The sequence below is a fragment of the Muscardinus avellanarius genome (genome assembly GCF_963383645.1).
Source record: "Muscardinus avellanarius genome assembly, chromosome: 2".
Taxonomy (NCBI): domain Eukaryota; kingdom Metazoa; phylum Chordata; class Mammalia; order Rodentia; family Gliridae; genus Muscardinus; species Muscardinus avellanarius.
Genome location: NC_137787.1, coordinates 24,175,174 through 24,319,352, shown reverse-complemented (window position 1 = coordinate 24,319,352; position 144,179 = coordinate 24,175,174). Strand labels below are relative to the sequence as shown.

General features: G+C 38.4%; 1 protein-coding gene across 1 annotated transcript; it reads right to left on the bottom strand.

The window, feature by feature from the left end:
* Nucleotides 1-56,550: 56,550 nt before the first annotated feature.
* On the bottom strand, nucleotides 56,551-136,920 carry BARD1 (BRCA1 associated RING domain 1; the record flags this gene model as incomplete). Its single annotated transcript, XM_080689331.1, has 11 exons — nucleotides 56,551-56,883; nucleotides 57,548-57,645; nucleotides 75,041-75,133; nucleotides 75,713-75,845; nucleotides 81,925-82,033; nucleotides 98,532-98,704; nucleotides 100,291-100,371; nucleotides 108,715-109,649; nucleotides 119,875-120,023; nucleotides 125,002-125,058; nucleotides 136,778-136,920. 11 exons carry the CDS (start codon nucleotides 136,918-136,920, stop codon nucleotides 56,551-56,553), a joined length of 2,304 nt encoding a protein of 767 aa, XP_080545457.1.
* Between the last annotated feature and the right edge of the window lie 7,259 nt (nucleotides 136,921-144,179).

Sequence of the window (144,179 nt, the reverse complement as noted above, 5' to 3'; positions counted from 1 at the left end):
GGGAATATCTTGGGAAATAGATGTCCTCTGGAGTCTGATAAACTACATTGCAACTGTAAGCTAAATAATTCTAAGTGCTCAGTCAGGGCTGGGAGGTAGCTAAGTTCTAACCAGCAAATGTCAAGACTTCATTGAAGCACTGTCACATTCAATAGACACTCCATAAGGGTTGTGCCTTAGCCACAGATCTAACCTGGGCCTCCAGGAAGGGATACTGAAGACTCACATGGAAAAAGAGAAAAAAACAAGCATTAAAAGTATTCCACTATCACAAATACTGATAAAATTCAAACTTCTCTTTAAAAAGAAAAAACCCAAAATCTTATTTTTTTTTCCATTGCTGGGTATCAAACCCAGAGCCTTGGGCATGCTAGGCAAGAGCTCTACCACTAAGCTCTATCCCCAGCCCAAGAATTTGGTTTTTGATAATGTCTGGCATTCCATCGGAAATTTCAAAGACGTGCAAAGGAGGAGAAAAATGTGACCAGAAATTAAGAAAAAAACAATATATTAAAAGAAAAAGTCACAGTAGAATACAAAAGAAAGCATGGATGAAATGAAGAACTGGAACCTAGAAAAAAATAACGTTTAGACACAAAGCATGCACGTCAGAAAGGTAAAATCTTGTGTATGTGCTTAATATCAGTACTGACTAGAAACCATGTTACATTGAATCAGAGAAGGAGAAAACCTGAATAAAATATGAAAACACTAACTTATTGGACAATAAGAAAACTTATTGGACAATAAAATAAGAAAAAACTGAAATTCAAGAATCAGCCCTAAGGGGTAATATAAGAGGGATTGGATAAATCATGGCCAAAATGTTAAAATTTAATGAGATCTATAAACCCACAGAAATCTAACATGCCCAGCTAATATCAGTCACATTGCAACCAAATTACTGAAAAACAATGACAAAAAGATAATCTTAAAAGTAACCAGAAGAAAAGACACATTACTTAAAGAAAAGTGAAATGAGAACTACACTAACTTCTCATCAGAAATAATTCAATCCAAAAGACAGTTGGATGACAAATCTAAAGAAAAAAAATTCAAGCTCTATACCTAGTGAAAAAGAAAGTTAAAAATTAGATGTGTTCCCTACTATGCGGAAGCTAGGGAGAAAACTATCATTGGAGGAACTCTAGACAAAGAAGGAGAAACCACAGATGAGCAAATAAGGTGGCCAAACTGAGGGTATGGGAGTGGGGAAGAGGGAAACTGCCTAATGTACATGACGTGCATTCACAAGCATCTCAGTCAGTCACTGAGCCAAACATGAGAAGGAGAAGAGGGAGGAAACAGGATAGAGTTGTGGAAGGGCTAAATGAGTGATGTGTGCATGTGTGCCTCTCCCATCTTGTACTCCATTAAGATGTATGACTATACTGCACTAATACATTTTATTTTATTTTATTTTATTTTATTTTATTTTATTTTATTTTATTTTATTTTTGCGGGTCTGGGGATGGAACGCAGGGGCATTTGACTTCTGAGCTACCACCCCTGCCCTATTTTTTATTCTTTATTTTGAAACCGGGTCTCAGTGAGTTGTGGAGGGCCTCACTAAATAGCTGAGGCTGCCCGCGAACTGCGATCCTCAGGTCTCAGCCTCTTGAATGCTAGGATTACAAGCGTGTACTACTATGCCTGGCTAAATTTTATTTTATTTTATTTATGTATATATTTATGTATTTATGTATGTATGTATTTATGTATGTATTTATTTATTTATTTATTTATTTATGGGTCTGGGGATGGAATTCAGGGGCATTCGACCTCCAAGCTACACCCCCTGCCCTATTTTTTTTTTCATTCTTTATTTTGAAACTGAGTCTCACTGAGTTGCAGAGGGCCTCACTAAGTAGCTGAGGCTGTCCGCGAACCGCCATCCTCCAGTCTCAGCCTCCTGAGTGCTGGGATTACAAGTGAGCGCCACCATCCCTGGCTTTAATTTAATTTTATTTTATTTAATTTTATTTTGTTTTATTTTTATTTTTGGTGTTACTGGGGGTGGAAACCAGAGGCTTTCTACCTCCAGGCTATATTCCCAGACCCATTTTATATTCTATTTGGAAACAGGGTCTCACTAAGTTGCTGAGAGCCTCACTAAGTAGCTGAGGCTGGCTTAGAACCTGCGTGATTCTCTTGTCTCAGCCTCCCAAGCGCGGGGATTACAAGCGTGCGCCACCAGGCCCAGCTTTAAATTTTATTTTTAATGAAGGAAAAATGAAGGCTTTTCAGGCAAAGAAAAAGAGAGAAAATTGTCACTATTCTACCTGTACACATACGGGTTATATGAAATTCTACTGATTCCAGTAAAAAGATGACCAATAAAAACTCATATCTCTACAAGAAGAGAGCCAGACAAAGATATATGTGGATAATGTATGACATATATTTTCTAATATTTTAATTATTAAAATTAAGTATTCAATAATAGTTATCTCACAATAATAACAATCTCATAATAACGATCTCATAATAATAGTAACATGGGAGTAATGATATATAAAGATGTATAACAAAATAATTATAAAAAATATTACTATCTTATAATGAGAGCTATAGTATGAAGAACTATAATGGTAACAATAGCTAAATGAATGAGAGAAATCATATACTGTTATAGAGCCTTAGCTTTTATATATGAAACTGTATCTGAAGGTAGTCTCTATTGTAAGTTCTAGAAAATCCAAGGAAACAATTTTTTCGAAGTGGATGGAACTAGAGAACGTTATGTAATGTGAAATCAGATCGTTGCAGAAAGACAAGGGTTGTATTTTTTCTCATATGTAGAAGCTACAGAAAAAATAGAAAACAAAGTAGAAGAGTGGAAGGGGGCGGCGGGACCGTAGTCGAGGGAGAAAAGAGAGCTGAGAAAGGAAGCAGGTCAAATAACTGTGTGTACCGTGTACATGTATGAAGGTGCCAGCATCAACCGCACTGGTGTGGTGGGCGCAGGGTGGGATAGAGGCAAGCATTACGAGCGCTGTGTGCATGGATGTCTGCGTCGCTTCGAACCTCACTATGATTATAACTACAGCGTACCACTAAGAGTACACACACACATACATACACATGCACATCAATAAGTTAAACACTGGTTACAACATGAAATAATAGCAAGCAATTTATAATTTGTTATTATGCGGAGAAATGACCCAAGAATATGTAGCCCAAAAAAGGAAAACCATCGAGTGATCATTCAGGATGCTGCATTATTTGTCTGAATTCTGTGTTGTTTGCCAGCATCTGTCCGCTCTGCAATGTGTGGTTTGTTGCGCTTTATTTTCTCTTTCTAAATGAATATTCATTTCTGCCCCTAGTTTTCTTGTAGTATTTTTTTTTTTCTTAAAGAGAGCTCTTAGAATTATTTAAGCTTTAGAACTTTCGGGACCTCTAGACAGGTGCTGCCAGAGCGCCCGTGAGAACAAAGGCGCGCCTCCGCGTCAAGCTTCCAGAGGCTGCATCGCTGTTTTTCTGCCTTTGCACTAACATAATTTTTATATATGACAAAACTGGCTCTAAGGCTTGATTCCAATGTAACGTACTACCTGGGGAGGAGACAGAAGAGGAGACCAAAGCATAGACTTTACCAGCCTAACCAAGAGGCTTTTAAGACGCTAAGCCACAAACTGAATGGGATACCAGCTTCGTAGGCAAAACTGAAGTCTGGTCCAGGCAAACTGGCACAGTGGGCCTCACCTTCCCACCTACTGGACACCAGCACCTTCAAAATGGACATGGACAGGCCGGGCATGGTGGTGCACGCTTGTAATCCCAGAATTCAGGAGGCAGAGACCGGAGGATCACAGTTCAGGGACAGCCTCAGCTACTTTAGTGAGGCCCTCCATAACTTAGTGAGATCCTGGTGGCGCATACTTGTAATCCTAGCATTCAGGAGGATGAGACCGGAGGATCGCGGTTCGTGGACAGCCTCAGCTATTTAGTGAGGCCCTTCGCAACTCAGCGAGACCCTATTTTAAAATAAAGAATAAAAAATTGGGCACGGGGGTGTAGCTCGGAGGTCAAATGCCTCTGGGTTCCACCCCAGACCTGCGAATAAATAAATAAATAAATTGAAAAATAGGGCTGGGTGTAGTTCAGAGGTTCACTGCCCTTAGATTCCATCCTCAGTACCGCAAAAGAAAAAAAAAAAATGGATATAGATAAATCAAGTGGTCCCAGGTCAATTTACAGTACTGACGTTTATACATGTATGCCATGTGTAGAATGTGTGTGTGACTGTATATATGTGTTCATGTGCAAAAATACCTGTAGATAAGCATATAAACAAACCTAATTGTTACAAACATAAATATATACTTATATATGTTTACATATACATTTATAAAAATACAAACAGTTTAAAATTGTTTTATGTATACATACTAATTTTTCAAGAATCAGTAAAATCTGTTGGTGAGGTTTTTGGGTTTTTTTTTTTTTTTTTGTAGGACTGGGGATTGAACACAGTGGCATTCTATACCTGACCTACACCCCTAGTTCATTAACTAATTAATTAATTAACTATTTAAGAAGTTCTCACTAAGTTGCTGAGTATCTCACTAAATTGATAAGGCTGGCCTCAAACCTACAATCCTCCTATCTCAGCCTGCCAAGTACCAGGACTACAGGCATGCACCACCACACTCAGCTGCTGCTTTTTTAAAAAAGATAACTGGATGATTATTTCAGATACACAGTCTTCAAGAACAATCAAAGGTACATTGTAAGCATTACTTCATACTAAAAAGACCCAAGAACAAAATGAGTGTTTTTTTTAAGCAGGATAATTACATTATTTATATCTTCCTTATGGAATTCACTTCTCCATTATTTAGCACAGTGGGGTGGGGGGGACTATAGCGCTTGAGGCTTTCATAAAACACTGTCAAGTCAGAGGTGAGAGTGGATGGTAAATAAAGACCCTGGAAGGGAGATGATACATTAAATGTTCCTGGTTGTCTTCTCTCAATCCCAAACCTCCCTCTCTGTTACAAGCCACAGAAGGAACATGTTTCAGGGACAATATACAATTCCCTTCATTTCCACCTCCTGAAACAAGTAAATGTGACTGTTTATTCTCACCACCACCATCTTGACACTATTTCCTTAGACTCTAGAATCAGATGCCACACAATTGCCATAGAAATCAGCATAATTTTGACATGCAGTTCATGAGGTTTTTTTTTAAATCTCAAACGTCACTGACTGATTCTCTGGTATTTATTTCCTGTTTGGAAAGAAATTTATTACATCAGATTTCCCAAAAGAGTTGCCAGGGGCCTTTCATCAGAAGAGGTTCTGGACATGTGTCAATCAACATCCGTGTTTCCAAATGCAAAGCGACAGCAGAGTCATTAGTAGGAACCGTGGAGGCGGTGTGCACCGAACTCCACTGTGCATCAAAGGAGCGAAGACCCAGAGCCACAGAAGGCAGAGCTGCCCGGCCCCTCTGTGCCAGGCATTAGATTAACATGTGCATTAGGAACAACTTAAAGGTAGACTCTTCTAGCCGGGCTTGGTGGCACAGGCTTGTAATCCCAGTACTTGGGAGGCTGAGACAGGAGGATCGTAGGTTCTAAGCCAGCCTGGGCAACTTAGCAAGACCCTGTTTCCAAACAAGTACAATCGAGCTGGGCTATAACTTAAAGGTAGAATGCCTCTGGGTTCAATCTTTAGTACTGCAAAGGAAAAAAAAAAATACTCTTCTGCCCATGTTGCTAAGAGAAAAGAAAATTCCCAACTAATTTTCTCTTAATAAAAGTTTAGAATGAAGTCAACAAGATTATGTGAAAATATTTTTCCTAGGTTTTAGTAAGAGAGGTATTATTTCCTCGTAGGGAGTTTTATTTCCTGGAGTTTGATATTTCTTACGCTATCTCTCCCACGTTTAGTTGTCATCATCCTGTCTATTGTCATCTACAACAACTCTGAAGGGAAATTTTTTGTAGAATGAATGAATGGAGCCGGGCGCAGTCTTGTAATCCCCACGCTTGGGAGGCGGAGACAGGAGGATCGCGCAGGTTCGAAGCCAGCCACGCTGGCTTAAGAGACCCTGTTTACCAAATTTTAAAAATATATATAAAAATAGATCTGGGAGTGTAGCCCAAAGGTAGAAGGGTTTTCAGGAACGAGAGAGAGAGAGAGAGAGAGAGAGAGAGAGAGAGAGAGAGAGAGAGAGAGAGAGAATGAATTGCTGAAGCTTGTCTTGATTCTGCAGTTCTCCTGTCTCTGCCTCCCAAGAATGATGATTACTACTGTTAGCTTCTTTCTTTTCCTTTTTCTTTTTTTTTGCAGTACTGTGGACAGAACCCAGGGGCATTCTACCTCTGAGCTATACCCCAGCCCTACTTTTTAGTCTTTTTATTATTTATTTATTTATTATTAATTTTTTTTTTTTTTTTGGTGGTACTGGGGATGGAACCCAGAAGCCTTCTACCTCCAGGATACACTTTCAGACCTATTTTATATTTTATTTGGAAACAAGGTTTCACTAAGTTGCTGAGAGCCTCACTAAGTAACTGAAGCTGGCTTTGAACCTGTGCTATCCTCCTGTCTCAGACTCCTAAGCACAGGGATTACAAGCCTGCACCACCACGCCCGGCCCAGTCTTTTTATTTTTTGAACAGGATTTAACTGAGTTGCGAAGGGCCTTGCTAAGTAGCTGAGGCTGTCCATGAACCACCATCCTCTGGTCGCAGCCTCCCAAGTACTGGGATTATAAGCGTGAGCCACCACACCCGGCTTAATGTTAGCTTTTTAATTTTATCTTTACCATTTAAATCTTTAACTCATCTGAGATCTATATGATATTAAGTAATAATCCAATTTTACTTATTCTCCTACTAGGATAATTTCTCCAGTTTCTTCTATTAATAATCCATCCTATACCTACTGATTTATAATGCCGTGACTATCATGTACCAAATTATATCTGTGGATCCATTTCCAAAGCTTTCACTGTTTATTAGTCAATTCCCTACTAGTATACCAGCAACAAACTGCCTTTTGTTTCTTTATAATAAATCCCAAGGCTTGATATGATGCATCCTATTTTTTAAAGGTTATATTTATTCATGAAAAACTTGTTTTTCCATATAAGTTTTAGAAAACCAGTTTCTCAAATTTAATGAGAAAATATTCTAGGAATTCTGACAGCAATGGCATTGAACTCAAGATTATTTTGAGGAGAAACTGGGCCTTTTCTATGTTATATAATTTCATTTTTAACTATATCTCTTGACTTATTTATATCTTTTCATTAATGTTAATAGTAAGCAATGTTTATATATAAGATTTTGTGCATATTAGGTATTCCTGAGCACTTTGTAGCTTATGTTGCTATTAGGAAAAGAACCTTATATTTTCTACTTATTAGTTTTCATTATCTTTTGTAGAAAAATACTACTATTTTTTGTATATTGAACTTGCACTTAGCATTATATTTTCTCCCATTAATGTCTTTTATTATCTCTTTCTGGGATTCATATTAAAGGGACATTGATATTTCTACCTCCATCCTTCATCTCTCTCAATTTTTCTTTCCTCCTTTCTATTTTTATCCTTTTCTTGTGCTTCCATAAAGAATTCCTCGGGCTGATCTTCCAGTTCACTAAATTACTTCAGTTGAGTTCATGCCCCACTTCAATCCATCCACTGAGTTCTTATTACAAAGGCCTAGACATTAACTGCCAACCAAGAGATCCTAAATGACACCTCATTGGATAAAACCATCTTTAGCTGAGGTCTTCAGAAGCCCTAACCCACAAATCTATGAGATACAATAATAATTTATAAAATAAAGGGCCTACTCAGTTTGATGTCGCTTGTTACACAGTAATACAGATGGTCATTGGAGTTCCTTCATTGAGAGACAGATAAAACAAATCCTAATTCGACTTTGAAAAGAAAAAACAACCTAGAACTGTCTTAAGGTAGACATTCAGAAGAAAATAAAAGCAGCAGCCTAGACTGGCCCCGGTACAGACGGTATCCCTGCTCACCCGCTCAAGGCATCAGAGGAGCCGCAACATCAGAGAACCGCCAAGCTCCCGGGCCTTTGACATCGCCGAGCTCCTCTGTGTGGACCTTTGGGGAGCACTGCTGCTCTCCGAGCTGCAGTCTGTTTATTAACTGAAGTAGCCATCCTCATTATGAATACATCAAAATGTGCTTTGGTTTGCTCTTTGGATTCTCAGAGTGATTTTTAAAACACCTTTTTGATATGCTAAGAGCCTCTAATGAGGACAGAAACTATCAATTCAAAAAAAAAAAAAATTAGGCTACACAAAGAGAACAGCTACCTCTTTGGATGCCACACTTAGAGATTGAAGAATGGATTTTCATTCACCATCCGGCCTTGCTAAAAACGGCAACGGACTACTGACCTTGAAGGAAACAAACATGTATTTCCCTTGAATTTCCCCCAATTTTGTAAAATTCAGAAGCCAGTTGCCCAGGAGACAGTGCTGAGTAGTGATGTAGGGGAGGAAGTATATTGAGACTTTAGGCACACTGAGTCCCACGTCGAATGTTGAAGACATCAGGAGCTCATTGGGAAAGCCCGATTACTACTGCCTACTTACCTCAGTTTCCTTATCCACCAAAGGAAGATAATTAAAGCCAATTTTCAGGTCAATGTGAAAACTTACCTGTAAATTGCCAGCATAAGGAAGCACTCAAGTAGTTGCAGTTATTTTTGCTATTGTCATCAACATTATCATTAATAAGGCGGAACTGGATCTCAGGAGAGCAGAGAACAAGGGTGAGGCCTAGAGAGATGATGGGAGGGGAGCACTTTGACAAGAGGTCACGGCAAAATCCGTGAGCCTAGAGATTAGCCAGGGCAAAGAAAACCTCAGCAATATCACTACTAAGTCATCTGGGAAACAGACCAGAATCCAGAAATCAATTTAGGCAAAACACTGGAGTCAAAAGGATGTGCAGCATGGGCTGGGATGTCACTCAGTGTTCATGCACTTGCCTAGCACGTGTGACGCCCTGGGTTTGATCCCCAGCACCACTAAAAAAAAAAAAAAAATCAGAAAGTAAAAAGAGTAGAAACACAGAGCTCATGTAGATGGCAAGTAAACTAAACAGACACTTCACAAAAGAAGAAATACAAACAGCCCATAAATATATGAAAAAAAAAGTTCAACATCATTAGCAATCAGAGCGATGCAAATCAAAACTACACTGAGCTTTCACCTAACACCAATTAAAATGCCAGCCATTAAAAACACAAATAATAACACATGCTGGCAAGTATATGGGGAAGTAGGAATTTTGATACACTGTTGGTGGGACTGCAAATTAGTGCAGCCACTTCGGGGATCTGTGTGCAGGGTCCAAACCAGAATGGGAATGAACCTAACGTATGACCCAGCTATACCACTCTCTATGCCATTTTTTTAAAACTACATGTTCTGATTAACAGCCACCATAACATTCAGGAGCAGATAAATATTTTGGTGAAAATAAATAAAGATAAAATGAGAAGGAGAGATGTCGCTAACAAGAATTCTTCTCGAAGTCTGACATGGTGGCCCAGGCCTATAATCCCAGTACTTGTGGGGCTGAGACAGAAAAATCTCGGGTTTCAGGACAGCTTCAACAATGTAGCAAGACTCTCAGTAACCTAGAGAGACCCTGTTATAAAAATAGCTCAGTAGTAAAATGTCTCTGAGTTCAATCTATCGGTGTTCCAGTGAAAACAAAAAAGAGATAGAAGATCCTCTTGGATCCATCTCCCTGTTTCTTTGTGCCCCTTCTCTTCAGATGTAAAGTGTACCAGCCTCTCAAGGCCCAGAGCAGCACTTCTTCCTTTGAGAGACTGCTCACAGGTGACTGGACCCTATGTCTGTTCATACAGAAAGCCCCAAGTCCATGAGGACTTAGAACCCTGTGGGTGGGCACTTGGCCAGTGATCAATATTGCCAGAGCAGGGGCGCCCAGCTATTTCACCTCACATCACAAGCAATGAGATGTAATTCATATGCCACAGGCTGAGGGTGAGTCAAAGACTTAACCCGAAGTCTCCTTCGCCTCACTTGTCCCACTTCTGAGTTCTGCTTCCTTCACTGCTTTCTAGTTTCTCAGGGGAGCACCTTAAATAAATCATTTGCACTGAGTCTTCATCTCTGAGTTTGCATTGGGGGAACCCAACTCTAGACAGGGAGCCATTTTAGTGACAGCAGGAACCTCAAGGTACACATGAGTTTAAAAAAAAAAAGGCAACTGGCAACTACTTCTGCTTTCTAAAAATGATGGGTCCTGTGAATTGGAAGACCCTCTGTTTCATTATACAAACTTCAGAGTAGTTACTGAGATTTGTGAGTTATAAACTCATACAAATCATCTCCTCTGTGAAATACTAAGTAAGGTCTATGCCATATTTGAAGGTGTTCACACACCAAGTGCATTCTTTTGAAGAATCAGACCAACTGTTCAGTCCTTCACTGGGATGGACAAGAAGCATAAACAGGGCTTGCTCTTGAGAGCCAGTTGAGAGACAAAAAGGAGGGCAAGTTGTATTTGGTTACAGAGAAAAAAACAAGATCTTGGCTTGTGATTGTCAAGGCCAACTGGGGAAATAACTGTAATGACATTAGCCGGATCCTAATCTACCTACAGCCCTCTCCCATCAGCTCTTTTGTTAAAACGCTGAAGCTATCGGTGCCATTTCACAGTCTGTTATTCAAAATTGGACGTAATTAAAACATCTCCTTCCCTGCCTTCTTCTGTGACCGAATGCTACCCACCACCCTCTCAACAGCTTTCTCCAACCTTCCCCCGCTCTCCTTCTATGGCTGTCCTCCCATCTCCCCCTAATTGAAGGCTGATGTCATCTTGAAAGAATGTGCACTCTATTTTCAGAGGCTCTGTCATCAACACAGCTGCCTGGCATCCTGTCATTGCCCATCGCTGTCAGTTGATACAGGAACACAAACCTTCGGTGACATTATGCAAATTGTTCAACCTTCTCTGGGGACCTTCTGCCTGGATGCCAGTGTCTACATTGCATGGAAATAGCACATTGTCCATGTAGACAGCTGTAACTTACTCTAATGTGTGTCACAGAAACAAAGAAAAATTATCTTGACCTCATTTGCTAAGGGTATCTACAATTTCTAGAGTGAAGTCACATTCTGGACCAAAGGTTTCTCAAGGAAAAAATGCCTTTAGAATTTTATCATCCAAGCTATCTCAGAGCAGCCCTACAAAGAAGTCAAATTCAAATGTAGTGAGTGAAATTGCCACCTCTCGCACTCCAAGAGAAACGTAGACTTCTCACACGCCATGCCACACCCAAACTGAAGAGGACATCTACTCTTGCCATTTTAATCAAGTTTTCCCCTCCTCTCCTCTCTTTTCCTTTTTTGCAGGTTCATCAGGCCAGTGCAAGTAACCTAAATGCACAAAATACCAAAATTCCAAGATATATATCCATCTTTTTATTATTTAAGGATTCTAGTAGACTTTCCTATAATTGCTCCTCATGACCATCTTGGCAACCAGTATCCCTAGTTTTCCTGCCTATCCCTTCTTTCTTTCACTCAACGCATATTTCTTAATTATTAACTGAGCTCAAGCAATTCATAAGTCCTAGAAAGGGCTTATTCCCAATGAGCTAGCAATCTGGAAGGGGAACTGAGACACAGACCCACAGAGGGCCTGTGGGACTGTGCATAGCCCGGGGAAAGTCTTTCAGGGAGAAGGTAAGCAAAGATAGGTAAGGAGGTTGTAATAATTTTTCTATTGCAGCTGTAACAAATTACCCCAAACACAAATTTACCATCTTACCATTCTGAGGGCCAGACATCTTGAATCTGTGCCAGGAAGCCAAATTTTAAATAGTAAGGTTTTTTTCCTAGAGGCCAGTGCTTGTCTCTTGTGGCTTTGAAAGGCTGCCACAGCATTCCCTCACTCAGAACCAAATCCCCTTCACCCCGCCCTCTCCCAGTGGGTTCACCTTTTATAAGGAGACTCTTGTGATTACATTAGGCCCACCTGGGCAATACAGAGTACTCTTCCCAACCTAAAACCCTTAACTAAAGCATGTCTGCAAAATGTCCCTTTGCCAGAGAAGATATTCCCAGTTTCTAGCGATTAGAACATGGACATCATGGGGTACAGCACTGAGCCTTCCACAGAGGCATCCACACCGGAGTTTTCTGATCAAAGGCACAGAAGCTGGGGATGCTATCATTGGAGTCATGGCAAGGTGAAAGGTGTAGGCAAGAAACAGAGAGAACCTCCATGCATGTGGGTGGACAAAATGCTACTCAGGAGGCTAAAAACATATTTAAAGGTGCTAGAAGCAATCAGAAGTGTGAGGAGGAGATTGCTTTTTAAAACCAACATGGAGCCAGGTGTGGTGGCCCACTACCCAGTACTTGGGAGGCTGAGACAGGAGGAGCACAGGATTAAGGCCAGCCAGCCTTGGTAACTTAAAGACACCCTCTGTAAGCAGACCCTGTTTCAAAATGAAAAAATAATATAGGGATGAGAGTATAGCTCAAAGGTAAAGTTTCAGGGTTTAATCTCCAGTAACACACACACACACACACACACACACACACACACACACACACACACATACACACACACACTTAACATGGCAGCAACATGGCAGAATGATTTGCAGTAAGAGAATATACTACAATAAGAGTAAATATCATGTGTAAATTTTACAGCAATCCAACATGTGCCTTAAAGAGTGAAAACTGTAAGGAAAACCAAGTCCTGGCCATGCCTTGGATATAGGAAAGCATGGACTCCACACTCAGGGACCAGCTCTGGACCAAGGCCTCGGCCTTCACCGTCTAAAAGATGTGGACAAAACTGGGTGTGGTGGAGCACGCTTGTAATCCTAGCATTTGGGAGGCTGACAGGACCATCTGGGTTTGCGGCCAGCCTTAGCTACTTAGTGAGGCCCTTTACAACTCAGTGAGACTCTCTTTAAAAAGTAAAGAATAACACCGGGTGTGGTGGCGTATGCTTGTAATCCCTGCACTTGGGAGGCGGAGACAGGAGGATCGTGCAGGTTTGAAGCCAGCCTCGCTGGTTTAAGAGACCCTGTTTCTAAATTTAAAAGAAAAAAAAGTATAAAACAGGTCTGGGAGTGTAGCCTGGAGGTAGAAGGGCTTCCAGGAACCCCAGTAGCACCAATAAATAAATAAATAAATAAATAAATAAATAAATAAATAAAAGTAAAGAATAAAAAATTGGGCTGGGGGTGTAGCTCAGAGGTAGAATGCCCCTGGGCTCCACCCCAGTACAGAAAGAAAGAAAGAAAGAAAGAAAGAAAGAAAGAAAGAAAGAAGAGGAAGGAAGGAAGGAAGGAAGGAAGGAAGGAAGAAAGAAAAAGAAAAGAAGATGTGGACAGTGTTATCAGAGCACTGGACTCTTCAAAGGAAGTGGGAAATCCAGATTTTATGTAATATCTCATTTTCAAATATTAGTAATTATTCAATCTTAAAAACACTGTGCGGTTGAAGCAGCATGTTTATGGACCCTGTATATAGCCATAGCTGGTGGCTCTCAGTCTCTGACTTAAGAAAGAGCAAGACCAACCCATAATTCTCTCCAGCACTCTGGGGCTCATCTCTGTTCTGCCTGTTTAAATGCAACTGAAATGAGAAGCATCTCAGTCCTAACCAGCCTTTCCACTGGTTTCCACCTGCCAAAATAGCTATCATCTAGTTGGAGAATCAGAAGATAGAGATAAAGGATAACTGACACAAATAGGTTAGATGCACGAAGTGTGTCAACGAGTGCTGCCTCAAAAATTGATACAAAAATCAAAAGGCCACTAGTTTGGGCTTGGCAAAAGGCCTTTTGGAGAAAGATTATTTGCCCAAATCTAGTCTCAGTGAGGGACTGTTCTCACGTGGACAATCAAAGCCCTTCATTTCAGTAGCATATGTGATTATGGACTGCCATACAGCCAAAGACATACCTGCTTTCCCCACAATTCTTGCTATCATAACCTTGACTCTGTGCAAGAATCTATGTGCTTCAGGGGGTGCTGGGTCCTTCCCCAATGCTGGGGATAAATCTGGAATGGCAGAAGTCAACCGTGGCAACTCTATTCTTCTCTCCCATGACCAGTTGCAGAACTGCCCAGTAATGCAGTTCTGACCATCAAAAAATGACAGCAAATCTAACAGAGGCTTTGCTGATAGGAGACTTTTCTAGGCTTTTACAAAGGGACAGAAACTTTTCTAGACATTGGGAGTTAGCGTGCAATGTCTGGAGTTGCTGTAGCTCCCTGTGTCTACGTGGGGGCAGGCATGAGAAGAACTAGCATGCTGGGAAATGGCATAAATCTCCATCCCATCAGAGGGGAAGTTAGCTGCTCAGAGTTAAACACAGGAACACCACAAAAGGTGGTGTGTGCTAGATTGGTTAAATAACAGCAAGAAAGAAAATGCAATGCTTTTTTGCTTTAGAACTATTTTATTAGTGTATTATAATCATATACTATTGTTAAGTTCAAGGTGTTAACATACACATGCACACAGCTCTTGGTGGATTTCTCTCCACATCCCGCCCTCTCCCCACTCCTTCCTTCCCATGAGTTAGTGGGATTGGTAGTAATACCTGCATTTATTGCCCAAGTGTTATTTGAGATATTTCCTTTGTGGTTGTTTCTTTTCGCACCTTCTCTCCTCCTCCTAGTCCTTTCCAACTACTTTGTAGATCTTTCTCTGAATTATCTAAAGTCCCTTGTGTTTCCTCTTTTCTCTTTAGCTTCCATGTATATGAAAGAAAACATACCAACTCTGACTTTCCGAAACTGGCTGATCTCAGTATAATAGTTTCTACCCATTTTATTGCAAATGACATAATTTGTTCTTGATGGCTGAGGAGAAGTCCATGGTGCGTAGAGACCACATTTTCTTTATTCATCTGTTGATGAACACACGGGCTGGTTCCATAATTTGGCTATTGTGAACTGTGTTGTTTGAAACATGGGTATGCATGGATCACTACAGTATTCTGGCTTTGCTTCTTTAGGAAAGACACTGCAGAGCAGTGTAGCCTGGAAATCGGAACTCTTACACACTGTTGGTGGAACTGTAACTAAGGACAGGCGCAGTGGAGATCAATTTAGAGGTTCCTCCAAAAGCTAGGAATGGGATACACTAAGTTTTTTGTTTTGTTTTTTTTTGTTTTGTTTTTTGTTTTTACAAAGCCATTTGAGTGGAAAGACCAGCAAGAAAAGTCAGCAAGAACAAAATGGATGAGTACAGCAAGGGGTCAAGGGAGAGATGAAGGAAAGAACTGATGGTAGAGGTTTGAGGCTCTGATAATGGCAACAGGTGGAACACTGGCATGAGGGTACCAGCCACAGAGCCTCGGTCCACAGGAAGGTGCCTGCTTCCGCAGAGAGCATCTCTAGAACGTACCAGTCCAGCAGTCTAAGGGATGTTCAGTGAAAGAGACTCTTTGAAAAAGATACTCCATTAACTGCCCATAAAACCACAAAGAACTGTTACACGAAAGCCTAATCACAAAATCTGGGAACATGCAGTAAATGGGCAAATTAACTTTTTTAGTCGGTGACAAGTTGAAGCCCACAAACTCAAACTTTAAGATACCTAACTTTATAGCATTAAAAAGGTCCCAGGCGCCGGGCGTGGTGGCGCACGCTTGTAATCCCCACACTTGGGAGGCGGAGACAGGAGGATTGCGCAGGTTCGAAGCCAGCCACGCTGGCTTAAGAGACCCTGTTTCAAAAATAAAAAAGTATAAAATAGGTCTGGGAGTGTAGCCCGGAGGTAGAAGGGTTTCCAGGAATCCCAGTACCACCAAAAAAAGAAAAAAAAAAAAGGTCCCAGGCAATGATGAGTTAAATATAAGGCAGTCTGATGAGAAAATGAGGTATAGTGTGTATACAAAGCAAAGAAGCAAAGACAAGCTGGGCATAGTGGTGATGCCTGCAGTCGCAGCTACCTGGGAGGCTGAGGTAGGAGGATCCCAAGTTAGAGGCCAGCCTGAAAAACTCAGTGACACTCTGTCTCAGAAAATAAAAAAGACTTGTGGATATAGCTCACTGATAAGAGCACCTCTGAGTTTATCCCCAGAACTAGAAAAAGAGGAACAGAAGGAAGAAGAGGAGGGAAAGGGGGAGGGGAAAGTAGAAGGAAAAGGAAGAAAATATAAGCTTTATTTGTCTTAAATCAGAAATCTGGGATGATTGTATAAATAAAATAATTGGATTAGAAAAAGCTTTTATTAACAAAATATTATTTCACTGAAATACGCCCTATAAATCAGGGTGAATAAAGGGCTAGGTGTACTGTGAACATCACAGCCAGATAAAGCTAACAAGAAATGGCCTCTTAGAGAGTCTGAGCACCCTGGCCACATTTTTAAAACATGTTTCTCAGCAAAAATTATATAATAATTCTTTGACCCTGTTTTATTGATAAATGGATTGATAACTTATGTTTTATGTATGTTCCCTGGGTAATGTGTACTTTCTGGAGGTGCTGACATTTCTGAAACTTCAATCTAGTTTTAAGGAGCTTTGTGCATTCAGGGAAGAAATCATTAGCAAGTTGTAACTCTGCTCAACAATGTTCCAGCTTTAAATATAAACATAAACACATGGTTTGTACATTTCACAGGGTAAAATTCAGTCTGTTTTAATGAATTCCTAGCAGGGAATCAGTGAATTCTATTCTTTGGAAATTTGACTAGCATGAAACAGTCACTTACCTAAATACTAATATTTTGGGTATCTCATAAACTATAACCTTAAATATGTAGAATGTGTTAATACACAAATTTTTATTTGTATTATCCTGTCTACACTCATCACTCTCAATATATAAATATAATGTGTGGCTCTCAATATATAAATGTAGTATATAAATATATATGCATATACACACGCATACATATTTATTGTTTTAATATATGAAATGGATGATGCTCACATTCCCATGGTCACGCCGATTTTGTAGAAACAAAGAAATAGCTGGGACTGAAAGCATTTTTAAATAAACCATGGCTGTCATATAGGAAATTCACTTTCTTATTTACATGTTCTTTATACAAAATCTCTTCGTTATCATAAATTCACCCATTTGGTAAAATTTAAAAAAAATAATTAAAATTCCAACTTACATGAATTTAAATGATTTGTAATCCCTCAATTACTACCCAGACATTAATACCATTTGCAGCCCAAGGAGGGGGCTTTCAGTTGTGCACAGTATCTGTCATGGCAGGGAAGGAGGGTTGGAAAAGAATATTCAAGACAGAGAAGAGAGCTACCAACATTTATTTAGAAAGAAAAAAAATATACACTCACAGGAGAATGTGGGCCCCCTCCAGAGTGAGGGAGACACATTTGCGGGTTCATGGCTCCCCTTTGGTAGGAGACTTTCACAAGGAGTGAGTAGGTAGAGGCATGAAAAGATGACATCAGTCCAGTTAGTCACAAGATGACTTGGCGTGGTCGCCCCCCAGGCCCTAATGGAGGACACGTTGGACTCTTATTTTGTCTGTAACACAGCTGGGCTTGCAATCAGGACATGCCTTTGGGGTTGCAATATGGCAGGCGGGGCTCACTGGGATCTGCGGTTAGAAAAACTCATTCTCCGGGCTCCCTGAAGCCTCCCTGACTAACTCCCCAGGTTAAATAAGACACCACAAGAATCATCTGGGCAACTCATTACAAGTCAACCTTTTTTCTCCTATCCCCGAGGTGAATAAGAAAGATATCCTGGGGTCCACCCTTATTTTTAATGAAAAGTAACTTCTTTCAAAACCCTGGTACTCTTGTTTGTAATAAATGACCTGTTCTTGAGTTTATGACCTGTTTTATCACACATATATAAATGTGACTTCACATCATGTTTAAGAACTGATAGCTTATTAAGTGTGAACTAATGTGTTTGCAAAATAAAAAAAAAATCTATTTTATATATTTGTTCCTTAGGGTGAAAGAAAATAAAAGTGCTTGGTATAGTAATTCTGAGTCATTATAGAGTATCAATTTGGAGAGTAGGGTCAGTGTGTATTAATAATTTTTATTATTTCTTATCTCCCAAAGTCACTGCATTGATTCTCTATGGATCAGTGTTTAATGAAAATATGAAATGTTGATACCGAAGAATCTGGGTAAGAAAATTCATTTTTCATGCTGATCCTATACGTATTTTTCCAATTTCATTATGATCTCAATATGTCATTTCTGATGGTCTTTGCGCTTGGTGGTATACAGAGGCATGAGACAGGGGAGGGAGGCAGGGACAGGGGGAAGAAGTGTTTTAAAGGACTTTAAGTGTTTGAGTTGATAGTTAAGCTCAGTTTGAATCAATAGCAGTGGGTGGGAGGCAATCCAGAAAAACCTCACAGATTCTTTATTAGAAATGTAATATTCAGGACTTACGGGAAGATGGCGACCGAGAAAAGCGGGGCTTAAGAGCCCCGCTAACAACCAATCTCCATTACCACAAAACCAGCACCTTTCATAGTCAGAAAACACCATCACCAGAAAAACAAAAAAAAAACCACCAGGCTCCAGAGAGAAAGCGGACTGAGAACAGAGCTCAGGGCCACAGAGGAGACACACGCGCCCGAGGACGCGGCAGCAGCGCCATACTGCCGGCGGCAGCGGCGAACTCAACGGACGGCTACAGCAAGCCAAGGTGAGCCACTGCGGAACAGCCAGGCGGGATTTCTCCACGCAGAGAGTGTCTAAAGCACCCAGTGGCCGAGCTCAGCACACGCTGCAGGGATTCAGAGTGGAAATCAAAACCAGAGAAGAAAAAATACGCCAGCCTCACGGCCGAGGGCGTGGCAGAGGCACCATATTGCCACCGGCGGTGGCAGCAGCAGTGAATTCACCGAGTCCAGTACAGCTACATCTGCATACTCAAGAACAGTGAGTCAAATTGCGGGCCACAGAGGAGAAATCCCAGTACTGTACCTCCTGGGACTTGACCCAGTGAGGGAGTGGTGGTGGCAGAGATATCACACCATAGGAGAACGTGCAACCTGGCACCCCCCCATAGTTTAAAGCAGCCTCTATCGACTCCCTGGGTCGGAGACTCTGTGATACAACCCAGTAAAGGAGTAGTGGGGTCTGAGATAATACAGACTCAAGATCCAGAGCACCTTAAGTGAAGCCATAGTGACCTAAGGGAAGAACCCAGAGAAGGCACAAACCTCTGAAATCATGGGAAAGAGGAATAACACTGGAGTAATGAATGCGCACAACCCCACAACATCAGAACCCGATAAAACAGAAAATCAGAGATTTCTAGAAGATCAAATCAGGAAAATAACTGTAGAAATAATAGAGGTGCTTCAAAAAGAACTCAGAGAGAGCCAAAAAGAGATAAAGGATGCAATTAATGAAGTAAAGGCCTCAATTCAAAGCACAAACAACCGATTAGAACACATGGAGAACAGAATCTCGCTCTTAGAAGATGAGCAATCCAAAAATGAACGCATAGTTACTAATCTAGAAAAAAATATCCAACAGCAGGAATCTGACATGGAAGAAATATGGGCACATCTTAAGAGAGCTAACCTAAGAATAATTGGAATAGAGGAGGGAAAAGAAAGTGAAACCAAAGGGATCAACAATCTCTTCAAGGAAGTAATAGCAGAAAATTTTCCAAATATAGAGCAAGAGGTTGATACACAGATCCAGGAAACTTATAGAACTCCCTTTAGACAGGATTGGAGAAGAGGATCCCCACGCCACATAATTGTCAAAATGACCAATGTGGAAGCCAAGCAGAGAATCTTAAAGGCAACAAAAACAAAGGGCCAAGTGACATTCAGAGGCAAACCAATTAGAATCACTCCAGACTTCCCAAACCAAGTCATGAGAGCCAGAAGGGCTTGGAGTAACATATTCCAAACTCTGAAAGAAAACAACTTCCAGCCAAAAATTTCCTACCCAGCAAAACTTTCTATCAAATTAGATGGAGAAATAAGAAGCTTCCATGACAAACAGAAACTGAAGGAATTTATGTCTTCAAAACCAGCGCTAGAGAAAATACTCAAAGAGATTAACTACAAAGAAGAAATTGGTAACACTCACCAGAACCAGAGAAACAAGACTTTCCATCCAACAGACAACTAAGATTGGTTATCTGTGGAGATTCATTATTTTTGTTAGTCTTTACCTATCTCTAAATTGTATTGTTTGCCTTTATTGTTGCTAATTTTTAGGATTTCTAGTTGGAATATTAATATACCTTCAGATATAGCATTTGGAAATATTTTATCCAATTCTATTAGTAACTTTTAACTCTGTTTACATTGTCTTTGGATATACAATATTTTTTTATTTTTTAGGGAGTTTGTATATTCTTCTGTTGCCTGTGCCATTGAAATCATAACCAAGAAATCACTGCCAATTTCAATGTTGTGAGGTTTTATGACCCAGATTTTCTTCTAAAAGTTTATAGTCTTAAGATTTATATTTAGGTCTTTTATCTATTTTGAGTTAATACTTGTATGTGGGATTAGGTAATCCCACATACAATAAAATCCCAATTTTATTCTTTTTATTTTTATTCTTTTCCATGTAATTATTATTTTTCAACAATATTTAGTTAAAAGATTATTATTTCCACCACCAAATGTTCGTGGAAACCTTGTCAAAAATAACTTGACAATATAGGGAAGAATTTAGCTCTAGGCTTGTATTTAACTCCAATGGTTTATATATCTGCCTTTAGAACAGTATTACACTGTTTCAATTATTGTAGCTTTATATGGTTTGAAATCAGAAAATATATATCTGCTAGCTTTGTTCTTTTTCAAGATCGTTTTGGGTATCTAGAATTCATATTCCATATTAGGATAGATTTTTTTCTGAAAAATAAATATATGAATATATGATAGTTTCACCTAAAAAAACAGAAAAAAATATGCTCTGGTAAGAAAGAAAGCAAAAAGAAATATTGAAATGTTATCTTTAAGTTATCAAAAGCTTGGTATCAGACAAATGAAACTGTTATGTGAGATTAACATTTTTAATTTTGGATAAATTGCTATAATACTAGATGTCAACCACTAAGCCAAGCATGGGAAGGAGGGATGGGGAGGGAATGGGGCGGGGATCGGGTGGGGACTGACTGGGCGATGTGTGCATGTATGTCTACAAAAGTTTGTATCCCACTATGATGTATGAATACAGTGCACCAATAAAATAAAATTAAAAAAAAAAAGAAACCTCAGGCCCTGCAGGCATGGGGGCACACGCTTGTAATCCCAGCATTTGGGAGGCAGAGACAGGAGGATCCATCATGGTTCGTGGACAGCCTCGGCTACTTAGGGAGGCCCTTCGCAACTCAGTGAGACCCTGTTTCAAAATAAAGAATGATAATTAAAAAAAAAAATAGGGCTGGGAGTGTAGCTCGGAGGTAGAATGTCCCTGGGTTCCATCCCCAGTACCGCAAGATAAAGAAAAAGAAAGAAGAAACAAAGAAGGAAAGAAAGAAAGAAAGAAAGAAAGAAAGAAAGAAAGAAAGAAAGAAAGAAAGAAAGAAAGAGAGAGAGAGAAGCCTCAGCCTGGCATGATGCCACATGCCTGTAATTTCAGTACTTGGGAGGCTAAGGTAGGAGGACTACAGGTTTGAGACCAGCCTCAGCAATTTAACAATTTAGCAGGACCCTATATCAAAATAGAAAATAGGGCTGACACAGGAGGATCGTGGGTTTAAGATCAGCCTCAGTAACTTAGCAAGACCCTCAGTGAGTTAGGCCCTGTTTCAAAATAAAATAGGACTAGAGGTTTAGCTCAAAGGTAGAACCCCTCTGGGTTGAATCCCTAGTACCACCAAGGGGGGGAAAAAAGTCCAGCATGGTGGTACACATCTGTAATCCTAGTACTTGAGAGGCTAAGTCAGGAGGATTGCAGGTTTGAGGCCAGCCTTTGCAATTTAGTGAAACCCTGTCTCAAAGTAAAAATTAAAAAGTGCTGGGGGTGTTGCTCAGTGATAGTTCAATTCCCAGATCTAAAATAAAAGAAAAAGTAAATAGGGCTGGAAGTGTAACTTGAAGGTAAAAACCCCCTGGGTTCCACCCCCAGTACCACCAAAAAAAAAAAAAAAGAAATGTAATATTCAGAATGAATTATCTTCTCTGCCTCTCAGACTATACCTGGATTAATACGTGTGGTTCTGAACCTCACCTTCTTAAGTGGGATATGAACCAACAGGACTCAGAGAAGAATGACTGGAATTGGAGAGGGAGCTGGAAATAGTATAACAAAAGTTACCACTTGAGAACATTATGGTAAGTGAAATAAGCCAGTCACAAAAAGACAGATTTTTTGCATGAGTCCCCTTCTATGAGGTACCTAAAGAAATCAAACTCACAGAGAGTAAAAGCAGAATGACAGCCGCTAAAAGCTGGAGGAAAGGGGGAATGGGTGGTTGTTTAATGAGTATAGAGTCTTGGTTTTGCAAGATAAAAAGAGTTCTGGAGATTGGCTGCACACATCATGACTGTACTCAATACCACTGAGCTGTATACTAAAAAATAGTTGAGATGGTAAACTTTATGTTGTGTGTATTTCACCGCAATTAAAAATATTTTATAAGAAATTGCTGAGGGACCAAAAGTGTTTAATCAGGAAAAGAGAAAAAAAAAACCATGAGGTACAAAAATAATAAGAAAGGGGACAAATGTTTTTATTCTGCAACTTTAAGGAAATGCCAGAATCGGCCAGTGTTAACTACTATGTACAAGTTCAGCTCAACATGAGAACAATTCGAAAGTCAGACTATAAGACAGAAAGACATATGAAATAAACAATGGATAGTGATGAGATATTAGCAACCCCGGAATAGCATGTGCTCCAGGAACCAGTTAATAGCACGAGAGGCACTGTTTAAGTCAGAAGTCTTATGTATAAGTCTACTATGGCCGCTATTAGACATGAGACTAGTTGCACCCTCATGTCCTTCTTTGTGAATTAAAGGCTTTATGTATTGTTTTTATATTAGTTTGCTAGAACTGTCAGACAAAGTAGTACCAAATAAGAAGCTTACACACAGAAACTTATTTTCTCACAGTTCTGGAGACCAGAAGCCTGAGATCAGGGCATCCACACGGTTGATTTCTTCTGAGGCCTTCTCCCTGACTGGCGGATGAACCTCCTGCATCTTTGCGTGATCTTCCCTCTATGTGACTGTGTTTGAATCTTTTCTGCTAAGGATGTCAGCAACATTGGTTTAGGACTCATCGCTAATAACCTTATTTTAGGTTTAGTATCTATTTAAAGGTGCCATCTTCAAATACAGTGACATTTTGAGGCAGTAGGGGTGAGGATTTTGTGCAAATTATTGGTGAGGAGAAAGACAATTCAGCCTACAGCAACTGTAAAGGGATTTCCAGATTAAACTGCAAAAGATAAGGATATCTAACTTCATTTTCTACAGTGGTCCCTATTCAAATGACCTAAAGGGGGCAGGGATGGATGGTTATGTTAGAAATCAGGAAAATGTTGGCAAATAATAGTGGAAGAAAACACTAATATGCTTCTTGGTAGGAAGATGCTTTACATCAGTTAGCAAGTGCTCCAGTCAGCATCCTCACTGTTCTAAGTCAAAATCCCTGACCCACACAAAACTTAGAGAAAAGGCTTATTTGCTTACTGATTTGAAGATTTCAGTTTATATATAGGTAATCCATTTTACACTGGCTGCCAGAGAGGAGCCAGGGCAATGGATCCTTAGGACATCATGGCAGGGAGCAGAGAGAGACAAAAATTTAAAAAATTAAAAAAAGAGGACTAGAGCAAGAGGCTCCAGCCAGGCGGGGCCAGGAAACACACACACACACACACACACACACACACACACACACACACACTTTACAAAACCTACAGAATGGGAGAAGATCTTTATTGGCTACTCCTCTGATAGAGGAATAATACTTAGAATACATAAAGTACTTAAAAGACCCAACACTAAAAAATAACCTAATCAATAAATGGATAATTGACCCAAACACACGCTTCACAAAAGAAGAAATACAAATGGCCAATAAATACATGGAAGAAAAATGTTCAACATCATTAGCAATCAGAAGATGCAAATCAAAATTACATTAAGATTTCATCTAACCTCCATCAGAAGTCAAACAATGATAAATGCTGATGAGGATGTGGGGAAATAGGAATGGTTCTACACTGTTAGTAGGATTGAAATTTAGTTGTAGCTCCTGTGGACATCAGTGTGGAGCTCCTCGGAAAATTGAGAATGGATCCATCATAGGATCCAGCTATATCCCTCCTGGGCATCTTTCCAAAGAGACCAAAATCAGAATATTATAACATAATATATGAAAATCTATATTTATAGCAGCACAATTCAAGGTAGCCAAATTATGGAGCCAACCAAGTTGTCCATCAACTGATGAATGAATGACAGAGTTATGGGATGCACACACAATTGAATTCTTCTAAACAATAAAGAACAAATTTATGGACCTAGAGAAGATTATGTTAGGTGATATTAGCCAGTCACAGAACTTAAAGGGCCATGTGTTTTCTCTCATATGTAGATGCTAGGGAGTAATAGGGATGAGAGAGATTTCTGATATGGAGAAGACGCTCCAGTGGAGCCAGGAAAGAGGTATCAGGTAAGAGGGAGGAGGGGGAGAAGGAAATCCAGTGAAGGGACCACTTCCATTGACATAATGTACATGTGAGAATACCAATGTCAATCTCAATACCCCATCTGGGGAAGGAGAGGCGGGGGGGACGGGGGCAATGGGGAACGTCTGCCAAATGCTGCGTTGCACGTATGCCACTATCATTATGAACTGCACTATGATGTGAGACTATAGTGCACCCATAAAGGTAAAAAGAAAAGAATCAATCCTCTTAACCACTAAACTTATAAGCTTCACACTGATTAGAGAAACAGTTGAATTTTATTGCAATATTCTGGATGCTATCATTCTTCTAAGATACAATGGGGTGAAAATAATGGCTACAAAGTGCATAATTTAACAGAGCAATGTAATAGAAAGTGAAAAGGGCTATATGTAAAGAGTGTACCAAAGACTGAAACACATTTCAAAGTGGATCATCTGATGGAGAACATGTCAGTGAAAATTAGTGGAAAAATAAAGAGGTAAGACCTTTAAGAAAGTAGAGGATCGTATAACCTGGCATGGCTAATGCTTGTTATAAAATTCCCCAAAATGTAGTCATGCTGGGCCATCTGCTTTGCCTCTTGGGAAGCAGACACAGTGGAATGAAGACAACGCACAGAACTGGCTCAGATCATTTGTCATTGTGACTATGCAAAATTACTTAATATTCCTGTGTCTCATATGGAAAATGGGAATGATTTTGCTTACCATATAGTATTGTAATGATAAATTAAAATAACACATAAAACACCATAGATTTACTCAGTGCAAGTTATTTTCTGCTGGAGCTCTTGTGAAGCTAAAAGTAGATGTTATGAATAGTCGACATTCTTTGTTGACCACATTCTCCTTCAATATAGAGAAGAACAAAAACTTCTCTGTTGCTTTATTGCTAAACAATCAGGAAAGGTAAAATTAAAGCACACAGAATATTGTAGAGGGTAAAAAACATGATGAAAAGATATGACCGTGGGAAGATATGACCCTGCAATATTGGAATACTCAATAATTAGAGAGCTTAGGTGTAAGATGAAACTAATATCCCTTTACATGTAAGAAATGTGTTTTGAGAGTAACCTACTTCATACTATGCATTACTGAATTTTTCCTTTGGTATTTCTTTTTTTCCATTATCCCATAATTTGACATTTACAATAGTCACACTCCTAAATATCTACTGGATCAGAGAATCAATCACAATCAAAAAATAAAAATAGTTTGATATTAATTAAAATGAAATATAGTATACCAAAACCCGTAAGAGGAAACTAAGCCAGTGCTTAGAGGCTATAATTATACATTCTTCTCTTAAGAATTGTCGAGACTTCCAGGAAGATGGCGACCGAGAAAAGCGGGGCTTAAGAGCCCCGCTAACAACCAATCTCCATTACCACAAAATCAGCGCCTTTCATAGCCAGAAAACACCATCACCAGAGAAACAAAAAAATCACCAGGCTCCAGAGAGAAAGCAGACTGAGAACAGAGCTCAGAGCCACAGAGGAGATACACTGGCCTCACGCCCGAGGACACGGCAGCAGCGCTTTACTGCCGGCGGCAGCGGCGAGTTCACCGGACGGCTACAGCAAGCCGAGGTGAGCTGCTGTGGAACAGCCAGGCGGGATTTCTCGGCGCAGGGAGCATCTAAAGCTCCCAGTGGCTGAGCTCAGCACACGCTGCAGGGATTCAGAGTGGAACTCAAAACCAAGAAGAAATACGCCAGACTCACGGCTGAGGGCTTAGCAGCAGCGCCATATTGCCACCAGCAGCAGCAGCAGCGAATTCACCGAGTCCAGTACAGCTACATCGGCGTACTCAAGAACAGTGAGTCAAATTGCGGGCCACAGAGGAGAAATCCCAGTACTGTAATCCCTGGGACTTGACCCAGTGGGGGAGTGGTGGTGGCAGAGATATCACACCATAGGAGAACGTGCAACCTGGCACCCCCCACAGTCTAAAGCAACCTCTATCGACTCTCTGGGTCAGAGACTCTGTGATACAACCCAGTAAAGGAGTAGTGGGGTCTGAGAAAACTACTGACTCGAGATCCAGAACACCTTAAGTGAAGTCATAGTGACCCAAGGGAAGAACCCAGAGAAGGCACAAACTTCCGAAATCATGGGAAAGAGGAATAATACTGGAGCAATTAATGCCCACAACCCCAAACATCAGAACCCGATAAAACAGAAAATCAGAGATTTCTAGAAGATCAAATCAGGAAAATAACTGTAGAAATAATAGAGGTGCTTCGAAAAGAACTCAGAGAGAGCCAAAAAGAGATAAAGGATGCAATTAATGAAGTAAAGGCCTCAATTCAAAGTACAAACAACCGATTAGACCACATGGAGAACAGAATCTTGCTCTTAGAAGATGAACATTCCAAAAATGAAACCATAGTTTCTATTCTAGAAAAAAATATCCAACAGCAGGAATCTGATATTGAAGAAATATGGGCCCATTTTAAGAGAGCTAACCTAAGAATAATTGGAATAGAAGAGAGAAAAGAAAGTGAAACCAAAGGGATCAACAATCTCTTCAAGGAAGTAATAGCAGAAAATTTTCCAAATATAGAGCAAGAGGTTGATACACAGGTCCAGGAAACTTATAGAACTCCCTTTAGACAGGATCAGAGAAGAGGATCCCCATGCCACATAATTGTCAAAATGACCAATGTGGAAGCCAAGCAGAGAATCTTAAAGGCAACAAAAACAAAGGGCCAAGTGATATTCAGAGGCAAACCAATTAGAATCACTCCAGACTTCCCAAACCAAATCATGAGAGCCAGAAGGGCTTGGAGTAACATATTCCAAACTCTGAAAGAAAACAACTTCCAGCCAAAAATGTCCTACCCAGCAAAACTTTCTATCAAATTAGATGGAGAAATAAGAAGCTTCCATGACAAACAGAAACTGAAGGAATTTATGTCTTCAAAACCAGCGCTAGAGAAAATACTCAAAGAGATTAACTACAAAGAAGAAATAGGTAACACACACCAGAACCAGAGAAATAAGATTTTCCATCCAACAGACAACTAAGATTGGTTATCTGTGGAGATTCATTATTTATGTTAGTCTTTTACCTATCTCTAAATTGTATTGTTTGCCTTTATTGTTGTTAATTTTTAGGATTTCTAGTTGGAATATTAATATACCTTCAGATATAGCATTTGGAAATATTTTATCCCATTCTATTAGTAACCTTTAATTCTGTTTACATTGTCTTTGGATACACAATATTTTTTTTTTATTTTTTAAGGAGTTTATTTACCCTTTTGTTGCCTGCACCATTGAAATCATATCCAAGAAATCACTGCCAATTTCAATGTTGTGAGGTTTTATGACCCAGATTTTCTCCTAAAAGTCTATAGTCTTAAGATTTATACTTAGGTCTTTTATCTATTTTGAGTTAATATTTGTATATGGGATTAGGTAAGGGTCCAATTTTATTCTTTTCCATGTAATTATTATTTTTCAACAATATTTAGTTAAAAGATTATTATTTCCACCACCAAATGTTCATGGTAACCTTATCAAAAATAACTTGACAATATAGGGAAGAATTTAGCTCTAGGCTTTTATTTAACTCCAATGGTTTATATATCTGCCTTTAGAACAGTACTACACTGTTTCAATTATTGTAGCTTTATATGGTTTGAAATCAGAAAATATATATCTTCTAGCTTTGTTCTTTTTCAAGATCGTTTTGGGTATCTAGAGTCCATATTCCATATTAGGTTAGGTTTTTTTTCTGAAAAATAAATATATAAATATATGATAGTTTCACCTAAAAAAAATAGAAAAAAATATTCTCTGGTAAGAAAGAAAGCAAAAAGAAATATTGAAATGTTATCTTTAAGTCATCAAAAGCTTGGTATCAGACAAATGAAACTGTTATGTGAGATTATCATTTTTAATTTCAGATAATTTGCTATAATACTAGATGTCAACCACTAAGCCAAGCATGGGAGGGAGGGATGGGGAGAGAATGGGGTGGAGATCGGGTGGGGGCTGACTGGGCGATGTGTGCATGTATGTCTACAAAAGTTTGTATCCCACTATGATGTATGAATACAGTGCACCAATAAAAAATAATAATAATAAAAAAAAGAATTGTCAGTTCCATAAACTAACCTTATAACTTATGAAACTAGAAAAAGAAAAGTACGCTAAGCCAAATGCAAACAGATATAATGAAATAATAGATATCAGAGTGAATGTAAGTGGAGAAAACATAAAAACAAGAGAGAAAAAAAAACAAAGTCAAAAGTTGGTTCTTTGAAAGGGTTAACAAAAGAGCCACAACTTTTGCTTGGGTAAATCAAGAGAAAAGCAAATTAATATTCTTAAAACCACAAAAGAGAGGCCATTACTTACTATGGTTACAAAATTAAAAAAAGATTATAAAGGTATACTAAGAACAGTTGAATGACAAAAGATTACCTACCCTAAATGAAATGCATAAATCCCTAAAAAAATACAAACTACTGAAACTAATTCAAGAAAACTTTAAAAATCAGAGTAGATCTTTAACAAAGAAAAAACTTAAACTAACAAAAAAATCCCACATAGAAAAAGTCTAAATTCAAATGGCTTTATGGGGATTTTACCATACATTTCAGGAAGAATTGATACCGACCCTTCTTGTTTTTTTTTTTTTTTTTTTAATGGTACTGGGGATAGAACCCTGGGGTGTTCTACCTCTGAGTTACCTCCCCAGCCATGTTTTTATTCTTTATTTTGAAACAGGGTCCCACTAAGTTTTGCAAGGTCTAAGCAGCTGAGGCTGGCCACAAACCTGTTTTCCTTCTGTCTTGGCATCCGAGTATTGGGATTCCAAGCATGCACTACCATGCTCAGTGACACTGATCCTTTAAAAAAAAAAAATCCAAAAAATTTTCAACTATTTGGGGCCAGAATTATTATGATTCCCATGTCAGACAAAAATAAGACAAGAAAACTACAGACCAATGTCTCCTATGAATATAGTTATAAACATCACCAGCACAATACTAACACTGAATCCAGCAACATGAAAAGGATGATATACCACGACTACGTAGGATTTAGCCCAGGAACAAAAAGTTGTTGCAGCATATTAAAATTTAGCAGTGTAACACTATACCACAATCTTATAAAAAGAACAAACCATACATAATCATCTCAGCATATAGAGAAAAAGCATTTGACGAAATCCACAAGCCATTTACTATAAAGACACTCAGTAAGCTAGGAATAGATAAGAACTTCAGGCTGATAAAGAGTAACTATTTTAAGAATACACACATAGCTAACATGGTACTTAATGATAAAAGACTCGGTGCTTTCTTCCCAAGGTCTGAGACAAGGTGAAGATGTTTGCTCTTGCCACCTCAATTTACAATTGTACAGGAGGTTCTAACCAGGGCAAGTAAGCCTGAGAAACAAAAAAGAATGCTATGAAAAGGAGTAAATAAAACTGTATTCACTCATGGACATTATCTTGTATATAGAAAATTACAAGAAATTCATAGAAAAACTGTTGAAACTAATAAATTTTCTCAAAAAAATTCTGGAAATAAGATCAATATAGAAAAGTCAATTATATTTTTATTCATCAATACTAAAAATAAGAAAATGAGGTTAATGAAATAATTCTATTTGCAGTAGCATCAAAAAGATAAAAGTAGAAATACATTTTTTTTTTTTTTTTGCAGGTCTGGGGATGGAATCCAGAGGCATTTGACCTCCGAGCTACACCCCCTGCCCAACTTTTTTATTCTTTATTTTGAAACAGGGTCTCACTGAGTTGTGGAGGGCCTCACTAAGTAGCTGAGGCTGTCCGCGAACTGTGATCCTCCTGTCTCAGTCTCCCAAATGCTGGGATTACAAGCGTGCGCCACCGCACCCGGCTAGGAATACATTTAACAAGCTACGTAAAGCTTAAACACTGAAAAAAATATCATTAAAATAAGTTTAGAAAGAAATGAAAACTGCACCCCTTATTTATGGATTATAGTGTGTTAAGATGACAATACCCCCCAAATTGATTCACAGATTCAAGGCAATAACTGCCAAATTTCTAGCTATCTTATTCTTTTTCATGCTTTTCTTTTTCTTCTTTTTTTTTTTAAAGCAGACAAATTCATACGAAAATTCAAGACATAAAATAGCTAAAACAATCATATGTGTGTGTGTGTATGTGTGTGTTACTATGGATTAAACCCAGACACATTCTACCTCTGAGCTATATCCTCCAGCCCTGTTTTATTTTTTTATTTTGAAACAGGGTTCCACTAAGTTGATAAGGACCTTGCTAAGTTGGCGAAGTTGTCCTCAAACCTGTGATCCTTCTGTCTTGGCCTCCCAAATACTGGCATTACAATTGTGTGCCAACATGCCAAGCTGCTAAAACAATCCTAAAAGAACAAAACAAAATAAAAAATCACAACTTTCAATTACACATCTTACTGCAATCCTATTGTAATTGAAACAGTGAAGCACTGGCATAAATTAATCATATATATTTTTGGGGTTTTTTTTGTTTTTTCATATGTATTTTTTAAAATAGAAAATAAAATTCTAGGGATAAACCTTTGACTATGATCAATAGACTTGACAAGGGATACCAAAAGGGAGAAAAAAAACCCTTTTAAACAGAGTGCTGAGACAACTGGATATAGGAAAGAATGAGGCAGGTATAATCTACATTGCAATATGAGATTATATAGCACCAGTAAAAGTATTGAAAATAATTGGAAAAGACAATGAATAGACTTTTTTTTAATAAAGACAAACAAATGCCCATTAAGTACATGAAAAGATGTTAGAAATCTTTAGTTTTCAGGGAAAGACAAAAATCACAATGGAATGCTACTTCGTACCTACTAGGATGTCTAGAATCAAAGTCTGGTAGTAAGTGTTGTGAAGGATGTAGAGGAGTCAGGAACTTCATACGTTGCTATTGACAATGTAAAAGGGCACATATTGTATAATTCTATTTATAGAGGATGCTTATTATAGGAAAATCTATAGAAACAGGGCATGGATTCGAGTTTGGCAAATAAAGGAATAGGGCTAAATAAGGAAGTGATTGCTAATGTGTAAGATTCTTTCTAGGGTGATAAAAATGTTTTAAAATTAGATGATGGTGATGATTGCATAGTTCTGTGGATATATTAAAATTCCCTGTATTGTACACTTTAAAAGGAAAATTTTATGGCATGTGAATTGTATCTATGTAAATCTACTAGTTAAAAAAGCAGTGGGGCCGGGCCTGGTGGCGCATGCTTGTAATCCCCATGCTTGGGAGGCGGAGACAGGAGGATCGCGCAGGTTCGAAGCCAGCCGTGCTGGCATAAGAGGCCCTGTTTCAAAAAAATATATAAAATATAGGTCTGGGAGTGTAGCCCGGAGGTAGAAGGGCTTCCAGGAACCCCAGTACCACCAATAAATAAATAAATAAATAAATAAATAAATAAATAAATAAATAACAGTGGGTACCATGAACATAAAAAATTCAAACAAAGAACATAAATTTTCAGAGCAGATTTAAATATTTCTATTTTTTGCGGTACTGGGGATGGAACCCAGGGGCATTGTACCTCTGAGTGACACCCCCCAGTCCTATTTTTTAGTATTTTTCATTTTTTTAAAAAACATGGTCTCACTGAGTTGCAAAGGGCCTCGCTAAGTTCCTGAGACTGTCCACGAACTGCGATCCCCTAGTCTCAGCCTCCTGAATGCTGGGTTTGCAAGCATGCGCCACCACGCTTGTCCTTAAATATTTCTATTTATATGATATACTGTGTAATTTTCTTGGTATTAATCATTGTTGTCATCCTAGTCATCTTGATTCTAAAATAGAAATACTTGCCAGGGATGTAGCTCACTGGTGAAGTACCTGCCCAGGCCCAAGATTTAATCCCAGCTCTACAAAAATTGTAAAAAAAATTTTTTAATTTAAAAACATCTCTATTTGATTTTAGTGATACTCATTTCTAGCTTAGCGTCCCCATTAATGCTCTAATAATCACGGCAACAAAGATAAAAGAATCAACTTTCTTTGAGTCATTGACCAATTATAACTTGGCAACCAAAAACCAAAAACTAATCTGAGGCTAGGTTTATAAACTCCATTTTCCTTTCAAGGAAATGAGCTCATGTGCACAGATACAGTTTCCTTTTCTTTCTTTCTTTCTTTCTTTTTTTCTTTCTTTCTTTCTTTCTTTCTTTCTTTCTTTCTTTCTATTAAATAAACACCAAACCAAAAAGAAAGAAAAAACAAACAGCGACAACAAACCCTCTAAGAATCATGTTTAGCATATCACCTACTGAAAAAATATCTACATTGAGCATATTTTCATTAAGTTTAAGTTTAGGATGGAGGACTAGAGAAGACAGAAAGACTCATCGACACTTCTTGTGATAGGTCATTGGCACTCCGCCACTCCATGAATTACAGTGGATGCTTGGAACTGCAGGTTTAGGTTAAGCTAAAAGAATATAAATCTACACTGAGGAAGGAAGATTCAAGAAATAATAACAGGCAACATTTGTAAATCTCTGCTAGGAGTAGATGAAGCAATATCAACACCTCTGTCAGCCCACCAAGTGTAAATAAACAGTGAATATAAACAACAAACCACATCTAGGAAGTTGTGATAAGCTCCCATGCATTAAAATTTTTTTTTTTTTTACTTTTAAGCATTTGTGGTAATTTTTTGGTCTTTTCATATACATATATTATTCCAAGGCTGTGTGAAAGATCAACAGTTAATAATGTTCTATGTATACAATGAACTCTGTTTCAAATCATTATGCATGAGGTGTGGGTGGTTAGAAAAGGCAAGTCATGTATTTGTTGGCAATCTGTATTTCTTCTTTTGTGAAATATCTGTTTGGTCCACTAGCTCATTTTTTATTGGGTTATTTGAGGCTTTTTTGTGTTACTTTTTTTCTTTATTTTATTGGTGCATTGTATCCGTACATCATAATGAGATAAAAACTTGTGTAGACATACATGCACGCATCGCCCAGTAAGTTTTTAGAGTTGTGTGTTTTAGATATTGACCCTCTGTAAGAGGAGTAGGTGGTAGATAACCTGCCATTCTGTAGGCTCACTCTTTAGACTTAATGGTCTCCTCTCCTTGACAGTTTATTAAAGAAATAAAATCAAATCTCTTTAATTTAATGTCATTCCATTTGTTAATTCTTGTTTTCATTTCCTGAGCCTTAGGGGTCTCATTGAGAAAGTTTCTACCAGTGCCTGTATATTAGATTGTTGGTCCTATGCTCTTGTCTAAGAATAGCAAAGCTGCTGGTCTGATTTCTAGGTCTTTGTTCCACCTTGAATTAAAAGGAGGGGGTGGGGGAAGATACTGGTTGAAGAAAACACTTCAAAAACTTCTATGTACAGATATAAAATTATCAATACCAATCTCAGTACCATGTACAGGGAAGTGGAGGGAGTCGAGTGAAATTCAGGGAATAAACACCAAGTATTGTGTGAGTATTGTTCCTATCCCTCTGAACCTCATAGTGCTATAAAATCACAATACACCAATAAAGACATACTTGAAAAAAGCAAATCATCGCTGGGCATGGTGGCGCACGCTTGTAATCCCCGCGCTTGGGAAGCAGAGACAGGAGGATCGCACAGGTTCGAAGCCAGCCCCGCGCGCTGGCTTAGGAGACCCTGTTTCTAAATTTTAAAAAAAAATGTATATATATAATTATATATATATAAATATATATATAATTATATATATAATTTTATATATATAAATATATAATTATATATATATATATATATATATATATATATATATATGTATATATATAATAGGTCTGGGAGTGTAGCCCGGAGGTAGAAGGGCTTCCAGGAACTCCAGTACCACTAAAAAAATAAATAAATAAAAAAAAGCAAATCATCATCTAATTCATAGCAGAGTCCAGAATAATTTACAGCAGACCATGATAATTTTTTACCAAACACAAAGACTTCTCCCCCTATAATTGACAATTGCTTTAAATTCTTCATCCCCCTCTTTTTATGGAACCTGATTCCATCTCCTCTCCCAGGAACTTGTCTGGCTCTGTGATAAGCTTCAGTCAAGACAGTACAGCCGAGCAGTGCTAGTAATAGTGCCCAGTAGTAGGCCTCAAGATATTTACAGTTCCTTCCTTTACTGCTTGACTTACTTTATTTTGGAATCCAGCGGCCATATTCTTTCAAGTCTAAGCTAGGTAGAAAGGTCATGTGGAGAAAAACAAAGGTATGAGGAGGTCACATGGCCTGAACCAAGAGCCAGTCATGTAAATGACCTCGATCAGATGACCCAGCCCGGTAAGAAATGCAGATGTCTGCAGCCCCAGCTGACACCCACCGTATGGAGGACAGTCACCCAGCTGACCCCAACACACCATAGATTCATGAAACAGGATACAGTTTTAAGCCACTGTATCTTGCTAGGCAATAATTTATAGCTGACATGTATACCCTAACCACGATAGACTGGTGACCAAATACAATTTTTTTTTTTTTGGACTTCATCTCAACACATTTGTTCTCTTTTTAAAAATAATAATTCTAAAACTTGTTAAATCATCAGGAAATGCCAATTTCTCTCCTGACTCAAGACTATGCTGTCTCATCTTTAAATTCATATGGCCTTGACTAGTCGCAGAGTTCATCATTATGTAAATATTTATTGAGAAAATGATGCCTTTTGAAAGATATACATTTATAATGTCAAAAGTAAGTGAGGTATAAAGAATGAAGACTTTTGATAAGCAGTGTAAAATTTTCAATAAAAGACTTATTCTTCTGGAAATTATTTTGAGCATTTTAAGGAGAATGACATTTACAGATAGAATGTTTTCCTTCAGTAATAAAAAGGGGAATGAGGAAGAAAAGGAAAACCACTTTTGGTAAGCTCTCATTTTGTTAGTCATATTGAATTGACCTTTGATTTCTGACTGCTTTTCAAAATATATTCCTTGTATGTTATGTAGTGTTTTGCAAGTTTATAAGTTCAAAGTCAAATTTGAATTTCATATATTTTTACCATATTATAAAGAGCGAACCTTCAAGCTATAGGCATTATTTAGATCCCACTTGTATGATTATTTTGTGAATTTAACAGTCTGTGCAATTTAAAGTCCTGCTTTCTAATTTGTAAAGGTGATAGGGAATCTATGCACGGCTAACAATCTAATGCAAAGATTAATCTTGATTGTAATTTATGATTCCCTGGTACCACTGAGAATATGTGACTATGAATAATAGCTCAAGAAAATATTCTCTATATTTTGTGAGACTAAAAATTAGGAATAAATTAGGCATAGGAATAAATAAAGTATTTTTGGTTGAGGTACTGGGGGTGGGACCCAGGGGCTTTTCTACCTCTGGGCTATACTCCCAGACCTATTTTTTAAATATTTCATTTGGAAACAGGGTCTCACTAAGTTGCTGAGAACCTCACTAAGTAGCTGAGGCTGGAACCTGTGAGATTCTCCTGTCTCCGCCTCCCAAGTGCTGAGATTATAAGCATGCATCATCATGCCTGGCCAAAAAGTTTTAATTGAATACAATATCTTTAATAATGTAAATAATCTCAAGAAATTAATTACTACCATGAAATAATAATATTTGAAATATTATCTGAACTATATTCTACTGTACTTTTGTGTACAACAAAAGTATTACTGGTTTTATTTACCTTTGATTACATGATTTCTATGAAATACTTCAAATTTAGGTAGGTTTTAAATATTATAACAATAATATTACAATTGTTGTAGACCTATATCTTGACCTTAGGATCTTCAAGTAATATTATCTACCTCCAGGATATCAGAGCTCAGATCCATTTGATGTTAAAAAGAAAAAGCTCTTCTCACCAGGCGTGGTGGCGCACGCTTGTAATCCCCACGCTTGGGAGGCGGAGACAGGAGGATTGCGCAGGTTCGAAGCCAGCCGCGCTGGCTTAAGAGACCCTGTTTCCACATAAAAAAGTATTAAAAAAATAGGTCTGGGAGTGTAGCCCATGGGAGTGTAGCCCAGAGGTAGAAGGGCTTCCAGGAACCCCAGTACAATAAAAAAAAAACAAAAACCCAACAACAACAAAAAAAACTCTTCTCGTTTTTATTGACCACCAATCACTTTGTCTTGATCATGTATAGCTCTCAACTATTTGTTTAACTTAAGGTTAATGACCCTGATTTTGTAATGGATCCTGTAGTGTCAAAAGCCTCCCAGATAACAATTCCAAACATCTATGGAGGACCTAACAACTGATAGGTGCATTATCTTACCTGGTGTTCAAAGCAACCTCATGGGATTGTTAGAGATTTTTATTTGTGAAATACAAGTTAAAAAAAAAAAAGAGGGAAAAGAGAGACTCTAAAAGTCCTGTCTAAGCCAACAGTAAATGGCCCTGTGGGAATTCAATCTAGAAGTTTCAACACCTAGTTCTAATGTTTGCCGCTATATCACTCTGCTTCCAATCACACAATATCCTTTAACTTGAGGGATTGATAGCAGAACCTACAATTGCTGTCTTTAAAAGGAATGTGTAAATTCATTTTATGTTGTATTAGAAATTACAGAATATTGTAAAAGACAGGGATATAAAGTGTGGTTATTGTCAAAAAGAGTGTTCGCAAAAGCAGCCTCTCGGAAGATCATATATCTCTTTCCCATGTGTCTTCTGATTCATGTCTGCTTAGTTTACTCAGAAAAATAAATATTTTACTACCACCTCCCCTGCAGAACTGATATTGCTACAGGAGAGAGAAATGCATGCTATTCTGCCTCATGAATCAAAAATATTGCTGACTAAACTCCGGTTTCGGAGTCACCATCATTGAAAATGATACACGAGGCAGAAGGAAGATTTCTCTCTTGAAAAACAAAACAATGCTGTCAGTGTCATGTTCTTGCTACATAAAGTAAACATAAGTATTGGGCAAAATGTTAAATTTGAACAATCTTTCAGAAATGCTTGACTCTATTCCGATAGACAGAAGTACTTGACATGTAAAGTCATGGATATGCGGCTATGCTCTGATATGAGTGGCGGCCACAGATCTCATTATCAGGAGAAAGAGATTTAATTTAATAAATCCTTGACTTTTATGTGGCAGAAATATGCAGCAAAGCTCCAAGAAATTGAGAAACATTGTACTGGCCCAATCATGCCTAGCAGTGATTTGAAATTAGGTAAAGCAGAATTCTTCAAGCCAGAGAGAGTACATCTACATAAATATCAGGGGCCTCTGGATGATTACATCAGCTCTTATCTTTATAATGGCAAAAACCCAGCAGCGGAAGCCAGCAAACTCAATCATTGCCACAGTGAAAGGGACTCAGCTGTTAACTGCAGGACACGGTGTGCCTGTCTTAGTCCAAGGACAGTGACGACCAAACCCGCAACCTTCTGGCTCAGTTCTGAACTTTTGATAAAATCCAAAGACATATTTAAACATTTAAATATTACTCCAAAGTTTCTTCTTCTTTTTTTTTTTTTTTGGTACTGAAGATTGAACCCAGGAAGCATTCTACTTCCAAGCTACACCCCAGCCCTACTTTTTTTACATTTTACTTTGAAACAGGGTCTCACTAAGTTGCAGAGGGCCTAAGTAGCTGAGGCTATTCGTGAACCCACGATCCTCCTGTCTCAGTCTCCTGAGTGCTGGGATCTCAAGCATGTACCATCATGCCTGGTTTCTCCAAAGTTTATAATGTTCCTTTTTCACCAGGTAGAACATATGTTTGTCTCTTTTCTGTATTCTTGTGTTAGGAGTACTTTTGACTTAATAAGCAAGACACTTCTCTGGGATGGCCTAAGTAGTAAAATAAATAAATAAATAAATTTGATCAGACCAGAGGCAAAGGAAATGTATATGCAGGCCTGGGCTGGAAGCATAGCTAGATGGTAAAATGTATATTTAACATTCAGGAGACCCCCAAGTTCAATCCCCAGCATCGAAATAAAATGAAATAAAAATTAAAAATACAGAACACTGTCCTTTGTTAGGATGAGGCACATTAAAATCACATTACCTTCATGTTTTAAAGATGATAGGGAGCAATCAATCATAGTTATCTCTCTCATCCAGTTGACTTCCCAGCATCGTAAGATACTGCCTGTAAGCAGTGAACGTAGACAGTCTCCTTCATGGCTTCTATTTTCTATTCCATCCATCTTCCATTGGAACACTTGAAGTTTCCCTTATTGGATCCATCAGTTATATGGTAGGTATATCGCTTACCTACTGTTTATCATCCTCAGCAGTAAATATCGCCAAGTGGCTTGCCTGAGTGAGACTGAGTTAGTCAAACCTGCCTTGCTGTCTTGCGTTGCCATTTCCTGTGTTACTTCAACTCGAGAAATGTGCTTGGAAAATTGCACCTGCAATTTTCCTCCAGTGGGGACCATTTTGCCAAAAAAAAAAAAAATGCAATTTGATCATGTACCTGAGGTTAAATTAACAATTGAGTATATACTTGGTTTGAACAATGAAGCCTGGGCTTTGAGAGTCTATTTTCCATTACAGATCAATCAGCCAAATGAAATCAACCATTTGTCGGGCAAATGCCAGCTAATCTACTAGATCATCTTTGGGTTAAGGAGATCTCCAAGGTGAAAGAGTCACTCCAGAAAAGGATCCAGCGTACAGTGGGCTGACAAATGGGTTCCTTATGGCCCCTACATTCCATGACAGTTACTTGTCCATCACCCCAGACTAGCTCTGGTCTTCTAAAGCAAAGATGAGGCTATCAGCCATTTTCTATTAAGGAAACATTCTGTGGTTTGGGTTTGCTTTTTCCCTGAGAATGAGGATTAGGTTGAGAAAAACATCTACATTATTGCCTGGGCTCTACTTTTTTATAAGGTTGACCAAGGATAAAGGATACGGTACAGGAGTCACCTTATGGGTTCCAGTGGAGTCCAAGCCCAACATAGAGGCTCTGCTATCACTCTAACCAATTCAGGTAACTCAACAACTCTTCCTCCTCCTCCTCCTCCTCCTCCTCCTCCTCCTCCTCCTCCTCCTCCTCCTCCTCCTCATTCTTTCTTCTTTTTTCTTGGTATTGGGGATTGAACTCAGGGGTATTCTACTTCTGAGCTATACTCCCACCCCTTCTTATTTTGAAACAAGGTCTCAGTAAATTGCTGAGGCTAACCTTTAACCTGCTATTCTCTGTCTTAGCCTCCTAACTACCGGGATTGCAGGTGTGTGCCACAGTACCCAGCCAAAGCAAGAAGTTATTTGTATGCCTTTTTTTTTTTTTTTAGGGGTCAAGCTCATTTTTTCTGTTAATCATATTTTAATGGCTGTAGCAGGAACATCTTTCCAACTTCTTTCCTCTGGCTGCTGCTGGCTGCTGCTGCTTAGGTTTGCTACAGGCAGTAGCCCATCCTCTCCATTTTGTGTTTGCTCTTTCTGCTGCTTCTTTTTACCAAAACACACACATGTAATCACCTTGTACACACATCCTCTGCACATTTCTTCCTTGTTAATAGCTCTGTTTGGTTGTTGTTGTTGTTGCTACTGTTGTTGTTAGAGCTGTTTTACAGATGGGTGATCAAGTGACTCTTTTTGCTACAAGACACAGGAAGCTGTTCTGGGGAGTGGCTGCCAGAGCTGGTGAGCTCTCTTGCTCTCTCCTCCTTTGTCTAAAACCCAGGTGTGCCACTTGGAGTTTGCATGGACACCTTGTACCAATGATGCAAGGTGGAGAGGAAGCCACTCTGCCATCCCTGGACCACTTGCTTTTAGATTTCAGGCTAGCTGGGCGTGGTGGCGCACGCTTGTAATCCCGGTGCTTGGGGGGCTGAGACAGGAGGATCGCACAGGTTCGAAGCCAGCCTCAGCTACTTAGTGAGGCTTTCAGCAACTTAGCGAGACCCTGTTTCCAAATAAAATATAAAAAAGGTCTGGGAGTATAGCCCGGAGGTAGAAAGCCTCTGGGTTCCACCCCTAGTACCACCAAAAAAAGAAAAGAAAAAAAAAGACTTCAGGCTACAGAAGAAAAAAATAATTCCTATCTGCTTTAGGCTGCCACCTTTCAAATTCATGTGATTGGTGTACACCTGAAACAGATACCATGTATTTATTCCTCTCTTTATGCCAAGTGCTTTATAGATCCCCATTTAATCTTCAGTGTTCTTCAAGATGTCATTCTGCCCCTTGAACAAATGAAGATACTGAGCACCAGGTGTGATGTGACTGCCACAGTCACCCAAGGTCAAGCTCATTCTTTTCTCTCTTATTAATACTTTAATGGCTGTAGCAGGAACATCTTTCCAACTTCGTTGCTCTGGCTTCTACTGGCCGCTGCTGCTTAGGTTTTCTTAACATTAGTCTATTGCCAACACTATGGCGCACATGTTGCCTTTTAATACCTTTCAGAGTTAATTTTCTTTGCATGTTGCTCCTGTGATCTTAGGGGCCAATTCTTTTTGCCACTGATTCTTGTTAGGTTCAGAGACATTGTGGATGGGAAAGATGGTAATTACTAGCTTGAGGTCTCATGTCAGAGCATTTGAGCTCAACTCGCAGCAAGTCTACAACTACCTGCATGAATTTAGTTAAGTTGCTAAAACTCACAGTCTGTCTTACCACTTTTGTGTAGGTAGGGGGAGCAACTCTACCTTTGAGCTACATTCCCAGCCCCACCACCACCTTTAATTTTAATGTATGTGTGCATGTGGTGGTGGTACTAGGGATTGAATCCAGGGACATTCTACCTCCAAGCTGTACTCCCAGCCCATTTTATTATTTATTTTAAGAGCGTCTTGCTAAGTTGCTGAGACTGGCCTTGAATGTGCAATCCTCCTGTCTCAGCCCCCAACTACTGAGATTAAAGTCCATACCTGACTTGTTTTTTCATCTATAAAATATGACAAAAGTAGCATATAACAGCTGTCGTGAGAACTACTTAATACACATAAAACAAACAAACAAAAAAAAAAAAACAGTATCGTGAGTTGGCTTTTCATCGCTGCGACCAAAATACCTGACAACAACAACTTTAAGGGGGACACCTTTGCTGTCACGCCGTCAGAGGTTTCAGTCCATGGTCGATTGACTCCGCTGCTTTGGACCTGAGGCAAGGCAGGACATCATGAGAGAATGATGTGGTGGAAGAGAGCTGCTTAGCTCTTGGTAGCCATGAGGAAGACAGAGAGCAAAGAAGGGACCACGGGGAGAAAAATTAAACCCTTCCCAGGGCACAGCCCCAAGGTCCCACTTGTCCAAGTGGATCCCACCTCCTGCCATTCCCACCACCTCCCAGGAGAGCAGGGATTCCTCAATGGATTGATCCACTGAAGAGGTCAGCGCCCTCAAGATCCAATCACTCTCCAAAGGCAATAATACCTCTGAGCACTGCTGTGTGGAAGGCTGCCTCGGGGATGTTCACGTCCAAAACATAACAGAGTCTGGCTATGGCAGGCATCAGCAAGGAAGCATCGATTGCTGTGCGGTCCTTGCCTTAGGGGGCTCACACCCCTTAGGCTGCAGTTGCTTCACTCATATAAGCCAAAGGGCCGCTGACTCTCAAAAGTACTTGAAAATAAAAATCTTATACTCTACTTGATGGTAATATTGAGTGGATATCGCAGCCAAATTCTGGGGAAGAGGGAGGAAAAGAATGAAAACTAATAATTTTAAAAGTAAATGAAACTTGCTGGGCATGGTTGTGGCACGCTTGTAATCCCAGCCTTCGAAAGGCTGAGACCAGAGGATCTTAGTTGGTGGACAGCCTCAGCTACTTAGCAAGGCCATTTGCAACTCAATGATGAAAATAAAAAGACTACAAAATAGGGCTGGGGTTGTAGCTTGGAGGTAGAATGCCCCTAAGGTCCATCCCCAGTACCGCAAAAAAAAAAAGTAAATAAAATTTTTAAAAAATAGTATCCCATTCAGTAAAGTGGGCAAATTTCTGATGGTTTCATTAGGCAATTCCAAAACTCCTAAGGAACATTTTTTCCCCTCTGAGATGAAAAATCTGGGAAATAACTGGACAGCCGTATAAGCTCAGTTTTTGAGACTGAATGCCACTGAACAGTGAAAAAGGCTTAAAAATGGAGAGCAAAACAAGGGGATGATGGTATCAGGGTATGGGAGTCTAGTGGAAGGCAATGCAATTCATCTTTTGTTCAGTATAAGAGGGGATGGGTGAGAAAGCTTTCTTTTTTGGTGTGTGTGTGTGTGTGTGTGTGTGTGTGTGTGTGTGTGTGTTTATACTCCACTAGTGATTGAACCCAGGGGCATACTACTTCTGAGCTACACTCCTAGCTCTATTTTATTTTGAAATAGGGTCTCACTAAGTTGCTGAGGGCCTTGACATGTTGCTGAGGCTGGCTTCAAACCATGATCCTCCTGCCTCAGCCTCCAAAGTACTAGGATTATAGGTGTGCGCCAAACACACATTTCTATTAAGACCAGTGAGAACACCTAATGATTACATTAACAAGAAGAAAACACCCAAGCACAAGATGAAGATCAAAAGGAAAATCTAATAATCAAGGAAGAAAAGAGCCTTGAGCTCCAGCTCTGCAGGCTTTCAGCTCACTTGTGATCTGGCATTTCAAACACAGCAGAATGGAAGCAGCATGCTACGTTTAGTGATCTCCATGCTCACCTACAAACGGAGATGATTTATAAAGGAGCACAATTCTGGAATGGGTTCAAAACAAGTGAAGGAAATGGCTGAGGATCAAGATTTAATTCACTCCTCACACTAAGCACAGGCTGACAATTTTAGTCAAGAAGATCCCATCAAGGGCATCTCCAACTCTTAGATTCCTCTGTTTTGCTCTATGGAAAACAGAAAAAATAATAAGGAAATAATATCCTTTAAAAATTATGATATATATATATACAATATGTTCCAGAAATAACCATCTGAATATGACATTTCTAAGTAATATTTACCACCCAAAACAAGCTAAGTGGCCTATTGTCTCTAACTCCTGCAATATAGATAGAATGACGTTTGCGTGGCTATATTTTCTTACAGATGAAAACCACAAAACCACAACTTATCTTTTGGTGAAGAGAAATAGCTCACCTGTCAATTCTTAAGAAATTATAGAATAAAATGACAAAAAGCACACACACACACACACACACACACACACACACACAGTTTCTTTGTTCTTTCTTCCTTTCTCCTTGACAGGTTGGCTTTCCCCTTGATATTCTACTTCCAGCATTTACAATTGGTCACCGCCAACTGGAAGACTTACCTTTCTGGTTCATTATTAACTGGCAACTTTCTCTTTTGGGGCCTTTTAAAGATTCTTATCACCTCTGCCACCTATATGGCTTACATTTGCATTTTAGCAGCTCACCTATGAATGCTGACTTTCCTTCTAGGTTATAAGAGTTATAAATCTCTACATAATAGTATTACATAATTGCAAATATGTGGCCAGAAAATATTAGATAGAAAGTCTTGCTGCTGAAAAGATTAACTATAAACATACAAGTATATGGATATATCTCATATAAAGAATGCTGTATAGGTAGAATATTGAATAGATTTATAAAGTATACCTGTATGTATATATAGTATGAAGAATACTGCAGATAGAATCACTGTTCTTTCCTGGAGAGCAGATGATTCTGTCATTTACAACCATCATTCAAGGGTCCACATTTTATTTTGAGAAGAAAATGTTGAAGTTTTATTAGCAAGATGTCCCAAGCCCCATATAACTAGCTTGTCTTATTTTTGACAAACATTAGTTTAAAAACTTACACTATTTCAAAGACTAGGCCAATTAGTTCCAAATGGCAGAATCAAAAGCACTACTATATGTCATCTATATGATCTATATATTACTAATATATATATATATATATATATATATGCATATATGTCATATATATACACATATATATAAATGAAAAGATTTTCAGATTTTCAGATTTTCAGAATGAGTATGGTTGCTAAGGGCATCACTATATTGACTGCACCTTTTTCTGCCTAAATATCTACTAAATTAAAACAAGAAGTAATCCAAGGTAAACCTCAACATGTGGTGGGTAAAAATGACTTAGATAGCAGTAAGGTCAACCCCAAGTGCCAGCAGGAGTCATAGACACGAAGGAAGACATAGACTTGCCTCCCCAATCCCCACTACGAGGGAAAGCAACTGCCCCCGGAGTTATCTGAAGCTGAACAGTCAGGTGTGATGGCAGGATGAGAATCTTTTCAGACAAAACATTTACTGATTGTATTCGTTTTCATGAGGCTACTGAGGGATAAACTCCCACAAAATACAGATGAAAAGCAGCAAACAGAAATTCTAATACAGAAGCAAAGCAATGGGGTTCCCAGCATCTGCGGAAGAGGAATCCAGAATGAAAGCCAGACCTCAGATCTACTGCTGATAGCGGAAAGGTACCAGGCGTCAGAAAGGATACTTCCAGGAAAAACAAAAACTAACCTTCTATCCGAACAGGTTTGTCTTGGCTAACAAAACAGAACAACTTTTTACAGAGATGTCAGCAAATAATAGAAGATTTAGACACAGGTTTAAAAGTTTAAACATACATTTTTAAAACAAATAAAAATTCAAGAAAAACAAAAAGGCGTTTATAAAACAGAAAAAGAATGAAATGTAATCATTGCAAATAACTTGAAAGAACAATGAATACATGCTTTCACATGTTTCCACAATGATCATGGTGAAAACTCTGGACAGAGATTTGAATTACTATTTGGAAAATGAGGGAGAGAAGAAACTTCAGAGATGCCCAAACCACCACCTACCACAAGAGGAAACCCACAGACATCTAAAGGGGGGAATCAAGAGAAGGTAATACAGGTACTTACTATGTGGAAAGTAAATACCAGAATAAACTACTCAAGGAGTACAAAGTGACTGTTTCTAGAGACATGGTTTTTAGTCTAAATCTGTTAGCAGTACTAGGTTTTTAAAATCATGTACACAAATGATTTTGTTACAAAATAAAATTTTCAAAATGCCAACAATCTATTTTTAAAAAAGCTTTTTGACATTAAAAAAAAAAAAAAACAACCCTCCCTCCTAATGACTGTATCAGGATTCATGAAAAAACAGTGCGGGTATTAAAAAGATGTACTTTTAAAAACAAGATAGATGGAATAAACTTAGACATAACTACTGTTTAAATTATCTTCAGATTAAATTTGCTTACTTAGCAAATTAAACACAAATAGGAGCGAAAGAGAGAGGAAAAGAGACGCCTCATTTTTAATTCATGGTTTCAGCAAGCTGCTTTTCCTATCTCTGACTTGAATTCCTAATTAAAGAACAAAATCTAATAAAAAATTTGATGTCATTCTTTTCTGCAAAAGACTAACAGTATCACTCAAGGGGAATCAAAACATGTTTACCATATACCAAGGTGAATATTAATTCATCTATTTCTAAGTCCAATGTGCTTTTTCAAAAAACACACGAGTATGTCCAGGGCAAAACACTGGTTGGTTCTCCCACTGAGTCAAGTGTAGCCAGGCAACTTCATTAAAGTATGTCCTGAAATAGCAATGGCCATTAGCACGCAGTTCTCCAGAGGTGTTCCTCTTGGGCAGGACAACAGGGGCAGGCTTTGCCAAAAACAGTACGTGTGCATCCTCTTGACTCTTCTCCTTGAGTATAGTTAGCCCAGTGAGTGCAGCTGTAGCCTTATCTTACTTAGTTCTTAAGTATTCAATGCATTGATGTACAAATTACTCAGTGAGTCAGCATCAGATACTCCATTTCCTTTTATTTATTTATTTTTTTTAATTTAATTTAATTTAATTTTATTTTATTGGTGCACTGTATTCATACATCATAGTGGGATACAAACTTTTGTAGACATACATGCACACATCGCCCAGTCAGCCCCCACCCAATCCCCACCCCATTCTCTCCCCTTCCCTCCTTCCCATGCTTGGCTTAGTGGTTGACATCTAGTATTATAGCAGTTTATCCAAAATTAAAAATGTTAATCTCACATAACAGTTTCATTTGTCTGATACCAAGCTTTTGACGACTTAAAGATAACATTTCAATATTTCTTTTTGCTTTCTTTCCTACCAGAGGATTTTTTTTTGTTTTTTTAGGTGAAACTATCATATATTTATATATTTATTTTTCAGAAAAAAAATCTATCCTAATATGGAATATGTATTCTAGATACCCAAAACAATCTTGAAAAAGAACAAAGCTAGCAGATATATATTTTCTGATTTCAAACCATATAAAGCTACAATAATTGAAACAGTGTAGTACTGTTCTAAAGGCAGATATATAAACCATTGGAGTTAAATACAAGCCTAGAGCTAAAATCTTCCCTATATTGCCAAGTTATTTTTGACAAGGTTTCCATGAACATTTGGTGGTGGAAATAATAATCTTTTAATTAAATATTGTTGAAAAATAATAATTACATGGAAAAGAATAAAATTGGACCCTTACCTAATCCCACATACAAGTATTAACTCAAAATAGATAAAAGACCTAAATATATATCTTAAGACTATAAACTTTTAGAAGAAAATCTGGGTCATAAAACCTCGCAACATTGAAATTGGCAGTGATTTCTTGGATATGATTTCAATGGCACAGGCAACAGAAGAATATACAAACTCCCTAAAAAATAATAAAAAAAAATATTGTATATCCAAAGACAATGTAAACAGAGTTAAAAGTTACTAATAGAATTCGATAAAATATTTCCAAATGCTATATCTGAAGGTATATTAATATTCCAACTAGAAATCCTAAAAATTAACAACAATAAAGGCAAACAATACAATTTAGAGATAGGTAAAAGACTAACATAAATAATGAATCTCCACAGATAACCAATCTTAGTTGTCTGTTGGATGGAAAGTCTTGTTTCTCTGGTTCTGGTGAGTGTTACCAATTTCTTCTTTGTAGTTAATCTCTTTGAGTATTTTCTCTAGCGCTGGTTTTGAAGACATAAATTCCTTCAGTTTCTGTTTGTCATGGAAGCTTCTTATTTCTCCATCTAATTTGATAGAAAGTTTTGCTGGATAGGAAATTTTTGGCTGGAAGTTGTTTTCTTTCAGAGTTTGGAATATGTTACTCCAAGCCCTTCTGGCTCTCATGACTTGGTTTGGGAAGTCTGGAGTGATTCTACTTGGTTTGCCTCTGAATGTCACTTGGCCCTTTGTTTTTGTTGCCTTTAAGATTCTCTGCTTGGCTTCCACATTGGTCATTTTGACAATTATATGGCGTGGGGATCCTCTTCTCTGATCCTGTCTAAAGGGAGTTCTATAAGTTTCCTGGACCTGTGTATCAACCTCTTGCTCTAAGTTTGGAAAATTTTCTGCTATTACTTCCTTGAAGAGATTGTTGATCCCTTTGGTTTCACTTTCTTTTCCCTCCTCTATTCCAATTATTCTTAGGTTAGCTCTCTTAAGATGGGCCCATATTTCTTCAATGTCAGATTCCTGCTGTTGTATATTTTTTTCTAGATTAGAAACTATGTGTTCATTTTTGGATTGCTCATCTTCTAAGAGCGAGATTCTGTTCTCCATGTGGTCTAATCGGTTGTTTGTGCTTTGAATTGAGGCCTTTACTTCATTAATCGCATCCTTTATCTCTTTTTGGCTCTCTCTGAGTTCTTTTCGAAGCACCTCTATTATTTCTATAGTTATTTTCCTGATTTGATCTTCTAGAAATCTCTGATTTTCTGTTTTATCAGGTTCTGATGTTGTGGGGTTGTGGGCATTCATTGCCCCAGTGTTATTCCTCTTTCCCATGATTTCGGAGGTTTGTGCCTTCTCTGGGTTCTTCCCTTGGGTCACTATGACTTCACTTAAGGTGCTCTGGATCTCGAGTCTGTAGTATCTCAGACCCCACTACTCCTTTACTGGGTTGTATCACAGAGTCTCCGACCCAGGGAGTCGATAGAGGCTGCTTTAAACTATGGGGGGTGCCAGGTTGCACATTCTCCTATGGTGTGATATCTCTGCCACCCCCACTCTCTCACTGGGTCAAGTCCCAGGGGGTACAGTACTGGGATTTCTCCTCTGTGGCCCGCAATTTGACTCACTGTTCTTGAGTACGCAGATGTAGCTGTACTGGACTCGGTGAATTCACTGCTGCTGCCGCTGGTGGCAATATGGCGCCGCTGCCACGCCCTCGGCCGTGAGGCTGGCGTATTTTTTCTTCTCTGGTTTTGAGTTCCACTTTGAGTTCCTGCAGCGTGTGCTGAGCTCAGCCACTGGGAGCTCTAAATGCTCTCTGCGCCGAAAGATCCCGCCTGGCTGTTCCGCAGCGGCTCACCTTGACTTGCTGTAGCCGTCCGGTGAGTTTGCCGCTGCCGCCGGCAGTATGGCGCTGCTGCCGCGTCCTCGGGCGCGTGTATCTCCTCTGTGGCTCTGAGCTCTGTTCTCAGTCCGCTTTCTCTCTGGAGCCTGGTGGTTTTTTTGTGTTTCTGGCGATGGTGTTTTCTGGCTATGAAAGGCGCTGGTTTTGTGGTAATGGAGATTGGTTGTTAGCGGGGCTCTTAAGCCCCGCTTTTCTCGGTCGCCATCTTCCTCCATTTCCTTTTAAAAGGTAAAACTAGATCTATTTTCTTTCTTTTTTTGGTGGTACTGGGGTGGAACCCAGCGGCCTTCTACCTTCGGGCTATACTCCCAGACCTGTTTTATAATTTATTTGGAAACAGGGTCTCACTAAGTTGCTGAGAGCCTCACTAAGTAGCTGAGGCTGGCTTCGAACCTGTGCGATCCTCCTGTCTCAGCCTCCCAAGCGCAGGGATTACAAGTGTGCGCCACCACGCCCGGCAGATCTATGTTTTTAAAAGAAAAAGGACCCAATGCATATGTGTAATGGCATGTGAATTTCTGCAGAGGACTTTAAAGAAGAGAATACTTACTAAAAGAGCCAACTGCCTCCTCCTCATGCTCTGTGACGTCTGCAAAAGGAGACAGAAAAGTCTCCACCCTTTACATTGCAGATTTGTTTAATGTAAATTAAACACCAATGTGTTAATCATTACTTCCACAGTCAGAAAAAATAATCTGAATTTACCACCAGGTGTCAGAACTTCAGCACTCACAGAAAAAAAAAAAAAAAAAAAAAAAAGGTTATTAGAATGAGAGTGGTAATGACGTTAAGGTACCATCATCATGTTCTACAGCAAATCCCACACAGCTTTAAATGTGTCTCGAGGAATCAGATCCATTACATACATATTATATGGCTGAACGTAGTGAAACACACACTATACACACACATGCATTTTGTACTGCAATAGGTACTTGAATCAGAAATACAATGTCTAAACAGTATGAGCATGCCACAGGTAATTCCAGCAATAAATGGCACTAAAGCAGTGACTTGCAATTGTGGGAAGTACCAGCATAGCAAGACAGTCACCTAGGGGGCTTTTCAAATCATGTCTCTCCTTCTCATCCTTTGAGGGTGTGTATGTGTTTATATGTGTGTGGGGGGGGGGAGCAAAACACAGTGCTTAGTAATGTCTGTTGAAGTGAAAGTAAGGGTTATAGCAAATGTGGTCCATCTCTTGTTCTTGTTGCCCAGGACCAGTCCATCAGTTCATACAAGGAGCCCTCACATCAGACTGCCATGACAGTAAAGACTCGAGCCCGGAGGAGGCACGCTGTGATGAACACACGCGCACCTGACGTGGGCCCTGCTGTTGCGGGACAGCAAGATCTTGGGCAGGTCACTGCAGCTCCGCAGGGGTCTTCCTCATCTTGACATGAGCACCATCTCTCAGGTCACTAGCAAAAGGCCCAATGCCTTGTTTTCTTCTAGCTGGTTCCTAATCCATAAGGGCGGGAGCGTTCTGAACCTTACAGGTAGTCTCATCAACTCATGAAAATCCTAGCAATCAATTAAGGCTCATTTTATAATTTTTATATTTTAAGCATAACTACAGGTCTTAATTTAAATGTGTAGGATGTGCACTGCATTCTACAGAAGTGAATAGCAGATGCTGACTTAGCTTGGCATTTTCAAGAAAGTCTGCTCCTCACATTATAAAGATGTTTTTTTATAGATTTATCTATAGTAAAAAAAAATCCAAATATTCCATAGCAGGTAAGAGATTCATGATAAACCTTGTTGATAGGAGACTATTCAACTATTTGAATTACTTACATAGAAAGTAGAAGTGTATGCACGTTACAATCCTTTATAAACACTACACAGTACAGTTCACCAGATTCATGGATTCTGAATCCATGGATTCAATGTGGATCCAAAATATTCCAAACATTTGTACTGAACATGTACAGACTTTTCCTTGTCATTATGCCCCATATAGTATAGAAACTATCTGCATAGCATTGCCTCCTGTTGAGTATTTTAAGTACATATGCATAGGTTATATGTAAATCCCATCTTCCTCTCCGCTACCCTCCTTCCTCTCCTGAGACAGGGTCTTCCTTTGTTGCCCAGATTCGTTTCAACCTCATGAGCACAAGCAATTCCCCCCCACCCCAAATTTGTCATTCTCTGTAAAGTACTTGAGCATCTGCGGCTTTGGGTCCCCAAGGGGATCTTGGAACAAGTCCCCCACAGATACTGAGCATTGACGTAGGCATGCTTAATGAGAAGGGAGAAAAAGACAATAGTTATGCCTAAGTGGTGGGTTAACTCGAGGTTTCCAAGGTGCAACCCGATGAATGGAAGGAACAAACGAGCAGTGAGGACAGTGGGAATGGAAGCACACGTGCCCTTTCAACGACACTCTGTTTCTTAACACCACCAAGGCCATGGAACAACAATTTGTCAGTTTATGTTCCCTGGATATGGGACTACTTTCTTTTAGATTTTTTTTTTTTTTTTTTACTTTGCAAAGTTTCTACAGTAACCATGTAATACCTTCATATGCAGAACTATTTAAAAACAAAGGTAGCCACAGGAATAAAATTCAGAAAATGACCTTTATATTTCATTCATGATAGGATATTTAAATCACTGTATTTTAGGCAGGAGGCAAGTGGGGAGTGTTTTTTTTTTTACAAACTTATAGTATTAATAATAAAAATATCTAACAAATTAAGAACCAAAGGAGGAAAAAAGACACCCGTCATTTTACTTCCAGTTTTTGAGAGATGTATAAAAGGACGTTATTCCTTTTATACATCATGAGAAGGGCTCCAGCTGTGATAATGGTGAAAAAGTCAGGCCAGGGCTTCCTAGAGGCATCACTCTAGTGTGGGGAGCTCAGCAGTCCTGGTATCCACAGTAAGTACCTTCGGGGACCAAAGCTAAACATTTGAGCTGAGTGGACAGGGGAGGCTTCGGAAGGGAAAATACTTCAGTGCAGATGGGATGAAGCGACATCTGAGACAAGAATCCAGCAGCCCAGATTCTAGTTGCTAAGGCCAGGATCAGTAGGTGTAGATGAGCTAGCCAGTAGCCAAACTGGGGCGAGACACAGCCAGCACTATTCAGGACTGAGTAACAGCAGCCTTTTCACAAGCTGCTTTAAGAGACTTCTCTGAGGGAATCACCCTTTTTAGTGGTCCTGGAGGGAATCTTGGGAATGACTACAGCATGCTCCGTCCACCTTGAAATTCACATGGGAGATCTTGAAGACCAGGTTAGCTCACCAAGAGGAAAATGATGACACTCCGGACCCCAGAGCCTGTGCAGGATCCTCCTCAGGCACTGGGTGTTGGTCATTAACCCTCTAAGCCAGGTCAAGTCACGATGATCCAGGGTTTTTCCCAGTTGGCCCACATCACCGTCCCAAGAAACGTCCAGGTACCAAAATGTGCAATTTGCCTTAAGAAGCCACACAAATAACCAGCCATCCCTAATACATGAGTATGTGGCTAAATTAGCCAAGCAGGATACTTTATTAGGTGACTAGACAAACAGCTCTCAACGGAATGGCTCCTCTATGATCATTTATTAGGTAGTCTGACATATGAATCATACATTAAGTTCACAATTTGCAGTTAAACCAAACTTCAAACAAAATAATGGCTTTTTGTTATTACACAAAATGTTATTATCGGCCATTTTAATATATTCTGGTTAGGAAATGAAACAGATATTTGCAGATTATCATGAGGTCTATAATCGTTTTTTCTTTTTTTTCCAATACTGGGGATGGAAACCAGGGGCATTCTACCTCTAAGCTACACCTCCAGCCCTATATTTTTAATTCTTTATTTTGAAACAGGGTCTCACTGAGTTGCAAAGGGCCTAAGTAGCTGAGGCTGTCTGTGAATTGTGATCCTCCTCTTTCAGCCTCCCAGATGCTGGGATTACAAGCATGTGCCACTACGCCCAGCTCCATAATCTTTTAAAACACAATTAAATTCTTTTTGGTTGGTAGTATTAAAGAATGAACCCAAGAGTATTCTACCTTTTTTTTTTTTAATTTGAAATCATATCTCACTAAATTGCTGAGGCCTGGCCTCAAGTCAGTGATCCTCCTGTGCCATCCTCCCAAAGTACAAGGATTACAGGCATGTACCACTATGCATGGCACAAATGCCTTTTTCAATACCCATCTACCTGGGCAGTAACTTCTCATCCTCCAGTTCCTGAATTTTCTTATTCCCACAGGAAATACCAGGCCTTCTAAACAGTCTTTGGCTATTCAGGGGTCACTTTACCTAACTCACAACGCAGGCTCAAAAAGACATTGAACAAGTGAAATAAACGGCAAGTTCTGTCTACTAACATCCAAGAATCTAACTCAGGTGATCGCTAAGGCCCTTACACATCGCTCATTTATCCTTATTTCAGTCATGATTCTAATAAACTTATCTGGTTTCCTTTTTTGGCAAGTCAGAGGGAAACAATTAACAAATTATATATAAAAAATTATCAGTCAAAGCCAGCTTCACTGGCTTAAGAGAGCCTGTTTCCAAATAAAAATATAAAATAGGTCTGGAGTGTAGCCCGAAGGTAGAAGGGGTTCCAGGAACCCCAGGTACCAACCAAAAAAAAAAAAAAAAAAAAAGTATCAGTACAAAGTTAATAACAAAGAAGCTGTGGTCTGGGAAAATGCTCTGGATACAGGCAGAACTGGACAGTGGCCACTTGGCAAAGTGGGAAAGCTACCAGCTCCGGTGAATGGAACAGCAAAGGGTCACTGTGTCACGGACACTCTGGAGGGGGATGTCAAACCATCCGAGTTATATTCTAGTCAGAATAATTATCTAAGGTAACAAACCAAGCCAGCAAAGTTACGCTGTATTCAGAATAATTTATTTAAGACAATAAAGTACTAAATATACTTTAGAAATACTTTTGCTCAAAATTAGTTGAAAATTATTAATGTGTAGAAAGTGAAAAGATTTCCTCTCAAGTCATCTCAAGATGACATGGACATATGGTAACACAATTAACTTTAGTGATTTATGGTAAATAAAAAGAAAGCTTGACTTTACGGCTGAAAATTGAAAATAATTACAGGCATATCTCTACACAAAATACAATCCCAAGTTTCAAGGGCTTGACATAAACCAACTGCTGTCAAGGTAAGTATTTAAAGAGACTGAAATCACTACCTACTAGTGGGAGAGGAAAAAAAAATACACAGAAAGGGAGAGGTAATAAACTAGAAAAATGAATGAAAGAATGTGAGCAAGAAAACCTAAAGGTGCTTTTACAAACAGAAATTCAGGTGCAAGGAACAGAAACAAACTTTTCTAGGAACGTGACCTGAGAAATGTACCTGAGAAAGTGACTTAAATTATAAATCAAAAAATGACAACAAGCCCCATCATTTAGTCCAGATGTTATCTAACCCTTCAGATTCACTAGGTACAATGGTGTTCATCATTTCCCATCAGAAAGAAATGTGGGACAAACAAATTAGTGGTTGTATAGAGACAGTTTCAAATAATTCCCTGGAAGGTCAGGATCAGAAAAATAGTATCTTGCTATGTGTTGATATTTTTTTAAAAAATTCTATGTATAGAAGGGATAGGATATATTTTTAAATGAGCAGTAGAACTGCAAACTTTCAAGTTAGTAGATCTAAAAATGCTGAATAACTTCTCAGACTCATTATTTCAGCATTAGGGCTGGCCAACTCCTAATACAGGGGTTATCAACTGTGCTCTGTGGCCCAGGAGGGACAAAGCTAGCGGAGCTTGCAGTGGCTCTTCCACCACTGGTGTCTAATATTATAAGTACCTTCAATTTCTTGGAAAGATTTCTTTCATAATTATGTTTTTTTTTTTTTTAAGAAGGGGTCTCGATCCTGCTAAATTGTCCAGGTGAGGTGCTAACTTGTGATCCTTTTGCCTCGGCTCTTTGAGTAGTTGGAATTGTGTGTGTGCGCCACCACACCTGGCAAGAATTCTGTTTCTTAAAAAATTATCTCATCTACCCTTGTTGACGCACAATGAGAAAATCCAGATGAGACAGGGTAAGCTTCCCAGGCAGACTTGACTATTTTGCAGCCAGGAGCAGGCCCTCTCCTCTTCCCACTTTGCTTGTATTTACTGCTATGATCTTTTGTACAACTGGGGAAAAATCTGGTCTAATTCAAGTAATCCCTAGTTCTGCCCACACACCAATCTAATAACTTTATAAAGAAATTAAGCCTGGGTAGGGGGTATATATAGCTCAGTCTTAGAACAATTGTTTAGCATGGAGAAGGCCCTGGATTCAATCCCTAGAACTGCAAAACAACAAAAACAATCAGAAAAAAACATGAATTTTGAAGTACCTTCCAAAAAATTACTGTAGCAATACCTAGCAGTCTACAAGAAAAAGACTGCTTCTAAACTAATGTAATGACATTTAATTGATGATTTTTTAGACTCGTGAGACCTTCTAAAGTGTTGACACTAAAACATGTCATAGAAAATGTTCTAGGTATACACGCATATACAGTAATAGTTATAAATTGAGTTAAGAAGCAAGTATACACAGTAAAAAGAAAATGTGCTGTGAGCCTAAGGCTGATTTTCACCACCAATATCTAATAATGTAACAGTTCAAATCATGATTTCCTGATGAATACATGAGTTTTGTTTCTTTCTTTCTTTGTGGTTTTTTTTGTTTTTTTTTAATACTGGGGATGGAACCCAGAGACATTCAACCTTTGAGCCATATCTCCAGTCCTTTTTGTATTGAAACAGGGTCTCACTAGGTTGCTGAGTCTCACTATATTGCTATGGCTGCCCTAAACCTGTGATTCTCTTGTCTCAGCCTCTAAAGTACTAGGATTACAGGCATGTGCCACAACTCCCAGCTGAAAAGATTTTAAAAAGAGATAAAAATGAAGGAACAGAAATCTAAGAAAACTGTAAGAAATGAGATAAATACAGTGTAAAATGAAGTCAATTACAGACAGGAGAATTTAACACCTAAAGTGGCACATTTAGGTCAGGTACTCTCCTAAAACCATTTGCCAGTGCCCTCTGTTGACTAAAGGATGGCAAGTAGTTTTTGCTGGTAGCAGGTGTGGACTTTTTTTTTAAGCAAAGAACATTAAAAGGTTGAAACTGTAATGATGCCATTTACAGATTTAACCAAGAGTTCTGATAGTCTTTCATCCATCTTCAAGATCTGATAATTGGAAAACAAAGACACGATGAATAAAAAAGAGGCTAGTTTTAAAAATAAGAATTCTTTCCTTTTTTTCTTCTGTAGTGACTACCGGGGATCAGACCCAGGGCCTCGCACATGCTAGGCAAGCCCCATACCACTGAGATATGCCCTCAGCAACCCTTCCAAAAAATTCTTAAAAGTTGTCCCAGCATGTAAATGATAAACATAGAGTAAATTCGTATCTGTCATTAGATTATTTTTTAAATTCAAAGGGAAAAATTGAGAATGACTACCTATCTGTAAAAATGTGAATGATCAAAATAGTAGACAAAATAGTTTTCACAGACTATGAATAAAGTTCAATTTGAAATGTTCATCTGAAACAATATTCAACCATCAAGAGGAAGCAACTCAAAGGCCATCACACAGTTTATAAACCAGCTTGAAGGAGCCATCCAGACTTTGCCCTGCCGAACTTTCTCTGGGCGATAATTAGACAGGTCCTCGTAGATGATGTACTGCGTGCAGAAGCGCTGGTCGGAATCGGGCTTGGCATGGTAGGCGACTGTGTTGACGGTCTGAGTCACATCACTGTCTGGCTTGGGCTTTCTACTGAGGACCTGGCCCCCTGATGCGCAGACCAGCTTAATGAGGTCATCCTTGGGATGATGTTTGAAGGATCCCCCAAAATAGAAGTAGCATCCATCAAATAGCCTTGGCAACTACAATAACAAAATAAATTGTTAAAAGTTCCAAGTCAAAATATTTAAAAACACTGCATAGGAATGAAGGAAATAAAAACAACAGTTATAAGCAGGTAAGAGGCTACTTAATGAGGTGCTGGCACAAAATGTTTTTCAATAGAACTAACTGGATCAAGAAAAATCCTTATGCAAATATGAATCAGTTAGTATCTCAGTTCCCTTCCATTGTCTAAAATTTTAGGTGTTCTTTGTACTGAAATAACAATGTGTGTGTGTGTGTGTGTGTGTGTGTGTGTGTGTGTGTGTGTGTGTGTGTAGGATAATGGAATATTATCCATTAAAACTGTAATATGTGGCAATAAAGACATATGGTAACTAAATCTGAGCAGCAGCTGTATGTCTTCTTTCAAGCTACTTCCTGTATCTAGATTTACCTCAGATTCTGAAAGGTTTATGGGAGTGTTCAGGATGCCAGAAATCCATTAACAGTATGAAATTATTGCCTTCTGGATTTTACTACACATTGTGCTCATCTTTCAGAATCAAGTGCTTGAAACAAGCACAATTAAAATTTTAATCAGTCACCTGTACTTGCTAAAAGGGCAGAATAGGTTTCTCCCGATGGTGATAATAATATGAAGTCATAATAAGAACAATGAAAGTAGTAGCGAAAGAACAATACCAGCTGCTCTCTGTTGCGCCGGCTTCTCTGCGGGCCTTTAGGGATTTCATACTTTTCTTCCTGCTCACATGCTTTACTTTGCAGACAGGCTGTGACCCCTGGCAAAACACAAGGACAAAATAAATATCAAGTGAACATTATTTTTCTCTCATTGAAATTAAGCAATTTACCTAAGTGGTTCTTCTTCTTCATGGTTGTGCTAAGTATTGTTCTGATATAAAAAACTTTACCCAGGCCAAAAGAAGACAGTAAAACTGGCTTTCCATTTAAAGAACATTTTAAAAATCCTGCTTTTAGAGGATGAAGAAATACATTAATACTGAACACAACTTTAAACTTCTTTCCAAAACACCTAAACCTATTTCAAGCACAAGAATAGATATTAACAGTTTGACTAACAGCAATTAACCAAATGAAGGAAGAATAAAAAGTCCATCCATCATACAGCTACTCGGGAGGCAGAGGAAGGGGGATCACAAGGTTGAAGCCAGCCTGCACAACTTGCAAGACCCTATCTCAAAAAATGAACCCAGGACGTTGTTCAGTGGGAGAGCGCTCTGTGGAGTCAGTCCCCAGGACCCTCCCCCCCAAACACACACTCATTATCCAGCCCACTGCACAATGCCTGAACTGAGCACACACCATCTGACTGCACAATGCCTGAACTGAGCACACACCATCTGACTGCTCTCTCGGGAAGTCATGTCTAATATCCTGTTAGCCCACAAAGGGTCCAACACCTGGAAAAGTGCTTCAGTCCAGAGCACCTAGCTCAGCTGTCCATACAACAGGGGCTCAACAGTACCTGGCAAAGTCAACAACAAGCAGAGCCTGGGACTTGCCTGGGATTTGACACTGAAGTCACTAGTTTACAGAAGATTTGGTTAGTCTTTGAAAAGAAAAGAAAAAGCACATTCTTCTGCTGGCATACATGACTGTTCAATTTCAGTTTTAAAAAACAAGAGAAGCCGGGTGTGGTGGCACACACTTATAATCCCCGCGCTTGGGAGGCGGAGACAGGAGGATGGCACAGGTTCGAAGCCAGCCTTGCTGACTTAAGAGGCCCGGTTTCCAAAAGAAACAAACAAACAAAAAAAGTCTGGGAGTGTAGCCCGGAGGTAGAAAGATTTCCAAAAACCCCAGTACCACCAAAACAAACAAACAAACAAACAAACAAACAAACAAACAAACAAAACAAGACAGTAGAGAGCTCAGCCTGGTACAATTTGAAGCCATTCTCTAACTGGCTCCTGGGAGAGGAACCCTAAGCAGGGTCATTAGCTGACAGCCAGCACCAACTGTGTGTGAAGCTATGTTCTAGAAACAGCACTGGCCTCAGCAAGCCAAAGACTACTCCGATCAGAGGACCCGGTCAGGTGGATCTAAGGCCACATCTTAGGAGACTGTCCCCATCAAGGGAGAGAACTGATGGTGTTTGTATTAGCATACCCTTGGCTTTGGTAGTGTACAACTAAATTCAAGTTCTACAGTCTTTATGAGTTAGTTATTCCAGTTATTTTCTTTGACATAATTATTTAAAACTCTTTAAGTCTTAGCTTTGTCATCTACGAAAAGAAAAAAAATGAAAGTATCAATACTACCTATTTCAGAGAACTTCTATGGACAAAATACATGAAATATTCTAAAAACTGGATTCTGTAAGAGTATCTTCATAATAAAAACAAAACTTTGACATATTTGCTTTTGTTTTTGAGATTGTTACGCTCATTAACTTTAGTTTTATCACTGAAAACACTATAAGGTTCTGTTAAAAACAAAATGAAAACATTAAGTACATAGCACACATAAGACTTCTTAGTTAATAGTCCAAATTCTTAGCTGTTTGGTTTATTGTGGGTGGGGGGGTGTCTGGGGATGGAACCCAGGGGCATTTGACCTCCGAGCTACACCCCCTGCCTTATTTTTTATTCTTTATTTTGAAACAGGGTCTCACTGAGTTGCAGAGAGCCTCACTAAGTAGCTGAGGCTGTCTGCGAACTGCGATCCTCCAGTCTCAGCCTCCAGAATGCTGGGATTACAAGCGTGTGCCACCACGCCTGGCCTTTTTTTGTCTTTTTGTGGGTCTTGGGATGGAACCCAGGGGCATTTGACCTCTGAGCTACATCCCTTGCCCTATTTTTTTATTCTTTATTTTGAAACAGGGTCTCACTAAGTTGCAGAGGGCCTCCGTGAAGCGTGATCCTCCAGGTCTCAACCTCCCCAATGCTAGGATTACAAGCGTGTGCCACCATGCCCGGCTTCTTAGCTGTTTTAAAGTAATTTCAGATAAACTTAACTGAATTTATGGTACGTGAATATCTACTTTCTTTTTATGTGTGTGATACCGGGGATAAAACCCAGAGGCCTTTTACCTCCTGGATACGTTTCCAGACCTATTTTATATTTTATTTGGAAATATGGTCTAAGTTACTGAAAGTCTCACTAAGTAGCTGAGGGTAACTTCGAACCTGCACCCTCCTTCTGTCTTGGCCTCCCAAGTACTGGGATTACAAGTGTGTGACACCATGCCTGGCCACGTGAATATCTACTTTCAACTGAGAATTAGGCACATATGCTGGAAATACACTGATTAAACATTATACCAGAAAATATGAAAAATGCCAGTGATGAAATACTGCCCAGCAAATCCCTACTTAAGAAATAGAATGACTATAATGCAGAACCACTTGTCCTGTAAACTCTGCATACGTCTGTAAAAGGACTCCTTTTTATCCTAAGAGTGCCCAGAACCGATCGCTAACTGGCTACATATACTGGAGCTATCAAGGGTTTGCATTTGGCATAAACAGATTCATTTGTATGTAAGAAAGAAAAAGTCTCATGATCAATAACAGTCACCATGAAAATAGAAATACTTGACAAGACAGACATTCAATACTTTGTAAGAGTAATAGTTCAGTTTAAACTGACCTAGACTTTATGAGATAACTTTTTTAAAATTTTCTTTTCTATTATCCAAAACTGACAATAAAACTACATCTTTTTTATACCTTGGTATTCTTTATGTATTTTATTACTAAGCACTTACTATGTACAAAAGAAATACAGTTTCTATCCCTAAAAAGGGAAGTCTTACTCAATTTTTATATTCCAGATGTTTCCTGACACTCTTTAGATCCATATTATTTTCTTACACTTTCATTAAAATTGGAAGGCTTTATTTTAGTTGGAAGTGCTTAATTTAATTATTGATTTATTTTCCTTTATCAAAAAGTGAGTAATCCATTATCAAGCTTAATTTTTCATTCACTTTTGTAATTCTGCTCACAGGTTAAAATACTAAGGATGCCACAGACAAGCTCAAGTCAAGACACACATGGATGGTAAGGGAATGAAAAAAATGTCAGAGTATATTTCTCTCAAGTATTGGATGCAGGACAAATTTATCTTAAACATTTTAAAAACTGCCAGATACTCTGAAAATATTAGTGATTTGGAGGTAGTTATGAGATCCAAAATTACAAGTAGAAAATAGTGCATAACTAGAGTTATATATATAGTTCTTTGTACTTCTGATATTCAATGTAAATGGAATTATTAAATATTGAAAGAAAAAGTAGATTATCATTAAGAAAATATGGAACATGTTTTATTGTTACTTATCTAGGCACAAATCGGTAGGATGTATGTATTAAGTTTATTCTTCTTACACCTGTAAATATTCTAAGACAAAACTCTTTTCTCATAAAGTTTCATTAGTGGAGACGCATCATCATTTTATAAAACTGCGAGTGCTGTGTTCTCCAACATTCATTCTAGAAGCAGAATGCATCACTACAATAAGAATATGTAAGTACTGTCCAGTAATCTGAAACCTTTAATTTTCCACAACTTAAAATAGTCATAATCAGGTTGGGCATGGTGTCGCATGCGTGTAATCCCAGAGCTTGGGAGGCTGAGACAGGAGAATCGCACAAGGTTCGAAGCCAGCCTCAGCTACTTAATGAGGCTCTCAGCAACTTAGTGAGACCCTGTTTCCAAATAAAATATAAAATAGGTCTGGGAGTGTAGCCCGGAGGTATATACTTGTTTGACCTCAGCTGGGAGCAAGCTCACCAGGCAACCCAAATTCTAAGCTACTTTTGGTATGTCTACAAAGTTGCTTAAATCTTGATTCTGGGGTTATGAAATTGTAGAAACTATGAACACTGAAGACTTACTGTATGTTATTTCTATTTCAGGGGAAGAAACTGAAGCACAAAGAAGTTAACTGACTTACAGCCATCCAGCTAATAAGTGGTAGACTAGAATTTGAACACATGTCCATCAAATTTTCTAACACCTAAACATTTTACACTGAAATATAACTTTCTAGTAAATAAACCTTGAGCTTTAAAAGGCATGATAGTCAATATACTAAATGCTCTAAATGAATTTCCCAAAATGTTGCATAATATGTAACACAAGACTTCAAGAACTGAAAAACTGACACTCAAATTCAAATTCAACATGCACACTACAAACAAATATAATTCTGGATCACGTGTTTCTTAATTTGTTAAAGCACTACAGCACAGGGAAAACCAACAAAGGACTCATATCACCGAGTTTTCCAAGCTGAGGTTCTGAATCCTATTATTCTAACTTATATGATAAAATTATTGTTTTTTGCATGTAGTAGATTTTGTGTGTATGTGGTACTGGGGATTGAACCCAGGGGCATTCTACCTCTGAGCTACACCCCCAGATCCATTTTTTATTCTTTATTTTGAAACACGGTTTCACTAAGTTGCTGAGAGCCTCACTAGGCAGCTGAAGCTGGCTTCAAACCTGAGCAATCCTCCTGTCTCAGTACTGGGATTACAAGTGTGTGCCACCATGCCCAGCTAATAAAAATTTAAATGCCCAAAAACTTAGTAATTGCTTACTGAGTAAAACTATCTGGTGTAGGTAATACAAAACTATTAACTCTGCTCTATATTGAACATGAAACTAAAAATACCAGAAATCATCCTATAAATAGCCACTGTACTATCATGATACCATATATTGTTTTTACACTAAACATGGACTCAAAAGATATTACTAGTCTAGCAAAATCACTGACTTAAATTGATAATTTTACATGTGATTACTGTTAACTTTTTATCACTCGAGGACGCAGTCCCCTTTCGGATGAAGTTTGTGTAGCATCTGAAATGCTTTCTTTACGTCAATGAGTCTGGCAGCACATAAAGCCAGGGACCCAGTGCTGAGCACTGCTACAGCACCTATGATTCCAGGAGGGGCTAACCTCTAACTACAGAAGTAGGTAAGTGGACCGTGCCTATGCTGGCCGCGTATCCATTCTATGGGTTTACCTGACGATTACCTAAGCGATCACAAGGAACACAAAGAAACGGCATTTGCTGATCCTGACAATGTGCTGAAGCCAGTCAGGCAACGTAAGACGGCAGACACCGAGAGGGCGCAGGGCACGTCCATGGGAGGCACCACTGCTGTTACCATGTAAGCGTAGCTCAAGTCATAAAATCTTCAACTGTGTAGCTGAAGTTGGGCAGCTGGTCACTAAATTTCTACAGGGTAAAAAAAATCCAAAGCTCGAATCATATTTACTGAACCAAACAAGCACATTCTGCTGATACTGTCTTACTCCAAGTCACAATCTGCCAACTCCCTATACCACCTACTATTAAATGGAAAAAAAAATAACTTTTTTTTTTAAGCCTCTGAAAACTAAGGAACACTTTTCCAGGTCTGTAACATGTTTGAATGGCGACAAAGTGTTTGGGTAGAGTTCTGTTCAAAACATAGAAAACCTTGAAAATTGTCTGAAAGCTGAGAGTGACATCTACTCTAAGGGTTGGAACTCAAAGTCTGCAGGGACCAAACAGATTACATAATCCTAAGAGATAAAGTAGCGCTCCCAGTGACACTCCGAGATGAGAACTCAGCTGTCCTCCCACTCCAGGGTCAGTGGGTTTTTTTTTTTTTTTAATCTTTATTTTTAATTATAAAAAACAAAGCATGGAAGGAAATGCCAGTCATTCTCTACTTGGATTAAATACACTGCACTCCTCTTGGAGTAAGTCACACAAGCACTCAATAACAATTAAATAGGAAGACAGTTATTTGAGAGACTAGCAAAAAAAAAAAAAAAAAAAAAGAAATGTACACGAAAAATGGAAAAACCTACTGGCCATTTTGGAGGGAAAAGATTGTGGGGTGAGAAGAATAATACACTTGGCTTTGTATTCAGTAGATCAATGAATTTATCTCATTTGACTAATGCCAAAGTTGCCACTCTTTAACTGGTATCTTATGAATTTAAAATTGAACACATATTCCTCGGTTGGCATTTACCAAACTGCAACTAGTATCAGCCTCTCAGTGAACCTTTGAGAAAGCCAAATGAACTGATTTACTAAATAAGTAAACTAAGGAGATCCTTTAAACTATTATCAATTTAAATGATGACACATTAATGTAACAGATGAAAGAGAAGAATCTAGTAGCCTAACACTTTATTTAACAAGCCTGAACAATGGATATTGTAAGGTTTTATTAACTTAAAGCTAAGCAAACTGCAACAAGAATTCTTAACCTATTTTCCATTTAAAGCAAAACGTAAGAAATTCCACAAATTCCTAATTATTAACTCATATGAACTATAAAAGATACCATAATCATTAATCTCTAAATATACATCAAGATTTTAAACATAAGCCACCAATTTAAAGATAACCTCTTAAAATTTAACCTATTTTATCTTTGTAATAAATGCTTTAATAAAGCCTATAATTATTCTATCTTCTGCTACTAAAATAGTTTAGCATAAAGCTGGACACTTATTTGCCCTTTTCAAAAAAAAAAGGAAGCAACTAAGAGGTCATGTTTTTCTAAGTTTCTCAGATAGTAATGCTGAAATGACTCTATATAGTAAGTTATTTATGGAAATTTTTTTCATATGCCAGAATGTATATACTTTCAAAGTGTCAAAAAAATTCACTACCCTTATAAAATGTACACTTTATTTCACCTTCCTTATTTTCACCATTCTCTTATATTTTATGATTTTGTGAAGCAGAAATAATAGGCGGAAGCTGGGCGTGGTGACACACACTTGTAACCCCAGCATTCAGGAGGCTGAGACAGGAGGATTGCAGTTCTTGGACAGCCTCAGCTACTTAGTGGGGCCCTTTGCAACTCAATGAGATCCTATTTCAACAATAAAGAATAAAAATAGGACTAGAGGTGTACCTTGGAGGTAGAATGTCCCTGGTTTCATCCTCAGTACTGCAAAAAAAAAAGAGAAAGAAAAAAAGAAAGAAAGAAAGAAAGAAAGAAAGAAAGAAAGACAGAGAAAGAAAGAAAGAAGAAGTGATAGGAGGAACAACCTATTAAAATGAAGAGATTCTTTTGGCTCAGATGTATTCCTGATCATATCTACCATTTCATATAAGCTTTCCCTTTTCCCTGAGATCTTATAATAGGTAAGCAGCCCAGTTCCCAAAGTACTACTTAACTTGAAGTCATTAAAGTAACTTTGGTCACCTTTGCAAAGCCTGGAATCTTTGCATACTAATGCAGCTTATGAATTTCAGGGCTACAACAAAGTTTTTAAAAAGAAACTTGTACTATACAGAAAGGTATTCTTTGCTTCTAAATCACTAGCAACCAATTGCTCCCACCTCATAAAAGCCTAGACACCAATGGATGAATATTTTCCTTTCAGGAGCATGAAACACTGATGATATTCATGGATTTATATAAAGCTTAGTCACATTTCTTACTTTTGGAAGGAAAAAAGAGGACCTCACAATTGAGAAGAAACAGGAAAAAAGAAAAAAAGGCTCCTGAATCCATAGCTACACAAAATGATTAGAGAACACAATGAAGAACACAATGATGTTTTGAATAAAACTTCAAATTAAGATCTGTTAAGTGAACAAAGGGGAGGGTTAATCCTGCATGGAAGGCCACAGAATTTCCTCACTCTCTTCAAAAGCTAGAGCACTACATAAATCCATATTTGAAGGAACTGTTATTCTTCTAGAACTACTTGGCTATTTGTAACTGAAATAGCACTGAAAATCAGAATTACATTATCACTCTCAGTCAACCACAAATGTCCTTTTAAAAAAATTTGAAGAAATAAACATTGCTCTATGTCAAAATGAAGAATACTAATAAATATGTCATTACATCCAAACTAGGAATTTATGTGATTCAGGGTTACAGTGTGTAAGTAAAATAAACACAGAAATTTCTCTTCTGATTCAGTTAAAATCAAGTCATATTGCAAAAGCAAAAGAATTATTTTGCAAATGCTTTTACAATAGGCTTTTTAGTCAAGTAGACTGAGATAGCATTAGATTTTAGAGAAAGGAAAATCATAAAGAGATCTTAACAAACACAAAAGTGGAAAAACAACTTATAACTAATTTTTTTAAAGAATTAGGTAGCAAGTAAAATAGAGAATACGCCCAATATATGTAATCCCATGCCAAACAGTGAAAAGACAGAATGAAATGAAGCTGACAATGTAAAATAAAAGGTAAATGATCCATGTCATCGTAAACATCTAGTTCAAGACAGCACAGAAGATCTTGTACAGGATTTTGTGACTCTATACAAATATTATTTAATAATTATTTAGACTGCTTTTGAGCTAAATTCTAGTTCTAACAATATTTATAAATGAGAATATATTTCTTCCTAAGATAATATGCTGAATTTATTTTGCTTAATGTATACCAATTTATTAAAGCAATACAATTCTATCATGAAAATATACTATAACAAAATTTTCTTAAGCAAAACTTGAGTATGAATACTGATAAGTTATGAATAATACAAAAATTATGTTTAATCACACTGCTGATGTGACTAAAGACCAACCACATCAATCTAACATCTAAAATTCCCAGAATATTTAGAGAACTTATGTTCACTGAGTATTATTTTTGGACATGTATAACAGTTCAAATCTTTATGTAAGAATTTCTATTATCAGATTAGGATAATATATGTGCATGTATGAACTTATCATGTTGAATCTCACTATCATGTATAACTAAAATGCACCAATAATTTTTTTTTAATTGGTGGACTGCATTCATACATCACAATGGTATAAAAAAAACTTGTGTAGATATATGTGCATGCATTGCCCAGTTATCCCCTACCCCACACCATTCCCTCCCCCTCCCTCCTTCCCATGCTTGGCTTAGTGGTTGACATCTAATATTATAGCAATTTATCCAAATTAACGATAATCTCACATAACAGATTCGTTTGTCTGATATCAAACTTTTGATCACTTAGAGATAACATTTCAATATTTCTTTTTGCTTTCTTTCTTACCAGAGCATATTTTTTTTTAATTTTTTATTGGTGCACTGTATTCATACATCAGTGTGGGATACAAACTTTTATAGACATACATGTACACATCGCCCAGTCAGCCCCCACCCGATCTCCACCCCATTCTCTCCCCATCCCTCCCTCCCATGCTTGGCTTAGTGGTTGACATCTAGTATTATAGCAATTTATCCAAAATTAAAAATGATAATCTCACATAACAGTTTCATTTGTCTGATACCAAGCTTTTGATGACTTAAAGATAACATTTCAATATTTCTTTTTACTTTCTTTCTTACCAGAGAATATTTTTTTTCTATTTTTTTTTTTTTTTGGTGAAACTATCATATATTTATATATTTATTTTTCAGAGAAAAAAAATCTATCCTAATATGGAATATGGACTCTAGATACCCACAACGATCTTGAAAAAGAACAAAGCTAGAAGATATATATTTTCTGATTTCAAACCATATAAAGCTACAATAATTGAAACAGTGTAGTACTGTTCTAAAGGCAGATATATAAACCATTGGAGTTAAATAAAAGCCTAGAGCTAAACTCTTCCCTATATTGTCAAGTTATTTTTGACAAGGTTTCCACGAACATTTGGTGGTGGAAATAATAATCTCTTAACTAAATATTGTTGAAAAATAATACTTACATGGAAAAGAATAAAATTGGACCCTTACCTAATCCCACATACAAATATTAACTCAAATTAGATAAAAGACCTAAATATAAATCTTAAGACTATAAACTTTTAGGAGAAAATCTGGGTCATAAAACCTCACAACACTGAAATTGGCAGTGATTTCTTGGTTATGATTTCAATGGCACAGGCAACAGAAGAGTATACAAACTCCCTAAAAAATAAAAAAAAAATTGTATATCCAAAGACAATGTAAACAGAGTTAAAAGTTACTAATAGAATGGGATAAAATATTTCCAAATGCTATATCTGAAGGTATATTAATATTCCAACTAGACATCCTAAAAATTAACAACAATAAAGGCAAACAATACAATTTAGAGAAAGGTAAAAGACTAACATAAGTAATGAATCTCCACAGATAACCAATCTTAGTTGTCTGTTGGATGGAAAATCTTATTTCTCTGGTTCTGGTGTGTGTTACCTATTTTTTCTTTGTAGTTAATCTCTTTGAGTATTTTCTCTAGCGCTGGTTTTGAAGACATAAATTCCTTCAGTTTCTGTTTGTCATGGAAGCTTCTTATTTCTCCATCTAATTTGATAGAAAGTTTTGCTGGGTAGGACATTTTTGGCTGGAAGTTGTTTTCTTTCAGAGTTTGGAATATGTTACTCCAAGCCCTTCTGGCTCTCATGACTTGGTTTGGGAAGTCTGGAGTGATTCTAATTGGTTTGCCTCTGAATGTCACTTGGCCCTTTGTTTTTGTTGCCTTTAAGATTCTCTGCTTGGCTTCCACATTGGTCATTTTGACAATTATGTGGCATGGGGATCCTCTTCTCTGATCCTGTCTAAAGGGAGTTCTATAAGTTTCCTGGACCTGTGTATCAACCTCTTGCTCTATGTTTGGAAAATTTTCTGCTATTACTTGCTTGAAGATATTGTTGATCCCTTTGGTTTCACTTTCTTTTCCCTCCTCTATTCCAATTATTCTTAGGTTAGCTCTCTTAAAATGGGCCCATATTTCTTCAATATCAGATTCCTGCTGTCGGATATTTTTTTCTAGATTAGAAACTATGTGTTCATTTTTGGATTGATCATCTTCTAAAAGCGAGATTCTGTTCTCCATGTGGTCTAATCGGTTGTTCGTGCTTTGAATTGAGGCCTTTACTTCATTAATTGCATCCTTTATCTCTTTTTGACTCTCTCTGAGTTCTTTTCGAAGCACCTCTATTATTTCTACAGTTATTTTCCTGATTTGATCTTCTAGAAATCTCTGATTTTCAGTTTTATCGGGTTCTGATGTTGTGGGGTTGTGGGCATTCATTGCTCCAGTGTTATTCCTCTTTCCCATGATTTCGGAAGTTTGTGCCTTCTCTGGGTTCTTCCCTTGGGTCACTATGACTTCGTTTAAGGTGCTCTGGATCTCAAGTCTGTAGTATCTCTGACCCCACTACTCCTTTACTGGGTTGTATCACAGAGTCTCCGACCCAGAGAGTCGATAGAGGCTGCTTTAGACTGTGGGGGGTGCCAGGTTGCACGTTCTCCTATGGTGTGATATCTCTGCCACCGCCCCTCCCCCACTGGGTCAAGACCCAGGGAGTACAGTACTGGGATTTCTCCTCTGTGGCCCGCAATTTGACTCACTGTTCTTGAGTAAGCAGATGTAGCCGTACTGGACTTGGTGAATTCGCTGCTGCTGTTGCCGGTGGCAATATGGCGCCGCTGGTACGCCCTCGGCTGTGAGGCTGGCGTATTTCTTCTTGGTTTTGATTTCCACTCTGAATCCCTGCAGTGTGTGCTGAGCTCAGCCACTGGGAGCTTTAGATGTTCCTTCGCCGAGAAATCCCGCCTGGCTGTTCTGTAGCGCCTCACCTCGGCTTGCTGTAGCCGTCCGGTGAAATCGCCGCTGCCGCCGGCAGTATGGCGCTGCTGCCGCGTCCTCGGGGGTGAGGCTGGTGTATCTCCTCTGTGGCTCTGAGCTCTGTTCTCAGTTCGCTTTCTCTCTGGAGCCTGGTGATTTTTTTGTTTCTCTTGTGATGGTGTTTTCTGGCTATGAAAGGCGCTGATTTTGTGGTAATGGAGATTGGTTGTTAGCGGGGCTCCTAAGCCCCGCTTTTCTCGGTCGCCATCTTCCCGGAAGTCTCCGCACCAATAATTTTTTAAATTAGTACAATCATATTAAAATGTATTTTCTACTGCATAACAAACATAAAAAATCTGAAATATATCTGGTAGTAGATCATTATATATGCAGGTTCTAATTTTCCTTTTTTAATACCAAAGCCCTTCTCTACTCAACAAATCTTTGGAAAGACTAGAAACAAAATACATTTCCTAGATACATTAAAATTCCAAAGTTTAAAATTATTCCTAGAGAACCTGAATTTAATCTATTAGGCATCCATATTTCTACAAACTAAGAAACCAATAAAAGTAAATTGGCTTTTTCAGTAAACCACTAATACCTGCTTTATTTTACCAATATGTATTTATACATTTATGTTGTAAAAATACATATTTTAACTTAAACAACTCTGTTCTTCATATTTTAGTCTTACATAAAAATGATTGTTTTCAGAGAATAACTTTTAGCATTCCAGAATACTCTTAATTCTTTCATATAATTTTCCACATTTTGCTACTAGAAATTACAATATGCTTTTTTCTTTCATATGTATTACATGCTTAGGAAAAATTCTGAAAAGTAGGACTATTAGACTGTTAGATCAAAGAATTCATTTTATTCTTACAGAATCTTTAGTGAAGGCCTTCTGGAAGCACAAAGTTGCCTAAGCAATCTTAGTTTGTAGAAATATTTAGGTATATCTCTATAATTAGCAAAATTTATTGACTAGAATAAAAATTATATTTGCTTTATTCTTTTAAAGCATTCTTAATATGCACGTAAGGAGTAAACTTTAATAGAAAAGAGTGAATTGTTAAACTGATTTTGAGGCTACTTATTTTCTTGGTAGCATTTACTTTTTTACTTTTTTAATTTTTATGTGGAACATATGGAAAATGGCATACATGCAGACTGTGCTTGGTTCCCTCTCCCTCCACCCACTACCCCCTTCCCCCTCTCCCCACAATGAGTGTCCAGGTTGACCAGGCTACATTCATACTTTTACACATATTCGGATGTAGCTCCTCCTTTAAGCAACCTCAGCCTTCTTCCTCTCTTACCTTTCCACTCGAGCTCTGCCAAGGTTTTTAAATGGGGATGCACTGATCGTCTCTTAGGGTGCATGGCTCAACAAAAACAAAGACAAAACAAAGCAGTGCATTTGGCCCTTCCCCAGCTCACAGACGTTAAGTCCAATGTAAGATGTCTGGCATCTTTCCCTAAGAATTCCTTTAGGTGCTGGACTTTTAAAACTTGTACAGCTGCAATTTTATTGAAACTTAGATGAGAGAGGGGACGAGGGAGTGATTATTAAAGAAAAGATGACAGCCATCTGCTCTCCCTTCACAACGAGGTAAGAAATGAGGATGCAGAATTACAATTTTCTTAAAAGAGGTTAAGCTAGTCTTTGGCTATTCTACCCTGAATGTGCCAGATCTCATCTGATCTCAAAAGGTAAGCAGAGTCAGGCCTGGTTAGTACTTGGGTGGGAGGTTAAGCTAGAAAACATTTTGAAATCAATGTACTAAAAGGTCAGGAAAAAGCAAATGAAAGCCAGGCATGGTGGCACACGCTTGTAATCCCTGCACTTGGGAGGCGGAGACAGGAGGATCCCGCAGGTTCGAAGTCAGCCTCGCTGGCTTAAGAGACCCTGTTTCCAAATAAAAATAATATAAAAATAGGTCTGGGAGTGTAGCCCGGAGGTAGAAAGGTTTCCAGAAATCCCAGTACCACCATAAATAAATAAATAAATAAGTAAATAAATAAATAAATAAATAAAGTAATTGAAGCTATTTTGCATCTTAGGATCCAGTTTCATCTTTTCTACATTCTAAGAGATCAGTAAGATGACCTGTTTATAACAATGTCTATTTTTTCATTCCAGTTACCTGTTTAATTAATGAAATCCACCCTCATGTAAGGGTGGTTATAAGTTGCCTATAAGGAATTAGCACCAAAACTAGGACGAAGGCAGAGTCTTGGTCATAAATTTGATTTTTTTCTTTTTTTGGTGGTGCTGAGGACTGAACTCAGAACCTCCTGCATGTTAAGTAGGTGCTCTACCACTCAGCCACATTCTGAACCCCCACAGATCTTATCTTGCAGTAGGAAATTTCCCAATCTATAAAAGCTCCTATTCCTATAAAATATTATGATAATGCCATTCTGAAAATATCTGTTAATTGAATATGATAAGATAGAATGGCTTATTCAAGAGTACAGCAAGGGCCTATTCTCAGAACCTCCATGCCAAGTCCATTTGCTTTAGCAATCTAATATATTTTATGCATAAAATGTAAAAATATAAGAGATTAAACAATTGAGCAAAACCCTTTTGAACAGAAAATGTCTAATAATCAAATTAGACCAAAAATTATTTTGTGTAATACATTTTTGTTAACTTGTAAAAAACAAACACTATAGAAAAAATTTAGATTAAAATTCTTCTTGAATCTCTTTGACTTACAGAAAATCCCAGTAAAAGTCAATACTAAGGTCTTTTAGTACTTGAGACAAGACTCAAACCTAAGACCTAGTTTTAATAAATCATAAATTTTTACTTTTTTTTTTTTGGTGGTACTGGGGTTCCTGGAAGCCCTTCTACCTCCGGGCTACACTCCCAGACCTATTTCTATACTTTTAAATTTGGAAACAGGGTCTCTTAAGTCAGCGTGGCCGGCTTCAAACCTGTGCAATCCTCCTGTCTCCACCTCCCAAGCGCGGGGATTACAAGTGTGCACCACCACGCCCGGCTCTTACATTTTATTTTGAGAGATGTGGTCCATCTTATTATTCTTCAACATAAATGATTTTCACATAGTTTTGAATAGCTCTGAAATACTTTTTTAGATCAAAAAGATGCTGAAACTACACAGAAGCTCTAAGAAATATATGTTAGGAAAGAATGTAATTGAGAGTTCTTGCTTTCTTTTTATAAACCTGGTGACTATTTAAAATAAATGTCTCAAACCTTAAACTTATTTCTCTTTGGACTCTACATTAGAAATAGGAGGATCTTGCCGGGCGTGGTGTCGCACGCTTGTAATACCCGTACTTGGGAGGCAGAGACAGGAGGATCGCGCTGGTTCAAAGCCATACTCGCTGGCTTAAGAGACCCTGTTTCCAAATAAAAATATAAAATAGGTCTGGGAGTGTAGCCCAGAGGTAGAAGGGTTTCCAGGAACCCCAGTACCACACACAAAAAATATGAGGATCTGAACTTCAGTAAGTGATTCCATCCGTCCTCTATCTAAAAGAACCTTTGATATTAGAGGATGTTACTCACTATTAGGAGAATCACCAAAGAGCACACTATTTAGTCAGCTTGAGTCCAGCAGTGATTCTTTACAAATTACATGACCAATACACTAAGGCCACAAAACTCACTTTTCCAAAAGAAGGTAGATTTTATGGAAATGAATCCTGTATCCTGTACATATAAGCAAATGACAGTTCAGCATATTCTTCAGAACTACTCAAAGTTAAATAGTAAATATCTCAACACTGAGAATTCACATGGCTTCTTTATTATAGAGCCTTTATTATTATGAAAACGATTTCTTTTTATAACCACTAGCAAGATTTCTGGCAAAGGAGTAGTACAAAAAAACAAAAACTATAACCATGGAGTAATTTTAAGTGAATGTTTAAAACATTGAGGCTCAACAAGATTGCTCCTAGATTTGAAAGGGAAAAGAGAATTTAAAAATAGACTTAAAGAAAAACTATTTTTTCCCCTATGTAAACGGTTAATCAGTCCAATTCCTGAACGTACTTCTCACACAGGTCGTCATGAGGGACTAATAACAGGCCCGATGATGGATGGATGGAGTGGCACTGCTCATCACAAAGCCACTTAGTTGGAACCAACCACATCAAGAAAAGTAGAGCTGTATTTAAGAACAACATTAATACACACTGCTAAAAGACCTTGATAAATCAAGTATTCTACAATGAAACCTTCAAAGCACAAAGCCATAAAACTAAATTTTTTAAATGAATTTAATCTATTATTTATTTCTTAAATATGCCCACTATTCATTCATTCTCCCTCCCTCCCTCCCTCCCCCCCCCTCTCTTTTTTCTTGCAGTACTGGGGATTGAACCCAGGGGCATTCTATCTCAAGTTACAGCCCCAGCCCTATTTTTTATTCTTTTACTTTTGAAACAGAGTCTCATTAAGTTGCGGAGAGTCTCACTAAGTAGCTGGGGTTGGCCAAGAACCTGTGTTCCTCCTGTCTCAGCCTCCCAAGTATTGGGATTACAAGCATGTGCCACCGTGCCCAGCTCATTATTCTATGTTTTATTTTGAAATAATTAAAATCATAGGAAGTTGCAAAAAAACAGAAAAGTCTCACGCACCCTTCCTCCAGTGCCAATGTTAACCCTTATCCAACTCTAGCACAGCACCAACAAAGTGACACTGATACAATTTAAAGCAACTACATATGTACTCTGGTATGTGTGTGCTCATGCCCACACATAACTATTTTATCACACCTGCAGCTCTGTATATCATAAATATCACTAAGATCAAGACTCTCAACTCTATCATCACAAAACTTTCCATTTAACTCCTTTGTAGCCACTACTTTGATCCAAACGATTGGTTAACAAAAACAGGTCAATCCAGTGTCCTATTTTAACTATCACATCAAAGTAGATACTTCAGCTACTGAGATGTAGGAAATAACCAGGTGTGAGTTTTCTTTTCTTTCTTTCATTTTTTAAGTCCAAAGGGAATCCAAGGTTAGGAGAAGCATAAAAGGGACTGTAAGAAAGGTGGAAGGTGGCTAGAAGGTGGTGGTGTTTGACTGCCAACAAGAAGAAAATAGGGACATACATTCAGAGGACATTAAGGTAACAGCTGGTAGAATCACCTCAGATCAGGAAGTACAAGGCAGTCTAAATTTCCCAACAGTTGTCTAAAATGATGAATTAGCTAAACGAGCAAGAGTGTTATGTAGGTAATATTTCAGAAATCTTAAAGGGAAAGCAATAAACTACTTGTACTTCATATACCTGTCATGCTGTGTATTTAAAACACGAGGATATTAAGTTAAATATTATATTTAACAGTAATATATTATTATTTAACAGTATATTAGTATATATATTATTTAACAGTAAGATAGATTGCTTAGGCTTAAAATTCCACAATGTACTCCATTTATTCTTTCTTAAAATAGTTGGTATTATAGAAGACTTTAAGATCAAACATATTTGTGGATATTTGATACCACTAATATTAGAAACTTTTCCAAATATAGTGTCTTATAATAAGAAGAAAATTAGCATATGAGGTTCCTTAAATAATTAGGGACTGTAAAGCATTATGAGAAATAAACTATGCTAACTAATTCATTTTACAGTTCTCCCAAATCCAATACTTACAGTCAAACTTTAGGACCCAGCATCCATTGAGAATGCCAAGCATGCACTTCAGAGTACTCTGAACTTCATCACCAGGAACAATGACATGAGTTACTAAGATACAAAACAGCAGGAGGAAAAACAGAGATTACAATCCAGTCATTCTTTTTAACTGGCCTGTTTTTCTATTACCAGTTAGCGGGTTTTATTAACTTTTACCTGAATATTTCTGAAAGGGAACACTTTTTACACTTGAGGCTTTCATTTCATATTGTTCTCTAACCTGGCCATCAACATGAAATATTACATCATAATCCAATAGTACATCTGGAAGCCACATAAGCAAGCACAATTTTTTCTGTTATTTTCGAATTATAACTAAAGAATCACAGCATTACACTGCACTATAATTTGTCATGAGTAAATTCATAAATTTGTTCTTTTGACATACTGTTTTGTTCTAAAATATGTACAAGGCTTTAAACTTTACCTTTTCTAACTATGTTACGCTCCTATGTATTTTACCACTATAAAATATATTTATTATATGTTACTATAAAATATATTTATTATATGTTCCAAAGTATATGGCCATATCATAACAGTTAAGACATACATAAATTATCAAAGGTAGTTCTATGAAGTGATTACCTATTCAAAACTTTTTTCTATAAAAAAAGTCAAAATCCTCACCTGTACTATCAAACTCAGCACATTTTTTAGCCTTAAGAACTAAGGCAAGCTCACTGAGCATTTTCTGTTGTTCTGAAGAAAGTCCGCTGCCGATCAGGACAAGTGGTCCACTCCTACGCTGCCCAGTGTTCACCTGTGGGTGAAAGAGAATGTGCCACAACCGTCAAACATTTAAAGACTAGAAGCATCCAAAGGTCTGTCGTGTGACTGAGGACTGAATTTCATTACTTAGCTCACTCTTCTTAAGAATTCTCAATACTGTCCAGGGAATCTGTACTCAAAACCCTGATGCTCAACACATCTGGGTTTTATTTTCTTCCCAAGAAAACATAAATCTGGATCAGAACATCCTAAGATTATCTGAAAACTCAAGAGAACACTGAAGCTTGTAGACCAGCAGTGAGCTCAGAGAAGCTTGGTGGCACAAGCCTAAAATTCCATCCTTGGGAGGCCGAGGCAGAAGGATCACAGGTGTGCGGCCAGCCTCAGCAACTGAGGGAGACCCTCGACAACTTAGTGAGGCCTTGTTTCAAAATAAATAAATGAATAAATAAATAAGCCTAAGGGAGTGTGGTTCAGAGATAGAACATCCCTGGGTTTAATGCCCAGGACCCCGTCCCCCAAAAAAGAAGATGCCAATAGATAGCATAAAAGATTACAAAGATTAGAAGTGAAAAATCAAAAAACAACCACAGTGCTACAAGAGCAGCCAAGAGAAATCTAATAAATGGGATCAGAATGAGAGTTACCAACACCTACCTGATAAGAGAAATATGAGCCAGTAAAGAAGAAAAGTTGTGTCAGTAAGGTGTGTCAGTGCTAGCGGCAAAGGACAAACTGCCAAAGGCAATACTGTCCTTTTCAAGCACAAGAGAGCGGGTCTTCATGTGCATGAGAGTATGTGTGCACCCTACAGAGGGGCTTTCAAACTCTGAAGAGGAGGAAACAAAAAAGCACGAGCACGGATCAGCAACTGGACAGAAGTGAGTCAGCATCTCAATTCACTTCACGTATCACAATAGTGATCATTTATTCAGTCTGACACCTACATATATTACATCTAAATCACTGGCTACCTCTATAAAGAGGCTGATCTCAATAAACCATTCACTCAAAATATACTCAACGGGATTCTACTGTGTATTAATAAGCATACAACACATATTTTTAAGGATTTCCATGAAGTTTTTTTTTTAAATAGTAGCAGTCAGTACTTAAAAGTTTAGCTTTATAATTATTTATTCCTTTAAGGTTGTGATTACAGAGGTCTCACTGGACATGTTATAGCCCCCATACTATACAGTCACACTCCTATAGATATATCTTTCTAATCACTAAATCATAAAATGATGTAGCCATGACTAAGCTAAACACTGCTAATACTCTGTAATATGGAAGGAGTTCAGTGTACTTTATGAATTGTTCAATTACTATATGATGATATTAAAAATCAGGTAAAAATTCTCATTATACAAATGAGTTCCAGAAAACTAGCTCTAAAAAGAACACATTGCTTCTCAATTTATATAACACCACTTTAGCTAAATTAGTTTGCTGCACAAAATACAAGAGTGAAAAGATATCCTATCCAAATATAGCACTTGATACTATTTGCACCAACCAAGGAAAGCACCAAAGTGGGTCAAGTTTTCCTATCATAGTTTTTAAAATTTGCATAATAAATAGAAACTGGTACTAATTTATCATAGTTAAGGAATGCTATAATAAAACATAAAGCAAACAGCTGTCAAAGCCACATGTTTGACTTGGAGTGGGATGTTATGGGGGCTGAAAATTAATATTTGAGAAAGAAGAGGTCTCAGAGTGGGGCGTGGTAGCTCACATCTGGAATTTCAGCACTTAGGAGGCTGAGACAGGAGGATTGTAGGTTCAAATTCAGCCTCAGTAACTTAACAAGACCCTGTTTCAAAAATAAAAAATAGGAGCCGGGCGTGGTGGTGCACGCTTGGAATCCCCGCGCTTGGGAGGCAGAGACAGGAGGATTGCGCAGGTTCGAAGCCAGCCGCACGCGCTGGCTTAGGAGACCCTGTTTCCAAATAAAAATGTAAAAATAGGTCTGGGAGTGGAGCCCAGAGGTAGAAGGGCTTCCAGGAACCCCAGTACCACCAATAAATAAATAAATAAATAAATAAATAAATAAATAAATAAATAAATAAATAAATTAAAAATAGGGCTGGGGGTGTAGTTTGCAGTAGACTACACTTGAGGTTCAATCCCTAGGGCCAAGAACTTCTCAGAACCCTAAGGCTCAAAAATATCCCAAGGGTTCAATACCTGATTTGACATTATGTTCACTGGTACCAAATAATTACTGAAATAATTATTCAATGTAGTACAAATTCTTAGATGAGATTATTTTTCTTTAAAAGTTCTTCCAGTTTATCAAAAACAATAAAAAAAAAATATTTGGAAAGAACCAAAAGGAGACAGCTGCTGCCCAGAAGGGATCATGAGCAGAGAAATCTCCAAAGGAAGGTGAGAATGTGCCCAGCAGCTGTGGAGTCCCCAAGATCACAGGCTGCCACTCAAGTTCAGAGCAGTGTCTTCCAGTGGCCCTTGACCTGAACTTGAAATAAACAAAGTTCTGAATGGGGAGTAGTAGACTTCAAAGCGCACCTACTTATTTTCCCTTACCTCATGATGTTCCTTAAAGCAGCTCCTCAGACCAGGTTGGAACACAATACTTAAAGGATTCCAGACCCAGCTCTATCGGTACTCCTTTGCGCAGTTAACATATACTCACTGAGCACTCAGTATCTGCCAGAAACAGTTCTCCATGCTAGGCTCTTCCAGTGAATACGAGTTAGTCCCTGCCCTCAGAGTTTACACTCCAGTTAGGAAAACCAGCTGGTGTCAGGTCATGGTGTGGGGAGACGGCAAGGAGCGAGCGGCCCTGGGAAGCTGCTACTTAACAAAGGGCGCAGGGAGTCAGCTCGGAAGCAGGCCACGAATGCCTGGCTCCCACAGCTGCTCCTGCCAGAGGAAACAATCAGTGCTGAGGACCTGAAAGAAAACACATGCAGCAGACTCTGTGGCCAAGAAAGTCAATGAAGAGGAGCCTGGCAGTGGCTGGGGAGGCATGCCTGAGCCGTGGTTATGTCTGAAGAACTATACTAACGAAGCCACCCTTTCAACTGAGAAAGACTTGTTGGCAGGCAGAAGCTTTTCCTTAGCTAGGAAGCAACCACTAGCAGAGTAAATAATGATTCTTGCAAGCCAAGTCCACATGACACTCAAGAAAGTATAGATTTCTTACACTTGGTAATAAAAAAGCCTTTTCTGAAGGACATTGCCATCCTCAGACTCCAGGAAAAAGATATCTTTGTTTCTGACCATTTAAAATGATCCTTCTCCAGCTTTCACATAGAAGGAACATCCAAATGACAACTAAAATATGCTGTGTTCTTCCAGGAGAGTGAAGTACAAATGAGTAAAGTAAGGACCAATTTAGTCATTAAGTATGGTGGGACTATATGCAAACTGACCTAAGAGTTAAGAAATTTGAGTTCTAACTGGTCCATTAAAAATTTTTTTTTAAATGTTTGGTTAATAACCCTGGGCAAAACATAACCTCTCCAGGTCTCAGTTTTCACATTTGTAAAATGAGGAAATTAAACTGCTGACTTCTAGGTTCTCTTCTAGTTCATTTCCAAAAGTATAATTTGGAGCACATTTATAAGGCTAATGTCTAAAGCAGAAGATAAAGGATTTTCAGGGTATAAAGATAATTAGTCCAACATAGCACCTATGACCCTATCAAATCCTACCTACCTCAAACTACCTCTGTAACTTAAGCAATGGCTTCAATCATATTTCATAGCGCTTCCTAGGCAAGAAGTCTCCAGGCAATAGCCTAGTCTTAGCTCACCTCTTCCCCTAGCTGAGCAGTTACTAAGACACAGCAAGTCCTTTCTCTTTCTTGCTCCCTGTCCCTTATTCTTTTCTCATCCCCACATTACTACCACCATTACTAACTCCAAGCCCCACCATTTCACACCTGGATCCTACCACAGCAACCACCCGTCAGCCCCAGTCTTCTCATGCTGAACTGGGTCATCCAGTCCATTCCATTCCAGTTAAAAACATACTGAAAAACCCCCAAGTCTAAAGGCCCTGTGGGGAAATTCAAGGTCTTCACAAACTGATCCCAACCCAGCTCTTTATCTTGAATTCCATTTAACATACTTCATGCTCCTCTCACACTAAATTCTGCAGTGTCTCTAATTTCTAAGGCCCCCTATGCCTCCTTTTCCCTGAGCAGCTGCTCCTTAGGTTGGGACTATCTTCCCTACTGTGTATAACTAATAATAGTGAGCAATGTTGGTTATCCATGCAAAGCCCATCCCTCACTTCCTCCACAACAGAAACACAATTCTGTTCAGTATCAATCCTTCAAGGACTGATCTTAACTTCAACCTCAGGGTATATCAAAACCAATTTATGACACTTAGGACTAGTAAGACACAGGGCAAGTCTCCAGAAAGGCTCCAGGGAAAGGCTCTCGAGCCTCTTTTTCAAGTTGGCCACTGTCATATCTAGAACTGTGGCAATGATCCTACGATCACAAAGGGAAGATGAGTAAGGACATACCACCAAATGGAGGACAGCAAAGTAAACGGAACGTAGGTCCTTAGTGCAGTCAATAACTGCTGAATAAACCAGGTGCAGAGCTGCCCCACAGTAGGATTACCTTTAAGATAATAAATTAAGCATTTAAGTGAAGATTTTCTGTTAAAGACTTACTTAAGTCTTACGTTTAAAAACTTAAGACACCTTCTCTGCGAAGTTCTTCAGGACCCCTTCTGAAGTTACTTTCTTCTCATTCTATCGTCTTCTACACTTTTATGGCTTCTGGTATAAACTATAATATTTAGAAAAACATTATACTTGCATCTCCCACTGATGACTAAGGAGGAGGCTTTCTTTCCACTTTCTCTCTTACTTATATGGCTGTCCTAAGCCCCAGTCTTACCTATACAACTGCGAACTCAGCATCTAAGTCTGATGTCTCACAGACTAAAACTGGCACACAGGGCTGACATTCTTCCCCATGGCAGCAAATGGCAGCGCCATCTAGTCTACCACTAGTCACACTAGTTCCACTCTTTCCCCAAATTCCATTTACAGTGCACCAGAAAGTTCTATTGTCCTTAACCTAAAAAGATATATTAAGCCTCATTACTTTTTGTGTGTGTGGTACTGGGAATGGAACCCAGGGGCATTCTACCTACGAGCTATACCCTCAGCCTTATTTTTTATTCTTTATTTTGAAACAGGGTCTCACTGAATTGCAAAGGGCCTCACTAAGTAGCTGAGGCTGTCCGCAAACCACGATCCTCCTGTCTCAGCCTCCCAAAGGCTTACTTACCAAGCCCCGCTGCTTCATTACTTTCATAATCTCCACTGCTAGTTCCTTAATTCAGATCACACAGGTATCCTCTTGTTACAAGGAAACAAACCTACACAGTCTCTCTACCTCCACACTTGCCCCACCCCAGTCCCTGTTTTATAAAAAGCATGTAGAGCAATGCTCCCGCCAGAAAGCAAAAATCAGATCATATCACTGTCTTGATTTTAATCCTTTCAGTGTTTCCCATTATCGTAGACATTTACTGGTCTCCAGCAATAATGAACTTCTTTGTAAACATAGAACATGCCAGACTCATGCCCTGAAGGGACTTTCCACTGTCTCTAGATCATCACCCGGCCACATCCCCTCAGAACTCAGGTTTTAATTCAAATCAGTTCTATCAAGACCCTAACAATCCTGGCTAGCACGGTGCCCTTTCAGGAACCCACCGTGCCCCCACCTAACTATGCTCTACAAGACCTTCCTCAAAGCACTCGTTTATAAGCGTCTTAAATTATTCTACTTTCATGAGTTTACCTACTCACCGTTTATCTCCTTCCTTCCTCTCACTAGCAGATAAGTTCCTTACAACAACAGTTCTACCAGTCATATTCACTGTTATATGAATGCTGCTTAAATACAGAGAGGGCTCAATAAATACTCCTTGATAGTCTTATTCTGATTATGTCTTTGAATTCACAACAGCTAATGCTCAGAAAGTGCTCAATAATTGTTTTGGTGAATGAAAGCAATTTGCTAACTGGAAATTTTTCTATTATGTTCCTTTCACAACCAATTTCAATAAAAGATATAAATGTCCCAAAGCTAAATCCATACTTACTACCCGGCAATGGCTAGTTGAGGATGATTCATTCTCTTCTGGTAGCAGCAATAATGATTTCATATTTTCATTGTCTGTATAATCCACAGGCCGCAGACCAAATATGTTACTGGTAAAATAAGTGCAGATGGGTTTAAAGTAAATAAAATGTGTGACTTGATTCTTAAACAAAATGAATGTACTGATGGAGTAATTTTTTCGATGTCCTTAATGAAACACAATTTTAACTAAAATAAATGACTCAAAACTCACATTAGTCCTAAAGCTTTAGTATCAAAAACTGATGAAGTCAATGAAAAAAGATGAGAAATTTTAATTTGATAACAGATCATTATAGGGAGTATTTTTAATTAAATACATTTTAGCTTACATCGGAATCTTTTTACAACTCTATTTTTCTGTATTCGTATTTTAAGAGATGGCTTCCTAATCACTAATCACTATGCTTAGGTTTTCACATGCAAACATAAATCATTCACTGTAGCTGTTACAAGCTCTACTGTCTGTATAAACAATACAAAATTATATAAAGTCACAGGATAGGCATTTAGACCCATCAGAAGTAAAATTATCCAATTTGACAATTTAATAAAATAGTGAACATGCACTTTAAAAATTAATTTTAAAAGGTACATATACCCTATAATAATCAGTTATCACAGAACAAAGTAATATGGTTCAGAAAACAATTTGATGCAGACCACTCAGCACACACTATGTCACAAATCAGTGTTACACTGAAAAGACTTGATAAATCCCAATACAACTCCATCATTTCAAAGACAAAACAGGAAGAAACAGTTCCAATGACCTGACCAACGTAGCATTCTCCTTGTTCATTACAATAATATTTGATGTTGCTCATCCTTATTCGTTCAGTTGTAAGCAACTTGCTAAAACTATGACTTGTATTATTCTGCCTCCTCATCTATGGTCTCAAAATATGATTTTTAACATAGTATGGGCATACGATTTCAAAATGAGCATCTCCTTTATTATCGTTCCTGGTTTTTAAAATTATGGTGTACCTACTTAAGGAAGAGTAAAGTTCATCTGAGGGCTAGGAAGAGAGCTCAGAGCTCAGTGGTAGCACACTTGCCAAGCAAAGGAGGCCCTGGGTTCAATCTTTAGCACAGAAGAAAACAAAAGGTTCATGTGAAACTGCACTGTGTAAGAAAGGACATAAATATAATAGACATGGTACTCTACCAAACTTATAAATTATACTAAATGTGTAGGAAAAGGTCAAAAAGGACACAGTGAAGCATCAGGGGATGAGAACAGAGCAAGGTGTCGCCCTGATGCTGCACAGAGGTCACACACGGCAGGTGTGAGCCTCTGCTGAATTCAGAGGTGAGGTCATCAAAGACTGGTGAGAGCTGATTCAATGGCACAGTAGGAAAAGAAAGCAGGTGGATGAAGAAAGGAGGCACAAACTGGGCATGGTGGTGCACAGCTGTAATCCCACTACTTGGGAGGCTGAGACAGGAGGATTGTGGGTTCCCAGTCAGCCTCAGCTAACTTCGTGAGGCCCTCTGCAACTCAGTGAGACTCTGTTTCAAAATAAAAGTTGAAAATAGGGCCAGGAAATAGAATGCCCCTGGGTTCAAGCACCAATGCTGCAAAATAATAAATTAACAAATAAAACAATAAATAAAACAATAAATTAATAAATAAACAAATAAATAAAATGAGGTATGGCAGCTATTCCTTTAATTGGTGCCCTTCGTTCATGACTATTAGGTTTAGTCTCTCTTTCTTCTTTGGACAGTGTTGGACTTCACTCCTAGACTCCCCTTTATGCCCAGGTCTATGCCATTTACCTTACTCTGGCAAGTCTTTTTCTAGACAAAGTTAAATGCACTTGATTGCATTTTAGCTTCCCGATTTACACTGACACAAGTCACTGCTTACATTTAGAGGAGACAATCTCCAGGTATTTCAAAAGGATGTCATCAACTCAACTTGACAATTCTCACTTTCATACTCTATTATGCTCACGCATCAACCACAGTCCCTTCACATATATATGCTATAAATAAAACAATTCGAAGATAAAATTTTGAGTTGAAGAACCAATATTCTAGCTCTTTTTGTTTTTTCTTTGCTTTTTTATTTATTGGTGTGTGTGTGTGTGTGTGTGTGTGTGTGTGTGTGTGTGTGTTACTAGAGATTGAACCTACAGGTCTTCTGTCACTGTTACAATCCCAACCCTTTTTAAATTTTCTTGTGAGACAGGGTCTCACGTAAGTTACGTAGACTGGCCTCAAACTTTCTATCCTCCTGCCTGAGCCTCCTGAGTAGCTGGGATTGTAAGCATGTGCCACCACATCCAGCAATATCCTAGTTCTTAAACTACCAAGTACAAAAAAAGTCACATTGTATGTGACAAAAAAATTACTGCACACATAACTTTTTAACAAACAGATTTTATATCTCAAAGAAACGCATAAGATCCCAAGCAATTTGACTTTAATGCATAGTAACTGGGTAACATTAAGTTACATTTATTTATTTGTTTGTTTGTTTGTTGGTACTGGGGTTCCTGGAAGCCCTTCTACCTCCGGGCTACACTCCCAGACCTATTTTTATATTTTTATTTGGAAACAGGGTCTCCTAAGCCAGCGCACGTGGCTGGCTTCAACCTGCGCGATCCTCCTGTCTCCGCCTCCCAAGCGCGGGGATTACAAGCGTACGCCACCACGCCCGGCCTAGTTATTTTTATTTATTACATAGAAATGACTCCACTATGCTAACATGAAAAAAATTTAAGTTACTTGTCAAAGTACCATCATCACCTAGTCAGAACTTTAAACCAAAAACTAATAAAATAATGTTCTAAACGAATGGAATGCTTTTACCTTCTAAAATACTGCTTCATAAAATGATTAGCAGGATTTCACTTTACATTTAGACCCTTTGCAAAACAAAACTTACTACCTCATTTAGTCTTAAAACATGTGGTTTCTCTATTTAGATTATAGATGGCTCTGCTTATACAAAACTCATTAACACTTAATGTGTTGCTAGTGAACTAATAATACAAATGCCACAGGTGGAAAGATAGCGAACAGTCCAGTGTTACAGAAGAGGCCTATTCAGTTCTGCCATGATGTTTCTGCATGATCACCAGCCACTAAAATGTGGAATCACAGATTTATACATAACAACTTCAAAAACCAAAGCAAGAGAAAATGGGGCATATAAAAGATTTATTCTTTATTATTTGAGGACAAATAGTGTATTTTCTTTCCATAATGAAACATCTGAGTGGATTAACACTAGGGTTACAGAGAGTATGAAAAATCAATTTAAAAGGCATGTAATTACGTTTATCCCTTTATAAAAATACAGGTATTATGTGGTGCATGCCATCACATATATCAGGCATTACATGTAATTGAAGATGGAGATAAATCAGTTATTCTATATCACGATATAAGACCCTTCTTTTTAGATTTACTGCAACACTATAAATACAAGATAGACATAAAAATTTAATTTGCTATAAAGGAGATTATAGAATGATTTTTTTCTAAATATATACATAGTATGTTTTCTACTATCTATCAGAAAATTTAAAGCCTTAACAATCATACCATGCATCCTGAAGAATATGTAAGACTTTGAGAACACTGTCCTTACCTAAAACCCTATCTAAGGATAAATATTCATTCAACAAGTAAGTATCAAACTGATAAAGTGTACATAAAAGCATAAGTAATCAGGTGAGCTGAAAGATAAATTTCAAAGCAGATAAAGAATATACATTGGCAAATGAAATGGCCTTGAGCCCAGGACTAGAAACTGGATGCTGTAGATGAATGTGAAGGGCCCCAGAGGTAATAAGCAATGTGCTGATCGAGATGTATGGGTCTGATGGAAGAACACCAGCCAGCTAAAGAATCTAACCACTGTGTGCTCATATGCAGGGGCCAAATACAGTTTGAAAAAGTGATGACATCGGCATAAAGCACTTGACAATAGAAACAAAGATAAAGGAGCTGCAAAAATGTAAAGGCACATGATCCAGTAGCTAAAACACATGGATCAATGAAACACCAATATAATTAGATACTTTCAAAATAAAAGAAAATGTCAACATCTTAAATGCTGAATTTATATGTAGTTTCCTATGTACTACTTTTGACAGTATAGTTCTTTTAATGTCCTATCAAAGAAAGTCTTATAATTTAGTGAATTCCAAATAACTATGTTATATACTTTATACTAAATCTTAAATATTCTACCTTTTCTAGTTATCAAAATTACTTTGCATGATCTCTGATGAAGATGATAACATTCTGATTCTAATTTTTTTCTGTTCCTATGGCAGATTTTACCAGGCTTTTTCTGTAATGTATTTCTACCCTATCCCTTTACCAGTGATTTTAAGTCACAGCTGGGATACTATGTCTCATAAAAATTTTTAAAGATACTTCTGAAGATTTTAAACTTTAAGACCTTGACAGAGGATCTGAGTTTCCTTAAGTTACTGCTAAAAAGTAGCAAAAGCTACTTAAAAGCTAGTATGAAATATTGGAGCATCACAGCTACTGGTACACATTAATAATAGAGCCCATATGAAAAGATATATATTAGTATATGTATACAGAATATCTGTTATAACTAACAATCATCATCTACATATACATTAGAATGAGCGTGTATATACAATGGAAAAAAGTTAATAGACATAGCTCTGAATTCAGTTTGGAAAAAATTCATTTGTTCAACAGGTACTTTTATTTGAATTTATCAGTAACTTTCAGCAACTCAAAAACCAGTGAGCTAAAAGGTAATTCTATCTTCACAGAGCTCAGTGGGTAAAGCAGAGAGAAGAATACAGGAAGGACTTTGAAAGGAAAGGAAAAGAAGCGGATACAGAGGTAGAACAAGATGCTCCAGCAGAGAGAAATGCGGGTGCAGGTCTTTACACAGGTGGCATGGCAAGTCAGAAAAAGTAGGTAAATGTTGGGGGGAATAAAGTGAGTATGAGAACCACAGAGATGCGACGTTCTGGAGGTGATTATGAGAACAAGTGGTGTTAAAGCCTTGGACTTCCTCCTACAGCAACAAGAATCCCTAAACAGCTTCTAAATTGCCACAAACAGGAGAGCGACAACACAGGGTGTGGTGGTTAAAAGCAGGAGTAACAGCCGGGCATGGGGCTCATGACTATACCAGTACTCAGGAGGAGAAGACAGGAGGATCACAGGTTTGAGACCAGCCTCAACAACTTAGTGAGACTTTCAGCAACCCAGTAAGACCCCACTAAAAAACAAAAAGAAAAGAAAGGAAAAGAAAAGAAAAGAAAGAAAAAAAGACCTGGGAGTAGAGCTCGGAGGAATGCTCCTGGGTACAATGAACAGTACAGTACTACCCAAACCACCACCACAACAAAATACAGCAGGGTTACAGAATCCAACTGCCTGAAATTTGAAGTCCACCTCTGCCAATCAAAAGTTGTGTGACTTTAGACAAATTACTTAAACCTCTTCTGTCTCTTGTTTTCTCATCTGTAAAATGAAGATAATACTACAACCTACTTTTTGAGACTATTAGAAAGACCAAATAAATTAGTATATCACAAGCCCTTAAAAGAGTGCCTTGCAGATCATACCAGCTCAGTAACTGCTTTTACATTGTTAGATATATATTTCTGGAAGATATAGAATAAAAGTAAAGGAACTTACTAAGTTATGTCTAGAGTGTTAAACTCTTATCCTCACCCTCCCCAACTTTATGATACGTTCTCTGCAGCTTCCTAATAATAAGTTGGACGTTTAATGAGGAAAAGTAATTCCCCTTTTTGGCATAATATAAAAATAAAGAGAAGAGACTAGGTAACTGAGAACCCTCTTCCTAACTAGGACTCTTTCCTGATGAAAAGAAAGCAAGTATCAAAGTGTTAAGCTGTTTCAAAGTGTTTAATGTTTTAGCTTTACCCCAAAGGCAAAGTTCAGAATACAATAAAACCCTTTAATGTCCTTTTCCCTACAGAAATGACAGAGTAGACACCTGTCGATAACTGTAGAGTGTGAGCTGTACCACTGATAAAGGAGAGAAGCTAGGCAAACATAAACTTGTACTTGCACAAACACATCATCCAACCTGCAAAACTGTATGAAAGTTATTTTTACTAGCATTAAATCTATGGCAGATGTCAGGATGCCAAGAGAGTACATGAATAAAATCCTTTATAAACTACAAAATTGCTAACACAAAGATTTAATTTTTCAAGTCATTCTGCTTGCTATGAGCAGGAAAAAGCACTATCATTCAAAAGACCAACATGTTTTCTTAAAGCTATAAAGCATATATTATTCTTATTGTAGGTGATTTAATTTTTAATGAACTAGGGCAAAAGGACAATTAATAGGTCCAACAGTCCATATAATATTTCTTAGCTAAGAATTCAATGTGCTGTCAAGAAAAGTTCTGTTAATAGAAGACCAAGTACCATATCCTAATTTCTATATATCGGTTAAAAAAATGAAATAAAATAAAAGCAGCTGATATTCCCCACACACTCTAATGGTTCTCAGGTGACAGCAATAACTTTTAGTCCTAGGTCCCCACTGGGATGCTTAGAAAACAGTAGAGAATATGGATGGTTAATGAGGTTTTATACAACTATCAATATAAAATTCCCAGGAAACAGACATAAAAGATAAAAACCTTTTTCTCAATATTCAAGACTAAAATAGAAATGACCTCTCCTCTTGGACAAAGGACTCTTTAGCTCACAAGGGGTAAATTATTTATGCAAAAAATTAAATTTAGAACTAAATGAAATAATACTGTATTTAAATGCAAAATACATTTTAAAAGTGCCGTAGTTTGCATAGCAAAAGCTCAACATGCATTACAAAGTACTCTAGTAAAATGTGACTTCACAATAACTTGTAAGAATATTAAAATTAATTCAAAACAAAAGATAAAACCTGAAGTGGACAGATATATGACTTTCTTCTAGTCATTCCCTCCATAGTAATGAGGATTTAGAGCCCCTAAACCTTGCAGTAGAAAAATTTGTAGTCAAAAGGCACAGCCTCAACAGGAAAAAATAGGGCTGAGAAGATTTTACTGAGGAAAATATAAGTAAGGAAGATGGCAAATAAGAGTATCATTAACATTTTAAATTCGTGTCATATATGGTATATATCTAACTACCATGCTTTGCCTTTTAAGGTTTCATGGTTTCCTTCTACCCATACCCAGTAAGATGTTTTTAAATTTACATGGCTTTGTAGTAAGAAAATGTTGTGTTCTTTATTTTTCTATATATGGTCTTCCATAACATCCAGTGCCTAATTATATTACTGAGGTGTTGACCTTCCCTACTTTCTAGGCTACAGAAAGGCTCTTGGTTATCTTCACATTTTATAAAATACTACTGAAAAGATAGTTCTCGAGTACTGTCTTCAATATTTAAGGTCATGTGGTCTTAAGGTCATCATTACAACGTAATACTAGAACATTAGAACATTTTAAGCTGAATCCCTTAGCTCTGTATATGCTGGCCTCTCTCTTCAAGACATCCAAAGTAGCTCTAAGGCTGGATTTCTCTGTTTTTCTTCTCTTTCCAAGGCTATGCCACAAAAAATCTTTAATCCTATCTACAGTTTGCTTTACCCTTGCTAAATTAAGTTAAACTAAAATTTTAGCATAGCAAAAAAGTTATAAAAATCAATTAAAATACAGATATGCACTCTATGCCATTTCAGCCAATAAAAGACAACATCTATTGGCCTGTGAAACTGTACTGCCTAATGACATTGTAGTCATTTAGTTTATGTAGAAACCTTTATGATGTTCATACAAAATTGAAACCACCTAACAAGACATTTCTCATACTGTACCCTGTTGTTAGATGAAAGAAGACTACCTACCAAACACTAAGTAAAATGAATCTGCATTTGGTGTGAGGATATGGGTCTTGTATCAAACATGCTTTCAACAGAACTCCAATAACTCTCACTTCCTAACATGAGTACTGCCAGGAAAATCAATGAATATAACGCTGCCTACAGGCTACTTCAGCTTACAGGGCCCTGAAATTTATGAAAATGAAGACAGTATTTTTTAGCATTCAGTACACAAAAAAACTACTACAAGTACCTATATGTTAAAGGAAGACTTTAAGTTTTATGGGTTTGATATATCCCAATATTCACATAGATAATATAGTAGGGAAAGTATTTCCCCGGACTTGTCTCATCAATGTGTCCAGTGCTAATCATCAGTATAATAATCTTCATGGGTATCCTCCTGAAAATTTGCAGCCTCAGGTAAAATTGCAAAAGAGACAATTTGTTTTAACAGTCTGTGGAGAGTATAAAAGCTTACACTTAATGGGATAAAAAAAATCCATCTTCTCTTTAGTGGCTGATCCTAGTATTAATACAAATAACAAAACTGGAGAGATCTCTATAAATTATATAATATGTTCACTATCAAAATAGACAATGTGGTACCAGGTCCAAAGGCAGGCTGGGGCATGGGGAGAGCGGATGATTGCTGGCTCCGGAGAGCATGAAGACCATGTCATGAGGATGGTGGAGGAGCTGCCCCTCGCTTTCGCCCCAGGACTCGGAGCTGCTGGAGTATTGCCTGCTCTCCAAGACCCATCAGGTATGAAGCATCAACAAATGAATTGATTAATGAAGACTAAGGAATAGCTTATCCAATCAGATACCACAGGCACCTAGGACAATACACCAAAATAAAAAGCCCCCCCCCCAAAATTGAGCATCACTAGCTCATAATTAAAAACAATTATCTCTTCACTCCTATTCTTGACCCAGATAGAACTAGGGAGGTGCTGAAGAAAAAGGTGGGAGAAGGAGTGTGAGTTTTAAAGCCTGCTGGAACTGGAGGGCATTATACTAAGTGAGATTAGTCAGTCACAAAAAATAAGAAATCAGATGCTTTCCCTAATATGTGAAAGCTAAGGAGAAATGGGTCATAGGAGGAACTCTAGATGAAAAAGGAAATCCTATAAAGGAGCAAACAAGAAAATCTAAATGAGAGGATGGGAGGGGGGGAGAAAGAAATTCTCTAAAACACACAATGTACTTAAACATATCGAAGTCAACCACTAAGCCAAGCAAGGGAAGGAGGGATGGGGACGGAATGGGGTGGGAACTGGGGTAGAGGTTAAATCGGTAATGTGTACATGTATGTCCACACAACTTTTATCCCAATGTGATGTATGAATAATAATGCACCAATAAAAAAATTTTAAAAAAAGAAACCTGCTGGAAGCCGGGCGTGGTGGTGCATGCTTGTAATCCCCACGCTTGGGAGGCAGAGACAGGAGGATCATGCAGGTTCGAAGCCAGCAGCACTGGCTTAAGAGATCCTGTTTCCAATTAAAATATATAAATTAGGTCTGGGAGTATAGCCCGGAGGTAGAAGGGTTCCATCCCCAGTACCACCAAAATAATAATAATAATAATAATAATAATAATAATAATAATAATAATAACAACAACAACAACAACAACAAATAAAACCTGCAACAACAACAACAACAACAACAACAACAACAACAACAACAACAACAAATAAAACCTGCTGGAAAAGGCAAGTACTTAAAGAAGACTTCAACCTGGAGGAATGAGGAGTAGCTAGGTGTCTAGTCTAGAGGTGAAGGCAGCCATTCAGAAATCCAAAATAAACAAAAGAACCCTACTTCTTTGACCAGTGCCAAGCTCTGAAGATAAATGGGGAGAAGAATATATGGTTCTTATCCTTCCTTCAAGGAATGGGAAGAGACTAGTGTTGACAACTGAGTTCAAGAATAAACCAGAGTCAAGAAGCAGAGAAAGGACTTCCGGGAAGATGGCGACCTAGAAAAGCGGGGCTTAAGAGCCCCACTAACAACCAATCTCCATTACCACAAAATCAGCGCCTTTCATAGCCAGACAACAACATCACCAAAGAAACAAAAAATTCACCAGGCTCCAGAGAGAAAGCGAACTGAGAACAGAGCTCAGAGCCACAGAGGGGATACATCGGCCTCACGCCCGAGGACGCGGCAGCAGCGCCATACTGCCGGCGGCAGAGGCAAATTCACCAGACAGCTACAGCAAGCCGAGGTGAGCCGCTGTGGAACAGCCAGGCGGGATCTTTCCGCGCAGGGAGCATATAAAACTCCCAGTGGCTGAGCTCAGCACACACTGCAGGGATTCAGAGTGGAAATCAAAACCAGAGAATAAAAAATACGCCAGCCTCACGATAAAGGGCGTGGCAGCGGCGCCATATTGCCACTGGCGGCAGCAGCAGTGAATTCACCGAGTCCAATACAGCTACATCTGCGAACTCAAGAACAGTGAGTCAAATTGCGGGCCACAGAGGAGAAATCCCAGTACTGTACTCCCTGGGACTTCACCCAGTGGGGGAGGGGCGGTGGCAGAGATATCACACCATAGGAGAACATGCAACCTGGCACCCCCCATAGTCTAAAGCAGCCTCTATCGACTCCCTGGGTCTGAAACTCTGTGATACAACCCAGTAAAGGAGTAGTGGGGTCAGAGATACTACAGACGTGAGATCCAGAGCACCTTAAACGAAGTCATAGTGACCCAAGGGAAGAACCCAGAGAAGGCACAAACTTCCGAAATCATGGGAAAGAGGATTAACACTGGAGCAATGAATGCCCACAACCCCACATCAGAACCCGATTAAACAGAAAATCAGAGATTTCTAGAAGATCAAATCAGGAAAATAATTGTAGAAATAATAGAGGTGCTTCAAAAAGAATTCAGAGAGAGCCAAAAAGAGATAAAGGATGCAATTAATGAAGTAAAGGCCTCAATTCAAAGCACGAACAACCGATTAGACCACATGGAGAACAGAATCTCACTCTTAGAAGATGATCATTCCAAAAATGAACGCATAGTTTCTAATCTAGAAAAAAATATACAACAGCAGGAATCTGACATTGAAGAAATATGGGCCCATTTTAAGAGAGCTAACCTAAGAATAATTGGAATAGAGGAGGGAAAAGAAAGTGAAACCAAAGGGATCAACAATCTCTTCAAGCAAGTAATAGCAGAAAATTGTCCAAACATAGAGCAACAGGTTGATACACAGGTCCAGGAAACTTAGAGAACTCCCTTTAGATAGGATCAGAGAAGAGGATCCCCACGCCACATAATTGTCAAAATGACCAATGTGGAAGCCAAGCAGAGAATCTTAAAGGCAACAAAAACAAAGGGCCAAGTGACATTCAGAGGCAAAGCAAGTAGAATCACTCCAGACTTCCCAAACCAAGTCATGAGAGCCAGAAGGGCTTGGAGTAACATATTCCAAACTCTGAAAGAAAACAACTTCCAGCCAAAAATTTCCTACCCAGCAAAACTTTCTATCAAATTAGATGGAAAAATAAGAAGCTTCCATGACAAACAGAAACTGAAGGAATTTATGTCTTCAAAACCAGCACTAGAGAAAATACTCAAAAAGATTAACTACAAAGAAGAAATAGGTAACACATACCAGAACCAGAGAAACAAGATTTTCCATCCAACATACAACTAAGATTGGTTATCTGTGGAGACTCAATATTTATGTTAGTCTTTTACCTATCTCTAAATTGTATTGTTTGCCTTTATTGTTGTTAATTTTTAGGATGTCTAGTTGGAATATTAATATACCTTCAGATATAGCATTTGGAAATATTTTATCCCATTCTATTAGTAACTTTTAACTTTGTTTACATTGTCTTTGGATATACAATATTTTTTATTTTTTAGGGAGTTTGTATACTCTTCTGTTGCCTATGCCATTGAAATCATATCCAAGAAATCACTGCCAATTTCAATGTTGTGAGGTTTTATGACCCAGATTTTCTTCTAAAAGTTTATAGTCTTAAGATTTATATTTAGGTCTTTTATCTATTTTGAGTTAATATTTGTATATTGGATTAGGTAAGGGTCCAATTTTATTCTTTTCCATGTAAGTATTATTTTTCAACAATATTTAGTTAAAAGATTATTATTTCCACCACCAAATGTTCGTGGAAACCTTGTCAAAAATAACTTGACAATATAGGGAAGAGTTTAGCTCTAGGCTTTTATTTAACTCCAATGGTTTATATATCTGCTTTTAGAACAGTACTACACTGTTTCAATTATTGTAGCTTTATATGGTTTGAAATCAGAAAATATATATCTTCTAGCTTTGTTCTTTGTCAAGATCATTTTGGGTATCTAGAATCCATATTCCATATTAGGATAGATTTTTTTTCTGAAAAATAAATATATAAATATATGATAGTTTCACCTAAAAAAAATAGAAAAAAAAATTCTCTGGTAAGAAAGAAAGCAAAAAGAAATATTGAAATGTTATCTTTAAGTTACCAAAAGCTTGGTATCAGACAAATGAAACTGTTATGTGAGATTATCATTTTTAATTTTGGATAAATTGCTATAATACTAGATGTCAACCACTAAGCCAAGCATGGGAAGGAGGGATGGGGAGGGAATGGGGTGGGGATCGGGTGGGGGCTGACTGGGCGATGTGTGCATGTATGTTTACAAAAGTTTGTATCCCACTATGATGTATGAATACAGTGCACCAATAAAAAAAAAAAAAAAAAAAAAAAAAAAAAAAAAAAAAAAGAAGCAGAGAAAGAAAAAGGAAACATGCTTGCTAACTAAGACTCCAGTCCGAGGTTATACTGGCTTAGAAGGAACAAACTTTTTAGGCCAAAAAAGCAGAGTAAGAATCTTGCACAGTCTACGTGCCTCTGTAGTCTCTCTTCCCATGAGCTCCTTAAGAAATAGAGAAAGGGACAGGAATGAGTTAAGTGTTTAGAACACTCGCAGACAGAGGGGGATAAAAGAATGGTCTCAAAAAATACTGAAATTACCTAGGTACCCACAAGCCAACAAAAGATAACATACTGGTGGATGTCATCTGGGTAAGGGGCTAAGAATTCTGCCCGGGGAGCAGATGGCATTTACTCTCAACAGTTACCAGGAAAACCAGTTCTACCACCCTAGAGAAGTCACAGCTTCCAGAAGAATATTCTTATCACCCAGTGGAGCTGGCTGCAAAAGGAGGCAATTTCTATTTCCATGTTGTCTGACTTTTCATTAACAGAGAAAAATATATAACAGATCTCCACTCATGGAAACACTTACTGATTCTCTCTACACATACATGTGGGTACAGATTTATTAGGTACTTGGCAGAGCCTGGAAGTACAGACACAATCCCTGGTCCATAAAGCATGCAAGTTAATGGGAAGAGAACATGAAGTAAGCATCCCACCACCTATGTTCTATGATGGGGTAGGCAATCAAAAGAAAATGGCATCTAAGATAAAACTCAAAGAATGAGAAACTGTTTACCACAAAGGCATATTCCAGACAGATGAAAACAGATATAAAGGATAGCATGCAAATAGCCAGGCAAATTTGAAGGAAAGAGAAATTCAGAAAGGCTAGTACAAAAACTGTTAGTAGGAAAGAGAAAAGGAGAAATCGTGATAAGACAGATGAGATCAGAGAGGTAAGTACCACCAGACCAACTAGGGCCTTATAAATCATGTTTGGAGTTTGAAATTCATTAACTAGCTAATTAATTTGTGGTATTGGGGATTGAACCCAGGGGCATTCTACTTCTGAGCCATATTCCCAGCCCTATTTTATTTTTTTATTTTAAAACAAGATCTCAGTTAGTTGTGAAGGGCCTCACTAAGTTGCTGAGGCTGGTCTTGAACCTACAATCTTCCTGTCTCAGCCTCCCAATTACTGGGGTTATAAGTGTGCGCCATCACATCCGGTTCCAAATTTTATTTTAAAAAACATTCTGAGATCATTAAAGAATTTTAAGCAGATATGTGATTTGACCAGACTTAATGTTTTTTAAAGCACTCAGGCTGCAGGATGGAGAATGAAGAAAATGAATCTGAAAAGGAAGAGGCCAGCAGAAAACTGGTGAAGCCAATTAAGTAAATGATGATGACAGCAAAATAAAGCAGAAACTACAAGAAAATTATTTCAGTATGATAACAAGAGTCTGCAAAAGAAAGAGTAAGAGTGTTTAGAAACTGTGACCATACTGTTTTACCCAGGATTACCTTAATATGTGCATGTGTTCTACTGTACCCAACAACAATCCCATCCTCTTTTATTAAAAACCCCTTCCAAATTGTCCTATCTGTACCAACCACCTGCCATCACTTAACTCACATCTGTTTAAATACATTTAAAATTAAATATCTTCTAAAACTTAATTTCTCAATAGTAACAGCTGATTTTCAATGTTCAATAGCAATAGGTGGTTACTAACTACTGAATGACCATCACTAATAAAAACATTTCCATCACCACAGAAAGGTGCACAGGACAGTGCTGGGCTACACGCTAAGTAAATCGGCCCCTTTGCTAATTAAAACAGCTGCCTGATCTCTGCGCAGGCAGCTGTGAAAGGCAGATCCACTCAATGTCTCATGCCTACTCCTTGTGTATTAATAGTCCTCACAGTGCAATGAAGAATCATGGTGTACAAACCCCAAGACAGGCTCTGTGTTTTGGTTCATTAATCCTCACTATGCTCTAAAGAAATAGAAAAGCAGCAGGCATCAGCCATGTTTTATAGGTGAGGACACCAAGGCACAGAAATTAACCTGCCTGAGGCTATAAAGTCAATAATGGAGTCACAAATAAAAGCTGGATTCCCTAACACGCTGACCAGTGTGCCATTCATTAAAGTAGTCATGGCTGATTTAAGAACCCTAGGATGAAAACTGTTCAGTATCACCTGACCCAAGAAACCATTTGCTTTATTAAATGGCTTGCTACACCCACATCTGTAAGGTCTTTAGAGAGATACAAATATCTGTTAGGTTCATGTATATGAACACACGCACATACATACACACAGGGGAAAAAATAAAACAAGACCATATATATATATATATATATATATATATATACATTCCCTGAGTTATCCCTAAACTATCTTATAACTTGTGATAGGAAATAAAGGAAATTAGCTGAAATTAACGGCATCAAGGTATGTACATTTCTGCATTATTAATTTGTTTTTCCATTATGTTAAACTGTTACCTATAAAAAATTATAAGCTAGAAGCTCTGCAGTTTGCAAATCTTATTTGCTCTGTAAACAGGGTAAGCCTGACTTGCTTGTGCTCTTTTGAAGCCTACAGAAACAATGGGGCACAGAGAGGCAATTCTTGCATTTTCATTTCAACTGCCTAATTAACTGAGAAAAGTAAAATAATGTATAGGGAGACATGAGCCAAGTTTCAGATTAAAGATATAAAATCTACATACAGCACTTGCTTGTGATACTCTTGACAATAGCAATTGTAAAATGCAGCCGCCAGCATTCACTAATGTGCCTCTGTGCCCTGACACTGCAAAACAATTTACTCAGAGCCTCATTTGAATAATGTAAAAAATCTAAAAAATAATTCAACTACCCTTATTCAATACTTTAACTGTTGTCATACTTAAAAAGCATAAAGGAATGGAATATTTAAAACAATTCTAAGGAATTAGGTAGCATAAAAAGTAATTACACCTAGAATCTTTCATTAGTAATTAGAGCCAATCTATAGAATATAAACACTAAAACAATTTTTCTAAGACCCGGGTGTGGAGGTGAACGCTTGTAATCCCAGCATTTGGGAGGCTGAGACCGGAGGATCACGGTTTGCGGACAGTCTTAGCTACTTAGCAAGGCCCTCCGCAATTTAGTGAAACCTGTTTCAAAATAAAGAATAAAAAATAGGGCAGGGGGTGTAGCTCAGAGGTCAAATGCCTCTGGGTTCCATCCTCAGATCCAGAAAAAGAAGAAAAAAAAATTTTTTTTCTAGAAAATAAAAGTTCCCAAAATAGATTTGACAACTCTTTCAAAAAGAATAAAGCAAATCACCTCCAAATATGTAAGTCTCATTAAGAAAAAGAATGTATCCAGGCATGGTGGTGCACGCCTGTAATTACGTCACTTGAGATGCTGAGACAGGAGAATTACAGGATCAAGACCAGCCTCAACAACTTAGCAAGACTTTCAGTGACCTGGCAAGACCTTGCCTCAAACAAAAGATTAGAGTTGTAGTTTGGAGGTAAAAAAAAAAAAAAAAAAAAAAAAAAAGAGATGCCTCTGTGTTACATTCCCAGCACCACAAAGATAAAAAGAAGAAAGTAAGCAAGTAGGCAGGCAGGCAGGCAGGACAGTATAAATGCTGATTTGCTGATTTTAAATATGGAACCTAACGGTCATATCTAACTTTAGTTGGGGAAAAGAAGAGGGAAACATCAACTTGGGTGGCAGTCGGCTTCATCAGGCACCTTGATTCAGGAATGCAAGTTAACTTCAAAATAATTTTTAGAATAAGGCTTGAGAAAGTGAACAGTTCAAATAATGTTCTATCCGTAGATGAAGGCATCACTACCAATCGCACTAACATTTACAGCGAGGGAGCTAGGGAGAGGGTGAGATGCTGAGGGAAATCTACCAGGTGCTATGCGCGTGTATGAATGTATCATTTTGAATCTCACAAAGGTGAATTTCAATGCACCAATAAAAGTACTTTACAGAATAACTTTTAGGGCAATTACTTACACAGCATTCCTGGAGGCTCCACAGGACAGTAACAGTTTGACTATATCCACATGCCCGTTCTTGGCTGCGTCATGAAGTGGCGAGTCGTTCTGATAGCCAGTGGTGTTCACCAGTGCCTTGTGCTGGAGCAGCAATTCCACTACCGCCAGGTGCCCGTGATTGCAGGCTTCATGCTATTGAGATTTTAAAATAGAGAAAAGAGTGATGAGAAAAAACAGAGGATAATATTATAATAATATCACACTTTAGACAAAGAAATGAGAACCTTGATCACTAACTTTATCCTTACCAAAATACACATACCCACTATAGGATATGGACAAAGTAAAAGCTACTAAGAATAATCCTTGTGGTAAGACACATTGTGATCAAAATGTGTGCAATTCAGCGAAAAGCAGAGTCATGAAGGGTCAAGCACCCTTTTAAAGAAGAAAATGAAGCCTCAAGACAACAAAAGCTCCTCAATTGTTATACAGTAATTTTAAAACATTAAGAAAAAGACTTAGTATTTAATAACCAGACTATACCTAAAATTTGAAATTCCCCAAGGCTGAAGATTACTCATTTGATCAGGTCAACACTAAATGGTACACCAGCACGCTGGTACACATGACCACATCAACCTGAATATGCTGGTAAATAGACAAGTTCTTTGCTGACACTGGAGATTGCTGGGTGGCTAGTGTTAGTCGTAAAAGAAGTAGCATGGAGTGAGTATTCAAACAGCTCACTGAACAAATGAAAGTAGTGACTGGGATGTTCACTGCCTTCATGCAAACCTTATGTCTAATGAACTGCCAACAATGTCACTATGCTGTAAACTCTAAGTCTGTGGCATGCTGGGCTTTTTTAGTATATCCATTTCAATTCATAATAGGTGTTACCACACTCAACATGTGTAAGTCTATTTCTAGGAAAAAGGAAATCAAATTAGGCATTAGATTCTTTAAATCACTCCCCTATCTTTAATATAATTTGCCTTAGTGGCTACATAAAAAATTAAGTTTTCTTTCTTCCTCAGTCTTTGGAGTCCTAATAAAGGGACTGTGATCCAGATAAACAATTATATATACCTTTAAACTTTAAACATTTTTTTGCATCTACCCTAAGAAGAGTCTCCTAATTTCTGAACTTCTAGTTTATGGAATAAAGGCAAATCTCTCTTTTACTGACATTCCATGGCTACGTTCAAATCTCATGCTTACTGTCTTTATATAATCAGCCCGTGTAGCCAGTTTCCAAGTCTTTCCACCATCCTTTTCCCATTGCAGTTATAGTTCACAGTAATAATAAGCAAATTTAAAGGTGTTTAGTTAACATGTGCAAAGCTTTCTGCTGCCTCTATTTGCAATTATAAATGAGACTAAGAAATGCTCAGCAAGGAGCACTCCCCTGGTGATCACATGCCACAAAATCAGGTTCCCTGGACAGACAATGGCCAAGCAGCCCAATGTGACTGCAGCAGTCACCTCCATGTGTTAGCTACTTCAGCCATGTGTTGTGACTGGATTCCTAAATCTGATGGTGGTCCAAAGGTAGCCAGTTCCTTGCCAGTCACACATGAAAAGCTAGATGAAAAATACTTACTTTTTCATACTTGGTGAAACAAATTCTTCAGATTAAAACAAGAATGTATTGGTGTCACAGGATAATATATGGACAACCACAAAGCTATAAACTCTAAGAACCATAGAGAGAGAATAAAAAACAGATCCTCAGCACTGCAAACACACACACGAAAGCAAAACCAGACAACTACCAATGGTGTCCATCCTGCGTGGTCTTTAACGTTGGGATCACTTCCGTTCTGCAAGAGGTATTCAACGGTAGGTACATCGCCCTGGTAAACAAGGAAAAAACAAAAAGATGTTAGATACTAAAAAACTATCAAGAACAAAAGGAAAACACAAAGTGATTTTTTTATCTGAAGATTCTGTCTTCTTCAAGATAAAATAAAACTTTAATCTTTCTTTTAATTTGGTGCACTGTAATTTTACACATTCTGAGGTTTAGAGTATCAGACAAATATATGCACAGAGCTCTTAGTGCCCCTCCCATAAATGCTCCCGCAGGTATCTGATCTTGGAATTGGTAGTTTTGTTACACTCTTTATGACTTCATTTCCCTTCCCTAGTCCCCTTCAGTCACTCCCCCTGGAGTCTCTGCTCCTCTATCTGATGTTGTCCTTATTTCCAAGTATCTCTCTAGCTTCAAGCTGAGAAATATTAAACTATGTATATATGTATGGAAAGTCCCAAGATACAGAGTAATATTGCCTGTCCTTGAATAGAGAGTACAAAGCTTTATTAGCAACCCATATTCAAAATCTATTTCAAGATATTAAATAAAGAATCCTGGGCAAAGACCACATGACCATAATGAAGTTTTTAAAGTAATCATTTCACTTGTGCAAAAATCCTTTTTGAGCATGCATGAAAATGGTTTGGGTATTATTGAAAACAAACAAAACTATTTATAGCCAAGAAGACCATTCAGTGAAACAAATGGTAAAACTGCTACTTTCTTGACAACTACTCTACTTAACCTAATGCACTGAACTTTGGATCCTACTGTCTCAACCTGCCAAGCACTGAAATTATAAGCATGTGTTATATTGCCTCTTTTTTAAAAAATCATGGGCTCCAGGAAAAAGTATGGCATTTATATGCAGTGAAATGGAGGTAAAATTCCCTTCAAATTACACAATTACCAGTCACTTCAAACAACTAAATCAGGCCTTTTAGGACAACATAAAAGAGGCACAATCTCTAAGTCAATGAAGATAAAGCAAATTAAAAAAAAAAAAATCACTGACAGTTTATTCTGAAGAAGGATGAGCAAATAAGTTACCTATAACAAAAAGTATTTTTACAGTGCTGTGTTCAATTATTTTGTGAAAAACTTCGAGAGAATGAACTCTCTTCCCACCACCAGTATTGTTTAAGAAATTAATATTAATTTTTAACTAATAAAAATTATATATTTTTATGAGTTACAATGTGGTATTTTTATATACATAGATATTATATAATGTTTAAATTAGGGTAAAAATAACCATATCCTCAAACAGGAGATGAGGTCCTGAGGATTCCTATCTTTATGATTTTATTTTATGAAGCAGGGCCTCACTAAATTGCTAGGGGCCTCACTAAGTTGCTGAGGCTGGGCTCAAGCCTGAGACCTATGGGTGCAAACATTGAAAATTCTTTATCCTATTAAAATGCACAGCACAGTATTATTATATGTAGTCACTCTGAGGTAAAATCGCATACCAAAACTTCTTACTCCTATCTGAGGAACAAGAATAAGGAGTAGCTTAGCCAATATTCTCTTCTGAAATAAAAATTTTCCTCTATTGGGTTGATAATGCAGAAGTCACTAAGTCCCCTAAATTCAATAATAACTGCTTTTAAAAAAAATATTTTGAGCCGGGCGTGGTGGTGCATGCTTGTAATCCCAGCATTCGGGAGGCTGAAACTGGAGGATCACGGTTCGCAGACAACCTCAGCTACTTAGTGAGGCCCTCCGCAACTTAGTGAGGCCCTGTTTCAAAATAAAGAATAAAAATAGGGCAGGGGGTATAGCTCGGAGATCAAATGGCCCTGAGTTCCATCCCCAGACACACACACACACACACACACACACACACACACACACACACACACACATATATTGCCTATTTTATTTTTATTTCTTTTTCTATAGGGTTACTTCTCAAATAGAGCACAACTTTAGAAGGTAGGTTACAGTTTTGAAAAGGAAAAATCCATATGCAACATGTATTTTTATGCTCCCAAATTAACAAAATTATCTTAAATGTTTAATGTGCCTAAAAGTAAGCATTATATGTTTTTTAAATCAAATGTCCCAGTTCCAATAAAAACCACTTTAACAAAACCCCAAAGGGTACAATTCTATTCGTCCAGTGCAAGTTAAAATGTAGTTAGTTACTTTTGCTCTATATCAAAGTTGGTTCTAAATGAATTCTAAAGTATCTACCAAGACATAAATTTGAGTTCTTTTAAAATTTAAAAATTTCGAATGCTGAACAGATAAACTGCCTACCAACATACATTCCAAACATCCACTACCTTCAATATGAAAGTATTCACAAAAATACTCATAGGTTTCCTCAAAAATTCCCCTTTTTTAATTCCGTATAGTAATGACAAAAAAATATATAAACCTAAAGAAGCCCCAGAGAACACCACCCACCAACTAGTGTGGGATGGAGTCACATGGAAAATCAAAGAGAAGTCAAGTGGCAGTTTGGAGAATACCAGCAGACGTCTCTTTTAAGTTGCTAGACAGTTACTGTTTTCTTTCATGTCACCTCTTCCTATTATCAAAGGTGTCTTCTACTAACATTCCTCCCCCTGAAATGTATAGCTGATTATCAAACTGCTTGCTTTTTTTTTTTTAACCAAATCTTTCTCCTCCCTAGTACTTAAAAGTCTGTCTACTTTATGAAAATTTAATATCATGCACATGAATAAAATTATGATAGAGGGTCCATAGTAACTGGATAAGCGTGAAACAATATCCAGTTTCCAGAATATAGATTAACTTCTGCTCCTCATTTCTTTAAATTACTTTTTCTCAAACAGAATATTTCCTTAAGAAGCACTCACTCTTACTCCTTACAAGTTAGAATAGTTGAGGTTTCCTTAAACCACAGCAAAACAAAAAACAAAAAACTGTGTGTGTGTATGTATATATGTGTGTGTGTGTGTGTGTGTGTGTGTGTGTGTGTGTGTGTGTGTGTGTGTGTTTATATGAGTTTAAAAAGACTGGGTACAAAAAGAAACCAGTTTGCATATATATATGCACACAACACACATATAAAATGTATGCATGTATGTATGTATTTTCGCTTAAGTATTTACAAAAGCTTATAAGAAATTTTAAATGGATTTGATACTTTCAAGTAATACTTTAAAGGCTAAAAATAAGGGAGTGTGTGTCCCACTGAACTTTTATAATCCTATTTTTTCTTTCTTTTTTTCTTTTTTTTCAGGTCTGGGGATGGAACCCAGGGGCATTTGACCTCCGAGCTACACTCCCTGCCCTATTTTTTATTCTTTATTTTGAAACAGGTTCTCACTAAGTTGCAGAGGGCCTCACTATAAATAGCTAAGGCTGTCCGCGAACCATGATCCTCCGGTCTCAGCCTCCCAAATGCTGGGATTACAAGTGTAAGCCACCACGCCCAGCTATAATCCTATTTTTTCAATGAAAGATTTTTCATATTTTCACATATTGCAGATATGTGCATATTCTAGCAATATAAGTTAAATTTCTGAAAACAAACATTTATTTTTCCTTGTTATAAAGGTTAACTCTTCTAAAATACCACTAATAATACAATTCTTCATTAAAAACAAAATAGGACATTACAATTAAGTACAAAAAAATTATTTACCTAATATAGTTAACCTTTACCACACAAAAGACCTGAACAGGTGGCTAAGTTCCCTTTTACCAATTGCATGTTGTTTCAGAAATTAAAATCTTGAACATAGGACAATGCCAATTTGCTTGCGTTCCCTTTACTTTCTCATGACACTAAGATGAAGGACATATAATAACATGACTTCACACACAATATTAACATGACTGCCTTAAAGTACAGGGAGTCACAAAGTCAAACTGTGAAGTAGAATCCTCACATGGAACTTTCTCTCTACCCAGGAGATCTCTGCCACATTCCTTATATCCTAAGCAGACCCTGACTTTAAGTTGTCTTCAAATTATTATCTTTTATATCTGTATCATCATGATATGTCAGCTTCAAGCCATTTTAAGTTCACTGCTGTGTTAAAAATGTTAAAAATGTATGCAGTGAAGGATAGTGTTTATTTCAGTATCTACAAATTCTCAGCAACAATGACATAATAAAGGATAAAAAAATTAATTTTCTGTATGTCTTTAGCATTTTTTATTAAATCAGAAAAATAATACAAGTGTTTATCTTAGTTTCTAGTAGGCATAATACTTTCTCGTACAACGATGTTCTCAAAGGCATTATAACTATAAGTGAAAGATATTCATGTAGGAACATGAGTTATAAAGATATTCAAACAAAAAACAGGGAGATACAGTTATTGATGGGGAAGAAAGAGATGCCAAGTTTGGACTTAGGTCTTATTACTCTAGCTGTCAGAGAATGGGATACAAGTACAATAGAAAATGAAAGTAGGGCAAGAAATTGGGAGGCTACTTGAGTGGTATGGTCCCCCCAGTGACTGCATTTTGATAATCTCCAGTACCTGTGAATAAGTCACTTTACATGACAAAAAGAACACTGTGTTGTCATTAAGGGCACCAACCTTGCATTGTGCTGGAGACCCTCATTGTAACAACCTGAGTCCTTAAAAGCAGAACCTCACCTGGCTACATCAGAAGGATGCGATGTGAGAAGGACACAGCCTACTGTTACTAGATTTGGAGAGGAAGAGGGCCACCAACTAAGCAATGTGAGTGTCCAGAACCCAGGAACAGCTTGCAGCAAACCAGGAAGGATCTCTATCCCACCAGAAGAACTATGCAGTTCCTGCCAACCACTCAAATAAGCAAGCAAACAGATCTTCCCCTAGAGCGTCTAGTAGCAGATGACACATTGATTTTAGTTGGATGACACTAATACCAAACTCCTGACCTACAGATCTGAAAGAAAATTAATTTTCATTGTTTTAAGTCATTAAAACTTATGGTAATTTGTTAGAAAACTAATGCAAGTGGTTACAACAAGAAAAACACAAGGATTTGCCACTCAGGTGGCAACGATGGTGCCTAGAGATGGTTTAGGACAAGACATTAAAGAATGTTAGGCTAATGGTCCCAAGTTCAGAGATCATTCAGAAAAGCCCTAACTGCAGCAGAGGAAGCCCCAGAGAACAGACACAACAGCTGCATTCTCTGCGCGTGCGCAAGGCAAGCCCGCCTCCTGAGCCGAGATCAGGGAACAAGTGCAACTATGGAAACTGCAGGTCTACCAGTACGCTTTAGGAAAACTCAACAACTCCACTGACAACCAAAAAGACATCGTTCAGACAGCACAAAACCTGCTACTTCCCCTATTGCTTTGACCGCCTTAAAGGTCACCAAATCTAAATTCATTACACACTTGTACCTCTTCCCTCTTCCCTGCTCCTTCATCCACTTTAGCTGACTTTAACTTGAAAACCCCTTCAAATCCTTCTCTGAAGTGGGTGCAAACCTAAATGAGAACAGAATTGTAATACCTGCCTTTCTTGTAAACCCAGATTATTCGTTCTTGGCTACAAATGAGAAAATTAGGAAAACAATGAGGTAAACGCTATTTCAAAAAAGATAAATATTCTGGCAAATCATATTTTTTCCTTTCAAGCAGTTGTCTGACGATCAAGATCAAAATTAGGTAGGGATATATACATCCAGCTCAAAATAAATTTTTGAAGGACCACTACTGTCAATTCGTGATTTAAAAAACAAATCAATGTACTTTTCTAAATATGCCATATCAGAGTCTGTCAACTAGTGAGAAAAATAAGTTTGATAATTAAGCTCAAAAGAATAAAACTGAGTAATTCTAATTCTGGCAAGACTAAGTAAAGTGATAATCTGACAGAACTCATATTATAGAAATCATGAACATGTCAGCGAAGAAAATTCACCAAGACAGCATTATGCCATTCTTTTTAATCCCATCCTAGTAATCTACTGTAGCTTTTTTTCATGTCTAGACCAAGAGAACAAAGTATGGCCTGTGGGCCAGTCACCTAACTTTATAGGTAAAGTTTTATTGGTCTCTACTGTCTATGGTGGCTTTTGCTCTAGAATGAAAGATTAGCAGTTGTGACAGACTGTTTACAAGGCTGAAAAATATTGACTCCAACCACCTCCCTAAAAATATCTGTCAAACACCCAGTCATGGTGGCGCACCCTTGTAATACCAGCATTTGGGAGGCTGAGACAGGAGGATCTCAGATGGCAGTTCCCAGACAGCCTCAGCTAGTGAGGCCCACTGCAACTCAGTGAGGAGACCCTGTTTCAAAAAAAATAAAGAATAAAAAATAGGGTTGGGAGTGTAGCTTAGAAGTAGAATGCCCCTGGATTCTATCCCCAGTACAAAAAAAAAAAAATTTTTTTTAAAAATCTGTCAAGCCAGGTGTGCTGGGTATATCTGCAATCGAAGCTACTTAAAAGGCTGAGGGCAAAAGGATGGCGGGTTTGAGGCCAGCCTGGGCAACTTAGTGAGTCCCTATCTCAAAATATAAAAGGGATGGTGACATAGGTAAGTAGTAGATTATCTTGGGGTTCAGTCTCCAGGAAGAACCTCAAAAGAAGGGGGACTTATCAAACCTAATCCAGACTCTAGGTTCTAGAGGTCTTCATTAATAACATTATTCTTAAAAGTCAGAACATAAGTGGATGGCTGCCTAGTGGTCTGAAAATTTCCAGAAAGCAAAACATAGGAATAGAAGCAGCTTATGTTCTTAGTTAATAGAAAAAACAAACAAAAAACCTTACTGATTACAGTAGCTACTTATGTCTAAGAAGCACTGACAACACTCTAATAGTAAGATTGTAATAGCTTATGTGCATATTATAACAAAGATGACTAAAAAGTGACAGATCTTTAAAAATATGCTTTGTAGAAATTAAACTAAAACATATCAGAGAAGAAAACTCGAGTTGTCCAAAGAATATGGGATATTCAACAAGAGCACTGGCGGGTTCTCCTCCCTCTCACAGGGATCAGTAATATAACATTCTACATTAGTCTGGAAGAGAGGAAGAATTAAAACAACAACAACAAAAATGCACAGCTCATTTTTGTGTTTTTCCCTTTCTCCACAGAAAAACAGAAGAACCACTGGACCCTCAATGTCTACTACATGCTCTTCCTCGATGTCTCCTCCTCCACCAGCCTTGTATCTGGGGCCTCTAAAGGATTCCTTCTGGATCTCCTAGTTCCCTATCCATCCAAAAAACCCAAAAATTTCCTGGGGAAAGTTACCATGTGAAGTCACTGGAGAACACAAACGGTATTCTGACTGAGTACTGAGCGCCACCAATGATACTCTTGTATCACTTGTATTAAGTCAGCTGTCTATGAGGCACAGACCCACTACTCCCTTTCATGGCAGTACTGTGTCAGTTTCAAAGATTAACTACTCTACAAGTGCACCCCATGCTCAGAAAACAGGCAGATCCCAAAGAGCAACACTGCCAAAGCAGATGCCGAGGCAATACTTAGAATTAATACCAAGGGACAGGCCTATAGAGGAAATGGCTGACGGTGGGGCACATTGACTCCATGGTGAACCAACTGCAGGAGCCACATCAGATGGTCAAACGTCCCGGCTGTTGGAGAAATGTGCAGGCTGCACGTTTAGACCTTCCAGATTCTGGCCACATCCCCAGGAGTGTCGAGCTGAGACAGAAGTCTGTCTCCTCGCACACTCTGCTAGCTTTTTTGCTAGGTAAAAACATGTTGCCAGCAGTAACTTAGCCATTGTCAGCATTCATAAAGCATGGGGAGAACGGGTAAAGAAAATGCTAAAAACCGAACAAAAAGCACAGCAGCGAAGCAGTTGGCAAAGCAAAAGCTGCGACATCCAAACACTGGCTTTCTCCCACAAGATCAGGCTTCCCAGACCCCGGGACCACAGCTCAAACTGCGATGGAAGGTCACGCCTCGTGGATTTTGCTTCTCTAGTTCAGAGGAAGGTTAAATATCTTAGTAGTTTCATGCCATTTTTCACAAATGTAAACAATGTGCTTTATACCTGGTCCCTGTTGCAGTTTCAATCTTCAGTGTCCTCCAAAGGCCATGTTCAGCTTGGTCTCTAACACAACAGTATGAGGAGGTGATGAAAACTTTAAGAGGCGGGGCTTGGTGGGAGGTCATGAGGTCACTGGGGGTGTGGCCTTGGAGGAGAGAGTGGGACCCTAGCCTCTCCCGCTTCCCCTTTCACTTTTAAGCCACAACCGCTGTGCTCCATCACTCATTCCCAAATGACATGCCACCGGAGGCCCAAAGCAATGGGGCTGATCATGGGCTGAAACCTCCCAAATTCTGAGCTAAAATAAACCTTTTCTCTTTATAAGTTGAGTATATCAAATATTTGCTACAGTAATGAGAAGCTGCCTGACACAGAGTTACATTCCAAACTACACTTCGGAGTAACCATCCTACCTTTATAGAAGCAATATGAAGCAAAGTTTCTCCTCTGTGATTTCTTTTCCCAGTTGTAAAGGGCAACACCTTCTTGTCCCCGGGATTCAGCCTCATTCTTCTGTCACCTGAACTATTCAGTGCAGGAGGCGGTGTATGTGGTGAAAGGCTAAGGGAATCATCTGATGCAATACTGGTTTTCCTCCTCGATGTGTTGTCAACTTGAAGTCTGCATGGTGTAGAGTCAGGCCATAATATGCTTTCTGAGCGCACTGTCTGTCTATCGTCTCTGCTGGTACTCGATGTGCTACTTCTACGTCTCTTAGAAAGGGGAGTGGAAAAACTGTGGCGAGGCCCATGTTTTCGAGAGTGAGTTACTGGCAAAGATGTCTTAGACCCAAGATCATTGTCAGAGCTCTTCTCAAGAGTCACTTCATTCTTCTTTTCAGTATCTGGAGACTCAATATGCTCAGCCAACTGTAAAGGAACTTCAGGTAAGCTTTCACAGCACTCCAATTCTGCTACGGAGCCACTTGCTAGTAAGTCTATTTCACCATTGGCCTGTGGGCTAGCGATAACTGATGGCTGGCTGCAGAAGGAGACCAGCTTCTCCTTAGATTTCTCTGTGGCGTCAACTTCAACATCTTTTCCTGCCTCTAAGTTCCACTGTTGGTTGACTTCAGTTAATGTTTTCTGTTTTTGCTTTCTTGCAGAGGTTGTAGAAGCCTTTTTAGCCTTCTTAGAAACAACTGTGGGAGGAGTTGAGGAAACAAACTCATACATTGAGGTTTGCTGAGCATTTTCATCCTTTGTTTTCTGAGGCTGAGTTTGCACTGAAATTTTACTCACAACGTATCTGACCTTCTTACTTCGAGGACTGAACCACATTTTTATTGAATTCTTCCTGTTTTCTGCATCGCTGAATGAATCTGTCCTAGGTGTATCTTTTTTCAACTCTGATAGGAAAAAAGGAAAAGAAATCTGTTACAGAGATTAATCTCTCCCACCCTGAGCTCCAAAAGAATTTGGCTTACAGTTCTCCTAAGCTATGTCACCTCTATTTGTATACCTCCTTCTCCACTCCTAGACCAGAGACTCCTTGAGAATGGAAGACAGTGACTCATGTGAGAAACACTTCCAGAATCCAACTTGGTACCAGACCAATGCTCTGAAGATTAAAGGTATAGCAGAGACCAAAACACAGAATTTATATTCCACTGAGGGTAGACAAAAAATAAGTTAAATATATGGTATGGTGCATGGTGATAAGAGCTATGGAGAAAAAAATATAAAATAAAAAAGAAAGAAAATAGGAAAAGAAGAAAGGACAGATGTGGGATTTAATATGCTAAAGATATTAACTGGTGCTTTTTATAAAAGAAAACTGCAAATAATCAATATATTTCACTATATCAATAGATATGAAGGGAAAAGCATTTGATAAAATCCAATATCAATTCATCGTATGAAGAAAAAAAAAAGACTCAGTATAGCCAGATATGGTGGCGCATGCCTTCAAACCCAGCTGTTTGGAAGACTGAGGAAGAAAGATCAAAGTTCAAGGCTGGTCTCAACAACTTAATAAAAACCTGCCTCAAAAATAAGAGGAAAGAATGTAGTTCAGTGGTAGTGTACCTCAGGGCTCAATCCCCAAGATGGCAAAAATAAATAAATAAATAAATAAATAAATAAATAAGACACTGAAAATAGAGCTACCATATACCTAGTTATCTCACTACTAGGTATATATCCAAAGGAAATAAAATCAGTATATGAAAGAGATACCTCACTTCTAGTTTACGGTAGTAACCACAAGAGTTAAAACCTTTAATCATCCAAAGTATGTCCACCAATGGATGAATGGCTAAAGAAAAACTGGTATATATACAAAGTAGACTATTATTTGGCCATAAAAAATAAAATCCTGTCATTTGTAAGAACATGAATGGAAAAGGAAAACACTGCATTAAGTAAAACAAGCCAGGCACAAAAAGACCAATATCACAGATTTTTATGTAAGAAAACTAAAAAAGTTAATTTCATAGAAGTAAAAGGTAGAAGCCAGGCATGGTGGCACACATTTATAATCCCAGTACTTGGGAGGCTGAGACAGGAGGATCACAAGTTTGCAGGCTCGAGGCCAGCCTTAGCTACTTAGTGAGGCTTCTGCAACTTAGTGAGACCCTGTTTCAAAATAAAGAATTAAAAAAAAAAAATAGTGTTGGTGTAGCCTGGAGGCAGAATGCCCCCGGGTTCAACCCCCAGTACCACACCCAAAAAAAAGAGAATAAAGTAGTAGAAAGTAGAATGGTCACTAGAAGCTAGGAAGGCTAGAGGTGTAGAGAGAGGTAGAAAGAGATTTGTAAGGGTATCAAAATACTGTTGGATCACGCTGGGCGTGGTGGCTCACGCATGTAATTTCATCATTTGGGAGACTGAGACAGGAGGATCGCGGTTCGCAGACAGCCTCAGCTACTTAAGTGAGGCCCTCTGCAACTCAGCGAGACCCTGTTTCAAAATAAAGAATAAAAAAATCAGGCAGGGGGTGTACCTTGGAGGTTGAATGCCCCTGGGTTCCATGCCCAGACCCGCAAAAAAAAAAAAAAAAGAACTGTTGAATAGAAGAATAAGTTTTATTATTCTACAGCACAGTAAAGTGACTACCATTGACAGCAATTTATGATATATTTCATACAAAACTAGGGGAGACCCAGAGGTGGTGGTGCACACCTGTAATCTCAGCATTGGGAAGGCTGAGACAAGATCACAGGCTTGAAACCAGCCTCAGCAACTTAGTGAGAACTCTCAGCAACCTAGTTAAACCCTGTTTCAAAAAAAAAAATAAAAAGGGTATAGCTCAGAGGTAGAATGCCCCTGTGTTCAATCCCCAGTACCACACACATAAGAAAAAATAATAAAAACAAACAAAACTTGAGAAGTTTGAAGATTCCCAATGCAAAGAAATGATAAATGTTTAAGGAAATAGAAATGTTAATCACCCTGACTTGATCATTACATACTGTATATGTGTATCAAGTTATCACATGAACATGTACAATTTTTAAAAATAATAATTTTGTATAGAAAACAAGAGGCAGGCTTAACACAAACTATACAGACCGGTCGAAGACGGTGTAGGCTCATCACCTGTGGCAGGTGCACTACTCCAGTGCGCCATGTTGCAAATGGGAGAGAACGTGTGGGGACAGAGGGGACAGAAGGAATCTCTGTACCTTCTTCCAATTTTGCTATGAACTCAACCTGCTGTATAAAAAAGGCTTCTAAAAATTTTATGTGAAAAAAACTCAGAAATTTGTGAATAGAATTTCTTCAGCTGCTTCAACAGCATAAATCCAGCTTTTCTCTACGGTGAGTCTGAGTGAACGGCAATGCTTTCACTGGGGTACAGATCTCATTCATTCATTCTGTATTTACTGAGCCTTTATGTGCCATGCATTGAAGAAAGAAAGGAATTTTTTCCCTTCAATAGTTTAAGATTTGATGGAAAAAGGCAAGATATTAAGTAAAATAAATAGGAGGTAAGATGTGTTAGTTCAGAGCGTCAAGGATGGTCTCAAATATGACAAATTTACTACAAGAATTTGTAGGGATCCACTCAGACTCAGAGAACTGGCTTGAAGACTTTTTTTAAACTACAAGAATATACTGAACAATTTTTTTTTTTTTAAAGAAGCCTTATTTCCTTATCTGACTAAAAACAGAAACCTCTGGGAGTGAGGTGGCTATAAATCCCCTCTCCAAAGATTTACTGGCCAGAAAGCCTCTCCCACACTGGCTCCCCCAGAAAAAGCTCATCTGCTCTTCCTGCAGAAGCCTTTCTCTCCTCTATTATGCTAGGTGTATAAGCTCTCATCTTGGGATTGGGGCTGTATCTCAGTGGTACCACCCGCACCTGGGTTTGCTCCCCATCACCACAAAAACAAGCAAACAAATAAACCCAGCTGGGGGATATTCCCAGTATTTGGGAGGGTGAGATAAGAGGATCACAAATTCAAGAACCTCAACAAGTTGGTGAGACCCTGTTTCAAAATAGAAAACCGAAAAAGGGCTGTGAGTATAGACCAAAGGTTGACCATCCCTGGGTTCAATCCCTAGTACCTATATAAATAAATGAACCCTCATCTTTATCTGTTTATAAAGAATCGTGTTTTCTGCGAACTCCGTATTTGTGCATGAACTCCTATGTATGCCTTTTCTCTTGCTAATGTGACATCTTTCTTTTATTCACAAGCCCCCAGGAAAAGAGCCAAGAGGAAATACAAAAAGATTTTCCTGCCTGACATACAGTACAAACCACCCACTTTTCTGATTCTGACAGCCAACTCCCTTCAAGATGTCTTGATTTTCTGCCTTTGAGTCCACTAATTTTCTTAAAAATAAATAAATAACCTTAGAGTAGAGGTTATAGCTCAATGGTACAGCATTTGCCTAGTATAGCACATCCTGATCCTGCCAGGGAACAGAGCCCTGTATAATCCTTACAACACACACACACACACACACACACACACACACACACACACCTTAAAATTCTTTCTTCCCTCTCTTCCCACCACATATAAACATAGGTAAAACCAACCCTGGTCAGCCAGCACAGTGATGACTACAAGACTAGGAAAGATACCCAGTAGTAGTATAACTGGATCATATGGTGGATCCATTCTCAGTTTTCTAAGGAATCTCCACACTGATCTCTATAGTAGCTGAACTAGTTTGTACTTCCACCAACGTGCAGAAGACTTGCTATTTTTCCACATCTTCACTAACATGTATTGTTATCTGACTTCTTTATGATTGCTATTCTGACTGGGGTTAGATGGAATCTCTGTAGTTTTGATTTGCATCTCCCTGATGGCTAATGATGTTGAACAGTTTTTCATGTATCTTTTTTTTCTCTTTTGAAGTACTGGGGATTGAACCCAGGGGCATTCTACCTCTGAGCTATACCCCCAGCCCTATTTTTTATTGTTTATTTGGAAATTAAGGTCTCACTAAGCTGTGGAGAGCCTCACTAAGTGGCTGAGGCTGGCCACTAACCTGGGATCCTCCTTCTCAGCCTCCCAAGTACTGAGATTATAGGCATGTACCACTACACCTGGCTATTTTCTCATGTATCTACTGACCATTTATCTATTTTTTTTGGTGAAATGTCTATTCAATTCAGTTATCCATTTCTTGATTCAGTTATTTGTTTTCCTAGTGTAAAATCTTTTAAGTTCTTTGTATATTCTGGATATTATCCCTCTATCAGAGGGATAGCCAGTAAAGATGTTCGCCCATTCTGTAGGCTTTCTCTTTAGACTCTTGATGATTGCCCTGGATGAGCTGAAAATGTTTAGTTTGATGACATCCTACTGTTTTAATAATTAAAATTATCAATATAGCAGAAGATGGTTAAATCTCTAAAACTGAAAAATCACTTCTTTTGTCTATTCTTTCACCTTGTTTTTTTAATGTAAAAATTCTATTTGAATAAGTAGCTTTACCTGGTAAAAGCACCTTAAGCAAGTAAGAAAAAATTTAAAAAAATACTGGGTTTTGAGAAATAATATTTAACTGAAGGAACTTTGCACACTAAATATCAAACTATATTCTAAAATACTCACTACTCCCTTTTGATTCTGAGTCTGTTACACTGGAGACAGTGAACCAATAAACCCAGCTAGACAAAAGTATGTATCTGAGTAAAAGCAGACCCTCCTAACACCCTTCTTATAGATTAAGTATTCTTTTATATCATACTAAACGTCACTTGGTCCACAAAGTGTTACTGAGACAAGATCTTGGGAATCAAAACATCAAAATGTAGTATACATTCACATAGAGACTTTACATCTAAATTCAACAAAGTCTTTTCTTTGCAGTGATAAGTAGTTTTCAAAACCAAGTCATTTCTGATATAATCTGAAGTCTAGAGGAAAGGTCAAAATGAAATGTTATCAGGACTACTTCTTAAGACTCAGTATTACAAAGATTTAAAGGTTAACCCTCAGGTAATCTGAAAACATTTTATTGTCTACAATTTATTTTAAAACAGTTGATGGGATTTTTATTTTAAAAAAAAGTCAAATCCTAAAACCCTCAATGTATATAAGACTTATGAAATACAGAAATGAACACTTACAGAAAATTAAGGCAAAAAGCAATACTGACTAAACACCATTAATCTAAAAAAATTTTTTTGAACTCAGGTATACATATTTTCTAGCTTATAAAGAAGTAAATGAAGAGAGCACATGTTCCTGTAGTTTATATGTACCAAATAATAGTAACTGATCATTCAGTAACACCTTTGCCTAAGATTTTATTTCTTCTTCTTCTTTTTTTTTTTTTTTTGGATGGTACTAGGGGTGGAACCCAGAGGCTTCCTACCTCCGGGCTATACTCCCAGACCCATTTTATATTTTATTTGGAAACAGGGTCTCACTAAGTTGCTGAGAGCCTCACTAAGTAGCTGAGGCTGGCTTTGAACCTGCGCGATCCTCCTGTCTCAGCCTCCCAAGTGCGGGGATGACAAGTGTGCGCCACCACGCCGGCTCTGGCCTAAGATTTTAATTATCTAATCTGGTGTAACTAAGCAAGGACAACCAACAACTACAAACATGATGACAAACCGTGAATTTTATGCAGCATATCTAATATAAAGCTGAAAAAATCAAAGGCAACACTGGTGCGAGAACTTAAATCATACTGTTAACAGCTACAGTGGTTTGTAGGGTTGAATGTTTCTAAGCATGATAAATCATTCATTTTATGAAGAAAAATATTGCTCCTATTTTTAATGATGACATTTAAAAGAATTCTATTCTCTGAACTTAAATATTTCAGAGAGCACCAGAATAATATCGAGGAACTGAGATGTACATGTTACCATGGAGCTGTTTAGCCACAATTTTTTCTTAAAATTTGATAATAAACTATAGAAAAAAAGAAGCAATTAGAAAATGTGATTTCGCTATCATTAATCTACATCAAAGGATTATAATGATGTACATTGTGTGCCTTTCACATTACTCTCTATTATAGGTTTCACAACAGAAGTTGAGAAATCTCTTTGACTTATCTAGTCCCTTATTAAAAAATCAAAGAAAAGTACTTTGCTTACCATCTGTGTAACATTAACGCCTTCACTGAACAATGATTATTTTGTAAGTTAAGAAGTGTTTAGTTCTATTTTAAAAGACAACAGAACATAGCTATTCAAATGTTCATCTTCATCTATTATAAAAAGTGATAGCACATATAAAAACACCATGTAATCACTTCAGAAAGACCAGCATCTCTTACTAACCCAGAAAGCAGAGTAGGAAATTGTTATCCCACGAAAACACAAAGTATGTTTTTAATGTCATCAACACCAACATGTTCTACAGAACTCGACCAACACCTGCAAGGTCGGATTTAATATCATAGAGTTCAAAAGAAAAAAAAAATTAACTCCATAAGTAGAAAAGCAGGTTATGTTATAAAGAATAAGGTAAAAATCATCCGTAAGTGGCTGTCAGAAAAATTTGACAACCTCTTCTCTTTAGAGTACACTGAACCAAGAAAAAGCTGTTGATTGAGAAGCTCATTTTAGCAAGTATTACTGTAACTCTGTCTTCTCTATCTCCAGAATACCACATACTACGTCCATGATTTGACAACTTCTTCCTAATTACCCACCTTAATTACAGTAATTAGATATTTTATAGTAAATGCAAGTAACCAGGTTCATATGGATGATAAACTATGAACTGCAGGTTTTTTAAAAGATAGAGAAAATGTGAGAGATGTTCAACCATTCTGCTTAATTCATCATCTTCAACACATGTTCATTTAACAGAATTATATGATTTTGAAGCTAGACCTTAAGAATCACTTAATCTAACACTCTTATAATGAGATTGTTTTCTAATCTCCTTAATTATAAAGAGGACCAACCATCATTTGCTACCTATTGGTTCCTTTTACCTATTGTACAGTTCACCTTCTACAATTTTTAGTTTTAGAAGTGATAACTAGGTAAACTAACACAAAGGTACTGCATTATATATGCTAAATAAATAATTCCTTATTTATTTATACTAAATAAATGAACAAAGAAAAATGCTCTAAATAAATCCTGAACACCTCTCAAAGTGGGTTTGTTTTAGGGAGACTTTGAAGAGACATTGGTGACAATGCAACCTACATTGAGATAGAAGAAGTTTTTCTACTATGGAAATCAACGTATCTAGGTAGATCCATTTCAGTATGCTTACACTCTAGATTTATTGCCATTTTGCTATCAAGGTAGCTGAGGGCATTAACATTATTAAATGATTCACGTAAACCAAAATCTGTGAATTTGTCTTGAAATTATTTTAATTAAGACAGTTTTTAGGATATTAGTCATAGCACTGCCAACTTTTATCCATTGCAGTTCAGTAATGTTAAGGAATACCTAAACTTCTAGCATATACACAAAATGTAATAAAAAGAAAATAATAAGAAATTTACAACATGACTATCCTGTGCAACCTGGATGCTTCATCTTCTCCCCTACAGAACAAAGAAATTAAAGATGACCCTCTGACCTCCTAAAAATTCTGATCTGTGTTATCTAAAAGGTGAAATTCAATCCATCTTCACTCATTCAATGAGGTAATGCTGAAGGCAGCACTGCTAACTTCTAGTCAGGAATAAAGTGATTTTTCCTTTTCTCTCTTTCTATGGTGCTAGGGATAGAACTCAGGGCCTTGCATTTCATTCATTACAATATGGAAAACAAATGGAAAATGACCTTTTGGAAAATGAATTAAGTAATTCTTCCAATATCACCTCCACTTAGATCAAACAGTATTCTTAAAAGCTTTGAGTCCCACGCAGAATCCTATTCTAAACTCAACTTTCCCTAATCTTCTTTAACAATGAATTATTATGGAATTTTAAACTCCATGGTCTAAAAACAGAAAAACTATACTAATGATTCAAACATCACTAATTATGGAAAAAATTTAGAAAAGTCAATCTTCTTTGTACTCCAATGTACCCAGTATGCCATAATCGATAGCAGTTCATCTACAAGGTTACTCCACCCTCCTACCACTTTATGACCAATCAAAATGTCATATTATGTGCTAAATTGTATTTGTATGCCTTCTCCTGTTCCCTAAGTCTTACGTGGAATCCCTTCTGTCCCTAGTACCTCAGAATGTACCTTCATTGGAAAGAGCATCACAGTAGATAATTAGTGATGAGGCTGGGTTGGAGTGGAGTGGGCACCTAATGCTATGTCTGAAGTTCTTATTTAAAAAGAAAAAATTGATAGTCAGGCTTGTGGCGCACACCTGGAATTCTAGGATGTGAGAGGCTGAGACAGGAGGATCGCACATTTGAGAACGGGGTATTATTTGACCTTTTGTCAAAATAAAAGATAAAATAGGGCCGGGGGTATATTCCTCAAAGGTAGAAGGCCCTAGGGTCAATCCCCATTACCGCCCCTTAACACACACACACAAAGAAAATTTGATACATAAGTCATCCAACAGGACAAGCCTGAAACGATTATTTCCCAGACCTTCAGTGAACAAACCCTACACATACCCTGATCTCACACTTCTAGCTTCCAAAACTAAAAGACAATAAATTTCACTTGTTTTAAGTACCGAGTTTGCCAGACTTTGTCATGACATCTCCAGTAAATAGAAAGATAACTACATAGTAACTTAAGAGTCAAATCAAAATACTAAGATGGTTTCAAAATAGCATCCAAATTTGTGTGCATGGCAATTCGTCCTAACAGAATACATACCTTTAAGAATCTAATGAAAGCCACTTTCACTCAGACATGAACATTGCTCATACTGTACAATTCACTCAAGGGGCACGTTGATCCCTCCCCATCCCCTACTACAAGCACTGTCAAAAGATGCCTGGATTCTTGATTGATGGGAGATCACACAATCTTTTCAAGTAAAAAATACACACTATCAAGCATTGTCTCTGAATATAAGAGTTCAGATGAACCAATGACAAAACTTTTCCTCATTGTGTTCTTAAAAACGTATATTATCATTATTAATATATTATATATTAATTATATTACTAGAACTAGTAATATTACATAATGAACTATTATTTTTCTGAAAGATTTTAAAAATGTGCATGTACCTATATCAGAAAATAAAACTTTATCACTATAGCCTATTTTATCACGAAAAATAGAGTCTACTACAATGATCCAGAAAAAAAGATGAAAATTTTTCATAGGTAGACTATGATTTAAATTCTTTTAAAGTATGGACATCTGGTCAATAAGACTCAAAGTATTTCCCTTGTTTCTTTATTTTGTCCAATCAAATTGATCTTTAGTAGTTGATACTAACACATTATATCAGAATTCAAAGAGCAAGAGATTAAAAAACAAATCCAACAATTTAGTATGAGCATTATCAGTCATTCATGGCATCCTGCCAAGCAAAAGGTTCTCCTCTAAACACACACTAAAATGACATAATCTGGTCAATAAAAAGACAATTCCAATATCCAATTATGAAGATTCAAAACACTTTCCCTTCTTTTCACAGCTAATTAGTTCTCAGCAGAGAGCACAATGGGAAGATACATAGTTAATACACAGAGTCGAAGAACAATTTGAAAAACATTAACCCCCATTTAAATAGAAAAGAAAATGTATATTAGATTTTTGCTCTTTCAAAATGTGCTCAACTAATTAATTCAGTCTAGAAAAGTGATCCATGAAAGGATGTTGTATTCTATCTTGCAAAAGTGTATTTAAGTGAGTTAAGCACTATTAAGGACAAAATCACTATTCCATATATATTCTGCAGAAATGTCATAATTGTAAAAAGCAGCCAGTGTAGAGTAGAGGAGCCTCTAGCCTGATCATCAGAAGGAGTGGGCTCTATGCTTCAGTTACTAACTACATATATGACCACAGGCATGGTCACTTAACCGCTCTGGACCTTGATTTCTCATCTAGAAAACAAAGGAATTAGACTAAATTATCTCTGTGTTTCCTGTCATCTCTTCAAACAATTCTCCAAAAACATAGTAACAGTAAAACACTATAGATTTTAAAATATAAAGCATGTCATTCAGAATTGCTGATTAACCTTTTATATTCTTCAATATAAATTTAGTTATTTCACTAAGAGAAAGAGGGATATTTCTCACCTGAAGGCTTATTGTCATGTAGCAAATTGCGAAGCTTACTACAAAGCTGGATCATGCTGTCCAATTGTCTGTTTATCTTGACATCTAGTATCCAGGCTGGGGTGTGACACACTGGACATCCAGTTCCAAAGCAGTCACTCACACAATTGCTTGAAAAGAAATTTTAAACACCACACATTTAGCAGAATTTAAACTAAAAAAATAAACAGTTTGAAAAGAAGTAAATGAAGAAGCAGAGATTGTTCTAACATATGATGGTCAAGTGTAAAATATATTTTATTTATAAAATAGTGTTTTAGAGTACTATATACATGTGTAAAACCTAAATCTATGAATACTGATACAATTTGCTGTGAAGAGAATTAGACATCTCTCTACACAATTTTTCCTTCCAAACACATTTATCGCATTTAAAGGGTGAGTGTACAAGAAAAGATATAATCAGAAACAGAATCTAATGCAAGGTGGCCATGCCTACTTCAACCTCTCCTAACCCAAACCTTAGTGCTCTACTTAATGGAATACCTAAAATTAGTGCAAATAAGACTGAAAAAGTATAAGTATCTTTTGTTGTCTTTAGACAAACGTCTAAAGGTTTTAAAATATTTTTTGAGAGAAGATCCTTGGTTCCTTCAGATAGTTTTGTGATCTGTTGATTCAATTACCTCAGGTTGTCTAAGCATCATAGTTAAGACAGAAGGGTTTTCCTAACTTTTGGAATTATAAGCCTTTTGCACAATTTTATGAACACATATACAGAATCCTGAAATATAAGGAGGGGCTGTTTAACAATCCCTCCTATATTCTATCTGTGAATTTCAGAATAACAATATTCCTTTCTTAGCCTCAGATAGGGGCCCACAGGACTGGGAAATGCATTAATTGTAAAGGCCATGTCTCCCCCAAGCGATGCATTGTCATGTGACCCACTCATTGGTAGCAATAGGACTCTAACAATATAAACTATTTTTAGACAAAACCTGTGACATTTCTAATGTTTGAATTCTTGGCTCTCAAAAAACAGTTGAAAATAAACCTGCAGCCCATACTGGCACTAAAAGAGATCTTTGAGATCATCCAGTTCAATAAAAGTCCTATTTATTTGCCAAAGAACATCTCTAGGTTTGCTTGTAGTTAAGACCTCTACTTGAGACGAGCACAGTAGTGTGAGCCTCAGGGGGCTGAGGGCGGAGGATCACGTGAGCCCGGGAGCTGACGGCCAGCTTGGGCAACAGTGAAACTGCCATCACAAATCAGAACAGAAAAAACAACAAAACTGAAAAAAGTAAAGAACTCTAACTTGGAATACACACACACGCTAACTACTCAGGCAATTTATATCCATTTTCATGCAATACTTATTTGAAGAATACCAGCAAAATACAATCTGAAATCCAGTCCTCAAGAACTGCCAACACATTTTCAAATGGAAAAACAGGAGATTTGGTTAGTTAAGCTACTTATCCAAAAATTGCACTAGTACTTAGAGGTGTTTGTTTTTTATAGAGGCTGATCATTCCTTATGTTAAATTCCTTATGTTAAGACCCACAGTGTCTCAGAGTTTGGAGATTTTTAAATTTTCAGACTTTACTGGTTGAACAACCTTAACTTGAAAACCAGAAACTTTTTGAGTATCATATCAAAAGTCTCACATTTCAAAGTATTTTATATACCATATTTCTGAATTAGGGATGTTCAATTTGCATTTTATGTTCCAGGATTATTTTCAATTATGAAGTAGATAATAATCCAGAATGCTAGAGAAATATTTCCCTTCTCAGTAGATCTATATACCTCAGTAAACTAACATTTCCAAAAGAACAATGTGATATAAAATTATGCTGGATAAACATCAATCCAAAGTACTGGATAAACTTTAGAATTCAATGTAAACAACAGGACTATATGAAAAGTGGAATAAATTTGGGGATTTAATGTACACAATAAACAATGGAATATAGTATAACAGTACAAAATATTATCAATATAGCTTCATATTCCACAGTGAGACAAACCTAAAAAATCTGGCACTTGTCAAGTTTTGGTAACAGTACCAAGGATGAATATCCATAATTACCAAAACAGCTATTACAACACTCAGTTTTCCAGCTACAAATATAAAGTATGATTTTCTCTACATACTGCAATACTCACATACCCACATTCACACACATAAAAAAAGTCTTCATGTTCCTCAATCTTGAAGAGTGTAAAATGGTCTGAGACCAAAGAATTTGAGTATTCCTGCCATATGCCTTCTAAGAATTTTACCTTAAAGACAGCACATGGACTACATTTGTCAGGGATTGGCATTTAAGTATAACCATCCCTCAGTATCCACAGAAGAAAGTTCCAGGATCTCCTGACCCATGACCTGGTGAATATCAAAAATCTCTGGATAAATCTCATATAAAATGCTGTATAGTATTCTCATAGAACCTACATACAGTCTCCCATACACTTTACATCACCTACAGATTATTTATGATACCTAATGCAATGTAAATGCTATGAAAATAGCTGTGATACCATATTGCTAAGGGAAGGATGACACTTCTTTTAAAAAAATATTTTGATCTGTGGTTGTTGTATGCATGAAACAGAACCAGTGGACACCGAGGGTAAACTGTACCCTGAAACTACCAAAACATTCAGTATCTGCCTTGCCCCACCTGCCTCAGATGAATCAAGCTTTATCAAAATCATCAGTTTTTGTAAGTTAAAATCTGCAAAGAATGGAAAAAGCTGCCCTAATTTTTGGCATCACATAATCAAAACAAAAATGAAACTGAATGAAATGTTCATGCTCTATACACATGACCATTTGATGGGCCTCTTTAAGTCACAGAGCCCTTTAGAATCTACATTACATATTTTGTATACAATTTCTTGGATTTCATTATGTCCTAGGAGGTTTGTCATCACCTATTGTTTATAGAAAGAAAACCCAACATGCATCAGCTGAAGCAAAGTAAATGTCCTGGCTGGAGTGGGGTAGAAGTGAGCATTAATTCATTAGGGGATCAAGGGAGGTATGGGGGGGGAGGGCTGATATGTAGGATGAAGTCGGCCTCAAAGTATGTTCCATGTGGAAGAAATAGTGAGCTAAAAGTCCTAAGGCAAGAGTGAGTTTAGTGTTTGATGAACTATAAGGAGAAAATCACTGGAGAAGGATGAGCCAGAAGGAAATGAAGTCTGAGAGACATGTAGGATACAGGTCATGTACAGTCCTGTAAGACCAAGTAGAGTTTGGGTTTCATTCCAATTGCAACACGAAGCCTCTGAAGAATTTTAAGAAGCATAATACTGTAGATACATTTTTAAAGAATCACTGACAAGAATGCAGAAAAATGGGGAGTAGGTGGTGATGCCACAGAGGAGAGCCCAGTTATGAAAACTATCACAACAGCCTAGGGCAGAAATTACAAAGGACCAAAACATAAACCGTACCAAATGGAAAAAGGAGAAAAAAATCAAGATTCAGGGCACATTCTGATGTGGAGCTGACAGAAGTTAATGATGTGGGCAAGGATAAAAAGAGAAACCAAGTATGAACTGTGTTTTTTTATTTTTTTTTTTTTTTGCCTTAAGCATATTCAGTAGTATCATTTATTGTAATGAAGACTATCTAGGCAGGGACAGGTTGAAGGGAATGATGATGGAGAGATCTGCTCTGAACAGCCAAGTCTGAAATGCATTTTTATTATCCAAATGCAGATATCAGGTAGGCAGCAGCCCCACTCCCTAGCCCACCTCCTACTTACATGTCCCATATAAACAGATCCATATTTCTAGAAAAAAAATTAGGACCCCAGGCAGAGCCTATCATACATGCTCAAACCACTGACAGCAGAGTTATATTCTTTTCCTATATGCTTAAACTTCAGAATTGGTATAAAAAAAAACTTTCATACCCATTAGTCCCATACTGAGACTGAAAATAACAAAAAGACTAATTCAAAAGAGATCCTAGGTAGGCTGTCTCAAAGACATTTAAGACATTTACTTAATCTTTTTTTTTGGGGGGGTGGTACTGAGGGTGGAACCCAGAGGCTTTCTACCTCCGGGCTATACTCCCAGACCTATTTTCTATTTTATTTGGAAACAGGGTCTCACTAAGTGGCTGAGAGCCTCATTAAGTAGCTGAGGCTGGCTTCAAACCTGTGCGATCCTCCTGTCTCAAGCCTCCCAATTGTGGGGATTACAAGTGTGCACCACCACATCCGCTACTTAATCTTTCAATTGATTTTTCCTAAACAAGAAACAAGATGAGATGAAAATACAATCTTCTAGACTATAATCCAGGGCTTTCACAATATAATATAGCATGGATATAATTCCACAGTAACTGTTATGGATTAAAATATGCCCCCCGACATGTTGAACTCAACCCCCAAAGACATGTGAATGTGACTTAATTTGGAAATAGATGATCAAGTTAAGATGATATCAAGGTGAGCCACAATCTAAGGAAACTGATATTCATATAAAAAAGAGGAAATTTGGGGAAAGAAATATGCACACAAGAGAGAATGCCATGTGAACAGGAAGGCAGAGAGGAGAGACACATCTGCAAGTGGAGGAACAGCCAAGACTGCAAGCCACTCCAAGAGGCAGGCGAGAAGCATGGACAGATTCCTCCCAACACCTCCACAAGGAGCACACACTGCCAACATGCTGATCTTGGACTTTTAGCATGCACAGCTACAGACAATAAACTTCTCTTCTTCTAAATTACCCAGTCCTAGGCACTTTGTTAAGGAAGCCCTAGGAAATCAATATAACCACTCTTAAAAACTAGACTTTCAAAATTTTCAAAGTGCAGACTAAAAATCAGAACATTTTCTAAAAAGACACATTTGATTATATAAAAGGCATTAATTTTACCCAAAACTTAGCAAAGCAACTGACCAAGCTTTGGTAATCTGAACATGTTATCCTCTCTAAGCTTTATTTTCTTATTTGCAAATTAAGACAGTAACAAAGATCAAAATGATATTATGGTGGTATGTTACTTTGCAGACTAGGAAAGTCATCTAAACATGAAATATTATTATCAGAATGATTACATGGTTATTATCTAGCAGAAAATACAGCTATACTATATATTTATCATAATTACTTACCTGCAGAAGATGTGCTCACACCCTCCTAAGCACACAGGCTCCCTCAGAATTTGAGTGCTGTTTGAAAAAAGGAAAATAGTCATGACTTAAATTATTGTGAGATAAATATGTTATGCCCAACATTTCACAAATCCAAGGCCTAACACTATCATATTTTTCTTCCTCCAAACAGAAAATAGTAAAGATGTATTTACTTGGAAAGCTATTACTTTCCTAGTTAAAAATTCTCATAAAACACCTTCTGAATTTAAACAGCAATATCAAACTTAGGACAAGCTGTAATCACTTGCTGAGAAGAGAGAAAGGAACAACTTTGCCCAAGCATCTCTATGCCTCAGTGACAAAACCAACCCCTGGCTGCTTCTCGAACTATTCAAAGTAGAGACCACAAATCTCAAAATGTCACTCACAATTAGACTGACCATGTAACAAAGGGGTTATGAGTGGCTAGGATGCTAGGACAACAGGTACAGTCCAGGACAGCCCCAGGGAAAACCAGAATAGATGGTCACCTTGACCAGAACCCAGTTTCCCATAGCGATTATGTTTCTCGCTACTGAACAACCATCTATGTATCATAGGCGTCTTGTCAAAAAACAGCCATTCTTTCAGTTCACAGCAAGTTGATTGTTTTGTTCTTTGAACAACTGCAAATAGGAATTATCAAGCTGGCAGTCTGTGGGCTGAATGAAATTTACTTACATTTAGACATGAGAGACAAACAAAATATTCCCAATTGATATCCATCAGAATATCTCCTACTTTTAATAGTCCTAAGAAAGCACTGATACTTCCTAATAAAACACGCATCAAGTGACTACACTCCGTGACCCTAACGTAAAAAGTGCACACCAGAGAAGCAAATCCTGTAAAGGATGGACATTTTGTGTGCTTGGTATATTACGCTAACCCTTGGATCTTTAAGTGTTTACACCACTATTATCCAATTACCTCTGTACACACACCATGTATCAATAAAAAACAGTCCCCACATTACATGAAAGATCAAGAGTATCACACTGCATATTTTAATAGATACAAACATTAAAGTAAAATTGGGTATTTAAAGAGAGTGCTAAGAACAGAGTACACAGCCACAACATTATTTTCAAGCTAGTGAAAAGAGTGATCGCTGACATTATAAAAACCATTACTTTTTGAAAGCCCACAATATCTAGTTTTTCTACCTCACTATGTAGAACATGCTGATAAAAATATGACTTTTGTGAGTCTGGCAATTAAGATGATCTTTTTTACAATGTTCGTGCTGTTCCTATAATTTTTGTTCATTGTTTGACTTACCAAACCTAACCTTCACTTTCCTATTCAAGTGTGCTGCAGTCTACCTCACTGCATGCCCTGCCTCCAACTTCCCAAAGTGGTGTCATTACACTTCCTATTACACTTTTTCCTCCTCTTCCTCATCCTACAGTGCTAGAGATTGAACCCAGGGACATTCTACCTCTCAGCTACACTCTCAGTCCTTTTATTTTAAAATAGAGTTTTGCTAAGTTTCTGAGGTTGGCCTTGAACCTACAATATCCTCATATCTCAAGTACTAAGTTACTGCCACCAGCTTTTCTTTCACTATCATCCTGGCCAAACTGAAATACTCTACCTTAAGAGAACTCATCACATATCAGAGCTCCTCGGATTCTATTTAACTATTAAAGAGTCATCCTCACCACTATCCTGATTCTGCTGAGCTCTTCCACACTGATAAATGCCAATATACAATGCTACACTGGTCCCAGAGTTCACTTGTTATTAACACTCAGGCTATGAATAACAATGACAAAAAGAAGGATCTAAAAACTTTTCCCTGAAAAGTCAGTAGCTCCAAAAATGATGTATTAAGTGATCTATGATTTAAAAAAAAATGAACACATGTCTATGCAAAACAATCTTCATGCTCCTAAGCCTCCTTAGCCTCACTGGACTACATGGTAGGGGCCTCTTCTACCTCTCCACAAGTAATCTTCCCTTCCCCAGGCCTCAGGGCAAAGGACCTTAGTCATCCTTCCTGGGATGGGCTGCTGTCTTGAGCTTCCATACTTCCCCTGTCTCCTAAAGTGCTGGATTCTCAGTCATTAGTCATCTTTCTTCTATTACATCAAAACATGCACACACAGTATCTCCTCCAATCTAAAGAAGCATCCTTTTAATCCTGCCTCTCATAATACCTTCTGCCCCAGCTCCTCCCTGTCTGGAAGATAAAAGTTTTGAAACAAGTGCTCTACACCAACAAAGTCTGCCTCCTTGCCATTTTGGCTCAACTCCCTCCTCTCTGAACCTCCTCTCCAGAGCACTTTACATCCTTCATTCTCCCTGACCTCTCTGTGAAGTTACACTGACCTTGCCTTTTCTGAAACCTTTCCTTCCACTGAGTTTTAATTTTCTTATAGCACATTGATCTGCCCATTTCAGCTTTTCCTTAGCTGCTTCTTTTCTTACTTCTCAATGTTAGCAATCCCCCCACACCTGCCCCCATCACAGTCCACAACCTCGTCTTTCTGTCAATATCTGACTCATTGTCTTGATTCTGTACTGAACTTTAAATTTCCTTCCTAAGATTACTCTGAACCTTTTATCTATAGTTCTTACCCTTCACCCCAGCAGTAAGATGCTATCATGTAATTAGCAGTGGCTTAGTATCTATGAATAATTGATTAGTAGAACTAATTATTCTAATTACCAAGCCAGACTACATGTTTAAAAGGCTGTTAATAGATGAGTGAAGGCCTGGGAAATGTGAATGAGAAGTATGTGGATGTGTGTGTGCCGGAGGAGAGGGGAATGTTTAGCCAGGCTGGGAGAGGGCAAGGCCAAATTCAGCACGTGTTCAGTCAATAGTTCTGAGGGCAGACACTGCACAGAAGTGGCACTGATGCAGGCCAAAGCCAGACTTTCTGAGAATGGCTAGGGTTTAGCAAAGAAGGCACCCCCAAATAAAGGCATTTTTCTTACAACTAAAAGATATCAAAATTGTAATGTACCCAACTTGAACTCAACTATTCTCCTGCTAGGAATTTATCCTCTGGATACACTAGATACTTGCAAACAAAGAAACCTCAAAATGCTAATTATCATTTATATATGCAAGTTACTCTCAATTTGGGTAAGATTCTAAAAGCTTCCAGAGTTTCAGATATTATAAAATTAACAGGTAATATACATTGTTTAAAAAAGAATCAAAATGGCATAAGACTTCTAAGAGTAAGAAAAGATACTACAGAAGTGGAGACCTTCAAATAGTAAAGTTATTGTATATTTTGAATTCTATATCTATTCACAGTCCATGGTGCAAAATTAATTGGTAATTAGAAAAAATCATTGAGTAAGAAATAAGCAAGTTAATACATAAAGTCTAACATGAAAAAAATCAAGAAATAGGGATATAAACATATTATCTGGAAATATAAAGGTAAATGTCTGAAAAGCTAAAGAAGATGAGTTGTATCTAGAGAATAAAACTCAAGGGTGAGTAGGGATGAGGCAATAAGTGTATTCGTTGTCTCTGTCCTACTGACTTTGTCAACTATGACCATGCATAACTCTAATTAAAAAAAAAAATTTTAGCTGGTGTGATGGCACATGATTGTAATCCCAGCACCTGGGAGGCTGAGACAGGAGAATCGCAGTTCAGAGACAGCCTCAGCTAATTAGTGAGGTACTTTGCTGTGAGATTGTTTCAAAATAAAGAAAATAGGACTGGGGGTGTGGCTCAAAGGCAGAATGCTTCTGGGTTCTATCCCTAGTACAGCAAAAAAAAAAAAAAGGGGAAAAAGTTTTCTAAACATAAAAGCACATGACAAAAATATTCACTCCAACACTGCTTTTTGCAACAAACAAATTTTTATCAATAGGGAATGGTTAAATAAGTCATAAATTATCTTCTTGATGTACAGTATCCTCTTATTTAAGGACATGATACCTATATAAACATAGAGAATCTCTTGAAGGTACACAAGAAATAATCATGTTGCTGAAGAAAAGGATTCAATCTTACCTGTCACTCACTTAGTAAATATTTAGTAACCACATTCTGTTAATACTTCCAAATATGAACATATTATTCTCATTTCTTCTTAATTTAACATTAAATTGATCTTTATAATCTATTATACCCAAGCTATACAATCTTTTATCTTACTACTCCTCAACAAAAGCTCTGCTCTGGCCAGGTGAGCCTATAACAAGCTTCAAATGACCTATGTCCAATTCTAGCACCATGACTTTACTCAGACTATTCTCCCATAAAAACACACGTCTTTCTCCCCAGGGAGTATCTACTTCCAACATATCACCCAAATACTGCACAGACTGGAATAATAAAAGGACAGCAAACAAATAAGCATGAGAATTCTTGGATTTTAGTTTACATGCTATCATTCATGCAAACTCCACACCATGCACGAGACACACAAAGACGACGAAACCGACTGTGTGCCACTTTTCCCTAAAGGGCTTGCAAATCTATCTGGGAGGCTATATAAACCAAATTAATATATAGCTTTAGAGAAGTCTAAAATGTTCTAAAGTCCCAAAGAATAAGAGAAACGGCATCTAGTTTGGGCTCTGGAATCCAATGTTGGAAAGAAAGTATTTTTATTTCAATGCACTGGTTCCTCATTTTCCTTGTCTCCAAGCAGACTGTAGCCCTTTCAGACAAGTGATCTTGACATTCATTTTTTCTGAGCTTCCCCAACCCACCATTACCGGCCTAACACAGTGCTAGATGACAGCAGGACTGCAATATATTCTTAGTGAATAAACCAAATGGAAGACTACATATGAAATTGTATTTGTATTAACAATTCCATCTTACCCTTATCCTATTTTGTTTGATATACATACATATTAGAAAGGAAAAAAATCCAGATGAGTAAGATATTTGCATGGTAACAGGATCCTGTAGCTTCAAAATTCAGCTACCTGGCTCCTCCTGATCTGCAGCCATACTTCTTTCACTTCACAGTCAGTTGACCTGACCAGATCAATGCGGGCAGTAAATGAGAATTTAGGAAAGAACTAAGCAGTGAGAATAAGCTGCTTAGAAGAAAAAAAGCTAGTAAATTTAGTTAAGATTACACTCCTGGGGCAGAATTATTTCTTGACTAAATGGCTCTGCTAAGCTCCCATGAGATTCCAACTGCTACTTAATATGAGAAAGGATAGCTACTCCAGTGCTCTTACATTTTAGAGCATCCTCAAGGTATTTTTAAGTCATGGACCACCGTGTTTAACACGAACATGTCCAAGTGTTCCAAGCCAATTAAACAATCTTATGTTTATCTTTAGGAGAACAAATACGCAGTCTTTAGTAAGTATGGTAAATGGATAATGTCACAGAGACATCTTACTCAGGATACTTACTCTGTATGCCAGATTCAGCAATCACATGGGAACGTTTCAAAATCCTATCTAATTGTTTAACGTCAGTAAATGTTGAGTGAATGACTCAGATATCCCAAAAGTCAAATGAGTAAGAGAACTCTATTAATGCCTGATCATAATAGAACCTATTTACTATAGGAGAACCTGCCATGTAAGCCAGAGAATATCATGCACTCTTGACTCAAACAGTACATGCTGGTTATTCTGTCTTCCATTCCCATTCCTCCAGAGCAAAACAGTATCTAAGTAACTGCTGATCTTCCTGTCCTTTAAAGTCTCACCTCCTGCACATGACATTCAGAAACTGAGTTTCAAAGCTCACAACTAAGCGTTCCTCTCTTCCCTTCTCCTCTTCAGAAATACACCTTCAATTTTCATTTATATGCAGGTAATTCTCAAATTTCCACTGCCATCCTAAAACCTCTCCTCTGAGCCCAGAAATGTTTACCAAAAACTTCACTTGTAAAACCATTTTCTATCTAACCATGATGGTACTCTGATTGTGGCCGTTCTAGCTCTAAATCCCAGAAGAAAGACCTAGGTCTACATCCACCCTGAGGCTAAAGTCACTCTTCAGATATTTAATCTCAGAAAGCTACGGTGGATTTTTGAAGATTCAGGTGAATTATCTAAATCATTCTGGTATTATCACTTTGCAAATGTAATCCTACCTGACCCAAGTTTTTTCATGCATTAATTTCACAAACACTAAGAAACTATGTGTCTGGCACTGTGGAAAAAAATAAAAAGTGAATCTGGCTTGGCAAAATAGCCCACACCTGTAATCCCAGTACTTGGGAGACTGAGGTAGGAGGATTACAGGTTTAAAACCAGCACAAGGTAATTTAAGGAGACCTTGTTTCAAAATAAAAAGGGCTGGGTTTGTAGATCAGAGGTGGAACATCCCTGGGTTCAATCCCCACTACCACAAATAATAAAATAACACAGCCGGGTGTGGTGGTGCACAATTGTAATCCCCTCGCTTGGGAGGCGGAGGAGGATTGCACAGGTTCGAAGCCAGCCGCTCTGTCTTAAGAGACCCTGTTTCCAAATTTAAAAAGTATAAAAATGGGTCTGGGAGTGTAGCCCAGAAGTAAAAGGGTTTCCAGGAACCCCAGTACCACCAAAAACTAAATAAATAAATTAATTAAACAATAACATAAATTTAATTTAAATGTGAACTTTTCTTTACAAAATAGGTAGTATAATTAAAAGAAACAGATATCAGTCAACCAAGATATTACATACATAAATAAACTCCACAAATAACTAAATTCTAATTTGGTGAATTTGATATAAACTGAACACTAATAATCTGTACCCTTCCCTACATGCACATTAAACTTTGACAAAAAGTTTTAAACAATATTTTATACCCAATGGACAGGAATAATGACAAAATCTGCAAAATGGAGGCAGCCTGAAACATCAACTTGTCCCCTTCCCTCAGTTTGGAGATAAGGATGCCAGAGTCCCAGGAAATGAACTGCTCTCTGTAGGAAATGAGCTATGTGAACCAACGATACATTTCCAAGCTATTAATCCACGGATGTGGCTATCTTCACTCATTTCCAAGCTATTAATCCACGGATGTGGCTATCTTCACTCCCTGCATAACTGACCCATTCCCTGTTTCCCTACAATTCTTTTTTAGGGTACTGTCATTGCTAATAATCCCCCCACTGTGACTCCATTTATAAATATTTATCTATACCTCCAGGTCTAATACAAAAGCCCATGAGGCTTTCTCCACCCAAATATACTTCTCCACTTCCCCTGGCCTTCAACATAATCTGCCCAGAACTGTGTGTATATTTTATCCCTTAAAATTAAGTACATAGAAAAGGCATCACATTACCACTAACTAATGCGGTGCTTCAGTGATTTCTTGCTCTACTGAACAACCAGCACCAAAGCAAGCCAATGGAGTGATCATCCCATTAACATGGCTGGCCTGCAGAATGTCTCTCAACAGCCATGAGCCAAAGAGAGAGCTGAATGCTGGGGTCAGGAAATCTACCTTTTATCTTATAAGCATTCTTGTAACAGTATGCAACAGGCAGTGCTCTAAGAATCTTATATTAACTCACTTAATTCCTGGTAAGGAATAACAACCTGGAATGGTAGAAACAATTACTAGCTCATTTTGCAGATAAAGAAGAGGAAGCAAAGCCAGGCGTGGTGGTGCACACTTGTCATCCTGGTACTTGGGGGAAACTGGAGGTTCTCAGGTTCATGAATAGCTTCAGCAATAAGAAGCCCTTGACAACTTAGTGAAACCTTTTTGGAAAATAAAAAATAAAATAGGGCTGAGGGTGTAGCTCAGAGGTAGAATCCCCCTCGGTTCCTCAGTACCACCAGCCCCCAAAAAAGAATCATACAAAGATCAAATACATGCCCAAAAGCACTTAGCCAAGATCTGAAGCCTGGCATTCTGATCCCAAAATCTATGCTCTTAGCCACTAAGCTATGCTTCCTTGAAATATAAAAGAATAAAAAAACTAGTTTGGGCCGGGCGTGGTGGCGCACACTTGTAATCCCCGCGCTTGGGAGGCTGAGACAGGAGGATCGCACAGTGAGGCTCTCAGCAACTTAGTGAGACCCTGTTTCCAAATAAAATAGAAAATAGGTCTGGGAGTATAGCCCGGAGGTAGAAAGCCTCTGGGTTCCATCCCTAGTACCGTAAAAAAAAAATAAACAAATAAAAATAAACAAACTAGTTTGGTTGCCTTCTAAATGACAAGGGATAATTCATCTACTACCCTAAATATTATAAATCACCTTTTGCCTTCCAAAGTGATTTTTTAAAGCTCAAAATAGGGCTAGGAAATGTAGCTCAGTAGGAGAACACTTGCCTAGGGTATGCAAGGCCCTAGGTTCTATTTCAAGCACCAAATGAATAAATAAAAACCCAAAATGCAATTATCATGGGTGCCAAAACCACATATTCCCTCCAAAATATGACAAGATGTCTAATAATTTTAATTTACAAAATGTCATATGACACCCGGGGCTTACATAGGGCAGCTCCTATTATCATTTCCTGCTTCCTTTAGGAATGCAGCATTACTGTGCTTTCTGCCAACCTCTCAAATGATAAGGTCTTCCTGCCTCATTTTCCCAATCTTTAAATAGCTTCTATCTGGTGGTGAGGTTTGGCCCTAACACAAATGTCACATCTGGCCTCTTGAACACTTTCATCGGCTTCACCTTAAAGCCATACTCATGTTAAAGGTCAAGAAACGATGTCCTGTATTATAGCCAAACCACCCTCTCCAGCAAGTAATACTTGCTGCAAAATAGATTCAATGCACTACACAAGACAGGTGACAGCTGGGAACACCAGATAGATGACAGCTGCAAGCTGAATGTGAGGGTAATCGGGGTAATCACTAGCCCACTGGGTAGAACTCTGAAACTCTGTAAAAGGACATTCTGACACAATTTCCAATAACATGACACAGCTCCGAATGGTGGGGAGCTGGAGCAAGAAGCAGACCATCCGGAGTTGCTCCTTTCCAGCCAGGAAGTCAGGTAGCTAGGAGGACCAAGGCACAGGTAAGAAAGGCTAAGCTTTCCCCCTGGGGTAACGTGCAACCAGCCCTGCTCCCTTCAAATTCCGATGGGGCCACACTTGCAGAGACATCAAGAGGGAAGACCGAAAGCATTCCTAAACAGTAAATCCCATGTGAAATATAGAATTTTACATCGAAAGGATTTTTAAACTTAAGACATCTCTCCTGTTAAAACTGAGTAAGCAAACTACTGCTCGTGTGACAAACCAAGCCAGCAGCCTGTTCTCCTACAACTCTTGAGCAAAGAAGTTTTTAAAGGATGCCAGAAAACAAAAACTACAAAGCCCAAAGTATTTACTGACAATCTACAGAAAAAAAAACAACTTGCAGAGCCTTTTGTGAAAATACATATTCTACGAAATAGTCAAAATTTAGTTAATCTATCAGTGGTTTATATACAAAGTAAAAAAAAAAAAATCAGCACTCAATGTCATTTTCTAGCCAACTGGACAAGGTATGTTAAAAGCCTGGGCCTAGTTACTAATATCTACCTTCAGCCCTTTGGTTCTTACCATATTCTCACTTCAGTTAGGTAGAACACATTGGGGAGGTGGTAAAAAGTGAAACTGGCTTTATTAGATTTAGGATAATCTACAGACTATTTATGTAGATTACCTATTTAATAAATTTCAAATAATTCAGCAAGCAAGCATCTTTTCGCATTTTTATGACTTATTAGTTATCATTTACTTCATGTTCATTATCACTCAGCAATTTACATGTATAATTTCATTTAGTTTCCTTTTTCCCATAAAACACAAACTCTAGCTGGGTATGGTATTGCACGCCTGTAATCACAGTGCTTGGGAGGCTGATGAGATAGAATCACTGGTTTGAGGACAACCTCAGCAATGAAGAGAGCCTCTCAACAACCTAGTGAGACTAGTCATAGCTGAAGATGTAGCTTGGAGATAGAATGCCTTAGTTCAATCTCCAGTATCACAAAAATAGAAATGCTCTATAAGGACTGAGATTTGTTTTTAACTAACAAGCCCCTAGTACCCAGAAGAGTGTCTAACACTTTGTAGGTGTCTGGTAAGTTTATTAGTATTATTAATAGTAAAGCCTCACGACAGAATGAGCTAATCATCACTACTTAAGCACAAGAGAATGAATGACTTGGCCCATTCAATAATGTCAAAGCTAGAACCTCAACTCAAGCAGTATTACTCTACAGGCTATGTGAAACACTATGCTTCTATAAAGAAACGTGCCATCTGAATGTCTAACTTTTGTTGAATGGAACATTAATATGCAAACTATAACCCCTTCTGTTACTGGAACTAGAAATCCTAGTTTTAATTTCTTATTCTTGGATGGCTGACCCATGTGTTTTGGAAAAACAAGAATTTATTCAGGTACTCATTCTAGGAAAAATCCCACTTTTCTAGAGTGTGTAAAGATACTATTTTGGCCCCGAGTGGTGGCGCACGCTTGTAATCCCTGCGCTTGGGAGGCTGAGACAGAAGGATCGCACGGGTTCGAAGCCAGCCTCAGCTACTTAGTGAGGCTCTAAGCAACTTTGTGAGGCCCTGTTTCCAAATAAAATATAATAAAGGTCTGGGAGTATAGCCCGGAGGTAGAAAGCCTCTGGGTTCCACCCCCAGTACCACCAAAAAAAAAAAAAAAAAAAAAAAAGAAAAGAAAAAAAGGTACTATTTTGTCAGATATAAAGCTTTTGTCAAACAAATTACATGCAAAAACTCTGTGACAATTAAGTCCTTTCATTTTCAGAGAGAAAACTTCTGTAGCCGAGTGTGGCAGTGCAGGCCCATAATCCCAGCTACTAGGGAGGCTGAGGCAGGAGGATCACAAGTTTGAGACCAATGTCAGTAACTTAGTAAGATCCTGTCTCAAAATGTAACTCAGCTCAGTGGTACAGGACCCGTGGGTTCAATTCCCAGTACCACGAAAAAGAAAAGAGAAAGAAAAGGCTGTTGTATAAATAACATAGCAGTAACTGAGTTCTGCAAGTTGAAAGTCAGAAGGGAAAAAAAAATCAACACAAAGTCCAAAAATAAAGTATGGTCGTGACAGCTACAAGCAGAAAGCTAACCCACCAGAATGATCTTTTTGCCGAAATATTGAGCTGTGCAAACAACAAGTGCTCAATAAATGTGTTTTGGGGTGGGGGGGAGAATGGCTCTCCTTGGGTTTTACAAACCTTCTCCAGGTTCTGTATTAGAAAGAGCTACTTGGAAAAGAAACAAGAAGTCCTACTCTTGAAAATGTCTTCGGGTGGAACAAACTCCTGGGAGGAGGGTAGGGATGTAGCTCAGTGGTGTAGCTCTGAACCCACGCCACAGTCTATCAAACCAAGAAAATGAGAAGTAGCGGTGCCCACCACACTCTACCCGGAACAAGGGTTCCCAACACTCCACTCCGCCCGCCAAGGCTGCATGAAGATGCCCTTCAACTCGGAAGGCCTGAGCCGCGGCCCCAGACTGGGCGAGCTGTGCGGGCATCACCTGCATCACTAGGACCCCAGCCCAGAGAAGCGCTGCAGCCTCCGCCCCACTCCAGCCCCACAGATTCAAACCCCGGAGGCGGAGCCTGGGGCGCGCGCTTTTAGCCACACCTCCCCGGGCTCCGCTAAAGTTCCAGAACTAGCGTTCCACTTGGGATGGGGGCCAGAGGCTGCCCAGGGGGTGGGAGCGGAGCCCGGGAGGGCCGACAGGCTCCGATCGCGGGGGGGTAGTGACTCTGCCCCGCCCCGAGGCGGTGCGGGGTCGGCAGGAGGCAAGGCGAGGGTCGGCGGCCGTCCCGCCCGGCGAGGGCCGACCCAGGCCAGGTCCCGTCTTTACCATCGCGAGCAGCGCAGCAGCTTCTCCAGGCGGTCGAGCGCGGCGCGGCTGTGGGCCCAGGCCCCTCCGCCCGCGGGCTCCATGGCGGGCTCGGGACGCGGCTCGTTCCCCGAGCGGACCCTCGGCTGCCGGCTCCCCCGCATCGCTCGCCGGCACCGGCAGGCTCCTCCGAGGGCGAGATCGGCCCCGCTGGGGCAGCGCCGGGCACGCCGCCGGTCCCGCACCGGACCCGGCCGAACGGTTCCCGCGTCTGGGTTGGCGGGACTTCGGGGACCGGACGGGACGGTGCAGCGCGCGGGGCGAGGGGCGGGGCCTGGAGGACGCCGAGCCGGGTGGGCGGGGCCTAGCCGGCGTGCCCGGGATGGGCGAGAAAGGGGCGGAGCCAGGGCGTGCTGAAGATAGGGCACGCGGCGCTCGAGGGCGGGGCCACAAGGCCAGCAGAGTGGGTGGGGCCTTGCTGGCGCATCCCGAGTTAAGGGAAAGGGAGGGGGTGCCACAAGGCAAGCGGATACCGGGTGGGCGGGGCTGAGGCACGCGGAAGTCCGGGCGCGTAGGGGCGGGGCCACAAGGCACGCAGTGTCTGGGAGGAGCTACAGGAGTTGGCGGGAAAGGGGGCGCGGTGGAGACGCGCTGAATGCCCGGGGGGCGGGGCCTCGAGGCCAACCGGGATCTGCCCCAGGAGTCTGTTCCTTGGGGTTCTGTAGTGCTGGTATCCTGGGCCGATTTTAACTGGTAGAAAATCACAAAAGAAGAAACTTTTAGTTGAGCATTACCTAGGGCTGAGGACCTAGCTCAGTGGTAGAGCACTTGCCTAGCCCGCTCTAAGTCTTGACTTCCACCGCCAGCACTGCACTGTAACACAAAAATAATTTTGACAACTGTTGAATTTGGAAAAGCTTTATCCATAACACTGAAGGTACCACTGTATTTTTCCCTATGTAACTTTTTTTCTCCCTCCCCCTACCCCAGCTGTCTGTGAGGTATAAGAGCCAAGTAAAAATAAAAAAAGTTTCCATCTTAATTTTTGCCAGTTGCAAGTAATCTGCTCAAACGCATGTTTAAAACTTTTTGGCTTACTTTTAATAGATGACGATCACTTTTTTTTTGGGGGGGGGGATGGAATCCAGGGCCATTGTACCTCCGAGCTGTACCCCCAGCCCTTTTTTGTAGTACTTTTTTATTTTTGTAACAGGGTCTCACTGAGTTGCGAAGGGCCTCCCTAAATAGCTGAGGCTGTCCGCGAACCCCTATCCTTGGATCTCAGCCTCCCGAATGCTGGGATCACAAGCGTGTGCCACCATCCCCGCCTCACAATTCTAAAAAGGTTTTTGTTTATTAGAGAGTGCTTACCCTCCTCATCTTAATATTTACAGATAATACTTAAGGAGCCCTGTCCATCCTCCACCCCAATTCATTACCAAGTCCTTGCATTTTTCCACTATGTTCTCTTTAATTTCTCTACTTCTTTCTCCACCAGCAGCCCCAGCTCCCTCATCCCCAGCTAGGTTATTGCATAGCCTTCAGCTGGTGTCCACTCAGGTCCCTTTCAATCGCTGGGCTTCAATTCAGCCATCTAAAATATTTCCAAGTTCAAACTCTTCTTGGCACTACTTTAATAAGCTCTTTGATTAACTTGGTCTATACCAGCTGGTCAAAACATCCCCCACCCATCACTGTCCTCTGGCCACGGGTTTTCCTTCAGCTAATGAAAAGCCCCTATACCTTATTGCCTTCAGATTGTTGCACAATGACACTTTGGAACCTTAAATTGTCCTCCCCGTATTAACCAGGACTCATTCTACACATTTCAGCCCAAACATCAGGCCTTCAAAGGTTTTCCTGATCCCCAACTAGATTCTAGGTACTTCATGTAACCACAATTGCACATGCATACAGATACAGGTACGTGTGTTTACCCTCTAGTCCAAAACCCCTAAAAGACCAGTTACATCTGACCCATTCCCCAATGTAGCACCAAGAAGGAGGTGGAAAAAGAGAAGTCCCTCTCCAGGTCCTAGCCATGTTAACATCTTGATTGCAAACAGGCAGCCTCCAGAACTGTAAGAAAATCATTTCAGTTTTGGGAGCCACCAAAACGATGGCATTGTGTTAAAGCAGTCACAGCTGAGACGGAGCCTTCACACAAAGAAGCAAGTGTAGCTCAGCCATCTTAACTTACTTCCCCAGGGTGGGGCAGAGCTAGGCTAAATTTTAACACAGATCTGTCTTGGTTTTTAATGTCTCCACACATTATGATGGTTCAAGGAGTTTAAGTGACTGACCCAAAGTCAAATATTGTTAGTAGAAGTACAATGACCAAAATTAAATTAGGGTTTTTTTTTTCATTCTGGAAATCAAACACAAGATCTGCCTCCACGCTGTGAAAGTGCTTCTCCACTGTGCTATATCCCCAGGCCCTAAATTAGGTCTTATAAGGTACTGTCACAAGACCAATGATAGCACATAATTAAGCAGATACTTTCTTAAACTCAGAGGCATCCAAAAATTTAAGCTCTGGCATACTCTTTGCTGAGCCTCAAGAAACCAAGCTCTAAAAACTTAAAATGTTAAAACTTGAAGAAACTATGCAGTGCTGGCATAAATCGAGGCTCTCAAGATGATTTAATTCAAATCTTAAGCTCTCTGAGCATTAGTGTTCTTGTATATAAAATGGGGGTAATACTTATAGATTTTTTTAATTATTGAGATTGAATATAAATCTACATTTTAAGTATTTGATAAATGGTAGCTAATATGAAGATGAATATATGTATATGTATTATGTAGTGCATCTATATGTATGTGTATGAATGTATATGTATGTATATGTGTATTATGTAGTATGTATATATATATATATAGGTATATAGTCTGTTACTACTGAATAACATGGACCATTTTTATAGGTGCTTTATAATTGGGACACAATGTTTTTTTGGGGGGTGTGGTGCAGGGGATTGAATCCAGGGGCATTCTACCCCCAGCCCAATTTGTTATTTTTATTTTTGAAACAGGGTCTCCGTAAGTTGTAGAGGGCATTACTAAACAGCTGAGGCTGGCCGTGAACCTGCGATCCTCCTGCCTCAGCCTTCCAAGTACTGGAATTAGAAGCGTGCACCACCATGCCTGGATAATTAAGGCACAATTTCATTGTGATTAGATGAAAATTTCATATTTTGGCAAAATACTTTAGAGACCAGCCATTTTAATTGGCCTATTTTGTACAATACTGTCCACTCAAATATGATGTAGGTACAGTGAGTTCTTTCTCCTATTGCTTTCCTTTTTTTTCTGCCTCTGCCATTACCTGATTATCTTGACTCAAGGCTCATCAGTCCTGGCAGCTGGTTAATGGTGGCCATCATAAACTCATAAAGAGAGTCAGTAAGGTTAATCTCCTGTCTGCAACTTCCCATCCCATTTCCTTCCTTCCAGCTTTGCTCTGCTATAGCCCAAGTGGCTAGTGCTTTGCTTTTAGTGGAGATAAATTGTATTTTTGAACCAACTCTTCCCTTGAGCCCAGATCCTAAATTTTAAGAGCCAGTTCCTTCTCTCAATGTCCATGTGTATCTGCATGTAAAAGATAGGTAACCCTTCTAGATACATCAACATTTTAAAACCTTGGAATTCTTGGGCTGGGGATGTAGTTCACTGGTACAGGACATATACCAGGCCTTGGGTAGATACTCAGTCCATCAATAAAGTTTTAATAGAGCCTTAGTTCTTAGTTTGCAATAGTAACAGTATCCTCTTCTCCCTTTATTTGTTTTGCTTTTGTTTATTTGCTCTTTTTTTTTTTTTTTTTTTATACTGGAGATTGAACCCAGAGCACAGAGCATTCTACCTTTGAGCTACAGCCCTACGTCTATTTTTTTTTTTCTAATACTGAGGATTGGATCCAGGGGCATTCTAGCTGTGAGCCATACCCCAGCCCTATTTTATATTTTATTTTGCAAAAAGTCTCATGTAAGTTGAGGAATGCCTTGCCAGTTGCTGAGGCTGGCCTTGATCTTGCAATCTTCCTGTCTCAGCCTCCCAACTACTGAAATTACAGGTGTGGGCCACCATGCCTGGTTTGTTTGTTTGTTTGTTTGTTTGTTTGTTTGTTTGTTGAGACAGGGTTTTACTAAGTTGCTGAGGATTCTGCTAAATTGTTGAGGCTGGCCTTGAACCAATGATCCTCCTGTCTCAGGCTCTCGTACTCAGATTACAGGCATGAACCATGTGCCCGGCTCTGGAGATTGAACCCAGGAGCATTCTGCCTCTAAACTACACCCCCGGTCCTTTTTATTTTTTATTTTGAAATAGAGTCTAACTAAGTTGCAGAGCCTTGCCAAATTGCTGAAGCTGGTCTCAAACCTGTAATTCTCCTGTGTCGGCTTCCCAAGTACTGGGATTACAGGTGTGCCCCATCATGCCTGACTTCTTTCTCACTTTTAAAAAAGGCTAAATGGAGCCGGGTGTGGTGGCGCATGCTTGTAATCCCAGCATTCAGGAGGCTGAGACCGGAGGATCATGGTTCGCGGACAGCCTCAGCTACTTAGTGAGGCTCTGCAATTCGGTGAGACCCGGTTTCAAAATAAAGAATAAAAAATAGGGCAGGGGGTGTAGCTCGGAGGTAGAATGCCCCTGGGTTCCATCCCCAGACCCGCAAAAAAAAAAAAAAAAAAAAAAGGCTAAATGGCATCTTCTCTTCCAGTGTTTCTGTGCAAGGACCCGCTTTGTGCATTAAAGTTTGGGCACATTGCTCCATCTCACTCACTCCTTATCCATCCTCTCCCAACTAAGCAGTATTCCCAAGTGCCTCAGACTCTCAAAATTATTCGTTTTCCCCCAGAGTAACGCTCTGGGCCTGGGAGGATTCCGAGGCGTCCAGATTAGCTCCCTGTAGCCTGCTCGCCCCTCCTTCTTTGCCCATGCTCTCTCCTCCCCTTCCCAGTGCTTCAGTTACCCTCTGCACTGGTAGGATACTGCAAAGGCATCTGCAGCTTGGATCTTTTTCCTAATCTTCAGGCTCAGTGTATGGGTTTGTAGAAAATCATCTCAGTGCTGTTTCTTTTTTGTTCTGTCATGTTGCGAAGGGTTTTTCAAAGTAATAAATCTCTCACATATTCACTTGGATAAGCATATATAACAAGAAAAATGGAATGTCCATAATACCCAGACTCTCCTCCCATAGCGTGTGAAGGTATTTTACAAATTCCAGCCTTTACATTAACTTTTCTCTAGCTTTTCATAAGGGTGTATCTTGCAGTAGAATTGACCACTTTGATACTTTGGGTTGTCTTCCTTTGTCAGATTGAAATTTTGCTTGCAAGGACTTTTATGAAATCTAGAGTTCGAAAAAGAAAAGAAAATGCAGTTGGAAAGTAATTGGTAAGGAGTTATCAAATGTAGTAATTGATGGCATGGAACAGACCATTTCAGAATCTAGTACTGTGGTGTCTGCTCTGTGCATTTGACTGAGCTAGCCTTCCTGCATGAAATGCTATTAGCTTAAGTTAAACTAATATGCCTTGTGCTCCCCCCACCCCGCCGGAATCCAATGTAGCATAATGATTAAGTGCATAGAGTTTGGAGACAAGTAAAACTGCTTTATAAGCCAGACCTTGCCATTTGCTAGGGTTGCATCCTTGGGCCTGTTGTTTAGCCTATTTTAAAACTTGGTTTGTGTTTTGTAATAAGATTACTTATATATCAGCCTTGGAGTTGGCTGTATAACTCTGGTAGAGTATGCACTCAGAAAGCACAAAGCCCTGGGTTCAATCTTCAACCAAAAAAGAAAGGGAAAGAGAGAAAGAACGATTGCCTATGCTTAGGGTTGCTCTGAAGAAAAAAAAAGAATTAAAGATTATGAAACTGTCCTAAACCAGTAGAGCAGCATAGCCAGTGAAATCCCTTTACAGTGGGCTTACTGAACTTCAGTGCATATATTGAAGCTTAATTCACAATAATCATTCAATATATTTTCCCATTTTTAGGACTGGTTTTATCGTTGTTGAGTTAAACCAGATATATTTGCTTTAAAATTCTCTTAAGAAAGATTACATTTTCAATGCAAGATGAAGTCACTCATCCTATAAGTATTAGGAGAAATACTTGCTGTAGCAATTTCTTTGCAAAATGATGCAATAACCCTAAAAGGAAGCTTCAATCCTAGTTAAGAATCATCATCTCTTAGTACCACCTGAGGTTCAGCATCTGCTGGATTCTAACACCGTTCTTAGCACGATACAAGGGCCTGATAATGAAAATCTTTACAATTTCTGTTTCATTTACATGGAGATCTTTTATTGACATCATTTTGTTCCTTTAAGAGAAAAAAAAAAGCATCCTCAATTAAAAGGAAATATTTTATCCCGTGGACTACAGACAGGTTGCATGTAGCAAACACACCAGGACAAACATTAATCTATATCCACCACCCATGGCTATCATAATGATTAAGATGAATCTCCTCTTGATCAGTTCATTTGTGCCCAGATGTATTGATCAGGTAATTGGCTGCGGTGGACGGCACTGGCCGGTTTTGAAATGCTGCTCCAGCCTCTTTTGCACATAGAGATTCAGTCACAATGTCACGTAGACTTTGGTATTCAGAGAAAAATTCCTCAAGGCTCTCAAAGCATCCACTAGGCATTTCGAGATGGTTTTTGGAAGGATGTTAACTCCATTCTTGTGAGCACCTGCCAAATTTCTCTCACAGGATCAAAAACAACTAGTCTAAGGACACAGTTACATCAATATGTCCCAATAGCAGTTGTTGTTAAGGTTTTGGTATCTTCTATACTTCCTGACCATTTATCAAATTCGGTTTGACATAGATATTTCACTGGTCATTGTTTTTTGTTCAATAGACTTCAGAGTTCAGCCCATTCCACTGCCTTTTATTGCTTGCTATTTTTAAGGAGACACCTCAGTAGAAACCCCCTTTTTCTGTACAGTGTAATTACTGAAGCACATAAAGCGGTTATAGCAGGAATTTATCACTTTCAGGTGGAAATACTCCCCGCAAAATAAAAGATAGAGTAGGAATGCCAGAAGCCATTTATAACAGGCTCACTGACATTTTGTGTGGAAAAGCTCCACCATCGAATAAGCATCGAGTCATAAATCTCTGGAAACGTGATTAAGGCAAGCAAGTCATTCTTCGAGGGGACACTGTAATAAAAGTATGCTGTGATGCAAAGCAGGAAAATTCTGTTGACAAAAACCACCAAAAACAGCTGCCAGTAAAATTTACAAACAGCTTGTCTTAAATTCTCTTGGATTCCAGCAGCTGTTTGTTTGCACATAAAGTGTTCATTTCGGAAATGAGTATTGGCCCTAGTTTGGGTTCCATTGTGTTTTAAAATTTTGTGATCGGTTTAATCAAAATTCACGCAATAATTTAAATTTTTCT